Source organism: Aplidium turbinatum, chromosome 3 (assembly GCF_918807975.1).
Source record: "Aplidium turbinatum chromosome 3, kaAplTurb1.1, whole genome shotgun sequence".
Classification (NCBI taxonomy): domain Eukaryota; kingdom Metazoa; phylum Chordata; class Ascidiacea; order Aplousobranchia; family Polyclinidae; genus Aplidium; species Aplidium turbinatum.
The window spans coordinates 21,328,816-21,472,994 of record NC_137474.1 but is presented as its reverse complement, the minus strand read 5'-3'; the positions used below and the strand labels follow the sequence as shown (position 1 = coordinate 21,472,994).

The 144,179-nt window shown below is 39.2% G+C and overlaps 3 protein-coding genes and 1 pseudogene across 3 annotated transcripts; 1 reads left to right on the top strand and 3 right to left on the bottom strand.

Annotated features, from left to right (window-relative positions):
• Window positions 1-27,820: 27,820 nt before the first annotated feature.
• Window positions 27,821-30,111, top strand: LOC145767374 (uncharacterized). Its single transcript, XM_082579183.1, has 2 exons — window positions 27,821-28,091; window positions 28,406-30,111. Exon 2 carries the CDS (start codon window positions 28,418-28,420, stop codon window positions 29,726-29,728), a length of 1,311 nt encoding a protein of 436 aa, XP_082435309.1. The 5' UTR covers window positions 27,821-28,091; window positions 28,406-28,417; the 3' UTR covers window positions 29,729-30,111.
• A 227-nt stretch (window positions 30,112-30,338) lies between these two features.
• On the bottom strand, window positions 30,339-32,162 carry LOC145766632 (uncharacterized). Its single transcript, XM_082578346.1, has 2 exons — window positions 32,070-32,162; window positions 30,339-31,649 (listed from the first exon to the last, which is right to left on the bottom strand). Exons 1-2 carry the CDS (start codon window positions 32,160-32,162, stop codon window positions 30,339-30,341), a joined length of 1,404 nt encoding a protein of 467 aa, XP_082434472.1.
• A 14,852-nt stretch (window positions 32,163-47,014) lies between these two features.
• LOC145766325 (putative malate dehydrogenase 1B) lies at window positions 47,015-141,263 on the bottom strand. Its single transcript, XM_082578012.1, has 12 exons — window positions 141,116-141,263; window positions 137,963-138,039; window positions 100,058-100,228; window positions 98,670-98,812; window positions 84,374-84,498; window positions 83,954-84,189; window positions 61,725-61,829; window positions 60,922-61,130; window positions 50,207-50,382; window positions 49,127-49,263; window positions 48,812-48,856; window positions 47,015-47,525 (listed from the first exon to the last, which is right to left on the bottom strand). Exons 1-12 carry the CDS (start codon window positions 141,135-141,137, stop codon window positions 47,385-47,387), a joined length of 1,587 nt encoding a protein of 528 aa, XP_082434138.1. The 5' UTR covers window positions 141,138-141,263; the 3' UTR covers window positions 47,015-47,384.
• On the bottom strand, window positions 131,128-132,230 carry LOC145766136 (uncharacterized; annotated as a pseudogene).
• Window positions 141,264-144,179: the final 2,916 nt, after the last annotated feature.

Below are 144,179 nucleotides of genomic sequence, written 5' to 3'. Positions count from 1 at the left end.
CAACAAACACTATAAAAATGACTGACATATACATGTGCAATGAATAAATACAATATGAGTCATATTGTATTTATTCATATTATATGACTGATTAGGCTACGGAGCGACTTTCAGTTGATAGACGAAAAACTTTGAAAAATAAACAAAACAGTATTTTGGGTTATGAAATATTTAATTTAGCAAGGATTTTGGAGATTGACTAGGCACAGCAAGTAATAATTTAAAACTAGGAACTAAATTAATTTACCGTAGCCTACTTATATTAGTTGATAAAAGGTAACTCAGTGCAAAATTCCGTCAAGCAGTAGTATAGAAAAAAATGAATTGAGTTACAATGATACCTGATTAAAAGTATGCAGCTTAAAAAGAGAATTAAGACTGGCGTGGATAATAGATAAATTCACGTGGACGTAGCCTAATTTACTGTAGTTGATTTAAGATATTACTGTAGTTGATTTAAGATACCAATCAATGTCTGAAAACGAAATGTCAAACAAGAGAAAAAAATACGAGCTCCGAAGGTGAAAATTTCATAAATACTATTATTACGTCACAAAGTATGAAACTTAGGAAAAAAAATTAGCAGTCTGTCTTGACCTAGCTGATAACTCCAATATTGTGCAGAATTACAAAAAGATATATATAAAATTAAATAAAAAAAGGAGTGGTAACGTACAATGAACTGTCCAGATTTGATCTTTTTTCTAATGAAATTTGATTTGTTTAGTTTTCAATACAGTAAATGAACTTCTTTGGTGTCGTTGGTTGAGCATGGGCTGAAATTGGTCTTGGTTGGGTTGAAGGTTAGCCTACTTATGGTTGGGTAAAAAAAAATGGCTTGGTTGAGAGAATCGTAAAGGATGCCAAAAAGAGTTCTTTTAACTTACTGTCACGATTTCTTTCTATCTCTTACCAGGAAAAAGACTTGGAAAGGTTCAATGACGTAGTTTAATGGGTCAAACCGAAAAGCAGTCAATTAAATTCACGGATAGTTCTACTGGTGAGATGATATATAAAAACGCTTGAAGGACTCCAGCGAATGGTTCACCACTTCCAACAATTAATCAAAGTAACAGTAAACGGCAATAGATTCCAATGCTTGCGACCATTGATCAAGTTTAACGTAATCCACTCGCAGCTTCTCATACGATTCTAATTTCAATCAGAAATTAAATTAGCATCAACTTGCTTTACTCGTATGCAATACTTCAACTTTTGATCAACCATAATCTTTGCTTCTATTACCAACTGCTACTATTACAGCAATGATCTCTCATAACCAACTCATCATAATAATCAACTCATCATAATACAACTCCCATACTAATCATTACGCAAATTACACCACTATTTATAAAAGGTTTGTTCGGTCTAGTAACTTCGAGAAGGTTACGTAATGTTGCATCACACGAACTCATCGTTCGGTCTCGTTGCATTGAGCGACATAAACAAGCAAGTTTAAAGAAGACTCTAGAACTGCACGTAGCAATCGAATGACCTAGAATACACGTTACATAATACAGATTTCGTAATCAGAGATTACTTCAGGATAATGACTGATGATAACCTATAGCATAAGAATTTTACAATCAAAACAGCACGCTCGATCGAGATACAAGCGGCCCGTCGTAAGACCTCGCACATTGATTGTGACACTTACTTTGCTTTGTCTTCAAAAACTTGGCGATTTGACTGGCAGCAGTGATTTAACTTCGTAAATGCAAAAAAGAAAATGACTGTTGACTTGTGAGCTAGCCTAACTCAAGGTTTTTTCGAATTGTATTATCTCTGTATAACTTCTTGCTTGATTTTGAAAATTTTGGTTTTGATATGACTACAATCAAATTTTCTTCTTGGTTCTTTTAAAACTAACTATTTTCCAGGCTTTAATTTTTTTATGATTCCATTTTTTTTGAGTTAAGCCTGAAGAGAAAAATTTTGCTGCTTACTCTGAAAAGCGTGGGAAACTATCTAATTATTAGAACTGACGATGCACTAGCAAGTGCGAAATATATTTTCTGTTACATCTACTGACTACTGATCCCTGTTACCTTAGCAATTGAGGTTTTAGCTATTGAAATATTGTTAGAATTGCTGAGCAAGAAGTCGTCACTGTCACTTTTTCAGTACAAAGATGTTCAAGTGTTTTGTTGGATATTAATTATACTGAAATCATGGAACTTCTCTAGTATACAGTAGGCTACAGTATTTTTGAGTTTTTAGGGCTTGTTGAATGATTTTGCTATATTGGAATGCAAGCAAGTTTCATGGAGGCAGTGCTGGAAAATAATTTTGTCCTTTTGGCAAGGTAAAATGTCATAACAGTCAAATAACTCAAAGTCAAAAAACAAAAAAAATTTTTGAGAATTAAAATAAAGTTCAACCAGCTTCATGTTTAAAAAGAATATATATTTCGCTACATAGTAATGAGCATCCTCAGTTCTTATTCAAATAGAAAATTATTCAAATAGAAAATTGATTCTATTTGAATAAAAACTGAAGATGCTCATTATTATGTAGCGAAATATATATTCTTTTTAAACATGAGGCTGGTTGAACTTTATTTTAATTCTCAAATTTTTTTTTCGATGTGATTAAGTCAACCGCTTCTTGCTGACGGCGTGCCAGGGTTAAGTCTCGGTGTCTCAGATGACATTTACTTTATCAAGTCAAAAAACAAATAACAAACAAAAATCGAAAAAAAAGTTTAAAGATTAGTGAAAGTGTGATTTTTGATTAAAAAATCGTAGACAGAATCACAAGTGTCCTAATTGCAGTGCAATTTAGTTTTTCCAGCACTCCAGGAAGGTGTTGGTTTTCAAAAATATGCTTAGTATATAAACAAATATTTTTTTATATTTCTTAAGCTTTCCATTTTGTTTGTTTTCATTATTTATTTCTTAGCAGTCTTCTCCGGCCAGGCCATTCCAATCTTACTCTTGAATTTGAGGAACTGTGTCAATATTGACTCAAAACAGGCATTCTTCAGTAATGCAGGGTGTTTGTAAAGGTCTCGATACATAGTATAGTGATAGATGTAGATACACTTACATTGATGGCACTTGAAAATAGAAATTTATTCAACTGTGTTTTCTACTGAGTTGACCACTTACTGTGAAAATGAAGAGAAAGTGACCCTCAATCGTGCTTGAATGCAGTTTCACTCAAACAAGCAAAGAAAACCAAAAGAGTGAAAATAAGAAGCAGCCTATTGATCCTGAAATGAAGTTAGTATTTCTTAATGTTATGAACAATAGCAATGCATTCATTCTAAGTTTGCTCCCCTAGTCTCTGCAGATTTCAAGGTCAGAAATGGTATTGTATGTTGATGTAAAGCTGTATGCACATTGCACACATATGCAATGCTATGTCAGCCATGCCGGATAGTATTGCCATTTTTATCTTCGAAATGGATGTTTTTACCCACTTGTTGCCATGGTTACAATCAGGTGTTGCCCAGAGTTAGGATTAAAGTTAGGAAGGGTTAAGGTAAAAGGGTTAGAGTTAGGAATAAGAATAAGGTTTTGATCTTTGCCAAAATCATTCAACAACAAAACAAGCACTAAAAAAATTTCCAAAATACAAGTTTTTGTTTTCAACAGCTTTTAACCTTTCCTCAAATTAGGGCAGAATTCCTCATTTGGCAATGCTATTGAGGGTATATTTACACTACATAGTGTAAATATAGCCACAGCATTTTATCTTTGTGTATATATATTTTTGTATTTGTGTATCATTATAACTAGTGTGTATCTGAATTTAAAGTCATATTTACACCACTACAATACTGCATTCTTTGTGAAATAATGGAGAGTTAATACTTTAACCTAATGTATTTTTTGTATTACTTTTTAAACAGATCTGGTTTTAAAGTAAAAACACTGTCCGGAACACCATGTATGCATTGGGCTTGTGGATTGACGTGCACCACAAATTTTGCTTGTGATTTGTGAGATATTATGCAACATGTCGCGCTGGGGGGGCGGAAGCAAAATCTGCATCGGGGCCCGGCAGGGCTCTTAGAGGCCCTGCCGGCATATCCAAGAATTGATGACAATCTGAGCTTTGAAGCATTTTATTCTGGAGTAAAATGCTCAATAACGTCTCTATCAGCAAGTAAATCAGGGATATCTAGAGAAGGGGATATGATGGCTCGCAGCAATTGCCTTATTCTCGTGACACTACCAGGGCGGTAGTTTGTAGGGCTTCAAACATGTGGTTCTTTTTAAAATCGTAGAAAGTTTTGTAGTGCAGCTGGTACAACGAGCTACAGAAGATCGTTAGCAAATGTAACGTAGAGTATATTTAAAGAATACTTGTTTACAAAGACAGTTGAAAAGTTACCAGTAAGCTGTTTTTTATAACAAAGCCTTTGCAGGAGGCTAGATGTAAAGCAAGTATATGGGTAGTTGAATTAACATTTAACAAGCAACCACGAGCAGTCGAGCATGCTGTGAATATCCAGGCCTGATGTTAATAGCGCAATGCAAGTTATTATAATAAGATTTATTAAACTACTATCGGTGCCAATTGTCATTTTACGATAAACACAGATTATTTACGATAAACAAAAGCCCTTCTATTGTCAGACGTAATAAAAGCCTTCACATGGTCACAAATTTAAGAAGCTGTGAGATTCTTGCATTATATGGAATTATCTCATCAACAAAGTATTCTTTTGCAACAGATGAAAGATATGAATTTTGTGCCGGCTATAGAAAAGAAATACACCGTGGAAACAATCGTTAGGTCCTTCAAATATTTTTCTTTGTCCAGAAGCTCATACAACCGACTGAGACGGGATTTCAAGTTGCCCAGTACTAGAACACTTACAGTCTTACAAGACTCACATCAATTGTCAAAAACACTGATGATTTTTCTTTTCTTCGGAACGTTTTTGCTTCATTGGATCAGAGGCAAAAGATATGTCTGCTTTTAATCGATGAAGTTTATGTAAAAGCAATGCTGCAATACCACGGTGGTACCCTCTTTGGCAAAGCTGTAAATAAGTCAGATTTGCCTGCAAATACAATGCTGAGTTTTATGGTAGTATCTCTTTTTGAAGGCCCCAAGTTTGTTTGCAAAGTGTTGCCTGTCAGAAAACTTGATGCAAAGTTTCTTTTTCAACAAATGCAGCAGCTTATTTCAGTAATTAAAAATTCTGGTGGGAAATTAGTTGTAATACTATGCGATGGTAACCGGGTTAATCAAGCTTTTTTCAAATCATTTTCTACCAAACCTAGTGCTCCATGGCGAACGGTTGACGACATCTTCTTGCTGTATGATTACGTGCATTTTCTCAAGAGCGAATGCAACAATTGGATAACAGAAAAAACTCAAGAAGTAGAACATACTACTGCCGGAAGAAAACGCATCGCAAAGTGGTCTGATCTGAAAACACTTCATTGTCACGAGAAAGAAAAGCTGGTAAAACTGTCTAAACTTAATGATGTATCCATATCGCCGAAGCCTATCAAAAGACAAAAAGTATCGACTTGCCTTCAAGTTTTCTGTGACGAAACGTTGTCTGCGCTAAGAACGCACTCACTTCTTATTGATGATGCAAGCGACACTGCCATTTTCCTGCAAACCTTCATTGACTTTTGTAAAATAGTTAATGTCCACGGTCCTTATAAAGATGCCAAGTTCAATGACCAACGACGCGCAGTTATCCGATCAGTGTCTGATAACAATTTGCAACCTACTTAACAAGCGTTGGTGATCTTGTAGGGTTTTTACCTTTCTTATGTCCCTAGCGTAGGGTTTTGCTAATTATTGACTATCTTTTTGGTGTAGACTTTTGGTTATTAAGAGACTCTGAGTCTCTAGCTACAAAAAGGGTAATTTAGGCTTCTGTCTAGTCTAGGGGTATGATTTCCTACAAAAATTAACACAAGTAAAATGGAATATTAAACATATTTTATTATTAATCAAAGTTACAATTTTGCTATTTGGGGAATTGAGAACTAACCAATTTAATTTATTGCAACGGGTGTCTGAAAAGCGACATTCTCCCGTCGTGAATTTTACCTTTTCGTTCTGGCGTTCAGTCCGTTCGCTTTGCCAGTCTATTTCTGAGTGTGAGTGCTTGCATTTTTCAATTCTCCGCTTATATCATAATATCCTAATAGTGCCTTTTATCAGCAATAGTGGGAGCCATGAAAGCGATACCGGTTACATAGTTGTGTCGCTTTAGAAATACAGATGTGTTGAGCTAAATTCTGTGTGACATTGGTTAAACAGGAAGCGTGACCTAAGTTTCGTTGGAACTTAGGTTTTGAATTTGCAGCGTTGGAATGCATTTTCAATACTGATAAATTTCGGTTAAATGTTAAAATATAAATTTGTTAGTTAAAAACATGGTATATACATGAAAATTGAATGAGGCTGTTCACCAGGCATTAAATTAAATGATATAAGATGTTCTACTGGTGCAAATTAAGCTAAACTATCACAAGATGTATATATACAGTGACAATCTGCTTTTATTCTGACGTTTCGTCAATCAGACACGACTGACTTCTTCAGGGGGCTAGACCAGGTAGTGACTACCTGTCTAGCATGGCAAAACACAGGACATATTGCTGAAAGACAGGCAAGACACAACAATAACACAGGGTTGAGCATTACAACAGTATATTACATATTTACAAATAGTTCAACATTCAAACGTTTTCGACTTAACTTAAGTCCTCATCAGGAATCTGTAAATAATTATAAACTACAATAAATTTCACTTCTTGACAGTGACTACCGTAACTAACTGACTAACTAAAAGCATCGAGAAACACGCACGATTAAAAACACTGGAGTGGAAAACATACAGACGGACGAAAAATTACATTAAGAAAAGGCAACTGCATGACTAAGTTACAAACGAATTTGCACCACGGAGTACGTGATACAACTAGGCTAATAAATATTGAGGAGAATGGAGGCGCCACCGGCAAATAATTGTTTGTTTAGATTTGGATTGTAGCGTTTGATTAACAACGCTTCCTGAATTTTTGTGTCAAATTGGGATTTGCCTTTGCGTAAAATTTTAAATGATTCAGCAGAGAATTTTTGATCAGTGCAAAAAGAACAATCCATGATATGGTCCTTGATGGCACTTTTCTTTAAGTCTCTAAAGTTCAGATGCTCCCGTACTCTCGTGGTCAAATGTCTGGTGGACATACCGATGTACGTCAATGCCGAATCACACGGACATGTAAAACAATATACGACATTTGAGCAGAGAGACGAAGGCGTCTGGGACTTTAGTTGAAAATACGAACTAATTTTAAATGTTTTATAAACAGGAAAAACGTCCACATCAAATTTATTTTTCATAAACTGTCCGATTTTACGAGCAAACGTTTTGGATTCTTTTCCCACAAACGGAATGGACAAGCAATGCTTCACATTTAACTCATTTTCAGCCTTTCCTTTTTGGTTGGAATTCTCAGAGATAAAACGATTCAATATTTTCTCAAAGTACAATTTTGGATAACCATTATTATAAAACATTTGTTTCAATTTCTCTATTTCAATATTAAAAAGAGCATCATTGCAGCAAATCATTTTAGCCCGAGCTAATAGGCACAAGATCAAACCAGACTTCCATTTCAATGGGCATAATGCATCAAAGTTCAAAAACAAACCAGTATGAGTTGGTTTGCGCCAAACCCAAGTATCAAATCCAGTGGCATTAATTTTAATTTCAACGTCCAAAAAAGGAAGGGTTTCACGTGCTTTTTCGATTGTAAATTTAATGTTTTTATGTTGAGAGTTCAGCATATCTAAAAAGGTTTCACATGAGGTTTCTTTATTGAATACCGCAAAAATGTCATCAATGTAACGTAAGAACAACTTCGGGTGAAATGCTAGATGTTTTTCAAATAATTTTGTTTCCAAATGTGCCAGAAAAAAATTAGCAATAGTAGGGCCCAATGGAGATCCCATGGCCACACCGTCAATTTGTTTAAACAATTGGTTTTTATACATAAATATGCCTTCGGTAGCTAAATTCATCAACTTGACAAATACGTCACGCTTGAAAGGTAATTGAGTTGGTTTTGTTTCCGAATAAATGTAGTCAGCAATGATGTTAACAGTCTCTTTCAAAGGTACGTTCGTAAACAGAGATTTAACATCAAAACTGACCATCATCTGTCCAGAAGATGGAGAATAATCTTTTAGTTTTTCTAAAAAATGACTTGTGGAGTTAAGCATATACGAATTAGGAATGTACGGTTTAATCATGCCATCTAAGAATTTTGCCAGTTCATATTCCGGAGAGCCTATCATAGAAACAACAGGCCGAAGAGGGTTACCTTCCTTGTGCACTTTTACCAAGCCGTATAATTTACCGGGGTTACTGCCCGATGGAATCAGTTTTGTTATCAATTGTTTGTCGAAGTCTTTAAAGTACTTACGGATGTAGTACGCAATTGACTTTTCTTTTGAAATGATGGAATGTGATTTGCCGCTGTCTGAAATACGTTCAAACTTCGATTTATCATTGACTATAGAGTCCAGTTTCAGATAGTAATCCGAGGTGTTTAAAATTGCTGTCCCTTTTCCTTTATCAAATTTACAGATCTTGATGTCTTTGTTTTTTGATAGAGTGTTCAGAGTTCGGTGTATTATTTGATTTCGTTTTGACGAGCAAGCACGTTTTGCATCAGACATGAATCGTTTAACCATAAACTTAATTTCATCCTTAGATTCATCGTCAAGCGTGATTTCTTTTTCTTTCCTTGCCGAGTAAATTAATTGTTCCATGTTCGTTTTTATGCTGTCAATTTGAACTTTTTTCGGCAAAATGTGATGGTCTAATCCAAACCGCAAAGCGTCTTCTTCCAATAGACTGAGTTTCTTGCTACTCAAATTTATAATACAATTAGGAGATTTGTTTCGCTGTCGTTGCCAGAGGTTGGTGAGCTTTTTTTGGTGAACATCAAGAGTTTGTTTTGCAAAGACTTTAAATTGTTCTGACAACAAAGATATTAAACATGTTTTCTGAAAGAAACTGAGTGCTGCTAGCGTCTGTCTCTTGTTTTCCTCATATTTGCTTTCCACAATGCGCAATTCCCGGCTAATTTCTTTTAACTTTCTGGTTACAATGATTTGATAGAGTTCATCCGGTTTTTTATAAACACTTAATCGTGGCGGTTTAAATTTCAAAAATTCTGGGCATATTTTTAAATTTAAGTAGTACGGGAGCATCTGAACTTTAGAGACTTAAAGAAAAGTGCCATCAAGGACCATATCATGGATTGTTCTTTTTGCACTGATCAAAAATTCTCTGCTGAATCATTTAAAATTTTACGCAAAGGCAAATCCCAATTTGACACAAAAATTCAGGAAGCGTTGTTAATCAAACGCTACAATCCAAATCTAAACAAACAATTATTTGCCGGTGGCGCCTCCATTCTCCTCAATATTTATTAGCCTAGTTGTATCACGTACTCCGTGGTGCAAATTCGTTTGTAACTTAGTCATGCAGTTGCCTTTTCTTAATGTAATTTTTCGTCCGTCTGTATGTTTTCCACTCCAGTGCTTTTAATCGTGCGTGTTTCTCGATGCTTTTAGTTAGTCAGTTAGTTACGGTAGTCACTGTCAAGAAGTGAAATTTATTGTAGTTTATAATTATTTACAGATTCCTGATGAGGACTTAAGTTAAGTCGAAAACGTTTGAATGTTGAACTATTTGTAAATATGTAATATACTGTTGTAATGCTCAACCCTGTGTTATTGTTGTGTCTTGCCTGTCTTTGGTATAAAAAAGCAAACTCTCTCCCGAAACTATATTATCATATCAGCAACAAGAGAGGTATTCCTGTAAACCAGCTCAGAAACATAGAGCGCTGCGGAAGAAAATTAGTCAAATTGAGATTGGACAAACGATATTTTGAAACATGCTTAAATTTAAAAATATGCCCAGAATTTTTGAAATTTAAACCGCCACGATTAAGTGTTTATAAAAAACCGGATGAACTCTATCAAATCATTGTAACCAGAAAGTTAAAAGAAATTAGCCGGGAATTGCGCATTGTGGAAAGCAAATATGAGGAAAACAAGAGACAGACGCTAGCAGCACTCAGTTTCTTTCAGAAAACATGTTTAATATCTTTGTTGTCAGAACAATTTAAAGTCTTTGCAAAACAAACTCTTGATGTTCACCAAAAAAAGCTCACCAACCTCTGGCGACGACAGCGAAACAAATCTCCTAATTGTATTATAAATTTGAGTAGCAAGAAACTCAGTCTATTGGAAGAAGACGCTTTGCGGTTTGGATTAGACCATCACATTTTGCCGAAAAAAGTTCAAATTGACAGCATAAAAACGAACATGGAACAATTAATTTACTCGGCAAGGAAAGAAAAAGAAATCACGCTTGACGATGAATCTAAGGATGAAATTAAGTTTATGGTTAAACGATTCATGTCTGATGCAAAACGTGCTTGCTCGTCAAAACGAAATCAAATAATACACCGAACTCTGAACACTCTATCAAAAAACAAAGACATCAAGATCTGTAAATTTGATAAAGGAAAAGGGACAGCAATTTTAAACACCTCGGATTACTATCTGAAACTGGACTCTATAGTCAATGATAAATCGAAGTTTGAACGTATTTCAGACAGCGGCAAATCACATCCCATCATTTCAAAAGAAAAGTCAATTGCGTACTACATCCGTAAGTACTTTAAAGACTTCGACAAACAATTGATAACAAAACTGATTCCATCGGGCAGTAACCCCGGTAAATTATACGGCTTGGTAAAAGTGCACAAGGAAGGTAACCCTCTTCGGCCTGTTGTTTCTATGATAGGCTCTCCAGAATATGAACTGGCAAAATTCTTAGATGGCATGATTAAACCGTACATTCCTAATTCGTATATGCTTAACTCCACAAGTCATTTTTTAGAAAAACTAAAAGATTATTCTCCATCTTCTGGACAGATGATGGTCAGTTTTGATGTTAAATCTCTGTTTACGAACGTACCTTTGAAAGAGACTGTTAACATCATTGCTGACTACATTTATTCGGAAACAAAACCAACTCAATTACCTTTCAAGCGTGACGTATTTGTCAAGTTGATGAATTTAGCTACCGAAGGCATATTTATGTATAAAAACCAATTGTTTAAACAAATTGACGGTGTGGCCATGGGATCTCCATTGGGCCCTACTATTGCTAATTTTTTTTCTGGCACATTTGGAAACAAAATTATTTGAAAAACATCTAGCATTTCACCCGAAGTTGTTCTTACGTTACATTGATGACATTTTTGCGGTATTCAATAAAGAAACCTCATGTGAAACCTTTTTAGATATGCTGAACTCTCAACATAAAAACATTAAATTTACAATCGAAAAAGCACGTGAAACCCTTCCTTTTTTGGACGTTGAAATTAAAATTAATGCCACTGGATTTGATACTTGGGTTTGGCGCAAACCAACTCATACTGGTTTGTTTTTGAACTTTGATGCATTATGCCCATTGAAATGGAAGTCTGGTTTGATCTTGTGCCTATTAGCTCGGGCTAAAATGATTTGCTGCAATGATGCTCTTTTTAATATTGAAATAGAGAAATTGAAACAAATGTTTTATAATAATGGTTATCCAAAATTGTACTTTGAGAAAATATTGAATCGTTTTATCTCTGAGAATTCCAACCAAAAAGGAAAGGCTGAAAATGAGTTAAATGTGAAGCATTGCTTGTCCATTCCGTTTGTGGGAAAAGAATCCAAAACGTTTGCTCGTAAAATCGGACAGTTTATGAAAAATAAATTTGATGTGGACGTTTTTCCTGTTTATAAAACATTTAAAATTAGTTCGTATTTTCAACTAAAGTCCCAGACGCCTTCGTCTCTCTGCTCAAATGTCGTATATTGTTTTACATGTCCGTGTGATTCGGCATTGACGTACATCGGTATGTCCACCAGACATTTGACCACGAGAGTACGGGAGCATCTGAACTTTAGAGACTTAAAGAAAAGTGCCATCAAGGACCATATCATGGATTGTTCTTTTTGCACTGATCAAAAATTCTCTGCTGAATCATTTAAAATTTTACGCAAAGGCAAATCCCAATTTGACACAAAAATTCAGGAAGCGTTGTTAATCAAACGCTACAATCCAAATCTAAACAAACAATTATTTGCCGGTGGCGCCTCCATTCTCCTCAATATTTATTAGCCTAGTTGTATCACGTACTCCGTGGTGCAAATTCGTTTGTAACTTAGTCATGCAGTTGCCTTTTCTTAATGTAATTTTTCGTCCGTCTGTATGTTTTCCACTCCAGTGCTTTTAATCGTGCGTGTTTCTCGATGCTTTTAGTTAGTCAGTTAGTTACGGTAGTCACTGTCAAGAAGTGAAATTTATTGTAGTTTATAATTATTTACAGATTCCTGATGAGGACTTAAGTTAAGTCGAAAACGTTTGAATGTTGAACTATTTGTAAATATGTAATATACTGTTGTAATGCTCAACCCTGTGTTATTGTTGTGTCTTGCCTGTCTTTGGTATAAAAAAGCAAACTCTCTCCCGAAACTATATTGCTGAAAACAACTAAACATGCAAAATGAAAATTCAACTTCTGGACAAAAACTTATCGCGCGCAAAGTTTGAAATAAGTTAGAAAAAAGGGGGACTTAATTGCGCTCAACAAGAAACTGAAATAACAACAAGATAGGAGAGTGAACGGCATGAGTCATGAATCGAGTTTTGTACGCACTACTGCACAGTTTTACAATCAGCATGAAACCAATTTAAAAAAACGTCAAATCAGCACTTACAATAGTTTTTTGTAGATAGCGTGAAAAGAGATGCCATCATTGCGATTCATTACATGAGGCTTTTGATTGATGAACCAACTTTCAGAAAACATTCGCTTTTTATAATCACTTTCAACTTTTAGAATTTTAGAATTGCTCCAAGTTATTTTATGATCTGAAGTTATGGCATGCATGCAAGGAACAGAATGTTCAGGGCGTTGATATTTGAAAGCTCTTTTGTGTTCATTAATGCGAGATTTGAGATCTCGTTTTGTTTGGCCAACATAAATTAAATTGCAATCATCACAAGAAACTTGGTACACTAAACCTGAGATTTTGCTTTGATTCAAGGGGTCTTTTAAAGACGGCAAAAATTTACTTATTGTCAAGAAAGGTTTCAAAGCGACTTTTACACCAATTTCATTTAAGATACGCCGAATTTTTTCAGAAACTCCCTTAACATAAGGTAAAGAAACAAAAGACTTATACTGGGTAGATGGGGGTACTAAACTTTTAGGTTGTCGTTGGTAAGCATGCTTTCTTGGAAATCCATTGAGGCGTAAAGTATTGTGTAATGCTTTGTTCTGTCGTGAACGTTCATGCGGATCTGCGACATGTGTGTCAATGCGGTCATACAAAGTTTTAGCTACAGTAAGTTTTTGATGTTTGGGATGGTGTGAATTAAAATTTAAATATCTGTCAGTGTGTGTGGGTTTTTTGCAAATTGTAGTGGTCAAAAACCCACACACACTGACAGATATTTAAATTTTAATTCACACCATCCCAAACATCAAAAACTTACTGTAGCTAAAACTTTGTATGACCGCATTGACACACATGTCGCAGATCCGCATGAACGTTCACGACAGAACAAAGCATTACACAATACTTTACGCCTCAATGGATTTCCAAGAAAGCATGCTTACCAACGACAACCTAAAAGTTTAGTACCCCCATCTACCCAGTATAAGTCTTTTGTTTCTTTACCTTATGTTAAGGGAGTTTCTGAAAAAATTCGGCGTATCTTAAATGAAATTGGTGTAAAAGTCGCTTTGAAACCTTTCTTGACAATAAGTAAATTTTTGCTGTCTTTAAAAGACCCCTTGAATCAAAGCGAAATCTCAGGTTTAGTGTACCAAGTTTCTTGTGATGATTGCAATTTAATTTATGTTGGCCAAACAAAACGAGATCTCAAATCTCGCATTAATGAACACAAAAGAGCTTTCAAATATCAACGCCCTGAACATTCTGTTCCTTGCATGCATGCCATAACTTCAGATCATAAAATAACTTGGAGCAATTCTAAAATTCTAAAAGTTGAAAGTGATTATAAAAAGCGAATGTTTTCTGAAAGTTGGTTCATCAATCAAAAGCCTCATGTAATGAATCGCAATGATGGCATCTCTTTTCCCGCTATCTACAAAAAACTATTGTAAGTGCTGATTTGACGTTTTTTTAAATTGGTTTCATGCTGATTGTAAAACTGTGCAGTAGTGCGTACAAAACTCGATTCATGACTCATGCCGTTCACTCTCCTATCTTGTTGTTATTTAAGTTTCTTGTTGACCGCAATTAAGTCTCCCTTTTTTCTAACTTATTTCAAACTTAGCGCGCGATAAGTTTTTGTCCAAAAGTTGAATTTTCATTTTGCATGTTTAGTTGTTTTCAGCAATATGTCCTGTGTTTTGCCATGCTAGACAGGTAGTCACTACCTGGTCTAGCCCCCTGAAGAAGTCAGTCGTGTCTGATTGACGAAACGTCGGAATAAAAGCAGATTGTCACTGTATACATCTTGTGATAGTTTAGCTTAATTTGCACCAGTAGAACATCTTATATCATTTAATGGTATATACATGTTACAATCTCGCGAAAAATTTGTCTCCAGTAGGCCTACTTGCTAGCTCACGCGTGAAGTCGTTGACCCGAGATACCTCATCGAGATACCTCATCGAAGTCGTTGACCCGAGATACCTCATCGAACTTGGCTCATACTTGCTCCGGACCGGTTGATTTGACGAAGTTTCTTCTTGTCTCTGGTACTCATGATGATGTTACTCTGGGAAGTTTTACAACAGACCCGCTGGAGAAAGAGTTTGGCAAGCTTCGACAGGGTTCCGGAGGCACCTACTTCATATCCGTTCAACAAGCTTTAGAAAAACACCAAATATGCAAAACCAAGCTGTGCTTGAGGTTAAGCACTGATTTATTTGAAGCCACTGCGCAAGTGTCTCACACTCATGGCTGCCCTAAATGCTGCTTCAGTTTATCAGAACGTTTTTGTGATATGATTGACAGTTTGCCACAATTAGAAACATGCTTAGCCTATTTGAAGATACTAAAATGGCTCTAGTGTACATTGCAGGCTATGTTTCACGACTTGATCACGATGATGAGGACACGTACAGTATTTATTCGCAGTATGGCTCATATCTTCATGAGTTGAATCGGGGTAAATTAAAAGTACCTGGTGATTGCTTGTGTCATTGGTCATTTTTTGCTACATCATTTTTCCAGTGATGTACGGCGTACGCGTATACAAAAAATATTGACGCCGTCAGCGTAAACGCAAACGTTCGAAAAACCATACGCCGTATGCGTTAACGTAACTTGTAAAAAAATTGGCGGCGTTAGCGTCAGCGCATACACTAGCGTAAACTCATTTTGTTTGCTAGTTGCCAAACATTCACACGGTATAAACCACTAGAAGCAAACAAGTTTTATTTTGAATTTCCAAGAAGAAACACAAGCATCTGAAAGTGTTCATCTGACATTTTGCTGCATTTTGGTTTCAATATGTCTTTGCCCATTGAAAACATTCTTTCAACTGCAGCGCTGGAAGGTATTGGCGTGTTGTAGCGAAAAAAATACATTAAAAAGTATGCATTGACGCTATGCGCTAAAAAACCGTAAAAACTTTACGGCGTAGCCTAAAGCGACAACTATCCAAAAAATGTGGCCGTAAGCATTAGCGTAAACAAAAAGTCTACGCCGCAAGTTCACGGCGTATACGTACATCTCTGCATTTTTCAGGCTATTGCTGATTTAACCTGCATCTCATCACTTTGTAACGTATTTCTAGTGATTTCAGATTTCTATGGATTTCATGTTTCGAAAGCTCACTGTCGTATTTTAAGCAATATCTTTTTTAACAACTATTCTTCAGTTTGTTGTCCCAGATCTGACAAAGAGCCGAGACAGAAAATTCTCAAGCTTAGTAATTAAAGGTTCATCACCGCAAAAAGGTTCGTCACCCCTGTTGTACAGGGTCATCAATAATCAGTCGGCTGCATAGCCGAGTGGTGAGAACACTGGAACGGCAATCGAAAGGGCGCTGGTTCGACACCGCTTAAAAGCATGCGGCTGTGTCTGTGGCAGGACACTTAAAGGCATGCCTGAAGGTGGACACGAAGATTGGCTTCCTTGCCTTCCCGTCCACTTAATCTAAATCTTCAACCACCGGGTGTAAGCCTGGATTGGACAAAAAATCAATAATCAGAGATGTACGTATACGCCGTAGACTTGCGGCGTAGCCTTTTTGTTTACGCTAACGCTTACGGCCACATTTTTTTGGATAGTTGTCGCTTGAGGCTACGCCGTAAAGTTTTCGCGGTTTTTTAGCGTATAGCGTCAACGTATACTTTTTAATGTCTTAGCTCTTGTTTGCATTTTAATTTCGCAGATCTTCTTTCGTATGAGAGGTTGGTTTTTTGGACTACATTTCATTGGGGTCAAATGTCCGGGCATTCTTTGAGCAGCCACTTGATTGTCGAGTCCTCCAGCTTTGACAGGCCAACTGCCCTTGGAGGAGTAAACATTGGACAGTGGTAGAGGATGTGATCTGCTGTCTGTTCCTCTGCACCACAGTTGCATGCCGCAGATGTTGATATTGATAAGCCCCATTTGTGCATCAAGGAAGCAAAGCGCCCAACACCCGTGCGGAGTCGATTCAACCGTACCCAGGCAGGTCGTCTGAGCTCCTTTCCTGGTTGCATGGGTCCAGCGTCGAGGACAAAGGTGTGGAGTCTGGAGGTGTTGTCTGTCCACTCCTCTTGCCAGGTATTGGTGATTCAGGATGAGGCACTAGTGTTGTGCTTGAGCGACAAAGGGGCTTCTCGATTTAAGGCGTTTCTTTATTACCGATCTGGTGATGTATCTGTGGAGCGCGTGGTGTGGCTCCAGTGACCGGCGAGGCAGGGAGAATGTGGCAGCTTTGCGGCGAAGCTCAGCAGGGGCGATGCCTGAAAGAACTGGTAAGAACTCAGTAGGTGTAGGTTTTGCAGTTTGGTGTAGGTTTTGCATTTTGCAGTTGAAAGAATGTTTTCAATGGGCAAAGACATATTGAAACCAAAATGCAGCAAAATGTCAGATGAACACTTTCAGATGCTTGTGTTTCATCTTGGAAATTCAAAATAAAACTTGTTTGTTTCGAGTGGTTTATACCGTGTGAACGTTTGGCACCTAGCAAACAAAATGAGTTTACGGTAGTGTATGCGCTGACGTTGACAACTTTTTTTTACAAGTTACGTTAACGCATACGGCGTATGGTTTTTCGAACGTTTGCGTTTACGCTAACGGCGTCAATATTTTTTGTATAGGCTACGCGTACATCACTGTCAATAATTAACATTACAACTTCAGATAACTAATAACTATATTTAACAAATGGTAGACAATTTTTGAGTGATAAACATATAATATTATTGTCAAATAAATAAATATTTAGGAAAAACAAGTTTCACTCAATGTTTCTATCATTTGCGTCGATAACAAGTCGGAGACGCTTCGAAGAGGACCGGCAAGAGTCACGAATAACTCTTGGAGGTATTTTAGTCCATTCTTTTTTCAGATTAGCCTTCAGCGCTTCCAAACTTTGGTGGTGCTTAATCGAAACCTTGTTCTCCAGGTAAGACCAGATGCCAAAGTCTAGGGAGTTCAGGTCTAGGAATGAAGGAAGCCATTCTTCCTTGGAAATGAAGAACGGCACATTGGCTGATGATGGCGTATGAGCAATCTTTCCAGGCTAGATTGGAGGGCAGGAAATCTTCAGCCACTCAACAGTCTCGTCGTCCAGAACCCTCAGACCATGCGCACCGTGTGGAGGCCGGTAGGTGAGGCAGTGGTGGATGACATGGTCTGCGGTCTGTTCCGTGGCACCACACTCGCAATCTGATGAAGGAGCCAGGCCCCACTTGTGCATGTTCGAACGAAAGCGGCCGACGCCAGTTCACAGGCGGTTAAGCCTGACCCACGCAAGCCTTGCGAGGGACATCCCTGGTGGACGGGGATTGGCGTCGGGTATGAAGTCACGGAGCGTGGAGGTGTGATTTTTCCACTCCGTGTTCCATATGTGGTTCGTCCAGTGTGCCGCACTTAAACCAAGTTCTTCTGCCTTCTTAAGTAGTTGTTGTGCGGCAGGCACGAAGAGGCGTCTTGATTTCAGCCGCTGCTTTATAGGTGGTGGTCGCTTGAATGTTGCATAGAGGAGATGGTCGGGGTCCAGAGCGCAGTGAGCGAGAGAAATCGTGGCTCCTCTACGGCGTAGCTCAGCAGGTTGGATGCCTGCTAGGATGGGTAAGCAGTCCGTCGGAGTGGGACGCAGGCATCCAGTCACAATACGCAGTGCGTCGTTGATGGCGGTATCAATCTGGTAGGTGTGAGAACTACGACACCAGACCGGCGCGCAGTATTCAGCGGTGGAATGAACAAGGGCTAGGGTAGCTGTACGAAGAGTTTAGCACCAGCTCCCCAGCCGGAACCCGCCAATCGCCTCAAAAGTGCGATGCGTGTAGATATTTTTTTGCACAGTGATTCCAAGTGCCGGCAGTACGTGAGTGACCTGTCCAGGGTTATGCCGAGGTATGTAGGTTCAGCACAGTAGGGCAGGCATTCCCCATCAATGTTGATGTTTATCTCACGCTGTGCCTCCCGGTTGTTAAGGTGGAAGGCCGCCGACACTGTCTTTGACTTGCTGAGTTGTAGCTTCCATTCTGGAGGTATGCTGATAATGTTTGCATGTCTTGGCTGAGGTTCCTCTCCACTGACTGCCAGTTTCCTGCTGAGTGCAGGAGTGCCAGGTCGTCTGCGTAAGCATATTTCCCGGAGATGGTGGGGGGCAAGTCGTAGGTGTATATGTTGAACAGGAGAGGAGCCAAGACTGAACCTTGTGGGATGCCGTTTTTAAGTCGGCGTAGTTTGCTTCGACGACCGCTACCGGTTGTGAGGGTAAAGCTGCGGTTTTTCACAAGTTCCACCATCATGTGGACCATGTGTCTGTCAGGGAGCAGACAGAGTAACTTGTAGGTAAGGCCGCTATGCCATACGGTATCATAGGTAGCCGTGAGATCAACAAACACGGCGCCAGCCTTCTTCTTAGCCGAGAAGCTGTCCTCAATGTCTTGGGTCATAAGTGTGACCTGATCTACGGTTGATCGTCCGTGTCGGAAACCAGCTTGTTTACGGGGGAGCTGTGGATCTATTATTGGTTCGACACGGGCATAGATGAGTCTCTCGAGGATCTTGAAGGGGATGCAGAGCAGTGAGATTGGACGGTAGCTCTTCGGGTCACCTGGGGGCTTCTTCGGCTTAGCAATTGCAACCACAAGGGCTCTTCTCCAGATTCTGGGAATTCTCAGGTGGTGCAAACAGCAGGAAATGAAGTCTTTTAACCAGGACTTTAAAGAGGCAGCAGCATGGAGTATCAACTTCGGGCATAGGTGGTCAGGGCCCAGAGCTTTACCTGGCTTTATGTGCTGGAGGGTGGCGGAAAATTCTTCCGGGGTGAACTCACCCGAGATGTTGTCCCTGTCTAGGGTTGTTACCCTCCAGAGGTCCGTCATTTCTTGTAAGACGGATCTATCTGATTCACGGTCTCTCAATTTGTATTTCCCGTTCTCCACGAGTTGTGAGGCGATGGAATTTGCCAAAACAGAACATTGTTGACAAGAGGCACGTGATTTGCCAGTTAGGTTGTTCAATGTGCTCCATGCTATGCGGCTGGAGTGCGTAAAGTCGATTGATTCAACGGCTTCTGTCCAGCGCTCCTTCCTCTTTGAATCCAGCCTTGCCAGCAGAGCTGTGACTGAGCTGTTGGTGTCATTGCCCTGGGCAGTGTGGAGGAAGTCGGAGTAGAGGCTTTCGCACTTCTTATCCCAGCGCGGTATGTAGGTCTTTCGTCGGCCGCAGGGATGGATTGTTTTGCCGCTGATGTTATTGCGTCACAAAAGTCCTGGTAGGCTTCTTCCTATAAAGAAACAGATACAAAAACATTCAGAAAGTTTACTTAGTGGGACCCATCATTCAATTAAAAGCAACTCGGATGAGTTATCAAGGATGACAAGTGCTGTAACAACAATAACAAGTCTATCAAGAATAACAAGTGCTGTAAGTTACCCATATACTGAAGACACATTGGCTGAAAGCCAATTTTACGTTCTTTTAGCACCATTTGAAGGGGCAGAATCTTGTTGGAATGATCAATTACGTTTTTTTAAGTGTTTCTTTGCCCAAGGCAACAATGAACCCTCAAGAATATCATTTTGGTACTTTTCTTTGTTCAGTTTCACTCCTTGATCCACAAAAATCAATGGACTCCTCCTGATTCGTTGACTGTGGCCCACACCATCACTGATGCCACCCCTTGTCTCCGAGTGACTACCGGGGTTCCACGTCACCAACTCTTGACCAAACACGATTATTTTGACTGTTAAAATGATGCTGGACGTCAAATTTCTTCTCATCGCTGAACACAAGGTTTGGCAGCGTGCCTCCTTCAATGCGTGAGAGCAGAATTCTGGCTCTGGAAAGACGTTTCTCAATGGAATGGACATTTAGCAACTGTTTCTTCATGTGTTTGAATGGGCTCATCTTCAAATCCTTCTTGAGAACTGCGAACATGGTTCCATAGGCCGCATTCGCCTCCTTTGCCAGTTTTTGAATTGGAGCTCTTGTAACGTTAATTAATGACCCTGTAGATTTCTACAGTAGAACAATAATATTTTTGCTGCATCGATGAGAGCCGTATGCGGCCAAAATAATGGGCCGAGGTTGAGAATTACGTGTGGTCGCGCTCATCATTCGCAATAAAGAGTCGTCAATTACAGGAAGCTATACCTCGCAGTAGCGGTAATAGCCATCCTCCCTACTAACACGGCAGTCCATCGTTTATTGGACATCATTCTGCAATATTTACATTTCATGCGTACCTCTGAACATTACAATAATGCATGATATTGCTTTGTCATATCTGACCGACATGACAGAAAGAAGATAGTGCAATGAAAGGAGACGCACGTGCAAAGATATTCAGCTTGGTAAAACAAGCAAGCACGATGCGGCTTTATTTTGCGATTACCTGCAGCGATGAAGTAATGGCCAGAAAATGGGACTTCCACAAAATGGGAATAGATATGTCCAAAGCCTTTGACACCATCAAACGCAAAAAAATCCTTCAAATTTTAGACCAAGCTGGCTGTGATGAAGATGAACTGCGACTAACTCGTACCCTGCTGGCTGACACAAAACTTTGTGTGCGCATAAACAACGAAATGTCCGCAAACTTTGAGACAACCATCAGTTCCCCTCTAGGAGACAGCCTCTCCCCAATACTCTTCATCTGCTACCTATCTGCAGCATTGAGCTCAGTGCGAGAACAGTCCTCCAGACCAAACCCCCCTATATCTGACACATGCATGCCTTTGGAAATGGAGTATGCAGACGATGTTGAGTTTCTGGATGAGGAAAGACAGCCACTTGACATGCTACAATCTATTGCTACAAAGAACCTGAAAAACTACAATCTTTTCATGAATGAGACTAAAACTGAATTCACCCACATATTTCTTGCAGACACAAATGAATCTGATGCTGATAGCCTACCGATTCGAGGAAACGAAAAATGGCGTACACACAAACTTTTGGGATCATCATTGTGCAGCACTGCCGATGTCAAATCTTGCTGCAATTTAGGCAATGTCGCTTTCAGATCACACTGGAAACTATGGAGCAAGAGATCGAGAATCCCATTACAGTTGCGACTAAGATTGTACAACGCGTACTGCATCCCAATTATGATCTACAACTGCAATAGCTGGTCTGTTACCAAAGCAAGTCTTGAAAGATTGGATGCCTGTCATTGAAGACATTTACGTGTCATAACTGGTCATACTTGGCCAAACAGTCTTATCTCGAACAAAAACCTCTACAAAATATGCAACAGTGAACCATTATCTTGCAAGATCTCCACCATGAGATGGAACATGTTTGGACACATTCTGAGACTTCACCAGGACTTACCTCCCCAGAAAGCCCTTGAATTCGCGATAATTGGCAGCAAAAAGTACCAAGGCCAAACCGGACGTCACGGTACCAACTTATTACAATTGCTGAGATCTGACATCAGAAAAGCTGGCCTGGGATCCCTGCTCAGCATACCACATCTCTATCGATTGCAAAAAATCGCAAAGGACAAAACAGAATGGAGATCCTATCAACTTTGTTGAAAGACTGATCGAAGCCAGCGGATGCCAAACGATTTGGCTACACTGGCGGCGGAGACAGTTACAATAGTAATATGAAGTTTTTCAGCCTGCAGAAGCTGTCGCAAAAAAGCTCCAAAACAAGAAGATCTTTGCTTCTTCAGCTTTGGAATCAATCACCATTATCCACGAACGGATCAAAAGTGTCAGAAAATATGATCCGTTTCCAAGCTTATGGAAGCAGCGAACATCTTTGCGTCTGTCAATAACCTAAAGACGCCAAAGGATCCCCGAGTGAGCAAAACGCCAGCAAGATTTCGAAACACAGAGGAATCGGATGCTTTGTCTTCTGCTGGAGAAGGATCGTGTAAACGACAATACATCGAAGCCCTTGATTTGGTTCGACCAATAAGATTACAGCGGATCTGCTTACAACAGCCAACAGAGAGAAGGCCCTTTTGAGCAGTGCAAACGGTGAGAAAAGATCTGATACTCGTCGTCGTCGTATGAGCGTCTGGGACCGAGGGTCTATCCTTTTACCACCCCAGATTCACGATGTTTCCGGACTACACTGGAAGGCTACTAGAGAGCAGCCAGTCTTTGGTTTCATCATCCATGACACGCAGACCTTCCACTCCGTTAGGTGGCTTGAAGATGGAGCAGTCATTGATGATGTGGTCTGCGTTCTGTTCCTCGGCACCACATTCACAGAAGGAGGAAGAGGCCATTCCCCATTGGTGCATGGTTGAGCGGAAAAGCCCGACGCCCGTACTGAGACGGTTGAGGCGCACCCATGCCTGTCTTGGTATTGTCAGACCAATGGGGCGTGTGTCGGCGTCGGGGATGAACGAATAGAGTCTGGTGGCGGTTGACTTCCATTCAGAACTCCATTTATGGTCCGCCCAAGCAGCCGCAGAGATGTCTTGTACATCAGCTTCGTTGATAAGAAGTTGAGCGGCTGGCACGAATGGGTGTCTTGATTTCAGTCGACGGGGTGCTCGTTTGGGAAAGCAGAGATCTTGTGGTGGAGAAGGTGGTCAGGCTCCAGTGCCAGTCGATTGAGGGACAGAGTGGCTTCTTTGCGACGAAGCTTAGCGGGTTGGATGCCAGCGAGAATGGGGAGATTGTCCAATGGTATAGGACGCAGGCATCCGGTCACTGTGCGCAGGGCGCTGTTTATGGCAGTGTCGATGTTATGGCAGTGAGCACTGCGGCACCAAATAGGTGCACAGTACTCTGCTGAAGAGTAGATATTCAAGGGCTAAGGCTGTTATACGCAAAGTGTCAGCCCTCGCCCCACAGCTAGAGCCTGCCAGGCGCTTGAGTTGCGCATTGCGGGATGTGAGTTTCTTGCGCAGTGACACCAAATGGTGGCGGTATGTGAGCGATCTGTCCAGTGTCACCCCAAGATATCTTGGTTTGGGGCAGAAGGACAGAGATTTTCCGTTGTTCTGGACGTGTAGCTCACGATCAGCTTCCCGATTATGGAGGTGGAAAGCTGCTGCCACAGTTTTAGTTTCGCTGAAGGATGGACGACAAGTGGCTCCTGGGTGGGACGACGACAAGTGGCTCCTCGTGCCCCATCCTGTGAGTAACATCTGCACCCAAGCAGATGCCAAACGAAACCTGTCAACATTGAGCCTCCATCTGATACTGAGATCAGCTTACCCGATGCCATCAGAAAGGATCGCCTAAAAACGGAACTTACTTTGCTCAGCGATGTTGTGAGTGGAAAAACCGCAAACTCCGTTCAAAAGGTTGCTGAGATATAATCGCAACTAAACCCTCAAACACTAGATCTTTTCAAAGAAACGCGAAAAATTGTGAAGATCTGCCTTTGCCTCTCGGTTTCAGCTGCATCATCACAACGTTCTTTTGCTGCTCTAAGACGCCTGAAAACGTAGTTGAGAAGCTCAATGACACAAAAAAAACTTACTCGTCTTGTGTTGATGCATGTCCACCAAAACATTTTAGACACTGTCGATGTCAAAGAACTCATGACACAGTTCGTAGAGAAAACACCTGAGCGAAAATCAATCTTCGAAAACGTGTGAGCGCTCATTTCCACAAACTGTTGTATTCATATCACTTTCTAATTAATATGTTGGTTTTCATTTTAATTTCTTGAACAGCTGGTTTGTTATTTGCCGTTCTTCATTTGTTACAATTTACAATGTGTCCGTTTTTTTTTACACAGGAGATGACCTAATGCCCAATACCAATTCTAAATGGGCGAAGCCCCCCAGAACCTGACAACACTAAGGCAGCTTCATCACCCCCTAGAGAAAAAATAGTTTCCGCGCCATAGGCTAAGGTCTAATGGAATGGCTCTCAACCGTTTTGCTTTGGCGGACCTTTATTGGTGCTCTCACAGTGGTCGGAGACCCATAAAAATATCTGAAATTTTATTATTTTACGTCTCCTAACTACGGAAACAAAATATGTTTCATAAGTTCTGAGGAAAACATAGGCTTACTTGGAAGAATTTGCTGGAAGAACTCACGATCAATAATAATTGGTACGGTAATGTAAATCCTAATTTTATGGTTTTTCTAGGTTTCGAAAATTAATTAATATTAAAACTTTTGGCGCCTATTATTTCGTTATATTTACAGTCATAAAAATATGTGAGTGCTGGTAGAAAGGTTGCTGGTTTCGCGGCTTGGCCTGGGGCTAGTTTTGTTTTGGAGTCGTGCGAAAATTATAGCAGTCTGGGTTTTTTCAATCCATTTTTATTAAAAATTTTTCGATTTTGACTACATTTTGCTCAAATTTATCATACCGTAGCCTACTTTGAGCTACGTTTCAGCAGTAATTGGGCTGCAAAAAAAACAAAACATCTGACGACCTTGGCTAGTAGGATTTTGACCAACCTTTGCATTTCTGAAGTTAACAATAAGCATTGATCAATAACTTAACGCTATCTTGATCAGTTCCTCTGTCGAAAAGTACCGGCGACCCAGTCCGTCCGACACCATCCCGCGACTGAACACCGAGGGCATTATGGCCAGCAAGCTCAGCATTATCGATCTTGATACGAGCTGTTTTCGTACGCGAAAATACGTCACGGGCTATCTTAGCCCGGTGCTAATTAATCGCTAATAACGGGTCGGGAGCTATAAAAAAAATATATATAAAAATCACAGAGACAAAATATTTACTATTTTACAAGATAATAGCCATGTGCATTGTGTGTATGAAATTAAATTTTTGCCCAACAAATTTATTGAAATAAAGTGTTTGAAATGAAAAACCGTCAGAAAGTCGATTTTTAAAATAGCTTCAAAATTGAAATTTGTGAATTATAACATGGAGCAATGCTAAACTAAACAAAAAATTACTTTTGCTCATAAATATAAGGCATTTTTGAGCCTTTTTACATTTCAAAGTAATCGCACTAACATTTATAGGCCTATTAGTAAAATAGAAATCCCGTCTTTATTAAAAGTCTAGGTAACAGAATCCAACTTTTGCACAATAACAAAGTATCACACTGTTAACCAAATAAGACAGGGAAACAACACTTTAATAGGCAATGCATATTAAATACTATACTCAATTGAAAAAAATATTGTTTGTGTCCAATTGTACCCCGGTAATGGGGCACAATTGGACATTTGCAAATTTTATCAATGGTTTAGAAACAACAGTTTAAATCAACACAAAAGTAATCAAGAAAATGACAAGGGCTCTAATAAATAGATTTCACTTGTTTATTGCAGTAAAACCAGGGACGTTACCACGGGAAGGGGGGTCTTGGAAAAGCAATTTTACCCCCCCCCCCTTTAAAATTTGTTGTCTTGTCTCCCAAAACATGGATTTTTAATGTTATTACAACGTTTAAATGACATTGTATTACATGAGACTATATACTATTAAAAGAAATATTCTTACAGTATGATATACCATATGTGTTACTGTCCAATTGTACCTCAAAATTTGTGACCAATTGTGTCACACACTCCAACATCAATTTAAAGTTGGGCAGAGACAACTTGTTCTAAAATCCAGGTCAAAGCAAAGGTAATGAAAAGATACTTTACTGTAGGCTGTATGGCTTAAACAGAAAAAGAAACTAAAAGTTTTTAGTTTACATAAAAAAATTACGATTAAAACAAAATCCACAAAAAATACTATACAGTTGCTAAAAGACTTTCCACCGCCAAACTCAATAGACCTTTCCCGCAGGTCTGTGCAACAAAGCGTGACGTTGAAAACAATCACCTTCGCGGCTTCATTTGCAAGCACGGAGTTGCTTGTGAACTCTTGATAACTTGTTTAGCGGCTAGGAAAGGTTTCGTAAAAATGTGGAACCAACTTTGAAAAACAACAAACTAACTGTTGTGCAGTAGAACTTGGATAACTCGTCACTCTAGGGGGAACAGAAAAAGTGACGACTTACGCGAACTGACGACCAATGCAAACAGCCAAATTTTGCCATTTTTTCGTGTCGCATTAATTTCATGGTGCTCCGCGACCTAAGTAAATGCGATAGTGGTAAAGTGAGACGAAGTGGAAAGCGAGAAAAGAATTTAATTACGCTACACAATAAAGTACAGTACAGTAATAACGCACTTAACAGCTTAACTGAAGAACACAGATATTTTTGACTGCATTTTGCTTGCAAGTGTCTTGTCAACCATGTTCTTCAGAAAATTTAGTCTTGTTCCTAATTTCGCCTTCTTTGAATTTCGTTACAATTTCATACTTAGCTTGTAAGTTTAAGCACTTTACCTTTCTCTTCGTCATCCTGCGTTGCTGCAACTTTTGTTTACACGAAACGGTATTGTCGCAAATGAATCACGCACGTGGTGAACAGCGCTTCTCTTATCGGCAACAGAGCACGTGCGCGGTGCTCGCACACCCGCAATCGACCAGACCTACATACTCCACGCATGTGCGTCTGGCCCGATAGAGTGTGTGCGTGCACACGTCTTAGCGCAGTAATTTCTTCTCGAAAGAGTCTGTAAATGCCACGCCAGCATTTGGGTGGATGACAACTTAGACGAATTTTACGTCCCAGGGGAAGAAAAACAGTGACGACTTAATCGAATTGACGAATTATGCGATGACCACTTAACCGAACTTGATTGTGTACAAAAGATAGGCTTTCTGGCGGGACCTGGCAATCATTGACGACTTGGGCAAACTGACGAGTTTTCCGAAGACGAGTTATCCAAGTTCTACTGTATTTCATTTATATTATTTTTATAAGTAAAACAGGCCAAGTGACATAATGATAATGAGCTTTCTAATTGCACAAACCTAGGCAATGAGAAAACTGCTGGTAATGTGTTGGGTTGTAAGCAAAATGCTGTTGGTGTAGAATTCCGATAGATTTAAAATTACATACTGCATTACTATCTTAGTAAAGATAGGTGAGAATTGTTGTCTTATTTACTACTACAAGAAGAAGACTAACGTTTGTACATTCTTCATCTCCTTATATTTCTGAAATCAATGTGTCACTTGTACTTGCACTAAATGTTAATTAACCGGAGTAATATGGTTTGTTAACAGATACAACTTTTACATACTAGGATACTTTTTGACATTATTGTGCAAAATGGATTGTTGGACAAAGTGCTTAGAATCTTTGCCTTCATTTAATGTTGGAGATATATCAAACTGGATTGGAGCCTCTTCAAAAGCCCTTAACCGTGGTTATAAATTTTTTATAGAGGAGTACGTAAAAGAAATCTCAACAAAATTGAATGAAAACGGAGAGTTTTTATGCAAAGCAGCATGTTACAGAAGCCAAAGAAGATCTGAAAAGCCACATGATGTTGAAACTAAAATAAATGTTGGCTCCAAAGAAGTGATGGCTGCTAATTGCTCCTGTGTAGCCGGGTAAGCATCTTTATATAAAAATACCTTGGCTAAATTTAGGGTGGTAGCAGACTAGTGGACTGTATGGTCGTTTCTTTGTCTCCCAATCATTAACCAAACTCAAACATTGTATGTATTTTTATTTATGTCACTCTTGTGTTTTGATAACAAAACTATTAATTTTTTTTTATAGCCTACGGTAAGTTATGCAGATTTTACTTTATAAAACTAGAACATTTGTTTCTAAAATTACAGATATTGACATGCATAACATAAAAAATAGTGAAAAATCATAATAAGCTTAGTACTGATGTGCATCTATTAAATTGTTTCAGACGTGGTGGAAAATGCAGCCATGTTTCTGCTTTGTTATATATAAATTACATCATTTCCATGTGCAAGGCATCAAAGAAAATCCTACTGCTACATCATGCACCAGCCAAGAACAAAAATGGCATAAACCAAGAGGTGAAGTGATTACCGCAGAACCACTGATGCAGTGTATTTTTGCTAAAGCAGATACTGATCATGGAAAGCAGCGACTCAAAAGCCCAATCAAAACCCGACTGTATGATGCTAGAGGTATTGATATTAGAGGACCACTTAGGGAAAGTGAAATCACAAAAATTAAGTCTTCCTCATCATCCAGTGCTCCGTTCAGTTATTTGCTAAACAGGCCTTCTTATCAAGAAAATACTTTTGTTGAAACTATTTTTGGTGCAGTTGGGGCAAATAGCCCTTTAAGCTATCAATTACAAGACTTTGGAAATAGCAGCAAGTCATTTCAGTTTATTTCCAGCAATGTAGTAAAGTCGTTATTTCAAATTAAAATTGACAAAGCTGTAATGCCTCCATTTTTGCCAGTGGCACCATTGAATATAGACTTTGAAAATTTTACGGCTGACTTACCAACATATTTTAGTAACTTTTTGCAAAAGCTAAGCATTAATTTGGAGGAAGCACATATTGTTGAGAAACAGACAACAACCCAAAATGATACACCGCTATGGCATGAGCAACGCAGATTTCGGTTAACCTCTTCCAATTTTGGGAAAGTTCTCAACAGAAAATCTGAGCCATCAACTTCATTTCTACAAAACATTTTTTATGCACCTAATCTTGATCATGTCAAAAGTATACGACATGGACATGTTACAGAAAAAACAGCCTTGAAGGCTTATGCTAAGCACATGAAAGTGGAGCTGTGTAGGGATGTTGATGTCTTTCCTTGTGGTTTAGTGCTGAATCCTGGCATTAGCTTTTTAGGTTCAACTCCGGATGGTAAAGTTGTGGACAAGTTTGAAAGTCGTGGTATATTTGGATTAGTGGAAGTAAAGTGTCCTTACAAATACAGAAATGCAGATTTAAAAGAAGTTGCATTAATTAAAGACTTTTATCTCCACTTTGACAATGACGTTTTAAAACTGAAAAGTAACCATGAGTACTATTATCAAATTCAGGGGCAACTCGCTATAAGTGGACTGCAATGGTGCGATTTTGTTGTTTCAACTTCACAATCCATGTTTGTGCAACGTATTCATTTTGACATTGTGTTGTGGTCTCAATTCATGCTGCCTCATCTTTCCACCTTTTATTTTGAGTATTCACTTCCATTTCTTACAAAACAAATGGACAGCAGTAGCTCGCAAACGGAGTAATTATATTGTAGATTACCGTTACATGCTTGGGCACAGCAGCAAATAACTTCACTTTTTATACTGTTTCTGTTGGCGTTATGAATTGTAATGTACAACCCATGAATGTTGTATATACATTATACAATACATGCTGCATAAATTTGCTTCCAATGTGATTTTGTACACGTGGCTGGGTGGCTTTGCTGTTTTAAGTTGAATATGTAGTGAGGGGTTAAAAACGTAAGATAATGAACACAGTATAAGGTGCGTACCAGTAATCAACTAGTTATTTTCATTTTACAGATTGCTTTTTCTTAGTCATTATTCATTCCTGTATTGTATATTATTTTGTGACCATAGATCAATAAATCCTATGTAAAGTATATGACACTGATCATCTAGTCAGCTTTGTCACTGTTGTAGTTCATGCACCACATCTTTCCGTCTGTCTCAATAGGTCAATTGGTTAAGCGTTTGACTTAATAAATAAAGAAATCAAGCGGTGCTGGTTCGACTCTTGGGGTGTGCGCTTGAGCAAAAATCAATCCATAGCAGTCTAGTAAATGTGCAACTACACTTGTAATGCTTAATACACACAAACGCGAAGAAACAAACAGTAGGGCCTACGGTATTATTCAACAGGCTCTGAAATAATTGGATCGTGAAAGTTCGTTAACATACAACACACCAACCATACTTCATTCAGAATTCCAAGCATGTTTATAGGAATCTTTCTGTCAAAAATATGATATTGTTTGATTTTCCTGATTGCCCTTTCAACATGGATACAATGACGAGCAATTGATCGAGTTGTGAGAACATCGTCTTGAGTCAACTGAGGGTTCTTTTTCAAGAATGGAGGAATGTTTAAACTCAAGCCTATTTCACCTATCTCTTTGTCAATCAGAAAACCTTTGTCAGCCATTATGGCATCGTTGAGTAGGAGCTTCCCAGAATGTAAATTTCTCTTCAATAACTCAAAAAACCCACTTCTCTTACAGATCTCTTTATCACTGATACTACCAGTGTACAGTTGTGACACGAACATTATTCCTCCTTTTAAGTCAACCCCGATTAGTCCTTTCACAGTGTTTGTTGATTTGTAGTTTGAATATGTTTGGGACTGTCGCTTAAAGGAGGATGGCATGGCCAAATGTAGCTCGGTGCAGACAATGATCATAACGGTGTTGGGATAGTCTTGCTTAAACTGAGGTTGCATGATAGAAAAAATGATGTCTCGATGAGGAAAAATGTTCACACTTCCTAGCCTAATGTATAGAAACTTTATCCAGGAATAAAATATGCGTTGAACAGAGGATACAGAGATTCCAAACCTTGTGGCTATATCTACATAAAACAGGCCTAATCGAAGTTTCATCATCGTCAATAGAAATTCATCCTCAGGTGAAAGTTTGTGAGATGTTTGAGCATTTCCTGGAGATTTGGATGTTTCTGTCATTTTACAATGTGCATTTTCATCAAAGATTTCATCTGCATTTGCATAAGTAGATTTATGTCTCACATCATAGTACACAATGTTCTGTCGATTTCTTTCTGGCAACACACTGTCAAGAACATTGTAAAATGGCTGCATGTCCTTAAAACCAGTATAAAATTTAATTAAACTTTTATCTTGGTGGCTGGCAAGAAATAAAATTCCAAAATGTGGCTGAAGTTCGGATATGTCTGTTTGACTTGACGATGAAATGTTTTTTAGAATTTCAGTCAACTCTACATCTGCTGTATTGACAGGCACAGCTCTTAATATGTGTCTTCTTTCATTCGACTTATTGCTCCATGTAAACTGTGATGGGATAGAGCTTTTCTTCAGTACATTTTTTGTCCGATGACGTATAATATCTGTTTCAGTAAAATGTTTGGAGCATATGTAAGAATGAGAAGTAGGGGTGAAATTTTTTCTTCTTGTTCGACGAGTCCAAACCTAAAATTGGAAATAAAATGTATAGTGTAAGAATTGGATAACCGCCATGGTTCAATAATGAAAGTGTGCTTTCTTGAACCAATTTGGTCCATCACATCAGAAATCCTGGTTCATCAATATTTTACATCCTTACTTTTCAAGTGGTTTATAATTATGGCCAACATGTATTTTTCCAAAATTGGTTTATGTAGGCTACAGCTACACGTATTAACAAGACTATCGTCCAATTCAAAAAAGTCGCACTGGTCATTGCCATGCTCTGTCGGTACATTTTCAGTATATAATAAACACTTCATAAATCTACCATCTAAACATTAATGGTTTTGTTGTAATTAACGGTATTTGTTGCATAGTGAAACACTCATATAACAGTAGGTTGACAATAAAAAGGAATAGTGTAAGTAGTGATTATTGACTTACTTTTCTGAGGTGTTTATCTTCAGGAAACTTAAATAATGATACATCATCATAAGATGTCAAAGAACACCCGCAAACAGCACAGTATTTCACCATAGATTCTATTCATTAATACTATTACCCTAACAAGTATAAATTTTTGGGTAAATGTGTCTTGACTAAGGAAGAAAAACTATAGGCCTACATAGCATTGAGTATCCTACTCTTTCAGAAGGCCCTTCACTAAGCACTTCATTTGTGGTAGGCTACCGGTACCAGTAATCCGTTATCACAATTGTTAAGGCACCATAATCTCATTGAGCAGGCCTGCCATTAAATCTGGCATTCTTTTGAAAATAGATAACTTAGCCTAATTGTTATCCTCAGTCTTCAAAGTATTTTTAGTACAAAATGTAGGGCTAAAAGCAGCGACTATGCGATCACAACGACAACCAAAAGTTCTAAAACTGTGCTTTGCCACTATGAACTTAGCCAGCGAAGTTCTTTGTTTTCAACGTCACGCTTCATTGGTTGGCTGCGGGAAAGGCCTATAGGCTACACGACCAACACAAACTCTTAGAATTTTCATAGTACAACGATTGATGTGAAACCAATTTTTTGCCAAGGCATGGAGTTCCAGAGTTTCCAATTTTTTCTATAAAATACGATGTCCAATTGTACCCCATGTCCAATTGTGCCCCACTCTCCCTTACATATAAAAAAGTTATTAACACTTGCATCAAGGGCGATTTAAACTTTACCAAATTCAAGACGTGAAAAGATTCTCAAGCTTTTATATTATGAAGTCTCGAGACAATAAACAAAATGAATGTGCGATGTCATAAAGGAATGACTCAGAGCAGGGCCGTTGACAGGATTTCTCGGGCCTGGTACCAATTTATTTTCGGGCCCCCTTGACCGACAAAGTTATGAATATAGAGGTTATGTACAAACTTTTATTGATGTCGTTTAAGCATGGTCATTTAACAAATCTTGCGCAATCTTAAAATTTCTTGAACCGCAAAACTTACTATTTCTATCTAGCAGTTGCTTTTTTGAACTTTTATTTGTCACATGGCGCTAGAGTATTAGCCTACTTTTCGATTCCATTGATGTTTTACTGGTCATTCTAGGCTCACCAGAAGAGAATTTACAGCACTGCAGACAGTCAGAAAGTTTTCAATTTGATTTGGGAAAGGTGTTTGGGCCAAGGTCAAACATTTGCTAATTGTTGCAATCTGAAAAGCGATTTTGGTCTAATTTGTAGTGCAGATATAGCCTAGAGATAGTAATCTTCTTACCTGTAAGCTACCATTTAAATTTTTGAGTTTGAACAAATATTAGCCTGTTTATTTTGAAATTCGTGTTTCGGGTAATATTCGTGGTTAGGGATATCACTATTCTAGACTAAATTCTTATTTGACTGTTTGGTGGCAGAAGTGGCTATTTTACCACCAGAAAGCTGAAGTGGGCCCGGTACCCAGAAGGGGGGCCGGTACTTTACCATCTGACAGCTGAAATGGCTGTTTTAACCTCTGATGGCAATTGCTTTAGATCTGATTATATTAAGATCTTGATAATGTTTGAAATCGCGGGGAATTTTTTAAATCCGGGCCCCTTAAATATTCCGGGTCCAAAAGTACCACCTAGACCCCCCTGTCAACGCCCCTGACTCAGAGAGGCAAAAAGTTACTTAAAACCGGCTCAGTGTGACTGTTCTTTCTTTTTGATAACCGCTATGTATATGAGCTGCTATCCAACCTGTCTTCTTCCTAACTTTCGACTCAAGTTCCACATGTGTTGAGTGAAGATTGATGGTATATTGTTAACAAGAGACGGGTTCAATTGTGATGTGGAATAGTCACTTCACACTCTTATTACTAGGGGGGTGTGTTATTTGACGAATTTCACGATGGCAACGTGGTACGGTGCTTAAGATATGTGGAGTAGTATCCAAATCCGGAATATGAAAATAATTATCATAGTGGACCACCCTAACCCCCATGTACATGCCCCCTGAAAAGGGGGTATCCATAAATTCACCAAAATATGAGTTTTTAAGCCTTTTCACCAAACGACGTGTATTTTGGCGGTATTTATGGTGCTCCTATAGGGGTTTTCGGGGTCTGTGAGTTCAAATATGGCATTAGAAATTACCTCCAAAAATCCAATATAATGGTAATCCAATATGGCGGCCAAAATGGCGCTTAGAATGGGTACTTTCGTAAAGTTTAACCAAACATAATCATGTAATATGTCGAATTATAGGTTTTCGGGGGCGTAGAATACGAATTCATGATTATTTCAAACAAAAAATAAGCTGATAACAACATATTTTCAAACTTATGACGTATATGTAATTTAGTATAAAACACAGTATTCAGCTCTTTGTTAGATTCATGCCGTCAAGAACAGAATTTAAATCAGTCATCGTAACATCCGCTTTGCCACTCAAATTACTCAGGTAAGTTTTCAGATTGGCTCCATAAACAGAAGATGGCAACTTTTTATGGTCTTTCAATAAACGAAAAATGTCATTTTGTTTTGGAACTGAGAGTGCAGTGTCACGGGCGTATCTGATCTCGAGGTATAACCGCTTCTGTTTCTCAATCTCTGTTATATTACTATTTAGAATCTCATCCACATCAGAGTCCTTCGTAAAAGGATCGCCTTGTTTTTTCAGTTTGTTTAAATCATTATTTCGTCGTTTATCAAATTGTGCTACATTAGCTATTTTTTTGCCGGCGAGGCCCTGTTGTTGCAAATGCTTCTGTTGCTCATCCCAGGCTTTCATTATGACGGGAATCGTAAACTTTGCAATGTTGCCATATTCTCGGAATGAACCAGAAGATTTGGATTCTATCAAGTCCTGTGATTTGGCCTTTACTTGAACAGTCGACGCACACTTTAAGTTCTTGGCGCCTCGTTGTTTGAGTTCATAATTTATGAATCCTACCGCCCGTTCTGAATCCAGATTGTGTATAGGGGCACTTTCTAGTAGGGGGGTGTGTTAATTGTCGATTCATACCATACGCTGCTAAAAATTTGTGGAGCAGTATCAAAATCTAGAATATTTATGAAAACTCGACATACGATTCCCCTAACCCCCATGTACATGCCCCCTGAATATAAGGTACCCCTATTTTCAGAAAAATATGAGATTGTTGGCCTTTTCACCCACTATACTTGCGTTTTGGTGGTATTTATCTTACTCATATGTGGCTTTTCGGGGTCTGTGTGTTCAAATATGACATTAGAAAATTCCTAAGAATTTTCAATATGGCGGTATTTCAATATGGCGGCCAAAATGGGGCTTGGAATGGGTACTTTTGTAAATTTTGACCAAACATAGTTGTGTGATATGTCGAATTATAAGTTTTCGAGGGCGTAGAATACGAATTTGATCCCAAAAGTAGGCTTATTCTTTGCTGGCATGCACAGTGAATATACCTTAGTATTTATACATGTTCATACTGATGAATTATGCTTGTTATTTTGCATTGTGTTTAGCAATATCCTCAGGATATGCAGAGTATCGACAGATCGCGCCAGACGGCTGTCGTAGAAAAATCATACTTGGAAGAAAAAGCAGAGATAAGTGGCTCCTCCGAACAATCAGCTGAAAAAAACGAAGCGAGTATGAAGTAAGTGATTCCGAGGAAGTTTCAAGAGGACACAGAAAGAAACGAAAGCTCAATTTTGGTCTCAGTATATCTGATGAACATGATGACATGCCAGCGCAGTATCGTCACATCCGTTTAGGTGAACGAAAAGTGCGTCCAGAGGTTTACGAGGCAATGGACAATTAAATTAAAAAGCGTCAACCACATGTCAGAAACACAGGCGGCCGTTGTGACCATCTGCAATAAGGTTTTTGGTCAAAAATGGAAACTTCATAATGAGTCTCCCGATGAAATAGATAGAGATACGTTGCCTGATAAGCGCAACGTGAAACAGGTGGGGCGAAGTTTAGAAGCTTTGGCGTTAGATGAAATCGTAAAACAGATGATGGACAGCGATGAAAAATCTGCAGTTACGTACGCAGATGACGGATCAAAAAAGCAAGGAGCTGGGTCCTTCTCAGTTCAGGGTGTAACGGTAAATGGCATGTTTCGACCACTACCAACATTGCCAATTGCATCCGAGACTCGTGAAAACCTAGCAGAACTGAAGATTGCCGTGTTAAATGTGTTATCAGCTGCTAGTGGAGTTAGCACCAAACTTCTGTTTGAAAAACTTGACTTCATTCTTACTGATCAGACTTTGCACAATCTAGAGGTAGAGAAATTTGTAGCTGAAAGACTTGAGACTGGGCGCATCCCTGATCACCTCTTCTGTAATGTGCATCCAACATTGATGTTCAATAGAATAATCACGAGGTTATCGGCAGAGATAGAGAACGCTCTTGGAAAGGACAAAATCTATTCAAAATTCCTCGTTGAAGCAAGTAGGCTAATACACATTCAAGTGTGACCGAGCAAGCACTCGATTGCATAACAAGGCTCGTAAACCACGACTTCAATCATAAGCCTTGGAACAGAGCAGTGGATTTTGATATCTTCATAGCGCCGAAAAAGAATCTTTCCCTATGTTTAAAAGATGAAAGATTTAATCGGTTGACACTCACTTGCGCTGTAGTTGTTCACCATCTTCAAGACGTGAATAGATTTCTACAAAAATTTGAGCAAGTAACAAGCCAGCTCGCTTGTATTGTAAGATGTTTTCTAGAACTAGATTTCATGAGAGTAATGTACGTTGTAGGAGCACTGATTGGATTGCATCTGGTAGAACCTTTTCTATCCCTCACTACGGCAAAAACTAGTAAGTATTCAAAGCTAACAGAAGCTTTCCAAACACTGAATAAAAACCTTCGTGAAACCGATGCTCAGGCTTTGTTCAATCTCCAACAGCCTGCACTCAACTTCATTTTCCTGGAACGCTTCAACCAGACAACATACAGCCAAGATATCCGTACGTCACTTAGTAAAGCAATTAAAGACACACGTCCTGTTATTACCAAAACTAGCGGATGGTTTCCAACGCCAGAAAGGGGACATATTTGAATTTTCAGATGAGGTATCGGAGATTGCTCTGTCAAGAATGGATTCGGAAAAACTAGAAATAGGGGGGTGTGTTATTTGACGAATTTCACGATGGCAACGTGGTACGGTGCTTAAGATATGTGGAGTAGTATCCAAATCCGGAATATGAAAATAATTATCATAGTGGACCACCCTAACCCCCATGTACATGCCCCCTGAAAAGGGGGTATCCATAAATTCACCAAAATATGAGTTTTTAAGCCTTTTCACCAAACGACGTGTATTTTGGCGGTATTTATGGTGCTCCTATAGGGGTTTTCGGGGTCTGTGAGTTCAAATATGGCATTAGAAATTACCTCCAAAAATCCAATATAATGGTAATCCAATATGGCGGCCAAAATGGCGCTTAGAATGGGTACTTTCGTAAAGTTTAACCAAACATAATCATGTAATATGTCGAATTATAGGTTTTCGGGGGCGTAGAATACGAATTCATGATTATTTCAAACAAAAAATAAGCTGATAACAACATATTTTCAAACTTATGACGTATATGTAATTTAGTATAAAACACAGTATTCAGCTCTTTGTTAGATTCATGCCGTCAAGAACAGAATTTAAATCAGTCATCGTAACATCCGCTTTGCCACTCAAATTACTCAGGTAAGTTTTCAGATTGGCTCCATAAACAGAAGATGGCAACTTTTTATGGTCTTTCAATAAACGAAAAATGTCATTTTGTTTTGGAACTGAGAGTGCAGTGTCACGGGCGTATCTGATCTCGAGGTATAACCGCTTCTGTTTCTCAATCTCTGTTATATTACTATTTAGAATCTCATCCACATCAGAGTCCTTCGTAAAAGGATCGCCTTGTTTTTTCAGTTTGTTTAAATCATTATTTCGTCGTTTATCAAATTGTGCTACATTAGCTATTTTTTTGCCGGCGAGGCCCTGTTGTTGCAAATGCTTCTGTTGCTCATCCCAGGCTTTCATTATGACGGGAATCGTAAACTTTGCAATGTTGCCATATTCTCGGAATGAACCAGAAGATTTGGATTCTATCAAGTCCTGTGATTTGGCCTTTACTTGAACAGTCGACGCACACTTTAAGTTCTTGGCGCCTCGTTGTTTGAGTTCATAATTTATGAATCCTACCGCCCGTTCTGAATCCAGATTGTGTATAGGGGCACTTTCTAGTTTTTCCGAATCCATTCTTGACAGAGCAATCTCCGATACCTCATCTGAAAATTCAAATATGTCCCCTTTCTGGCGTTGGAAACCATCCGCTAGTTTTGGTAATAACAGGACGTGTGTCTTTAATTGCTTTACTAAGTGACGTACGGATATCTTGGCTGTATGTTGTCTGGTTGAAGCGTTCCAGGAAAATGAAGTTGAGTGCAGGCTGTTGGAGATTGAACAAAGCCTGAGCATCGGTTTCACGAAGGTTTTTATTCAGTGTTTGGAAAGCTTCTGTTAGCTTTGAATACTTACTAGTTTTTGCCGTAGTGAGGGATAGAAAAGGTTCTACCAGATGCAATCCAATCAGTGCTCCTACAACGTACATTACTCTCATGAAATCTAGTTCTAGAAAACATCTTACAATACAAGCGAGCTGGCTTGTTACTTGCTCAAATTTTTGTAGAAATCTATTCACGTCTTGAAGATGGTGAACAACTACAGCGCAAGTGAGTGTCAACCGATTAAATCTTTCATCTTTTAAACATAGGGAAAGATTCTTTTTCGGCGCTATGAAGATATCAAAATCCACTGCTCTGTTCCAAGGCTTATGATTGAAGTCGTGGTTTACGAGCCTTGTTATGCAATCGAGTGCTTGCTCGGTCACACTTGAATGTGTATTAGCCTACTTGCTTCAACGAGGAATTTTGAATAGATTTTGTCCTTTCCAAGAGCGTTCTCTATCTCTGCCGATAACCTCGTGATTATTCTATTGAACATCAATGTTGGATGCACATTACAGAAGAGGTGATCAGGGATGCGCCCAGTCTCAAGTCTTTCAGCTACAAATTTCTCTACCTCTAGATTGTGCAAAGTCTGATCAGTAAGAATGAAGTCAAGTTTTTCAAACAGAAGTTTGGTGCTAACTCCACTAGCAGCTGATAACACATTTAACACGGCAATCTTCAGTTCTGCTAGGTTTTCACGAGTCTCGGATGCAATTGGCAATGTTGGTAGTGGTCGAAACATGCCATTTACCGTTACACCCTGAACTGAGAAGGACCCAGCTCCTTGCTTTTTTGATCCGTCATCTGCGTACGTAACTGCAGATTTTTCATCGCTGTCCATCATCTGTTTTACGATTTCATCTAACGCCAAAGCTTCTAAACTTCGCCCCACCTGTTTCACGTTGCGCTTATCAGGCAACGTATCTCTATCTATTTCATCGGGAGACTCATTATGAAGTTTCCATTTTTGACCAAAAACCTTATTGCAGATGGTCACAACGGCCGCCTGTGTTTCTGACATGTGGTTGACGCTTTTTAATTTAATTGTCCATTGCCTCGTAAACCTCTGGACGCACTTTTCGTTCACCTAAACGGATGTGACGATACTGCGCTGGCATGTCATCATGTTCATCAGATATACTGAGACCAAAATTGAGCTTTCGTTTCTTTCTGTGTCCTCTTGAAACTTCCTCGGAATCACTTACTTCATACTCGCTTCGTTTTTTTCAGCTGATTGTTCGGAGGAGCCACTTATCTCTGCTTTTTCTTCCAAGTATGATTTTTCTACGACAGCCGTCTGGCGCGATCTGTCGATACTCTGCATATCCTGAGGATATTGCTAAACACAATGCAAAATAACAAGCATAATTCATCAGTATGAACATGTATAAATACTAAGGTATATTCACTGTGCATGCCAGGAAAGAATAAGCCTACTTTTGGGATCAAATTCGTATTCTACGCCCTCGAAAACTTATAATTCGACATATCACACAACTATGTTTGGTCAAAATTTACAAAAGTACCCATTCCAAGCCCCATTTTGGCCGCCATATTGAAATACCGCCATATTGAAAATTCTTAGGAATTTTCTAATGTCATATTTGAACACACAGACCCCGAAAAGCCACATATGAGTAAGATAAATACCACCAAAACGCAAGTATAGTGGGTGAAAAGGCCAACAATCTCATATTTTTCTGAAAATAGGGGTACCTTATATTCAGGGGGCATGTACATGGGGGTTAGGGGAATCGTATGTCGAGTTTTCATAAATATTCTAGATTTTGATACTGCTCCACAAATTTTTAGCAGCGTATGGTATGAATCGACAATTAACACACCCCCCTATTATTACGTCCGTCCGTTAGATTCACACATCGTAAAAGAAAGACGCAACACGTTTGTAAAACACAAGTTAGAAAATTAGAGAAAGAATGACGAGAGATTGTCGCTCAAGCGTGACAGTGCATCGCAATGATGACGTCACGATTGCGCGACAATCCATGTCACAATACGGAGACAGATAACTTGGCCATAATTTCGTGAACATAGCAGCCTCCAAGATGAATATTACAATATCCATCTTCCAGAAGATTATTTTTACCTAAACGAAATTACTCATCATTAGCCATACCTAACACACATTAAACATAATAGCCATACCGCATAATATTGTCGTATAAATAACATACATAGTTATGTAGATGAACCTGTAGTCCCATACTGCTGTCTGAAGGTATTTAAAACGGACTATGCTCACACGACATTACAGTACTAACACACCATACACCTAAAGTTATACAAAACAAAGTTGTCATATGAAGATACTAAATTAAATGTGAAAGAATGAATAAGATGCTCAGCTTAGTCACAGGTATCACAAGCAAATTTGCTGTAAGCGATATTGGCGTAACTCAAAGTGACAATATGTACTTGATAAATACATACGGTTCCAGCCAGACTGTATCTATTTAATTTGTAAACAGCCAACATAAGCATCATACATCACACAAGTCATAAACAATTAAACATTAATAAAAAAGTGAACACATTTTCTATGAGTGACGTCCCTTAACGTCCATCTGGGGGGCCCGAACCAACTGGAGCGAGCACAGCAGTGCGTGCCCGCGCGCCCTCTACCGGAGCAACGCAAGAAATATCACGAAGCACGGTTTCAACGTGCGACTTCTTTGTGTTAGTGTCCCATGTTACCACAGCCACCCTCACCCTTCTCACAAACTCTTTACCCTTTCGATGCTGCGGTAAAATTTCAACCACTCTGCCGACTCGGTAGTCCCCTCGTTTGGGTCGGTCGTTCATATCCCATACGAGGACCAAGTCTCTGGATTCTAAATTGCGACAGATGTCTCTCCATTTTCTTCGACCCCGCAACTTAGGTAGGTAGAAATCTGTCCAGTGACCCCAAAACTTATCAGCGAGTGACATGCTACGCCGCGAATCTGCCAGCATGGCCTCTTTTAACTCCTGCCTTAATTCATCCGCAATGCAGTCGCGCGTCAAATTTTCACGTTTTAACCAGTTCACGTTCTCAAGATCATCGCGAACCTGCACTTTCCTGACTGTGACACGACTGTCCGAACAGAGAGGAGACCGCCCTCCACCGGCTAGCCATCCCAACGGTGTATTGATCGCGTGCGGCTCATACAACGTTCATCTTCAAGCACAGTTAACAAGAATGGACAGTCATCGCCTATCAAAATGTCCACAGTCTGACGATTTTCTAATTCAAACACACTAATGTCATCAAAATGTCTGTAACCACTCAATTCTTGCTTATGGGGCAAGGTTCCAATGTCATCGCTCCATGGCGTCGAACACACAACATTGTCTATGTTAAAACTCTCACCAGTCGACAACGGTTTTACCACAAATTTGACCAAACCAGTATCAACTTTCGCGTCGCCGTTCAAGGTTTTCATGGTAAAGGAAATGTTTTCATAGGGCTGTAACCCCAACTCTGCACACAATGATTTTGATACCAGCGTTATCTGGGATCCATAATCAAGCTGACAGTACACCAACTTTTCTAAGCCAGTTGCCGGGTTTATGACCTTCACAGCAACTGTTCGGTTTAAAACTTTACAAGGTGTCACTTTCACATTTCTCAAAGAGACTGATTTTTCTCTACCTTGAACTCCAGTTTTATTAACCGCAGACTTGTCAACTTTGTCCACAGCGGACTCGCGTACCTTCTTTGGAACTGGTTTGTTTGCTGGCCTATCATTAACGACCCATTCATGCAACATAGCGAAATGCTTCGGCGTTTTATAGTTAGCATCCTGACACTGATCACAGTTCATGGCACAGCGACAATCTCTAGCCCGATGCTTTCCTCCACAATTATAACAGAGCCAATATTTGTAGAAAAACTCTTCACGCTTTGCCACAGTCATACCTTGCAAACGATGACATACCTCCAAACCATGATTCACACCAAACGAAAGGCAACACTCACACAACGAGACACTCGTTTTTGACGTTGCGGAATTTATATTACCATAGCCGTCAACCTTGGCCGCCGTATGTTTCACTTGAAATGCACCCGCGTCCCTTTTACTCTCCGACTTACCAACGGAATGGTTATTGCTCGACTTATGGTCCTCACTCATTAACCAAACGCCGAAGTCGGTTGATTTCGCATTTTCTTCCGCAATGACAAATTGCAACAAACTATCAAAGGAAGGGTCCGCTGTACCACCAAATTTATCACCTAAGAAATCAATGAAGCGTTGACGCGCATAAACGGGCAAACGTTTAGCTAGATCACAGACAAATTTCCCTTCAAGGTAGTCCAACCGCTTGTATGCTGCCGCATATATTTGGCAATCTAGTAATTCTGCCCGAAACTTGCGCCAACCAGTAATGTCAGCCCCCGACACACGCGGCCCAAATCGGATACTTTTAACACAAGCCTCAGAATTAAAACCGCCGCGAACAGAAAATCTTAAAGACAAACGCTCCAATGCCATATTAGCACGCATTGCTTCGTTGTAACTTGGGGTGCTACTGATCACCAAGCTTATGTCTTGCGCAGCAGTTTTAATACATGCTGCTCTAATCAAGCTCAGTTTCATATCCTCATACGGGCATTTTTCTAACAAAGCATTTATCTCGTTTCTAAAAACAATAAAGGGCATAAAAAACCCGTCATATTTTATAAGCGAGGCCATGTCAAGATAGTCCTTCCTTGACGCCTTTTCGCACGCTCCGTCGTAGGCTAGGGGCGGTTTCTGTTCTCTCCTTGCCATCACGTCACTTTCATGCAGGGGTAAGCCATGATACCCATCATGGACTGCACTACCCTTAGGGATATACCTAGTAGTATCAGTAAATCCTGGCGGAGGTCTAATAGGTCTCTCATAGACAGGTACATTTAAGCTAGGGGCCATTAACTCGTCTGCTTCGTTAGCAGCCTCCATATGGGCACAGAATTTAGACAACACTGAGTGAGGGGCTTTTTTTGGTTTCTCGCTTTCCTTGAGATGGGGACCATCTTTCACCTGGGCGCTCGTCTTGGAATCCCTCGTGCGATAACTCCTCAAGCTATGTGTCTTCTCTGTATGGCATTCCGACATGGCCATCTGCTTCTGCAAGCTTGCACGTACTTGCAACTCCCTAAGCTCTCTGGCCAGCTTACGCTCTTCTCGGGCTTCCTGTTCCCGGGCCTCCTTAAGCTCTCTGGCCAGCTTACGCTCTTCTCGGGCTTCCTGTTCTCGGGCCTCCTTCAATTTCCTTGTCTCTCGCGCCTCATCTAAGCGGTTCTCAATTTGAATCTGTTCTAATTGATTTTCTAGATCAATCTGAGCTAGAATATGCGCAGACCTTCTGCTTTTCCCTGCAGATGAGGGAGGGACCCCAATGGTTATGTTTGGTAGGGAAGCTGAATTTACTGGGAGCGAGTTTGTTAGCTCCTCCCATCGTTCCTTACATCTCCTCACCAACATCTCAAACTCGGGGGCGACACGAGGTTCGGAGTCCTCTTTCTGCGTAATGGCACAAAAGTCTCTAACCCTCCAATCTAGAGCCTTGACATGCTGTGATTCAAATTCTATCACTTCGTCTCTGCTTCTTAGTTCCCCAAGCTGTCTCGTGGCCGCACTGATGTCACTAAGTAGCTGACGCCTTCGTTGACGGGCTTCCCTGTCATTTTGTAGCCCTAACACTTCCTGGTGAACCTCCTCTCTACCGACCTCTGAGGGCAGTTGTGATTGTACTACTGGTCCACTCACCGGAAGCCGCGCTACGGTGGCCCCACTTTCCGCGACAGATCCACCCCGCCCCACCAAAGAGCGGCGGACCGGCTCCTCTACACTCCCCAGCCCGCCCGAGACCCACAGACAGTCCTCAAGGGAAGCGGCACTCATAGTTGTTTCAGTAACTTATTAAATGGAATATGTACAGTAATCAACAAATCAACTTTTACTACTAAATTGCAGTAGGCTACACAAATTTGCTATAAAAGCTCGATAACATACACAATCAAATAAGTAACACACTGACCAGAGGCAGGAAATAGTCCTCGCACCACTGCCCTTACGAGAAGCGTCGCACTCTTTGTCCACGTGATCCAGTTTCAAAATGGCGTCGCGCGCTTCGTCTTGTGGTCGGTGGAATAACACAGTTTCTTGCTCTCCTCGGACAGTTCGATCGTCGACGGATTGTTGGTCTGGTGACCGTTCCCCAGCCGCTTCAGGCAGTATAAAGTAACCGTGCTTATACTGCCCCACAGTAGAATTAGTGACTTCTCTAGCTGGAGATCTGGTTTCGCTTTTTCGATTGCTGTTCTTTGGCCGCTTCGGTTGGCCAGCAATATGCGTTTTACAACACCAGCAAAAAACAATTCTTGTAGCTTCACGATTGAAGTGACCAGCGTAGCACAATTGAAGATGGGTACGGTAACTACAGACTCACGATTGAAGTGACATCCCGTTTGACACAATTGAAGATGTTCTTTCTTTTTGATAACCGCTATGTATATGAGCTGCTATCCAACCTGTCTTCTTCCTAACTTTCGACTCAAGTTCCACATGTGTTGAGTGAAGATTGATGGTATATTGTTAACAAGAGACGGGTTCAATTGTGATGTGGAATAGTCACTTCACACTCTTATTACGTCCGTCCGTTAGATTCACACATCGTAAAAGAAAGACGCAACACGTTTGTAAAACACAAGTTAGAAAATTAGAGAAAGAATGACGAGAGATTGTCGCTCAAGCGTGACAGTGCATCGCAATGATGACGTCACAATTGCGCGACAATCCATGTCACAATACGGAGACAGATAACTTGGCCATAATTTCGTGAACAGTGACCACATGAATTCAGAAAATAATAAAAAGTGAGATATAATTAAGCGTAATAAAAAACACATAGGTGCTATATACTTTTTGGATAAAGTTGGCCTAATCAAATTCAATAGCTTTATGAAAATCACAAATGAAACAGGCTTTAGCAATTTAAATCGATTTGCAATGTCACCAAAAGGTAGCCTTAAGCGATAAAAAGTTAAAAACAAGTATCTAAAAGCAAATTAAGCAGAAAGATTATTATTGTAACAATTTGCACAAAAAATTAAGGCTACAAAAAAGCAGTTTTGATGATACGAATTTCAGTACATTATAATTGATCTAAGTACGTCTGGCAACACTATTTTTAAAAAACAGTGAGGCTAGCAGTCAACTTTTGTTTGGTGATAATTTAATGATAAAAATTTAGTATAATTTAAAGTTCTATTTTAATAATAATCAATTGCAAATTAGTCTAGAACAGTTTATTTTTTATAATTAAAGTCAATTTCCATTTGTCAGCTTACTTCTTGTCTCTTTCTAAGCTTACTTCTTGGTTCAGCAAATTTCTAACATTTCTTCGAATCGCATTTTCTTCAACAATTCCTGTCTAATTTTGAAAAAAATTTTCTTTGCAGTAACCACAAACAAATTCTTTTATCAAAATTTTTAAAACTTGACGTGTCGCCAGGCCTTGATTTTTCATTAGTCTATTTTTTTAAATGGACATGGAGAGCACAAATTCAGCTGCCGACTTTGAAACGCGGGAAAAGAATTATTGTGAAGGACAGGAAGGTAGAAAAATGACCAGTGTGGGTTTAGAAAATTCGCAAAGATTAAAACTAAAAGTCAAGAAATTTCACATGTCTAGCATATTTCATTCTGTATTCTGTGAAATACTTCACTACTAGAGTGGGGCGTCCTCATAAAACCACGTGTCGTTAAAGATAGGGTTAATTCTGCTGTCTCCAAAAGATGAACATAAGTTATGTAGCGTGATAATAAGATTTAATTTTTTTAATAAAAATTTTGTTGAGTTTGCTGGCCGAGCCTTTGTGCGACGCCTTTTGAAATTCTAAAAAACGCACAGTTTGAGAATAACTCTAATACACAACCTATCATTTTTTAAATGTCTTAATTTATTTATCATGCAGTAATTTTGGAAACTTTCATGGACCCCTTGGGGTCCGCTGACCCCCGGTTGAAAACCGTTGCTCTAATGGGGTCGTCTCTGTGCGCTTGAGCAATGCATTTCAAGTACAGCTTTTCACTCAGCGGTGCCTATAGTGAATGAAATAATTTACAGACAACAACGCTTCAACAATTGGTAACTTCATTCTGTCAATCTCCGTAACAAGCCCTGCATCAGTGGTTTAACGCCTCTACATCCACAAGTATGCGAAACTGCCAGGATTAAGCTCTCCAAGAAACTCTTAGCAGGTAAGATAATGATTCCCACAATCATTCATTTGAGTCTAACGCAAGCTATAACAACGCGGCACGCAGAGAACACATCCAAACTCACAGCAAAATCAAGGTGTCTAAACTGCCCGAAACAAGCAACAACGACAATTTGAACTTGATGGATATTAACTTGCTCGCGTCTCACCACTTACGTCACTGCACAAGAAGAGGCTTGGGAATGAACAACCGACTTGCAAAGGACTCTTTATTTTAAATATAAAGTTATTGTTACGCTTTTTTAAAACGATGCATGATGTAATAATCTAGCAACGTATAAATTGACATAAAGCAAACCACATCATGAACAGTAGGCTATTTCAATAAACAAAACTCAATAGCCTACACGGAAGTTTCCGCTATTAGTAAGTTACAAAAGCTCAATTGATCATTTTTGATTAGCTCCTGGTTCGTTTGTGTATCTACAAATTTCTGACTTCCTGAACACAAAAACAAACAGAATGACACCGTGACGTAGTTTCAAGGTTACATAATGAAGAGAAAGTTGTTTAAGCTGTCTTAATGAAAATTAATTTATTTGAACAAAAATAGACTCGAGGTGCGTCATTCTTGTTTTTCTTCAGCGAGCTCCGGGGCGGCCTCTGGCGGCGTTTCTTCCTCGGTGATAACGTCAAGACCCGACAATGCCTTGGCAGGCAACTCAGTCTGAGATGACGCAATTAAGGCTGTTTGGTCGCCAAATACCTAAATGTGACAAACGCAATTGTAAATGTTAAGTTGCAATGCCTGGCTACAACGATAACTTTAAGTACACAATTGGAGAAAATCTCACTTCTCGTGGATCAACGCATAGTCGAAACAACACAGAAAACACATAAGTCTGCACAGTGCACAATGCATTGAAGACAAAAATGAAAACTCAATAGTTGTCCAATGTTTTGTCGTGGACTCGCAGTGTAAAAGCTGTTTTGCAGAGGTGTAAAGTTGCAAGATTTTTAGGATCCTGATCCGATCCGGATCCAGCAATTTCTAGATATCTCATATCCGGATCCGAACTAGTTTTATATCTAAAATTTCACAATAAAAGTATTTTACAATACGACAGATTCACACTTTTTGTAACAGTTGTTTGCAAAATGGATTCATTAAGTTCAGCTGCTTACTACTCAGTAGGTGTATGATGCTTTTGCTTAGCCTACTACCGTACCAGTACATCATGCACTACTGGCTGATCAGTATCACTTTTTAGAGCAATTTTGGTCTCTACATAACAAGCATCCTGACTTGTAATGTGTTATCCTTCTTCATTCAAATGTATAATTGCATACCACACGACACAACCACTGTAGTTGCTGAAATAACCACTCAGTGTATAGCAAAGCAATAACTAAAACATGTAGGCTGTAAGCTTAAAAATGAAAACTTAATGTAGGCCAGTAGCCTACTTTGGAACTCCTGCATGATATTTTGTGTACAAAATTTAAAAAAAATTCATAAATATTTATCGAATCTGGATCTTCTTTCTATAAACAAAAAACAAGATCTAGATCCGATAAAAAAGAGTAAGATCCGGATCCGGTTCCTGTATCCCTCTGCAGTTTAGTCGGAAAAATTTTGGCGTGCTCGTAACGAATGTAGTTCTTCGTTGTTTTTGGTAAACTCCACATAGTTTTTTGCATTGATATAGAATCAAAGACGATATGGAGTCCTGAAAGATTGTGGTCAAAGTATGGTGTTTTGATCCAAATTCACAACCCATGATTTCAGAAACATGTTAGGCACCGTTTAATAGTAAAAATAAGGGCCCAACTATTGGACTACAGAGGGGTGGGAAATGGTGCTCACAGGACCCGACTGTATTTAACCTCTTGTCTAACAAACTGGGTTAATTGGAGTGTGAATGCGGTACGGTGACCAGAATGACGCAACAACATACTGAAAAAAAAGGAATTATTCTAAAATACGAGAAACCCTCAGGGAACCCCGGTTGAAGAGCACTGATCTAAATGCAACCCTGCAAATGCCCTCACCTGTTTTTCTGGAGGATATAGATCAGGAAAAGCAACACCAAGGTCCTGTAAATAAAATATCAACTGGTTAGCGACGAAAACTATGAGAAGCAACTGTAGACAAAAATTAAGAAAGCATGTCATTTTAACAATTAGAAACCATTAAAAAATAAATTATAACCAAAAATTAATGACTCGATTTGTTCACGATTTTCACTCCAAACCTTTTCACACCAAGTTAAGTCATTCGGAAATCAAAGCAAGTAGATGGCTATTCGTCGCATGAGCAATCGTGTTAACAACACATTTGTCATTCCCTATGATGAAACGTCATACTTTCTTAAGTTCTCTTTCAATTCTTTTCATCTGGCCGAGAGTTTTTTCATCTATTGCTAGGTCGCCAACTACTCGATAGCGACCCCCGGTGAATCGAACAGGAAGGGAAACGACACAGGCAGACATGGCGTAGTTGTCTGCAATGACAGATTGTGACATCACTATGGTGAAACATAGAATTTAGATTTAGAGTCATTTATTTGGAAATACAACTTCTATACGAAAACATTTAATACGAAGGCATCAGATTACGATATGATCTGGGTGTAGAAAGGCGGCCGTCTCATATTTCTACTTACGGTGTAATAGATTGAGCGGTCGAAGTGATTGAAAACATGGGAGACAAGAGAAAGTAAACTGACCGCCATACTTTTGGTGCGCTGTATTTCTGACGTAATGAGATCCTTGTAGTCTTATTCCGCGACTCTCGGGATAAAATGATAGGTTGTAATAAAGATGTGTTGTCATGGAGATCGAAAAAATTGGTTGTCATTACTATCTAAGTTGCGATATAGACATGCTGTATCACCATCGGGTTTCGTTTTTTAATGTGCAGGTTTTGCGGGGCATTTCTACACTCTTAGGCCCCACTCTAGAAGACTGACTAGCTGCACGCATGGCAGATTGCACATTGGCTCTCCACTTTTAACGGTCACAAGGGTAAGATCCCAATTAATTCCATTTTCTAGGATCTTTTAGTGTATCGCTTCCCAAGTTAATTTTGGCCGACCAACCCCACGTCTTCCTGGAATTTGTAAATTGTGAGCCAACTTCACAGCACCATTAAATCTTTATATGCATAAATAACTTACTACTAAAACGACAAACAAAATTATTGCTGAAATTGCCAAAAATATTGCATTATTTTAAGAATTTCCAGAAAATCTTATCATGCGTGAAAGCGACTGAAGGTCATTTTGGAAACTGGTCATTACATTTGCTTTAGATCTGCCGTATATGCTGGTGAGCCAAATAAAATCTAACATAGTTAGTAAGTTAGTTAGATGTGATTACCACACGAGCAACGGATATGTATTTTTAAGTAGTTAGAAAAAACACCAGACTTCTTCATTAACCCACTTCCGCTATCCACCCCTAAGGAAGTCATTTCATCTGGAGAACTCCCTTGCACCCAGTCTCTAAGGAGGGAGGTAAGAGCTGCAGCCTCGCTCATGTTGGCTTCATGCTTCATTGTCTTCTTGATATCGTGATCATGACTGTGATGAGATGAGAGAAATCCGGAAGACAACCACTTGCTACAAACAACATGGAATAAATCGCTGACACCCACGAGCATATTGGTCAAAAATATGCTATTTTCTCGTTGTTATAACGTCTGGTTATGATTGACAAATGTTTATGCTGAAAGATTTTCATGTCTTTTCAATACAAATTAAGGTGGATTTGCAAGTAAAGAAAGCAAAATTTGAAGCAAAAATTTATCATAAATGGCAAATTCAGCCCAAGAAGTGTAAAGCTGATTGTTGCTTTTACGATAACAGACAAAGAACATTAATTTTTCAGGTGGTAAAACGCAAACGAATCATAATGATCTGAGTGCGATGTGTGTTGTCACCGTTACCGAGAGTGGCCGGATTAATCTCAATGTGCTGAAATCGCTTTCACACATCGTCTTGCTTCCACGTGATGTAGTGGCAATATATATTTGTGCCTAGATCAACAGACAACAAAGTGGTATATTGAAGTAATAACAGTAATGATAATGTACCAACCAAAGTACTGCTCGTACATTTGTTCATCGTGGTTATTTGTATTTTGGTTATGTATTTTGGTTTATTTGCATTGCAACGATGTACTTTGTTTTCGTTTCCCTCAGGTCTTCTCTTTTGCTTAGTATTCATCCGCCTGCTTTTGTTAATCAGCGCTTCTCGTTTTGAATTCAAGTATATTTTGGTGTCACGCCCTTTTCACACAACAGTTTCTTTCTTAACCAGCTCAGTGGCCGAGTGGTCTCGCCTTCGGCTCTGGTGCTGGTAGATCTGAGATCGATTCCAGGTCGGGTCAAACCGAAGACTTTAAAAACGGTACCGATTGTGTTCTATCCTGCATATCGCAGTGAGAATGAGTCGGGTAATAATGTGATAACATCGTAAACCTGATACAAATTAAAAATGAGCCCTGTCGCTAAAAGACCTTAGCTGTTGTAGAGCGACAATAAATAAAACCATAACATTATTATTATTATTAGTTTCTTTCTTGCGAATTAAAATACAAGTAGAAAATCTTTGTATGACTCTGGTTGAATGAGGTAAAAACACAACAGAGTTATTTGGCGACGAGGATGGGATGCTGAACGTCTGAATGAGAAACTTACAGTGGTACGCAGAGCGTTCAGTTTCAGTTCCTATACAAGTTTTAATTTCTACAAGTTTTAGTTTTTACAATTATTTACAATATGGACAAGGTGGACAACAAATGTAGCAACAAGAAGAACAGGCGAAACAACAAATGCAACAGCAAGAAGAACAGATGCGACAACAAAGGCAACAGCAAGAAGAACAGGCACGACAACAAATGCAACAACAAGAACGTCATCATGAAGAACAACTGAAGGAGTTAATTTCAGCCCTCAAAATTCCTAGCGAATCGGAAAACCAAAATCGGGTATCTCAAGCTATTCCTAAATTTTGTGAGTTTGATTCAACTTTAGAACTTTGGACTGATTATTGGTCACGTTTTTGCACATTCGTAAAAGCACAGTTCCTATTCGTTCCGTTCCTGATGATAAGAAGGCTCAAGTTTTCCTCACTAACCAGTCAGCCAGCATCTACAAGATGATCCTCAATCTGGCCGCACAAGAGTCTACAGCAAAGCCAATCAATCAACTTACAATGGAAGAAATTTCTAATTACATGAAGGCACAATTCGACCCTAAGCGCTTCGTTATTCGTAAACGATTTCGCTTCTGGAGCAACTTGAAGCAAAAACCAGGTGAGACTGTTCCAGAATTGGGTGCACGAATAAGGCAAGCCGCTGCCACGTGCGACTTTTCTTCTATTACTAATCCTTTAGATGAAGCTTTGCGTACTTGTTTTATGTGCTCGGTAGGAAACGAAGCAGTTCTTAAAGCTCTCTTTAAAATTAAGCCTGACGATCTTACTTTTTCACGTGCTCTCGAAATAGCCATAGAAACTGAAGACGCTGCCAAAGTGGCTAAGGAGACGGTGTTTGGCACTGAACCGTCGGTGGTACATAAAGTTAAAGGCATCGATAGACGACTTTCTTCCAAGAAAGCTACGGTGGTCAGTGCTAATGCGAACAAGCAAAGTAAGTGCTATCGATGTGGTAATTCTAATCACCTTGCTAACAACTGCAGATTTAAAAATGCGGTCTGTCATTTCTGCAAACTTACAGGGCATGTACATTTAGGGTGGCTCGTTTTTGAATTTTTTTTTAAAATTCTCTCGGGGTAGTAGGGAAATGGTGCCAATGAATGAGAAAACAATCATGACAAAATTTGAGATTCGTAAAAAATTGTCTTCAGCCTCCTCATGGGGCCCAAAATTCGAAAAATGGGGTCAAAAACGCAATTTTTTTCAAAAATATTTTTAGTTTGGGTAGATACAATATTGTTTAGATATATCTAAAATTGAAGTCATTTGAACTATTCCTTCAGCTTCCTCACAGCTTCTGAAAATTTTCATTTTGCTGAAAATTTCGCATTTTTGTTTGTGGTTACATAACTACAAACTTCGTCAGTGACGTAAATTCAAATAATAGACGTCACTTTTTCCTACCAAATTAACCCAATTTCATTAAAAAATGACGCAACAGCTCAGGGCAGGTCTATAAAGAGAAATACAATGACGTTTTATAGCTGGCAAAATGTCTAACGCCATTATGTATCATGTAACCACCCACAAAAATGCGAAATTTTCAGCAAAATGGAAATTTTCAGAAGCTGTGAGGAAGCTGAAGGAATAGTTCAAATGACTCCAATTTTTTTTTCTAGGCTAATTAGATATATCTAAACAATATTGTATCTACCCAAACTAAAAATATTTTTGAAAAAAAATCCGTTTTTGACCCCATTTTTCGATTTTTGGGCCCCATGAGGAGGCTGAAGACAATTTTTTACGAATCTCAAATTTTGTCATGAGCGTTTTCTCACTCATTGGCACCATTTCCCCACTACCCCGAGAGAATTAAAAAAAAAAGTTCAAAAACGAGCCACCCTATTGTACAATCCGCATGTCGTAAAAAAGCCGCACAAGTTCATTCTTCTAAGGTCAACTGCATACAGGAGGTAAATACTGTTCATAATTCGTCGAGTAAAGTTCCTAAACTCGAGGTTCGAATTTTTATTAAGTCTTTTCCCGTCTTAATGGAACTTGATACAGCTACAGGGGGAAATTTCATCTCTTCTGAAGTTTGGTCGCAGCTAGGCAAACCTATCTTGCAGACTCCGCAGCTACGTTTTCAGTCGGCAAGTAAGCACTCGATGCCTATTATTGGATCTTTCACTGCTGAAGCGAGCTGCAACAAATCGGGAAAGACGACCACAGTTCAATTTATGGTATGTGAAGTACCTAACCTTAACTTATTAGGGCGTGATGCTATTCAAGCACTAGATATTTCGGTAGATAAGTTCTTTTCTTCATCTTTACATGCTATTCATCGTCACAACGACATAGATTTTAACTTGCAAAAATCATGTTCCGAGTTATGTGATCAATACGAAGACATATTTAAACCTGAGTTAGGTTGTCTTCAGGATTACGAATTAGAGATTGAGTTTAACTCTGATTGTAAACCAGTGTTTTCAAAGCCCAGACCAGTGCCTTTCGCCATTCAAGAAGACTTAGCTCTTGCCTATGACGCCGGCATAGAAAAAGGTATCTAGACACCTGTACAATTTTGCGACTGGGGAACTCCTGTAGTACCAGTTCGCAAGGCTTCTACCGAAGGTGAGAAATCCAAATTAAGGGTTTGTGGTGACTATTCTTCGACGGTTAATCCACAACTTAAAACCCACAGGCACCCTTTGCCTCTTCCAGAGGATTTAATGCGTAAACTAGGGGGTGGCCACGGATTCACTAAGATTGACCTGGCAGACGCTTATAACCAGATTAGGTTAGGTCCAAAGAGTCGAAAAATATTGGCATTAAGTACCCATAGAGGGGTTTTACTGCAAAATGTTATGCCGTTTGGCATCTCTTCTGCCCCAGGCCATTTCCAAAAGATAATGGATGATCTAATTAGTGACCTTCCAGGTGTAGCAGTCTACCTGGATGACATTTTGATAAGTGGAGCTACAGCGGAAGAGCATTTCCAGAACCTTAAACGACTACTCGATCGTTTATCTTCGAAAGGTCTTAGATGTAGGAAGGAAAAATGTAGATTTGCCCAGGCAAATGTCGAGTACTTAGGCCATGTTCTTTCTAAACAGGGGATTTCAAAGGGTCCTAAAGTCGATGCTGTACTGAACATGCCTGCTCCTTCGAATGTTGGCACATTACGTTCTTTTCTGGGGTCGGTTCAATTTTATTTTAAGTTTATGCCCCCAGATTTTTCTACGGTAGCGCAACCGTTATATCATTTAACCAAGAGTGGTGTTCCTTGGAGCTGGGAACACAAAGAAAAATGCGCTTTTGCAAAATTAAAAACGTTTCTTTCCGCAGAAGATGTTCTCGTACACTTTAACCCGTTGCTTCCTTTAGGAATTGCATGCGACGCATCAAGCGTGGGCATTGGCGCCACACTATTTCACCGCTTCCCGGACGGAAGCGAGAGGCCAATAGCCAATGTGTCGAAAATCTTGACAAAATCTCAAAGAAACTACAGCCAAATCCAAAAGGAGGCTTTGTCCATCATCTTCGCTTTGAAAAAATTCTACCAGTACTTCTACGGTAGGAATTTTATTTTGGTAACGGATCATAAGCCTTTGCTTTCACCTTTTGGTCCAGATAAACCTACCCCTTCGCTGGCGGCTAACCGGTTAGCACGCTGGGCGTTGTTTTTGAGTCAATTTAGTTATACTATAGACCAGTGGCGGCTCGTCAGAAGGTGCTGCGGTACTGCAGCACCCCCTAGCGTAATTTCACTTGTTACAAATATAACTTAATGTATAACCTAACCTTTATTGAAGAACCTAATATATCTGTATTTCTTGAAAATCTTCTCAAACCTATCGTCATATCTAGAAAACAATAGCACAAATCACCGCATTAAAAAAATTCTGGTACGGAAACTCTGGTACTGCAGTCCCAGTTTCGGCTAGTTTGTGCGGTATTGCGCATGCGTGAATTTCTCACAAGCGACGATTTTGGCTGGGAGAGGGACTGCGTTTTTTGCAGTACCAGAGTTGCCATGTTGTAGTCTTGAAATTTCTCTTACGACAGAAACTGCTGGACTGTAAGCCAGTGGTATTACTATTGGCAACCCTGTCAGTCGAAGCTAGTCAGGCAGCTAAATGTGTGTTCTCCCTCACTAACTTGCAGACTGCAGTTGCTTTTTGAGCTGTTTAGAGTTAGACTAATGTAAATTAAGTATTTTTGTAGAGTTAGACCTAGACGTCAGTGTTTTAGACAATTATGATGTTGGACTAAGAACAGATGCTTACAGCATAGGCTACATTTATTTTCTTTAACATTTCTCAGTAGGCTATAGATAGACCTATGCATAGCATTAACTGGTTACCTTTTCCTGTTTATTGGCATGTTCGTATACCGTATTGATGTTAGGTCTATATTGTAGCTTTCACAACCATTTTCATTCCAGACACGTTAATGATGAAAAATAAACTGAACTACCGGTATATGCCAACAGTGAATAGGCTATGAATCTTTAAACTGCATAGGCTACCATATGAAACATCAAATCCATAATGCCAGATCAAACCAAAGTGACTTGTGCAGCCAAAGTGACTTGTGATGTAGCAACACAATATGACACATCGGATTTTAGTGTTTCACTGTCAAAAGGATGCCATGCTACAATTAAGCCCAAAAAAAGCTTCAAAAAGTAAGGAATGTTTAACACTAATTTTCTGTACAAAAAGTTTATAAAGTGCACATTAGTTAGTTTGTGAAATAGAATTATTGTGAAACAGCGTATTTCTGCCAAACGGTAGTACAAAATCTACAACATTAATATGTAAATATGTTGAAACACGTGCTTATTGGAATTTTAAGCTCTGCAGACTACATCTGAAGAGTTAAAACCTTAGAGGGAACACCGAAACCTTCCCTTGCCGAAATTAGGCGAAAACGAAAAATTATATATATGTGCAATTTGCACGTCGTGGATAACCACAACTATATTTATAGTATTTTTATTACAGAAGAGGTGATTATTTACTTGGCATATATGCAGCATTACAACAGAACGGTAGCAGAGCATGGACAGCAACAAAGGTATGTAACTGAGTTTGATTACTTTTGTTAACGCCATGGTCAAAAATCGGCATGCTGAGTTGCTATACCATGTTACGGTTGCTCACTGTAAAATCTTCACGATTGTTGATGTAATTCAAATAGTAACAACGTTCATGTATGCAGGCGTTATAGGCACGCAGCTTATCGGCAGTTTGTGCGTAGGGTGTGGGGTCAGGGTCACCTTGGCCGTTCAATTCGTGTACCTGTGCCAGCGCCCAGCATATGTGATCAACAAACTGAGGAGAAGTTTTCGAGGTAAGTTTATGTTGAATTCAAGTATCCGGACCTTCAATAAGATATTGTTGCATGAAATCGAATTTCATTTACTTTGAAATAGTAGCCTAATACGGATTGGTATACAGCAAATAAGCCTTCAAAATGTTTCTGAGTTCCCAAATGAAAAACTTGGCTCTGAGCTTTCCGGGTGCCCTACCTGCATTTCAATATTATTACCGATAATATTTTGTTTCATTCAACGTACGTCTTTGCACTATGAGATTGTTATAACGGTTATTTTTTCCAAAGGTTACGTCAAAGATTTAATGGAGTTGGCAGTGGCACTTATGCGATCATAAAAGTTTGACATCATACCGAGCTGAGTGGGAGAGTATATCTGTACCCAAACGCTGATGCTCTGAATTTTCACGACCAGACCCCATTGATGCGGCTGCGTTATGCCTTTCTGGATTTTCCGCTCCAAAACTCTCCTATTTTGTTTGATAAGTCCATAGTTATTTGTTTCTCGGCAGCCGATTTGTAGCAAGAATTGACAGCGACAGACACGTGTTTCGCCCATGAGGCTGGGCTCATCAGTATCGCACCGTATTCTGCCACAAATTTATTCGACCACCGCTTTACCAGTCAGTTTAACTCTTATCTTTGTGGAAACAAAGAAAGAGCCAACAAAACCAGCGGGCGCCAGGGCAGAGGACATTGTGAAGAAAGGGGCGTTCTTCCCGGCTATCAGCACAAGGCTGAGCACTCACTAGTACAGCGAGCAGCTGCGATTCGCCAACCATAACGGTGTAGCTTCCACGCTAGCCATTCAGACCATCCAATCAACAATATGTTTCTCGGCAGCCGATTTGTAGCAACAATTCTTGCTACAAATCGGCTGCCGAGAAACATATTGTTGATTGGATGGTCTGAATGGCTAGCGTGGAAGCTACACCGTTATGGTTGGCGAATCGCAGCTGCTCGCTGTACTAGTGAGTGCTCAGCCTTGTGCTGATAGCCGGGAAGAACGCCCCTTTCTTCACAAAATCCATAGTTATTGTTGCTACTTTTACCATTATCTTGAAAACACAAACAGCACTGTATAGCCTATGCACAATTTTTTATACATCTTTTCATGGGGAAAATACCTTTTAATGAAATGCATTAAACGTAGTGGAAACATCAAACTTGAAGTTTGAAAAATGCATTACAGGTAGGCTATTCTACATGTTTAAAATTTGTCGATTAATAGAGACTGAATTACGATTTTTGTTTTTTTATTATTGTTTTTCTTGACCTGATATTGCAGTTACAGAAGACAAATTTTTGCCTGTTGCTGTCAATGCTTTACTAGTATTTTTATGTGACCACTGACCAGTTATTTTTTGGCATGCAGATGCTCGTGTTTTCAATGAATTGGCTTGGAACATCACAGCACAGCTTGTTCAGCATTTTCAGAAACTGCTCGATACATCAATTTTATCACCAACGTTTGGAAAGTAATGTCTTTTAAAACTTGCTTTAAAGGTATGTACAGTCTGTGGAGGTCAAAGACACAAGCAGTCTAGTGCAGATATGCAGTATAGTGCAGATGTATTAAATTTTGGTAATTTTTTCAGGAGAGAAAGAAAGAGATCACAGTGTTCATGCTATTAAGCATCAGCCATGACCTGGACGACGAGACTGTTGAGTGGCTGGTGATTTCCTGCCCTCCAATCTAGCCTGGAAAGATCTGCTCATACACCGATGGTGAGCATCAGCCATGAAAAATCATGTCGGGTTGCCTTTTTATGAAGGAGGAAACAAAAGTTTTGAAGAATGGCGTGTTTGTGGAATAGCTGGGCTTTCGAACGAGACATTCACAGCTTGCATTCAGTCCATGGGAGCAGTAGTTGAACTTTCCACCTACCTTCAAATCAATCATGGTTTTGATTATCTGCTTTCAGGCAAGATTATGTGCAAGTATTACTGTATAATTGCCAAGTCAGGTTTTTCGTTTTAAGAAAAAACAATTTTTTTGTTTCAAAAGTTCTAAAAATCCACATTTTCAACTGCTTAAAATTTTTATTTTTTGTCCTGAAAACACCAGGAATGGCATTTTAGAGCATATAAAAGTGCAAAATTTTCTGGGGGGGCATGCCCCCAGACCCCCCTAGGAGACTCGCGCCTTCGGCGCTCGTCCGTTCCTGTCACTTTATGACGTCATATTCAACATCACCATTTACAGCACCCCCATGGCCAAAAGTCACGAGCCGCCACTGCTATAGACTATAGAGTATCGCAAAACAACGCATCACCAAAATGCTGACGCCTTGAGCCGTCTTCCGTCCAACGATGACACAATTTTTGATGGGGAGGAAAGTGCAGATGATGTTGATATTGTCTGCGCAATTGATACGTTGGATTCGCAGGTTAGTCATTCCGATTCTTCTACTTTGCGCAAGGAAACTTCTAAGGATCCGGTCTTGTCTAAAATCATTCGATTCACACAAGAAGGATGGCCTGCAAAACCAAATGCTAACGATCCAATCGAACAGTTTAGAAGAGTGGCTGATTCTCTAACAACATGTTATGGTTGTTTATTATATGGTTCTAGAGTAGTTATTCCTTTCAAACTCCGCAATGATATTTTTTCTCTTTTACACGAAGGTCATTTCGGCATGCAGTGTATGAAACAGCTGGCCAGGACAGCAGTCTACTGGCCCAATATCATGCGGACATTGTCGACCTCTGCCGAACATGTACTACATGTGGTGAGCATCAAGCTGCACCAAGCAAGGCTCCTATCCACCCATGGATAGCTCCAGAGAAGCCTTGGAGTCGAATTCATGTCGATCACGCTATTAATTTTTTAGGTTCTAATTGGCTTATTGTTACCGATGCTTATAGTAAGTATCCTTCTATTCACCCAACTTCTTCCGTATCGACGTCTGTTACTATTGATCTTTTAGAGCAGGATTTTGCCCATTTTGGATACCCCCACTCCATTGTCTCAGACAATGCGACGACGTTTTCTTCAGAAGACTTCAACAATTATTGTAAAACTAGGGGAATAATACACATCACTGGAGCACCATACCATCCAGCTACAAATGGTGCTGCCGAGCGTTTGGTGCGCACCTTCAAGCAGGCATTGAGAAAATCGTTGTTACCGCCTAAAAGTGCGACCACTCAATTCTTGATGCAGTTTCGCCGTACGCCTAATGCCAGTGGTTACTCTCCCAGTGAATTATTAAACTACCGACAACTACGTACTAAATTAGATATTTTACTTCCTTCCTCAGCTCAGATCACGAAACCATCGACGAGTCCTTCGCCTCGGAAACAAAACCGGAAAACAATTAACTTCGATGTTGGTGATCCGTGTTACGCTTTATACTTTGGTTCCAGGCAAAACCGAAGCCCTCGTTGGGTTCCTGCCGTCGTGGTGAAGCGACACGGGAGTCGTAGTTTGCAGGTTCGAGTGGACCCTCGAGGTCTAATATGGAGACGGCATATCAACCAGCTACGCCCGAGGTACATCTCGCCGGAAGACGGGGACCCAGGAGAGACTACTTTCACGTCGTCATCGACAACTGACGAGGTTCCCAATTCATCGACAGCTGACGAGGTTGCTGATCCATCAACGCCGATTGCGACCAAGGATCCATCGACGCCGATTGCGACCGAGGATCCATCGACGCCGATTGCGACCGAGGATCCATCGACGCCGATTGCGACCGAGGATTCATCGACGCCGATTGCGACCGATGATTCATCGACGCCGATAGCGACCGACGATCCATCATCGTCATCGCATCAAGCACAGACATTAAGGCGATCAAAGAGAAGACGCCAACCGCCCCTTCGTTATGGGTGGTCATAAATTTTATTGGGGAGGTGTTATGTATTTTGGTTTTATTGCATTGCAACGATGTACTTTGTTTTCGTTCCCTCAGGTCTTCTCTTTTGCTTAGTATTCATCCGCCTGCTTTTGTTAATCAGCGCTTCTCGTTTTGAATTCAAGTATATTTTGGTGTCACGCCCTTTTCACACAACAGTTTCTTTCTTGCGAATTAAAATACAAGTAGAAAATCTTTATATGACTCTGGTTGAATGAGGTAAAAACACTTTACAACAGTACACCTCGGGTAACATGATTTAAAAATAGCATCTTATATTTTTCCTCAAAACTCAACTTACTTATCGTGGACCATCTCCACTAAAGGCCTTGAAAACCAATCCGGACCCCAGACTGCTCCTTCATACCCGTGGACTCTGGCCGTCGACGTATCAATCAGGAAGGCGTCTTTCACTGCGTCGTTGGAACAACTCCCCCATATTATGACGTCTTTCACGTCGTTGGAATTGACCTGAAGCCTCCTCGACAGAATAGCTCGAGCTCTGCGCTCCTGCAACAACCGATGTAATTGCCATCACGATATCATCTGTGTTGCGATGGAAATAATGAAATGTTTAAACACTCTTGTCTCGCACACCAATGTAACCTTTCCACTGATGGGTTCAAATGAAAACGAAGAGCACAGTCACGTCGCATAGGAGCACAGTCGCAAAGAAGCACAGCCATATAGGAGCACAACCGCATAGGTGAACAGCCGTATAGGAAAACAGCCACATAAGAGCACAGCCGCATGTGAGCACAGCCGCAGAAACGCACAGTCACACAGAAGCACAGTGACACATAAGCACAGCCGCAGAGAAGCACATCCACAGATGAGCAGGGCAGAGCCGCATAGAAGCACAATCGCATGGGAGCACAGCCACACATAAGCACAGCCGCATAGGAGCAATGTCAGAAGCACAGCTGCAGATGAGCACAGTGCATACCACCAAGAGACAAGAGGGATAGTTAACATTACTAAACATCATATCAAATTTTTTCAGCTTGAAAAAGACGTGGTTACGTCAACTGCTGTGTAATCATAGGTTTCAATTTACTACATAGTTTAAATCAGGGAGAATAAAAATACAAACAACCGCCCAACCTGCAGTCTTGAGGATGCGACAATGTTTTCCGACTTTATCTTCTTTGTGTAATGCATCAACGCTTGAGCATTGAAGTTTACAGGTCCACAACCAGCAACTACAACCTGCAGAGGACAACATGCAACTAATCATTCCAGTGAGTGTATACTTACCTGATACATGTAAACGGCAAAAACTAGCTTTACCAGCACGATTAAACTTGTGGTAAAGAGCCCAAATTCAATTAAACTTTTAAGTACAAAAGATGGTCACTTGGAATTAGCGAATCTTGGTAGTCTGATTAAGATAACACAATTCTTAAAATTTTCTAACGGTGTGTTGGAAGCAGCAAGTTTTAAAGTTGACCAAAACAAAGTTGCCAACTTAAGTTAAAACAACCTACTTTCAATGAACAGGTGTGCAATCTTATCGTGATGGCCAACAAAAATATAATTTTTAGACTAAAATATTTGCAAAATAAAAATACTTTTTTTCAACTATTGAAAAATTTTCCAGTCCACACAAAATTTTTCATAATTCGACTATTTATAAGCTACCAAACAATAATGCATGAATGTCAGAAAAGATTTTTCAAACTTATCAAATCGCTTTTAGTTTTCGAATTTATCATCTGAAAGAATGAACTCAGTAGTGGACCCAGAAAAAAAAAGAGGAGTGGCATCAAAGTTTTAACGAGTTAAAGTTAATAAGATAAATGGACAATGCAAAAGTTATCGTTGAAAAACAAAACAGTGTGGCAGTCTCTAGGGCTTACTCCCCAGAAAATGTTGACACATTGACTTTGTTTTGGTGGGTTTTAGTGCACTTAAAGGCCCAGTTGGGCCTATGTTTTTTTTTTGTCAAGACTATCACAATTCCTTATAGTTCTTCATAATGTCCTGGGTATGACATTAAACTGCATCCTCGATGTTAGGAGGAGAGGTAACACCTTACCCCAGGTCTGGGCCCGTTGGCACCAGAACACGTCTCGCTGGTAGTTCTGGCCCTTGCTTCTGATATTGATCCTCGTGCCAGGCAGGTTGGCGGCGTAGGCGGAGGATAGCTACATGCTACAACGCCTACAATGGCAACATATTTCAAGGAAAACTTAAGTCAAACCCGGGTTAGCCGAACTCGTTAGTTGTCGTGCAGAGGCATCCGGTCATCAAGACCACTCTGGTCTTTAAATGGAGGTTGGGGGTAAGCAAGGGCATGCTCCGGCAAATGCTCCCTGCAGAAAAACATGCACCAAAAAATCCTTATGATAAGTCTTAAAAAAGGAATGGCCCCCAGTCCTCGGCAGCCCTTAAATGGGCAGGGGGTGCGAAGAATCTCCCGGTTGTCTGATATTGCTGTTAAAAATTCAGGGGTACGACTGGGAAGTCTAAATGTAGGAAGCTTGCGTTGTAGAGGTACTGAGGTGAGTGAAGAGCTGAGAATCAGGAAGGTAGATGTTTGTTGTTTACAGGAAGTCCGATGGAGGAACAAAGGAGCCAGGTTTTTGGGTGTCAAAGAAAGAAGATACAAGCTGTGGTGGTCGGGCAATGATATTGGGATCGGAGGAGTTGGGATTTTGGTGAAAGAAGAGCTATGTGAAAATGTTGTTGAGGTTCGTAGACAGAGTGACAGAATAATGGCGATAGTGATGGTGGTCGAGCACGTAGTGATAAGAGTAATAAGAGTAATCTGTGCTTATGCCACAAAGTGGAAGATCCGATGCAGAAAAAAAAAAGATTTTACGACGAAATAGCCCATGAATGGAGCACAAGAAGTGATCAGGAAATCGTATTGGGTCTTGGGGAATTTAATGGTCACATTGGCAAACAAATTGATGGGTTTGAAGGTGTCCATGGAGGGTTTGGTGTGGGAGAAAGGAATCGCGATGGAAGGCGACTACTTGAGTTTTGTGACGAAAAGGACCTGTGTGTTGCGAATACCTGATTTAAGAAAGAGGAAGGAAGAAAAGTAACTTTCAGTGCAGCTGGAAATGAAACTGAAATTGACTTTGGGTTGGTATGCAGGAAAAACAGAAAACTAATCAAAGATGTAAAAGCGATGCCATGCGAACTTCAGCATGGATTGGTGGTTATCGACTTGGACAAGAAAGGTCTGAAGAAAACTGTAAATACAAAAACGGTGACCAAAAGAAAAGTTTGGAAGTTAGAAGATGCTGACACAAGAGAAAGGTTTAAAAAGAGAGTGGAAAGTCTTGTTCACAACAATGTGACTGATCTATGGGGATCCTTCAAAAATGGAGTTCTGCAAGCTTGCGATGAAGTTTGTGGGAAAACCAAAGGCAGGATGGATCAAGGAAATACGTGGTGGTGGAATGAAGAGGTGAGGGAAGTAATTGGGGAGAAAAAAGTCGCATACAAGAATTGGTGTAGAAATAGATCAGAAGAAACTAAGCTCAAGTACAAGCAATAGGAAGAAAGAAGCTGAGCATGAATTGACCAAATTAAAAAACAGTCCCAACGAAGTATATAAGTTTGTAAAGGTTCTGAAGCAGGATGGGAAAGATGTGGATGGTGGACGATGTAATAAAGGAAGGGATGTAAAACTTGGTTTCAGTGAGAAAGATCGTGGAAGAATTTGGAAAGAACATATGGAGGTGATAATGAACGAGGAAAATGATTGGGATGAAAATGTGGAAGCCGACGTGGTAGCAGGTCCATTAACCCTATATTAATACGAGCTGTTTTCGTACGCGGAAAGCACGTCCCGGGCTATCTTAGCCCCGTGCTCATTAATCGCTAATAATAACGGGAGCTATGACAATCACAGAGCCAAAATACTTTACAAGATAATAGCCATGTGTATTGCGCGTATAGAAATTAAATTTTTACATAACAAATTTATTGAAATAAAGTGTTTGAGATGAAAAAACGTCAGGAAGTCGGTTTTTATTCTAATTTTTCAAAAAATAGCTTCAAAATTGAAATTTTTGAATTACAACATAGAGTAATGCTAAACTAAACAAAAAATTACTTTTTATCATAAATATAAGGCTTTTTTGGGCGTTCTTACATTTCAAAGTAGTTGCACTAACATTTATATTGCACTAACATTAAATTATATCAAATATAGTTATTAATATCTGAAACCTTAACAGCCTGTTTCACCTAAATACGGATCATGATCAGCTTTCAGATATTAATAACGATATTTGATTCAATTCGCTCTGCTTTGCTTTTTTGCTTGGCATTGAGCACTTTTTGTAGTATTAATAGTTTTCATTGTTTTAACATTAAATTATATATATCTAGCACTGCACGAAAATATCTAGCCACCTGAAACGAAATGCTTATTGTGAAGGGCAGGAAGGTACAAAATGACCAGTGCAGGTGTAGAAAATTATTGTGGTTGATGGTATAAAGATTGACTTCGAGCAATAACTTTCGAGTTTTATGTCATTAGGTGTAGCAAATTCGTAAAGAATAAAAACTAAAAGTCAAGAAATTTCACATTTCTAGCATATTTCCTTCTGTGAAATATTTCACTAATAGAGTGGGGCGTCCTCATAAAACCCCGTGTCGCTACAGATAGGGTTAAAGAAAGTAACTCGAGAGGAGGTGACCCAAGCAATGAAGAAAATGAAATCGGGGAAGGCTCCTGGACTATCTGAAGTCACTGTGGAAATGATACGCGCAAGTGGAGAGATATGATTGAAAGCAATGCAGGAAATCAGCCAACGTGTGTTAGATGGAAAAGGAATGCCAAATGAATGGAAGACGAGCGTGTTGATACCCATCTTCAAAGGAAAGGGTGATGTAATGAATTGTGGGTCATATAGAAGAATAAAACTGTTGGAGCATGCAGTGAAGGTAGTGGAAAGGGTGTTGGAGAATAGAATAAGATCTGTGGTGAAGCTGGACGAGATGCAGCGTGGATTTATGCCTGGGAAGGGAACGACAGATGATATTTTTATTTTGAGAAGGTTGCAAGAGGAATATAGGGACAAGGGAAAGAACTTGTACATGTGCTGCGTGGACATGGAAAAGGCGTTCGATAAGAGTTCCAAGAAGAGTGATGGAATGGGCAATGAGGAAAAAAGAAATACCAGAGGCACTCGTGCAAGCAATAATGAGTCTTTATGACGGTGCAAGGACAAGAGTTCGAGTTGGATCTGCCCTCTCAGACGAGTTTTCAGTGAAGGTGGGTGTACACCAGGGTTCTGTTCTCTCTCCTCTTATTTTTGCCATTGTGATTGATGTGATTACCGAATGTGTAAGAGAAGATTCATTGATGGAGATACTATACGCGGATGATTTGGTTTTGTTGAGTGACACAATGGAAGATCTGAGAAAGAAATTTGAGAAGTGGAAAGAATGGCTTCAATGTAAAGGTATGCGTGTCAACATCAAAAAGACAAAGGTTGTAATAAGTAGAACGGAAGGGGAAATCACAATGAGCAAAATTGACCCATGTGGTGTTTGTGGAAGAAGAGTGATGGCAAATTCTGTTGAGTGTGCGACAGGCAGGAAGTGGGTGCATGGAAGATGTGCAAAGATGAAGAGAGTGACATGCAGATCCGGAGATGGTTTTGAATGTAAAATATGCAAGATGAATGAAGAAGGAATGGTTGGTCCTGTTGAAAAGCTGAATGACGAAGTTGAATTAGTGAATGCCTTTTGCTATCTAGGAGATAGATTGAATGCCAGTGGTGGCTGTGAAGCGGCAGCGATTGCAAGAGTAAGGTTTGGTTAGGTGAAATTCAGAGAGTGTTGAGAGTTGTTATGTGGTAGAAGATTTCCGCTGAAAATGAGAGGAAAAAATTATACTAGTTGTGTGAGATCTGCAATGCTGTACGGAAGTGAGACATGGTGCTTACGGGAAAACGAATAGGCGATTTTAAAAAGAACTGAGAGAGCGATGGTGAGAGCAATGTGTGGTGTGAAGCTGATGGACAAAAGGAATACCGAAGAACTTATAAACTTGCTTGGATTGAATGAGAATGTTGATAAGTTGGCGAAAGCGAATGAAGTGAGGTGGTATGCCGGTATGGGCATGTTTTGAGAAGAGATGAAGATGATGTTTTGAGAAGAGCGCTGGAGTAACAAGTGGAGGGTCGAAGAAAACAAGGAAGACCCAAGAAAACGTGGAAAAGGCAAGTTGAGGAAGAAAGCAGCAAGATGGGCTTGACAAGAGAGGACGCGTTAGACAGATTGATGTGGAGGCAGGGTGTGAAGGCGATTGCGGCACTTTGAGGTGAATCCGGCCACCCTCGGTAACGGGGACATCACCGGATTAAAACTAGACTACTGCTACTACTCTTACACGTAAAGAGACTGGAAAGATTGATGACGTAGTTTATAGGGATATCAAACGTTAAACAGTCAGATAAATGGTCAAATAGTTCTACTTGTAAGATGATAGATGAAATGCTTAAACTGACGAATGGTTCACCATTTCCAACACATAAAGAAACAACATTCTGAACAGCAAACATTTTCGTCGATTTCAAAATAACCAATACAGCTACACTACTACTTGCAACAGCTACTTCACAATTGGCAATAACTTCCACTTTTACAATTTATTCAATATCGGCTGGAACTCTATAATCGTTTTCAATATACTTTTCATTACAACTTCTAATCCTCATAATACACAACTCTAATAATAATAAATAATCAAATCACGCGCATGTTTATAGCATCGCCTATTTATAACATACATCCTATAACACATATTGAAACAAAAAGTCTTGAAGATTTTGAAAATTTCTATCCGAAACTTTATCTTAGGTATGTAGAATGTAGATGATATTTTTTCTATTTAATGAAGATTCGTGCTCAACTTTTCTAAATCTGCTAAATTCGCAACATAAAATTCACATTGGAAAAAGCTAGAGAAACTATACCATTTTTGGATGTTGAACTAAAGATTAACGAAAGTACTTTTGATGCATGGGTTTGGCGAAAACCAAGTAGCCCTGGATTCTTATTAAGTTTCAACGCAGGGTGTCATATGAAATGGAAATTTTGGTTAGTTTTAGGTTTACTTAATCGTGCTCGTTCCATCTGCTTAGACAAATATCATTACATGAATGAAATCGCCAAAATTAAATTTATGTTATGTGCTAATGGATATTCCGGACAGTTTTTGATAAGGTTTTACAACGTTTTAATTCAGTATCTTCACCGAATACTTTTTTAAAAAAAAACAAAAACAAAAAAAAAACGAATACTGACGTCATAGATTTCCGTAGCTCTATATCCATACCTTTCCTAAGTAAGGAATCACTCGTATACGCTAAAAAACTATCTAAGCTCTTTAAACGCAAATTTAATATCGACATTCTTCCTCTGTATACAAAACTTTTAAAATAAGTAGATATTTTTCGCTGAAATCTCCCTTCCTTAGTCTCTTCGTTCCAACATTGTCTATAAATTCACTTGTTCGTGCGACACGAACATGTCATACCGTATGTCCACAAGACACTTGGCTACAAGAGCAACGGCACACCTGACTTTAACAGACATCAACAAACACAGTGCAATCAAAGACCACATTTACGACTCCAGTATTTGTTGCAACATCAAATTTACATTGGATTCATTCAAAATAATTCGAAACTGTCAATCAGAGTTTGAAACTAAAATTCACGTGGCACTCCAAATAAAGCAGCACAACCCTAAGTTCAACAAACAATTATTCGCTGGAGGGGCATCTTTCTTGTTAAATTTATACTAAATTACGTTTGTTTTATGTTGTTTAGTGGTTTTCCTTGATTTCCTTAATGTTGTTACATATCTTGTGATCACACTCCCGCATAGTTTATAACAGAATGTGTTTGTGTTTATTCTTCAGTTGTGTTTGCACGTAACACAGTGCAGATTGTAATTTATTTCAGTCATTTATCATTAACATTTCACGAATATCTGTTGTTTTGTTTAGAATTTAGATGAATTAAGTTATTTTCCTGACGAGGGCAGAAAGTTTTGCCGAAAACGTTCGAATGTATGTGATTATCTTTTATTTTTAAGTATTCTTTTTGAATTATACAATTCAATCCAATCAGGTTGCTATCAATTATTTGTCTATTCATAACAGGTTTGCTTGGATTACAAGATTTCAGACACTAGGGTAATATTACATCACAAGAATTCACTCTTTTAGTCAACAAGTCTTTTGGTCAACAGCAAGAACTTTCCAGAATGTCAAGTACACAGAAATTTTCTAGAAGAAGATTTCACAACTAATTGCATAAATAAAGGTTACTATCGGTCAGTAATCGTCGAAACATCTCAACAGAATTACGCAATAAAATAGTTCACCCATTCTAGAACAAAATGTAGCTTACAGCGGGATTACGCATATTGATTGTGGTAAAGACTTACACTTTGTATCTGACTAAATTTATCAAAACTGGACTTCCGTATAGAAATTTCAGTTACACGTTTTAGTTTGAAATCAAAGTTATGACTTAAATAATTTTCTTTCACGACCGCACAAGGGTTTCAATAATTTATTTGTTAAAGGTTTGCATAGTGTTGTGTAGTCTTATATGACGCTTTCTGCATAGCCTAATGCATAAGGTACATTTTATCTTCTAACAGCGTGGTCCAACTGCAGGCCCGCGTGCCAAATTTGGCCCGCGAACTGATAGTCAGCTTTGCTTTAACACTTAGAAGGTTGGGCGCCTGAAGTCTTGCTCAGTTTGGGGGGGGGGCTGTCGATTCTTCTTATGCTTTAGAAGTGGTATCTCTGTTATTTTTTAAAGCACGGTTTTAAAATTTGGGATTCACTTTGTAAATTTATTCACGCTGAGCATATCCGAAAATTAAAACTATGTGAATTTTGGAACTGCTCATATACGTTGAAATGTTGAGGTGACTTATGACTTTTGGATTATTTTGCGATTAAAGCAATTGTAGCATGAGTTTACACATTAATTTTGGTAGAGAAATGAAGAACATGTATTGCAATGTTGTGCTAAATTTTTTTACATAATCTCAATTTGAATCCATATTTTTCATGCGAAATAATAACTTTTCCCACGCTCAAACATAAGCTCGCTGCTTGTCTAAAAGAACAATACTTCATCAATTACATGCAGTAATGAGATTTCTGAACACGCGTCACACCAATTTGGATTACGATCTTGTGACCTCGGTTCTTAGAACAGCAACTCCTACGCTTTATTAACAAATGTAGACCAGCTGAAGAAGCAGGGTGGCGTTTATACAATCATTTCGACGTGGATTCAACATCGCAAGACGGTGTAAACATGTGCGGGTTTGCAATTAGATTACTTCTCTTTTGTTCTTGTTTGTATAAAAGTCATAAAATCAGTCGTTTTGTCCGTGCTAAAATTCAGCTATGTTCAAATCGCATTATATTGATATTTCTAAATAGAAAATGGATTTATAAAATATGAATACAATACTGTTTCAGCATATAAAAATGCTGAATTTTACATCGAGTAGGCCTATTACGATTAGTTTTATGACTAACTTTTTATACAAAAAAGGATCTATGATTTTGATAAGCAATCGAATTGCAAAACCGCGCATGTTTACAAGTATTCACCGTCTTGATATGTTGAATCAACGTAAAAATAGCTATCTGTCTAATGAAAGGAAAAAAGAAAAATCTTTCATTGAGCCCCGCGTTTTATTTAGCCTGTGGTTGAAGCCAAAGTTTATAAAACCGCACTCATTCAAATACTTTATTCTGCGCAAAAGCAAGCTTGACATACTCGTTACTCGTATGGAAAGTGCAGGGCATAAAGGCTTTTCACAGCATTGACATTGGCTACGATCTTTTGGTAGTTTAGTTTTTCTGGTTTTGGCACCTTCTCCCATAATAGCGTGTTTGCATACGTCGCATCTACGTCGTGTCGACGATAATTGGGGCAGGGTGGCCCTTCTGCCGCTTGGAGTTGATATAGGGGTTGTTGAAGGTTGTTTCCCTACTACTGCTTCAATCTTATGTATGGTGTGATAGTTTAGGCCCTGGAGAGATCGTAACTTTATGAATGGCTTCACGAGTTCCATGGCCAGTTCCCAACTGAAGTCGAAGGATTTTCGCTTGCGTGGATCAGTCCCTTCATTTAGTGCTAAAACTGTAGATGCGTTGACGCGGCAAGTATCTAAAATATAAGCAAACGCAGTAGTTGTCCACCGTGGGGACTTCGCTTTGCACGTGAATGAACCCATCCTTTGGTCGATGATATCGGTGCCACCCTTTGTGAAGCCGTAAAGCTTATACAAGCCTGGCTTCTTTTTGTCATCATCCTTGGTAATCCCCAATAGAGGTTGCATGGTCGTCAACATCAACAAATTCCGCATGCCAGAACTCTTCGTCTTTACTACATAAGAATGTAGACTGAGATCAGCCTCACTCGTCTGCCAGTAAATTTCGTAGGAAAATTCTTCCCTACCACTCATTTGCTTCACTTCCAGGGGTATTCCTTTACGTATAGCGTTGAGGGTTCCCACTGACGTTATACCCCTGTCAAGCAACCACTGCGCGAGTGGTATGGAGGTGTACAAGCGGTCATACGAAATATTCCGACCTTGAAGGTCAACGTGTTGTTCCAGGCTCATCACCATACCTTTTACCACTTCTTCTGTTCCACGAACGTAAAAATGAAATAGCTCTTCCTTCAGTTTACCTGAATACACCGATGCCGTAAATGCGTATGGGAATCTGCTGGCGTTCACCGACTTGAACAGAAGGCCATATTTCGCAGGCTTGTTTGGATGATATTGCTTGAAGGCAATTTGTGTCCTCATGGGGTATAGCGTTTTGTCCAACGACAAGTAGTCACCTGGAATGACATGTTTGATGCAGTTTTCGTTAAACATTTCGAAAACGACTCGAAATGCGGCAAACCGGTCATTCTTCCAACGTTGCGGCCTAGTATTTTGGTCGTCGAACAAAATATTCGAAAATAAAAATTTAAAGCGGTTCTTGCTCATTGTTGCACTAAACACGGGATGCCCTTGCAGTTGATTGAACAATACATCCGTGGAATGATCAGCTTGTCCTAAAAGCCCCCGAAGATACCCCAATCCAACAAAGGCCAGCATCTCCTCGTGGTTGGTTGGGCCAAAATAGCAGTACCTGCTGTCATCTAAAATTCTCTCTGGCAATTGAGAAATGAGTGTGGCAATTTTTCTATTTGTTTCTTGAACAATAATGTTCAAAATGTAGAAAAAAAATAGTTTCCATGCTTGCCGAGGAGTCTTGGCTTCTTTGGCTTCTCCTCTAACACTAGTCGGGCCAGATATAATGTTAGCTCGGCCCCTTCTCCCATTGTGCACCGGCCTCGCATTAGACCAAGTACTGGCAGCATAGCCATTCTCATTTACCCGCCTTTTTGTCGATTCAACGTTGCAAGATGTCGCATAAGTTCATATTTTCAGTTTGGTAAACGGAGATAAGATTTCATTGTGGCATTGCTATGTAAACATGTATTTCACATGAGACAACTTGACAAGTAAATACACAAGTTTTCACAATTTATGACGAGTTATAGCACATGGCAATGTTACGCTACAATTGCTTTGCAAGGTACTGCATTGCGTTTCAGTTTATCAGTGACGGTGAACCTGGTACAAGAAGCCTCGAATATATTGATTCAACTAAGCCGCGTCACGTATAAACGTGGTGGAACGATCGTCCTTTTAACAAAAGCGTGATGTTCTGGTTTATCCTACACAAATGAGAAGCGTATTGCATTTCAAATCTTTACATGTCGACTTGGGAATAAATCTTTACAAGTATATTTGAGAAGCTTTGGGAACATCGACGTCTTTTCTGCTTTTGATAGTGTGTCGGACAGAAAGAAAGATTTGAAATCAAAATCATAATATGTTACAGCGCAGCTTCTACAGTAGCTAAATTTCAAATTATTCATAAAAGCGTTGTGGCCCAAACAGAGCAATCTAGAAACAGTCCACAACGTTGAATATGTCACGAGAAAGCAAAATACAATCAAAAGAAACAAGTCGACCACTTTCAATACTTATCTCATATTTTACATCAAATCTACTCCAAATGATGCTGAGTCATTGCAATAACGTTGTATGCTTTGTTTGATTGAAAGGACATCATTGTCTGCAAAAAAACAATTGTCGCGCTAGATGCATTGGCACCAAGTCTTGTGTTTAATTTTACGCAATTTCAACCGCAAGCGACGGTAACTCATCGTATCAAAGTTGAAGCTTTTACTGTATCGGTCGCTTATAAGCTGTGGTGAGAACAAAAGGTCTACGCATACAGCCAATTCCCTTCACGCTGTGAAACAGTTAGGATTAACGAGACATGGGCCAAATTAATTATTTTCATCCAGCTGGTGGGAAAATTTTGAACAATAGAATTTGAAATATTTCAGAGGATGTGCTGAGAAATGCCTTATATCTCTCAAGTTATAACCTTTATTCGCTCAAAATTTCAGCTCAATAGAGGTGAATAAAAGTTAATAAAAGTCAAGAAATCTCGTAGTCGCAGCCTCAGTGGTTTTAGAGATACAACTGTTGATATAAAAAAGTTGAATTGACAGCCCCCCCCAACCTTCAAAGGGTTAATCTAGCAATATCACTTCAATTTTTGTTTCTTTGTTATTGTAATTGACAAAAAAACTTTGTGAATGATCCTTTGTGATGCATAATAATACCACTTTGTTCAAAATGTTTCCCATGGGCGTGAGAGTTAGTACACAGCCCCCAGAGCTTCAACTCCAATTATGTGAACTTCAGAACGATCCGTTTTTGCTGTCAAAGAAAAAGGAAAATCCTGCAAGCTTTTGGAAGTCAGTGTCAAAGGAGAAGTTTCCCCTTTTAAAAGATGCTGTTCTGAACCTGTAGGCCACTCGATGTTTGGAAGTACATACATTTGCGAATGTACGTTTTCGGCAATGAACAATATTAAAACCAAAAATCGAAATCAACTAAGAAACGAGGCTCATTACGCTTGCGTTCAAATGGCCACAACTACGACTCTCGTGAATACCAACGCTATTGTCTAAAATTAAAATCTAAAGTTGACAAAGTTAAAAGATGACCCCCCTTTTAGTGTGAAACAAGCTGTAGAGGTTTTAGAGAGTAGTAACTATATTACAATTTGGGTAGAGAGGTAACTCTTTTAAACCATAAACAGACAGTTTGTCTGCTTATAGTAACTATATGCCATAGACTAGGTATAATTTGCCAGCAATAAGCCTATGAATCACTATTTAAAAACATTGGCCAGCAAGATAAAAAATTTTTATTTAGCCCGCAATAAAAAGAAGTTGGACCACGCTAACTCATACACTGAAATAGGTTAACAACCATCAACCAACACACGTAGCAATTAAAACAACACGCTATTCACATGATGCGATATCCTGAGTGTGTTGACTGGAGAGACCTCATTTTGTTGTCACATTGTGATTGCCATCTTTACATCAACTTACATCTTTACATCAACTTACATCAATCTTACATTTTAGCACAAAAATATCTTTGAAATTAAATCAACTTTTACACAGACACAGGCTATCGCAGTCACAGCACATACGATTGGGATTCGCCATGCTTGCATTGCACCTTGAACCAAGTCCACTTCATCAGGAAGAACAAGGATGGACATTAGTCATGAATTAAATCAAGTTTCTCTAGCAGCCAACTTATCTAGTGGGGTTCCCAGGCACTCAGTCATTTCAACTTGATGCAAAAGTTTCGTTTTCAGTACCAATTTGAAAGTAAGCACCTATAAAACAATTTTGGTTCGAGTGTCAAGCTGTCAAGTTAAAAAAAAAATGGCCGCCAAAATTCAAGATGGCGGTCAATTTCCAGATTTTTTCACATTACGCCTTGTAACTTTTGTACTATTGAACCTAGAATGGTGATTGTGATCTCTAAACTTAGGTTTGTATGCATGAGTAAATCAATAAAAATAAAATAAACACGATTGGAGCACAGAGTGGTGATTTTGGTGTCTATGTCAATGTGTTTATGTATGGTTCATAAGCTACTGACTGATTGTTTCTGTTAGGATGGCTAAGGTAAGTATGCCGATGGGGCAGTTGTGTATTTTGTGTCAAAAGCAAACTGAAGAAGAGCTAGTTTGTCTTCTTGGGAATCCAGTCGCCAGTCGTAAAGAGAGAGCCTACACACAAATCACCAGCTTCGCAAATAAGTTCAGAGAAATTGGTGCTTCTCTCCACTCATACATGGAACGACCAAATGAAGGATCAAAAGAATCGAAGGATCAAAAGAATGCAAAAGAATCGTGCATCCTGGCATAAATTTTGTTGTCAGCTTTACAGAGCATCAGCACTTGACCATGCTAGTCAAGGTCACAACAAAGGATTGTATTCTGCAAGAAAAAGATCACGGCGGAGTCACGCAAGCGTGAATCGTAATGTGTGTACTGTGTAGGCTATCTCCTGTGGTGATGAAACAAATGTAGCGGACCATTCTTTCCAGAAGGTAACACTCACCCAACAGATACATGACAAGGCGGTCGCGCTGGGGGAAGAGCATATTGTGGCACTCCTTGCCAAAGGCAATCTGGTCGCCATTGAAGCTAAGTACCACCAGAACTGCTACACAGGGTTCAATCGCCGTTACGATGCGATTTGTAAAAAAGACACAACTAGCGAAAATCTCGAGACCACAACAGAAAATGAACTGCTCCAATTTGTAAAGGAAGAAGTCACTGGAGGTCGTAAAATTTTTGCAGTGCAAAATCTGACAGATATGATGACCGAGCGATTAGAACAACATGGAATCCAGAAAACCGTGAACCAAACGGTGTCCGACGTTTTCTTCGTAAACAGTTCTTCGTAAAGCAATTCTTCGTAAGCAATTTTTCGTAAAACAATTCTTCGTAAAGTTAATTCTTTGTAAAACAATTCTTCCGAAAGCATTTATTCGTGCATGCAATGGAGATTTGATGTATACGAAGAAATGCTTTACAAAAAATTCTTTTACGGATTTCATTTCACCAACAACTGTTTACGAACAATTGTTTTACGAAGAATTGCTTACGAAGAATTGCTTTACGAAGAATTCGCCTATAACCAATCAAACACACCTAAAGGAAAGAGTCCTGGAACACTTCCCGAATTTGGCAGAGAAAAAAGGTATCCGAGGCCGAGTTTTCATAATTTGTTCAAAGATGGCTAGAAAGGTCATATCAGGTGCAACTCAAACACCAGATGAGGAAGTACGTAGGCTACATTAGTAATGGCAGCATCGATTCTCCGTAAAGCTGTTTTGGATCACGACACTGCATTCAGGTTTGATGGCTCATTTCCCAATGGTTGAAAAGAATCATCTGTTTTATAAAGTATGAAGTATTTTTTTCCGTCAACTCCTCAAATGACCCAAATCATTACCAGTACAAGAGACTTCCAAAAATATTCTCTCTGTGAGTCAGTTGGCCATGTTAAATATGACTTCTCTTTCTGCGAACTTGAATTGTGAGCTTCCACTTGTAGTGTTTCTGGCCCTCAAATTGCATTCCCAAATAAAAAGCAGGAAGCTGGTACAACAGCTACACAGCTATGCTCTGAGCGTGTCATATAAGAAAGTCCTCAGCATTAAATCTAGGTTTGCACAGGCGATTGCAGATCACGCAAGAAACAACGCTGATATAGTTTGTCCTATAAACTTGCGTCAGGGCAATTTCACGGTGGCAGCTCTGGATAACTTGGATCACTAACTCAAAGCAATCACCGTTTCTCATTCTTACCTATCGATCAAGCACACGAGCAAAGCCAACAAAAGGGTGAAAGGTGTTGGTGGCATTATTGGTCTCACTCAGAATCGTGACATGTTAGAACGCTGGATAAGACTGGCCCAGAAATCAGCCGTGTAATTGAGGAGTTCAGTGGTGCAAATGCTCACAACGATGATGAAGAAGAACTCCCTCATCATGAGGAAGGATGTGCACCACAGCACCGATTTCTATGCCATGTTAAAGACCTGATGGAGGTGTTGCTGAGTAGTGGGAATCCTTTTGAGAATATCAGTGGAGACATGGTGCATTAGATAACAAGATGTGTGAGTCGGTGTTTGCTGCTAAATCTGTCCATAATGTCGAGTCTCTGGGACAAAAGCAGTACAATAATTTCAGAAAAAGTGTGCTTGACTCCAATCACACACCTTTTATAGCGCCGATCAAGCGCAACAACTTAGTGCTCTTCCACAAGAAGAAAACACAAAAAGTCAGCAATTAAGCTGAAAATGCAGCACTTCAAACGTCACGCAGAGCTTTTCGGGCAAGCTTTTCTTGTATTAGACAGCCGTGGGGGGAACTTGGAGAAGTTTTTTCGGCACGAATCTTCCCCATACCCACCTGCGTTGTCTTCTGAAGGGCCCCTCAACTCTTGTACCAAGTCAGATTTGCTAGGTTATAGGTGAATTGTTCGTAAACAGTTGTTCGTAAAGCAATTTTTCGTAAACAATTGTTCGTAAAATCAATTCTTCGTAAAGCAATTCTTCGTAAAGCAATTGTTCGTATACATCAATTCTTCGTATAGGTGAATTGTTCGTAAACAGGTGATAGGTGAATTGTTCGTGAACAATTTTTCGCAACAGCAAGGTTTGTCTTGCAATTTCCGATGAAGGTGCGTAATGCAAATTTTCCTGAATAACCAAGTTACGACGACACAAACAAACAAGCACAATGAAAAAGCGCATTTTTTGTTATTTATTGGAATTAGAGATGTAAAAAAACGGTTTTTTTTGTTTTTAAAAAAAACGAGCTCGTTTTTTTTGTTTTTTATTGTTTTTTTTGTTTTTTATTCGTTTTTTTTGTTTTTTTACCTATTTTGACATCAAATGTCACAATATGCAGCAATTAGGGTAAACTCATTACAATAGCGTCTCTTTCAACAAAAAAACAGTCTCATAACTCGTATAACTTATTTCAAATCAGACAATATGTCTCTCAAGTCTCAACACACGAGCCATAAAGATTTCTCATCGTCTCAAATAGTAATAGTAACACAGTGTCTTATGGTTGGCACATCTTAAGTATTGTCTTTGGTCCAGGCAGTTGTTAAATGCAGTACCACACTCGTGTACAGTTTCGAAGCCAACTGGGATTTTGGTTCATGGGCATGTCACGTTATGAGCAGGTGGTCAGTGTCCTGTTTGTCTACTTCACAAAGGCACTTTTCACCAGCACACCATTTCCAGTACAACGTCAAGAGATTGTTCCAGTTGATGTGCATTTGGTGCAAACTTGATGAAAATCACACAAGCGGTTCTCGAGTTATAAGTGAAATGACCTTAGCCACTAGGTGGCTTTATAGATAAGGAGCAATAAAAAAACGGCAATATCTCAAGAACCGCTCAACATATTTAGATAATTTTTAGCTCTACCCCCATGTTTTCTGGGGTAGACTATCTGTTTATGAACATTAAAACAAGTTTTGGCTACTACTTTTTGAGATAAAAAGAAATTAACCTCTTGTCGTTACGCACCAATAATCATGCGTAAATTAAAAAAAGAAAATAATTGGGTAAAGGAAAGATTGATGACAAGTTTTGCAAAAGCAGTGTAGTGCTAAAGTCCCAACTTTTAGCCCAAATCACATTTAAATGTAGTGAGGGATGGAAACATTTTGATGTTTTTTATTTTCCCTGAAGAGGTTCAACACTCCTTTATCATCTTTTTTCCCTTAATCACACCATTGTGCTGTCATAGACATGTTTAAAAGAAGTATGGTTGCACTTAATCCATCCAATTTAAACTAGTTTGCAGGACTTTGAGACTTTAGCACGATTATGTTTTTGCCAAACTTTTCGTCAATCTTTCCTCTACCTAATAAAAAAAATTAAAGTTTTGCATTATGGTTTTATTGGTGGGTAACGGTAACGACAAGAGGTCAATTTCTTTTTATCTAAAAAAGCAGTAGGCCTAGTTCTCAAATAAAATAACTTTTCATCTTTGATGTTTGTTTTGTATCTTTATCCTGCATTGCCGGAATATGGGTAAAACTTTATACTTGTTAGGAAAAGTATTATAAAGCATTTATTCACTATGTGAACACTGAGCAGTGCTGGAAAAACTCCATTTTAAGGGGAAAATTTCTTCATTCAGGGTTGGTAGTTACTAGCAATAGTCAACATGGGTGGTGGGCATTTGAAAGGAACATTAAGCTAAACCTTTTCTGACAAATGCACTAACTTATGACAGCTAAAAATATCAGTGATAAGATCTCTTGCACTATATGTCACAAATAATCTGCAAAAAGCATTAATGACGAAGTGTCCAAGATCTTTCAACACACGAAAAGAATACTTCTGTTTCAACATTTATAAAGCATATACATCGTTGGTAAGCTATCAGTTACAAAACATGTTTAAACAAGCTATTGGCAATAGCTTGCATTAGTAAATTACCACAAACAAGGCAATGTGTGTTCTGAATACTGCCATCTTGTTTTTGCCAAAATTTCGTCAACCCATTGAGTGTGTACAAGAATAACCTGTACCACAGTATACTAACATCATAGGCTAACTTCCATAAAAGGAAAAATAAATTAACTCATCTACATTATGTCATGTATCGAATTGCATTAATTCAATGTTTGTCAGGTCTGCTGCAACAAACATGCCTGAGAATGCGAAACAACATAGAACTATGCAAAAACATATGCTGTGTGCCAAACACAGACACTTAGGCATTTCAGCACACCAATAAAACCATTTTTAGTAATTTAATGTTTTTCAAGAGCACTATAATGAAACTAAGCTGCAAATTGCAAAAAATTTGCAACTTTTCCAGAAAAATATGAAAAAAAACAAAAAAAACCAAAAAACGAGTGTTTTTTTTGGCTCAAGTTTTTTTTGAAAAAAAACACGTTTTTTTTAAAAAAAAACGGTTCGTTTTTTTTGCATTTACATCTCTAATTGGAATACAACAATTGTCTGTGTTTAGCAATTCTTTGCTTACACTACCAATACTACTTTGAGTAACTTCGTACAAATTGTCCACGAGCCAAGTTTAGTATGAAGTATTGTGTGCAATTCCACGCAAGTAATCACAAATTTCATCATCTTGAAAGTCTTGACGCCAAATTCGGACGACTCTAGTTAGTCTTTCTGCACTGTCCTTGTACTTCTTCTTTGGAGGGGGTCCTGCCTGGCCACTGACATACTGTTCAATGCGAACCTCATTTAGGTTTTGCTCTCGCTTGATTGCAGATATGAACTTCGAAATATCTGGATGATTTGCAGATACCTGGAACATGAACCCTCTGTGCCATCCTTCAATGCTATTATTAGTTTTGGGAAGGCCACTGAGGACGCCATCATAGCAGTTCCACATTTGAATTGGAAACATTGGAGGACGGCGCCCTTGACGACGATCTGGGCGCCCAACCCAAGTGTCTTCAAAGTAGTCAATTACTGGCCGAGCAACATATGGTAATACATTCCCATCAATGAGAATGTCAAAGGCCCGGCTGACTTCATCAATAGGCACAAAGGCCAGAGACGACAACATGCGCAGCCTCAGAGCAAGCTCTGCACTTGTCTCGTACTGCTCCTTCAGGCCACTTGATTGCGTCTTTCTCCAAATGCACTGGCACAAATGGAAGAAACAGCCACGGTGAGTTGAAAGTGGGTACTCTCTGCTTATTGCATTGACCATGGCCATCTCAAAGTCAGTCATGATTGTCTCTGGAACAGCAACAGCAGGTAACAACTCCTTGATCTTTTGCAGCAGATGAATGTATGTCCCTCTCCTTTTGTCCCCCAGCAGGGCATACACCAGAGGCACTGAAGTGTTTTCCTTCAGTCCGTGTATTGTGTAAAGCTGTTCAAACATTGAAGGCACTGTCTTGAAGGTGCCGTCAGCATACCAGTGCTTTGAACGGGCAAGGAGCTGCAGATTTCTTTCAGTGGCAAAGAGGACCATACGGTTATCTCCAGGCCCAGAATCATAGGCCAAGAATGTTACACCAGCAAACGTGTGCTTGTACTCTACTGGAAGCACAATGTCACGGGAGAGAATGTGGGATTGCCGGGCCTGCATTTTCCTTCAATCGCACTTGGGTGACTGCCCTTTTCATGCTCTGCACACTTGGCAGTTTTGCTGCCGTGGCTTGACTGAGTCCAATAGTTTTTGCTGAGACGAGGTAACTTGGGGCATCACGACTGTCTTTTGCTGCACAATGAATATTTTCCATAACCTTTGCTGCTTCGACATGACCAGCATCTCCAGCATGATTGTGCTCACCTCTGGATTGTACAATGGCTGCCATAGCAGTTGTTATTCGTGCAGGACATTTCTTATTAAAATGCTCACATTTCCAATAAGTAGTTTCTTGCCCTTGTGCGTTAAGTGCACTATAATCTTTGTAATAAAGGTGGCCACTATACAAAAGTTTTGGCTTTCCTTTTTCGCTGCTTGCAAACTGTAATGTCATTCTGAATCAGGGACTCTACACTCTGTCTGCTCGTCTACACTCTACAGGTACAGCACGACTTTAAGCACAATTAGCACATCTCTAGCATATAGGCTACCCTAATTGATTGTTCATAAACAATTGTAACTGTTGTTTTTAAAAAAAGCTGTAGCCTAACTTTTTTGAACATTTGTTTACGGACAATTAGTATTACGGTCAATTGCATGCCCGAAGAATTGCTTTACGAAGAATTGCTTTACGAAGAATTGATTTTACAAACAATTGCTTACGAACAATTGTTTTACGAAAAACTGTTTACGAAAAAAACGTCGGACACCGATTTGCTAGTATATATCACGGAAGCCAGTGCAAGTAGCCCAATTTCTATCGACGATGAGTTACTTGCGCCAGATGTTTACGACTTCATTATTATTGACGGTGGAGTACTGATACACTCACTTTCTGGTACAACTGTCCAAGGCAAGACTTTTGATTCTTAGTTTGACAAGGTATTTTGCCGAGTTTGCCATAACTTGAACCGATCGACAAGAGTAGACATTGTCTGGGACCAGTATTGTGCACTGACGATCTAAAGAGACACAAGGGAAAAACGAGAAACAGGCATCCGACAGTGTTTATCTGGTACCGCTAAAATTCCAGGAAATTGGCAGAAGTTTCTGGCGAATGTTGATAACAAGAAGGAACTATTCACATTTCTGTCGAAGATAACAGAAGAAGAGTTCCCAAATGACAAGAATGTCTACAGCACTGCAGGTGATCAAGTTTACCATGTTGGGAACGGTCCACCAATGAATCAATGCAACCATGAGGAAGCTGACACGCGTGTTTAAGTACATCTCCTCCACGCCCTCTAATCTTCGTCAATTGGGATGATGTATACTGGAGACACAGATGTTGTCGTAATCCTTCTGAGTAACTTTCATCACATAAAGGCTCTGAAACCGGCAGCAGAAATTTGGATTTCATTCAAAGCGAGAAAGATAACCAAAATGATCTCCCGGAATACTATTGCCATAAACGTAGGCATGACAATATGCAAAGCCATGGCCCGTTTCCATGCATTCACTGAATCAGACAGTACTGTACTTCTTCCTTCAAGTTCAAGGGTAAGCGATCCTGCTGCACGTTGATGCACGAAGTTCCCTCCCTTATGAAGCAATTTGCAACTATTGCCGACACTCCATTCCAAACATCCCCAAGGTTGGAGGAAGTGGCAAAAATCTTTGTCTGTAGACTGTGGTAGCCACTTTAACAAGTCGAAATTCTGCCACTGAAAATGACTAAAATGAAACCGCCAACCAATCATAAGCTACGGTTTAAATGACGTAAAAAATCGCGAAAAGAAGATGATAGAAAGCAAATTAAGTGATGGATTTTTTGTCAGCTGGTTGGCTTAGGGGTTAAGGCTAGAAAGTAGTCATTTCATTGACCCGGGTTCGATTCCCACTACTGTTATTGCTCTTTTTTCTTCTGTAATTACCAAATAAAGTTCAAAACAAGCATTAACTCTCTGGATGAGTGCTAGAAGGGTCACAATTGGACGGTAGCCTCTTATAACATGTTCTGATTGGTTGGCGGTTGCATTGTAGTCATTCGCAGTTGCATTGTAGTCATTTCGACTTGTTAAAGTGGCTACCGTAGACTGTACTCAAATGAGGACAATGATGTTGACCTCGTCCGAATGAAGTTGTTCTCACAGACAACTAGGGACGTTGAGAGAATTCCCCCAACTAGTGATGCTTTGGATCAACATCTTAAAAGAAGTGTTTTCCAAGCAAGCATCTGGGCAACAGCACACATGTCCATGATGCCTGCATCAACCCAATTGACCAGGGGTGGAAGGAAGAGGACGGCAAGCTGATGCTTCCCATTTGGACCACGTTGCCCTTCCCAAGGATGTGCTCCATCTAGATGTAAAGTGCACTTGCACAGTTACCTGCTCTCGGTTCAAATGCGTAAAGACAAAGTTAAAATGCACACGTTAGTGTAAGTGCACATGCAAGAAATAGCTAGACTACAGAACAATTTTCAATATTAACATGTACTGTATATCATATACTATATACTGTACAATTATTACAATGTATGGGCCTTCGTTAATTTGTTAGCCATTTTCTTATTGAATGTATTGCTTCGAAGAGTTTTTTCAAGCAATTTTGCAAGCCTTTTGTTATGATTGAGTTTGCTTTATGACCCTAAACCAGGGGTCGGCAACCTTTTGAACGCAGCCTGCCAGTTTTCGAATTATGTGACTACGTGCTAATGTTAATGACTTATTTGCGTGCCAAACATCTTTTTGGTGCGGACAGTTTTGCCTTAACTGTCCTAAACTATAGGAGCTGAATCTGTATTGATGTACAAATTTTGCATTCTTGCGTGCCTTCGACTAACTGTGTGGTCTGCTCTCCATTGCTTCGCTATTTCGCAGTCATTCATACTTCTAACGCAGAACTAACAACAAAATTGTTACACATTTATTTGGAAGTTAACTCAATATAATAAAACATATTGCTCCAATCGTGTTTATTTTATTTTAACTGAATTAATCATAAATACAAACCTAGGTTTCGAGACCAAAATCACCATTCTAGGTTCAATAGTATAAAAGTTACGAGGCATAATGTGAAAAAATCTGGAAATTGGCAGCCATCTTGAATTTTGGCGGCCAATTTTTTTTTTTATCTGACAGCTTGACACTTAAACCAGAAATGTTCCATAGGCCCTTACTTTTAAGTTAGTACTAAAAACGAAGCTTTTGCATTAAGTTGAAATGAAATTGAAAAAATACAAAGGCATGGAACCCCACTAATCAGGGAAACCGTGTGCAAGCAACGTAGCTGTCACAACATAGCAGAAGAGATTTACCTTGGTGTTGGGTAGAGCAACGTCATCCAGCACTTCAGCATAACCGCGCATTATCGCTGCGTGACTAAGTATGTCATCACCGTGAGGTTCCCGCTCCTGAAGTTTTCGCATATCCTGGGATGGACCCTCCAAGATGATGAGGAAGGAGGCATCAGAGAAGGCTCTCCTGGGATCCGAACACACGTCGATGTGACGGAGAAGAGGAAATGCTAGATCTTCCATCTCCATAACAACACCTACACAACGCTGGTGAATAAATCTAGACCGCAGATAAACAACGACAGACGCGTGGAACAGCAAAAAATTTTGATGTTAAAAGAATTCTGATGTTATTGCGACAGTGACGTAACAAATTCTCTTTTTCGTAAATTTTTTTTTTCCTGGTGAGAGAGAAGATAAACCATAGATGGATGAACCAACCTTCAAGATCAGAAAGGTTCACTTCCTCGGTGTCGTAAAGATGAATAAAAAGTTCAACATCAGCTCCGAACACATCCCCGCTGACTAGCCGGGGGAGGACATGGTAAGCCGTAGGGTGAGAAGCACTGTGAATCGGAATATTTAAGTTACCATGGTGATACGTAGATAAATTAGTCCTTCAGTAAACTTCATTATAGAAAGAATATGTTAAATTCCAAAGTAAATAGATTTTTCGTAGCTTACGTGCTGCACAGAGCAAAGTAGCCTAATGTGATACCAACATTTGTGTAGCGGACTGTATCTTGCTTCAAAATTTAGATTATTATTAATATATATAGATTATTCACAAGGACTGGCGTGCAGTGGTTTGGTTGGTATTGAATCTTTTCCCCAGACTGACAAAGCCTTAATAGGTTATTCTTGGTAGTTTCACATACTTGTAGACTGTAGAGGCTTTTGATGCATGGCCGGTTACCGAGATTGACAGAGTGAAGTTTCCAATTGTTGAAGTGTTATTGCCGGGGAATAATTCCATCCATTAGGTGCCGCTGAATGGAGAGCAGTCCTTAGAATGCGTTTATCAAGCGCACACCCCGACACTCGAACCAGCGCCGTTTGATCTTGAAGCTTCTTCGTTCACGAAGTCACGCGCTAACCAACTGAGCTATCAGTGCCTGAAAACGATGTGTCAAAGTGGCAATAGGGTGGAGTGAAAGAAACTTCTCTTTTCAAATCAAATAATAATATGCATCAAAGTGGCGCATGTACCTAAAACCAACTTCTGAGATGGTTTGGGGTTCCTGCCACCTACATCCAGGTGGTTCATTAACCCAAAGGGTCAAGGAAGTCTGATTTCATGAAAACCTCAAAACTTGGAAATCGGCCAAGTTAGAATGTTGACGACTTTTGGCTTAAAATGCACAGAAGGGTACACGGCATCCTGTCGCGGCTGACCTGTCGCTCTATAACGCACCCAGTATGGGGCTAAGGGGGCTCAATCCCCCCCAAACCCGCCACCAAAAAGGAAGTTTTTGTATGTTTCCCATTTATACCTTTTGCTTACAGGTTAGATATGAATAAGTAATGGAGGAATAAGTAAAATTGTGACATCTTAGATACAGTACAGGGTCATCAATAAATTAACGTCACAACTTCAAACAACTGTATTTAACAAATGCAAGACAATTTTTGAGTAATAAACATATAATATCATTGTCAAATAAATAAATATTTAGGAAAAACAAGTTTTACGCAACGTGTCCACAATTTGCATCAATAGCAAGTCGGAGACGCTTCGAAAAGGACCTGCAAGAGTCACGAATAACTCTGAAGTATTTTAGTCCATTCTTTTTTCAGATTAGCCTTCAGCGCTTCCAAACTTTGGTGGTGTTGTCGAAACTTTGTTCTCCAGGTAAGACCAGATGCCAAAGTCTAGGGGGTTTGGGTCTAGGGATGAAGGAAGCCATTCTTCCTTGGAAACGAAGAACGGTACATTGGCTGGGTACATTGGCTGAAAGCCAATTTTACGTTCTCTAGCTCCATGTGAAGGGCAGAATCTTGTTGGAATGATCAATTAAGTTTTTCGAAGTCCCTCAAGAATATCATTTTGGTAGTCTTGGTTCAATTTCACTCCTTGATCCACAAAATTCAATGGACTCCTTCCTGATTCGATGACTGTGGCCCACACCATCACTGATGCCGCCCCTTGTCTCCGAGTGACTATCCGGGGTTCTACGTCATCATCTCTTGATCAAAGACGACCATTCTGACTGTTAAAATGATCATCATCAGTCGTTATCTCCGCCTGCGGCAGATTGCGCATCAACATGGCTTATTTGCTTCCAAGAGTGGCGATTTTGAGCCAACTCGCCCAGTGTCGTCAAGTGGAGTCCGGTTCATGATTGAATGTTGTCTTGCCATCGTTTTGGTTGTCTGCCACGTTTTCTTTTTCCTTCTACTTTGCCTTCTGTGCAAAGCTGATTCCGAATTGTGATCTTTTAGTGTGGCCGAACAGTTTTAAAACTTTTGATTTTATTATTGCTGCAATTGGATGTAGTTTTGTCATAGTTAGAAGATCTTCTATTTTTGTGTGATCAAGTAACCTTTTGTTGGTCATGATTCTCATGATGTGATTTTGGAAGGTAGTGAGTTTTTTCATTGTTGATGATGTCCAATTTACGCATTCTAGACCGTACAGCACGACTGGTAAAACGTAGGTGTTGAAAATTTTTGCTTTCAGTTTGATTGGGAGTCTATTGGATGTTAGAATCTTTTTGTTCTTTTCAAATGCTGCCCAGCCTAAGCCAATTCGGTGTTGCACTGCAGTCTTTCCATCGTTGGTTGCGTATAGTCGGTGGCCAAGATATATGAATTCTGGTACTTGTTCTATTTGTTTTCCATAGAGAGTGAGATTGAGTGTGTTGTTGGTTTTGTCGGTTGTCATACATTTGGTTTTGAACACATTTATTTGGAGGCCGAATTTAGCAGCATTTTTTGACAGAGCATCTAGGTATTCCTGCATTTTCAGTTAAGAATTATTCAAAATGGCCATATCGTATGCGTAGCTTAAGTTGGATATTACATGACCGCCGACAGTTGTACACTTATTTTCTGTTTCTGAGATTATTGCAGCCGCTACGATGCAAAACAGGATAGCAGACAAGACATCTCCTTGCTTAACACCTTTTATAATATCAATTCGTCTGGTTGTTCCGATGTCTGTTTTGATTAGTGCTTTAGAGTCGTCGTACGTTGCTTTCAAGAGGTTGATGTATTTTTTGTTGATGGAAGTTTTATCCAGAAGTTGCCAAAGGTAGGGTAATTTAACACTGTCAAACGCTTTTTTGAAGTCAATGAATGTGATATGAACGGGATTGTTGAATTCAATAGACTTTTCTATGATTTGTTCCAGCGCTAAGATTTGCTCGATTGTTCCTCTTCCTGGTTGGTAGGCTGCTTGTGTAGGGGGGAGGGATGCATATAGGTCGTGATTTACGCGTGCCGCAATGATAGTGATAAAGAGTTTGTATACATGACTGAGTAGACTTATTGGACGGTAGTTGCTGCAGTCGAGTCTATTGCCTTTCTTGTAGATTACAATTATTAGAGCTTCTTTAAAATTGCTGGGTATCTTTTTCGTTGTTAAATAGAATTGAAGAGATGAAGCAGTGCTGTGATTAGAGGTTCGCCTCCTGCTTTGAGGTATTCCGAGTAAATGCCGTCTATACCGGGAGATTTGTCATACTTTAAGTTGCTTATAGCATTAGATATTTCGCTTCTTAAAATAGATGGGATTTCGTCAGAGGCAGAGTCATCGATGAGTATCTGTTGCGGATTGTCGTGATAGAGTTCTTCATAGAATTTTGCCCATCGTTCGAGGATACAGCTTTTGCTCGTGAGGATGTTTCCTTTTGCATCTTTAATTCCCCAACTGATGTTTTTAGGTTTTGTTTTAAGTTTCTTTATGGCAGCATAATAGATTTTATGTGGAGGTAGGGTGTTGAGTACATCGATTTTATCTTCTAATTGCTTCATTTGGTCTTTTTTCACGAGCTTCTTCGACTCAGATTTAGCGATTTTGTATTGAGTAGATGAGGATCCATGTTGTTTTCTAATTTTATGTTTAGCTTGGATGGCTTTTTTAGTTTGTTGCGACATCCAGTTCGGTTGGTCTTGGTGCATTTTTCTGGGAAGAACAACTTCTGATTCTTCCCGTAGTCCTGCGGTTATAGCTTCTTGTATGGACTCTGGGTCTGTCATTTGCTGTAAAGTGGCATATCTGTTTTGTAAATTTACTTGGAAGTGTTCAGCGACTTCTTGTTGTTTCATAAGGTGGGGTCTCTGGATTGGTTTCCGCTTCTGCTTCTGAGGCCATGAGAAGCTTATTCTGAATTTTGTACGTATCATTCTGTGGTCTGATATGTCGGGAGTGTTCAAGGTAGAGCTGTTCAGGACGTTTAGTCTAGAAGACGAGGTGCGTGATAGGATAAAGTCTATTTGGTTTTTTGTCTTCCCATCAGGAGAGGTCCAAGTAAACAACATTTTCTTTTTCTTTTGGAACCATGTGTTAGTGACTTGAAGGTTGTTTTTTACGCAGAACTGGCCCAGTAGTTCGCCTCTTGTATTTCCGGTCGCTAGAGTGTGTTTTCCAATTGATGACGGGAATGTTTTATGTAGTTGACCTAGTTTGCAGTTGAAATCTCCCATAATGAAGAGGTGATCTCTTTTTGGTACGTTGTCAGTGATAGCTTGGATTTTGTCATATAGTTCATGGACTTCCTCATCGCGGTGGGATGAGGTAGGGAAATAGCACTGTATGAGAACTAGTTTTGAGAATTTTCCTTGAAGACGTAACACAGCAAGTCTGTCATATATAGGTTGGTATCCTTCTACAAAGGGAGCATAGGATTTGTGTACCAGGAAGCCGACTCCGTTAGATCGAGAGGTTTCATTACTTGATAGGAACAGTTTGTGATTAGAGGTGTTATGAGTTGTAATTTGGCTTTTCATGACTTTGGTTTCAGCTAGGCCGACCATATCCCAATTCACATTTTCGAGCTCATGGAACATTGTTTCAAGTGCGTGACTGTTTAAGTCATTGATTGTCCTTGGGTTGTATGTGCATAGGTTGAAAATTTGTTTATTTTTCTTCTTGTTTCCTCTGTTCACTTGTCTTACATCAGTCCGAGGCTGCTGATGCAAACCCCTGGTCGTAACTGTCACATCAGTCCGGGGCTGCTGATGTGCCCTCCTGGTCGACATGCGAGGATCCGGAGGTAGCCTCCTCTTAGTTGCGATACTATTGGTTGACATATTATTCCATGTGATTTCACGAGCCAATTAAAATGATGTTGGACATCAAATTTCTTCTCATCGCTGAACACAAGGTTTAGCAGCGTGCCGCCTCCTTCAATGCGTGAGAGCAGAATTCTGGCTCTGGAAAGACGTTTCTCAATGGTACTGCCATTTAGCAACTGTTTCTTCATGCGTTTTAATGGGCTCACCTACAAATCCTTCTTGAGAACTGTGAACATGGTTCCATAGGCCACGTTCGCTTCCTTTTCCAGTTTTTGAATGGATCTCTTGGGATTTCTTTGCACCTTTTCTCTGGTTGCTTTTATCAATTTTAAGTTTTGGCGCTTCGAGGGCGACTTTGGCCAGGTCGATTTTTGACATTTCCAGTTTCTTTGTGCTATTTAAGAGTTCTCCAGACCAACATTCTGTTAATTTTAAAGTCCTTGCAAATGTCACTCTGTAACTTGCCCGATTTGAAAAGCTCTACAATAGCCATTCTTTTATTCAAAGTTTCATTCATGGCCGATAAAATTTAGGCCGAAAAATATAAAATTAACAAATAATCAATTTTTTAACATTGCAACGCTAAATATTGATGTTAAATACAGTTGTCTGAAGTTATAACGTTAATTATTGATGACCCTGTATAGACTCTGTGACATATTTCATTTACTTAATAAGATTACCATAACAAAGGCTTTATAAAACATAGCTAAACATACACATAAAGTTAGCACCTCAACTTTACACAACCCTCACAACACAACTGAAAAGTGGACAAAGAGAAATGTGAACAAGAGCTTCGCGGATCACGCCAGAAGCCAACACGTCCAATGTGCACAGAGCACGCAAGATCAATTAAACACAACCAATCAAAAGAGAGAATCAATAGTTTTACAACATTCTCCTAAACTTTAAAATGAAAGCCATGCATACTAACAAAAACTTGACAATAACTAATACGTTAAACGATCAACGAGGCGTCAATCACGAGTAGATCGACGTAATGTTTCTGGTGTGACAACACTTCGCCCTTTTGTTAAATCGTCCGTAACAGTCTCAAGCCGTGTATCAGTAATTGGAGCGACAGCTTCTTCAGACGAAATCGGTGTATCATTCAATTCCGATGCTCCTGGAGGAGTTTCGGTGAAGTCAGTTTGTTCGGCGACTTTACTACTACTGGAAGTATTTTCTTCACGTGGTCATCTTCATCATCTGGAGCCAGGGCCAGAATTAGCTGATGGGGGGTCCGGGGGACTTTTAGATCGGGGGGCCGCCGAGTAAAAAAAAAACACCTCTACGTTTACTGTAGCATTAATCCAGCACTGCACTGCACAGCATTTTGCAGAAACTTCAAAGGCTGAAAGAAAAAAAAAACAAAAACACAAAATCACTTTTTATTTTTACGTAGAGGGCCCCTCAAAAGTCGGGAGACCCGGGGCACCTGCACCCTCTGCCTCCCCCAAATCCGGGCCTGTCTGGAGCACACACTTTGTCACAATCGGGTATGATCTCCAGTTTTTCGGAAGATCCCCCATGCTTTGTAGCTACTGTTGAGGTTCGTCCATGTGGATATTCTTCACGAGCGTAATGTGTATTAGGTTCAATAAGTTGTACTTCATCAACTAACGGGTCGTTTTTAGACTTTCATACATAGCGTTTAAGAAGCACCGGGCCTGGAGAGACTGGAGTCGACAACCACGAAGGCATTGAATATCCACTTGTAGATCTGCAAACAAAGTTAAAAAGTCTCTCATGTGGAGTGACGTTAGTAGCTGTGCATAAGAGTGATCTCATCGAATGTAGGACATCTGAAAGTACGTCCTGCCTGCACTCAGTAGGTAAGCGTTTCGACTTTAGGGCTAGTTGAATACCATTCCAAATTACGCCATTGCATCTCTCGACTTGTCCGTTTCCAGCAGGATTGTACGGCGAGGTTCTGCTTGTGGCTACTCCTCTTTCCAACAAAAACTGTTTTAGTTCCTTACTCATAAAAGAAGACCCTCGATCAGAATGTATGTAACCAGGCATTCCAATAACGATAAATAATGAAGTTAACGCTTCGATCACACTGTCAGTGGTCATACTGGGAGTGGGTATGGCAAATGGGAACCTAGAAAATTCGTCGATGACACACAAGAAGTATTTGTTACGATTACGAGTTGGCAGAGGTCTTTTAAAATCTATGTTCAAACATTCGAATAGTTGCGTTGCTTTCACCAGGTGTCGTTCGTCTAGGCGGTGAAAACGAGGTTTCAGTTCACTACACATTCTGCAATCAGCTACAGTTTGTTTTACATTGTCAATTGAATAAGGCAGATTACGCACTTTCACGCAGTGAGCCAGTCTTGTAACTCCAGGATGATTCAAGCTATCATGTATTTTGTACAAGGTTTCACTTGAAGGAAGAGCCCACGACATCCTTGAGAGAGCATCTGGAGCTACATTGTCCTTTGCTGGTTTATGCATGATGTCGAAATGGTATCCAGCCAGTTCAAGTCTCCATCGCATAATTTTGTCATTTTTGATTTTACTTTTGTGTCGTTGATCAAACATGAAAGTAACACTTTTTTGATCAGTTTTCAAAACAAAATGACGACGAGACAAGTAATGGCGCCAATGGCGAACAGCTTCTACAATTGCCTGTACTTCCTTTTCCACAGCTGGATGCTTTAGTTTTGAGCCTCTAAGTGTCCGTGAAAAGAAAGCAACAGGTCTTCCTTCTTGATTCAAGGTGGCAGCCAGGGCGTTCTCTGAAGCATCTGTTTCAATTTCAAAAGTTGCTTTTTCGTTTACACCTATTACCACAGCTTCGACAATAGTTCGTTTAAGATCTTCAAATGTTTGGCTGTTTCATCTAAAGAAAACGATTTACATTTGGTGAATGTTTGCATACCATGAGAAAAACGGGATATCCACCTGGAACAATAAGAAAAAAATCCCAAACAACGTCTTAACTCTTTCGCATTAGTTGGCACAGGCATTTGACGTAAGGGTTCCAGTCTGTCCGGGTCCGGTTTGATCTCACCTTCAGAAATTTCGTAACCAAGTATTGGTAACTTCCTTGTAGTCCAAATACTTTTCGCTGCATTGAGAAGGATTCCTTTTCTCTTGAAAACCTCCATGAACTTTCTGAGGTTCTTGCCGTAATCGTTTTGATTGTGTCCAGAGATAGTTATGTTGTCTAAATATGGGTAGACCCCTTCTAAGTGTTCTTCTTTGATGATTTCAGTGATTACTCGTTGAAAACAAGCTACTCCGTTAGTGACTCCGAACGGCAGCGTTGTAAATTGGTATAACCCGCCATCTCCTTTAAACGCCGTAAATTTTCGATCTTCTATTCGAAGAGGGACTTGATGGTACGCACTAGTTAGATCGACCGTACTGTAAACTCGGTATTGAGCAATTTCATTCACTAATTCTCCTATGATAGGCAACGGAAAAGCATCTAATAGTATGAATTTATTTATAGTTTGTGAGTAGTCGATCGATCGCTAACCTTTTCATGCTGTTTTGTCCTTTGACAACCACGACTTGCGTTCTCCAATGTGACTGACTTTCTTCAATGATTGATTCTTGCAACAAACGATTGGTTTCTCTGCGAATGAATGCCCAATCATTTAGAGAGTATTTTCTTGATTTCGTAGCGATGGGGTGACAGTCTGGGGTTAGACGTTTAAATGATTCTGGGAGATTAATCTTCAAAAAGGTAAAACTGCACACAGGCACAGAAACACTCTGCTTCTTCCCTCCATAATGAAATATCACACTTTCATGTTGAGATTGAAAATCTAATCCGAGTATGACATCCGCTCATAAGGCGTCAAGAACACCGAGCTTCATACCTAGGTATAGCCTACGTGGTTTTGGAAGGAAACGTCTACTGTCACATAACCCAAAAGTTTAGCGGAACATTTCGAAGAACCCAAAGCTATAGTGTTACTTTGTGGGACCAAATTGAGATTAAGGGACTTTACGATGCGAGGGTGAATGAAACTCTCAGAACTTCCGCTGTCAAACAACGCAGAAACAGTTTTGTTGCCCAGTACAACAAGGGCCGCAGCCTTCGAAAGAGAACTAGGAACAAAACCTTTGACAGATCCCAGTGCACATCTTGGTGCAGGATACTGTTTGAAACTTGCTCCAATTGTAGAATAAGATATGCAAGCAGATATTTTAGTTGGTTTAGTTTTCATAACATTGGCACTTTTCTTTGCACGACAAACATTAGCAAAATGTCCTAATTTCTGGCAATTAAAACAATGTGCTTCTTTAGCTGGACAAACAGATCTGCAATGTCTTGCTCTCCCACAAAACATACACTGTTCCTTATTGATAGAGGCCGACAAAGTGTTTTCCGAAACATCTTCCGCGACTGATTCTTCGGGATAGGTGACACTAATGGCGTTCTGAGTTGCATAACATTGCGAATCCTTTATAGCTGCTTCTAAGGATTTTGCTTGATCCTTCATCTCACTTAAAGTAAGCGTTTTTATTTTCTAGGAGCCTCTGACGGATCCACGAAGAATGTATTCCTCTGATGAATGCATCTCTAATATATTCGTTTTCGTATTCTTTTCCTGAGACTTGACGAAAATTCCAGTCTTTACAAAACTGTTGTAATGTACGCAAGTATGCGGCAATGGTTTCGGAATTATGTTGATTTCGAGTTGCGAGTACATGGCGAGCATACATTTCGTTTTTTGGCTGAACGAAAATTTGTTGAAGTTAAAGCTTAGCTTCCTCGTACGAAGTGGTATTGTTAATAAAGCGATACACTCGTGGAGACACATAATTGAATAGAACACTCAACTTGTTTAAATTTTCTTGGGGCAAAACCGCCGAGAAAGTCTCAATAGTCCTTATCCAATGCTGCCATGCACCATTCTGTTTCCTTCTCGCTTGGATAAATATCCAATTTGTCTAGTCTCAACACTTTATCCATTTCTTCTATTTATAATTCATTAAACTACCATTCAACGTTTTATAGGCAGAGAAAACTATTTCTCTGCCTATAAAATTGGCCGTTCTACCCCCCCATTTTATGGGGGAATACCCCCAAAATTCTTAAATCGGATGTAACTTTGGAACTGCTGGTGCTAGGAACATGAGTTTGGTATCAAATGATGCAGAATCATAATGTTTCTATCTGCTCTATGAGGATTTTTTGCCTTAATTTCACTAGAAAAAAAGTTATGACAAAAAACGTATATTCGACAATGTTTTGGACAAAACGGTAGCGCAGGCACAAGGTAATGGGTAAATGCACATGCTGTACTGCATATGTTGATGCAGGTCACAGACGACTTGAATACTTTTGCTTATTGCACTTGCAATAAATATACAGCATGGTATGCATAATGTACGGTACACACTACACATGATGTAAAGAATACAAGGGTTAATCGAGAGCATAGGCAGTGGTCTAATGGTACAGTAGTGTGACTGGAAATACAATATAGTGCTCATGTCATGTACACACACAGTAGCAAGTAACAACTTTACTGCACGACCTGGGGGTTACTAACTGGACTGTTCAAAGTGTAGGTGCATAAAACAAATACTGTAATTAGTAGACATAATTGGTGATGGGTAGACTGTGATCTGCCATGAAATCATTGTCAAGGAAATACCAGCACACAGATTGATATACTCCATACTGCTGCATGTGCTAGACTACCTGTACTACATTGAGACTTTAGCAACCAGCACGAAAAGGTGAACAACTGAACATGTCAATCTAGTGGGAATTCCTTCTTGCTGTTGAATTCTTTCATAAGTTGACGAGATCGCACCTTCTGACGAATCAGTCCATCCCTTCTTTCAAAACCAACAGCATATAAGCTTGCTTTAACAGTCACTAGGTTAACGTGACACTCCACTGCTTGGTTGTGGCAAGGATAATCCAGCCGCAGAGGTTTGTCAATGACATTGTCAAGCTGTTGATCTGCTAGCGATCTCATGATAGGTGGCTCAGACTTATGAACTGTGCCAAGCTTCACAAGTTGGTGGTATGATTTTGCTTTAGTATTAAGCTGTGGCACAAGAAATCTGCATATTGCAGGTGGCACGGCTGGTGAAATTTCCTTTCTCAGCTTTCGATTTTCATCTTCTGCTTTTTGTGAGGAGCCAACATGATTCTTGCTTTGCTTTTCCTGTGCTTGTGAACCTAAAGAATATATTTGTTGGCCTGCTGCTCTTCTAACTTGGCAGTCTTCATCACCTAGCATTCCAACAATGACATGTTCGGAGTGAGCAAATAATGCATTGCATTCCAAAACCTTCTTGGAAATCTTTTACTTCTTGCTTTGGGAAGATTTCTTTGCAATATGTTGAAGAAGTTTTTTGACACATCAGATAATTAATTGTGGTGTTTTATTTCAAACCAAGATGGGAAGCAAACCTTGATGCACTATGCAGTACTCAGACAAGATCATAAAAATTTTGGAAGGATTGATTGCATGAGTGTATTTACGAAGTAGCCTACAAGCAAGTGTTAGCCACCTTGAATGACACAATTCCCCGACTGACAAAAACTGCAAGTCTTCATTAACATTCAACATGCCCAATTGCCCAAGCACAATGCAGGCATAATCCATATATTACACTGGTCTACAAAAAAAGAATTATTTTTTGCTCCATGAACTTTGAAGACTGATTTAGAGTGATTTTGCGGTGCTGAATCCGAATCTGACCTCAGATCACGTCAGGTTTGTGAGATATGATAACAACAAATGGTTACTTTTGACAAAAGTGGAAGATTTGGCATTGCGTTCACCACCAACATATGCAGTGCTATAACGAATGGTTAGTGTTAGACAGACCAAAACAGCCTAAGTAAGGTTACTGTACAAGCATTGCCACAGGCCTACTTAATCCTTTGTGGTTTCATGCAAACCTTTGACGGGGGGGGGGGGGGGGTCAGTTATACTTTTAGCCTCCCTTTTAGATTGTTATTACTGCCTTGTTAATAATGTTGCTTTGAAAACAAATTGGTATCAAAATTTATATTTGGTGCATTTCAGCTACTTATGCACGACATGACCTGGATTTTTGCATATAGCAAAATATGTATGTGCAATAAACGCAATGTCAAATCTTCCACTTTTGACAAAAGTAACAATTTGCTGTCATCATATCTCAGATACCTGACGTGATAGGATAAATCTGAGGTCAGATTCGGATTCAGCACCCCAAAATTACTCTAAATCAGTTTTCAAAGTTCATAGAGCAAAAATCGTGTAGACCAGTGTTATGTTAAAACAAGGTATTTATGGAGTATGGGGGTCGACATTCCTGTATTTTTAACTGCAATGTGGAGCACCTAAACATTAATATTTTTTGCTGAAACTTCATATTATTGTTGTTTCAGTGAAACCTCACCATTGAAAAAAAATAATACAAAAAATATGAACATTGGGGCACACGACGCACCCTACTCTCTACCCTATAAATTATACTATAAAGACTTTTTGTACAAAAATGACAACACATTAAGTGTTCAAAAATATATCGACGGTCGAAAACAAAAAAGTCGTAAGTGACATTTTGAGAAATTCCCTTTTTTGCATTTTCAAAACCTATGCACTTAGGGTTATCTATTATTGTTTTACTACTATAATCACAGATATTAATGCTCAAAGTAAAAGCATTAAAAAAGTTAAAAAAAAAGAAAATTGTTTTTTTGGCCTTTTACCCCAAAGTGTAAAAATGCACTTACAACTTTTTTGTTTTCGACCGTCGATATATGGTCATACATATCGCCCAATCACATTTTGCTTGTTTTATGAAATAAGTTACTTTTCTTCAAATTGCTTCTTGCTTTAAGTACACGTTGAATAACTTTTGCGTCTCAGTAAGTGCTTAGTGAAAAAAACTATGATAGGAAATAAACAGTGGTAAATAAAAGTATCTGCAAAAGGTAAGATATACTTAACGGATGAAGTAGAAGTCACGCAAAGTCATCTAGCAGTGAGATGTAGCATACATGTAAAATATACGCAGAGATGGATATCCACTATTTTAAAATTAGTGCGCTACCCGTTACCGATACTCTGTAAATACTAAGTAAATCAAAGACTACAACACGGAATATCACGGAATTTCAATATGCCGATGATAACTGTGTAGCAGCACTGAGTGAAAACCACCTACAGCATTATTCTGAATGCTTTCCATCAAGCATATAAGAGGCTTGGACTTAGCGTCAATATTAACAAGACTCAGGTCCTCTTTCAACCACTTCTTAAAGATCGTACCAGTGCTCTGCCAGAAATCCTTCTCGATGGTACACCTCTAAAGAATGTGAAACACTTCTGCTACCTCGGAAGTGAAATTTCAGACAGCGTTGAGCCGTTGACCTTCAGGATGAAATACAACATCGGTTAAATTGTGCTAGCGCCGCTTTTGGAAAACTTCGCTCACGAATATTTGACAATCGTAAAATACGAAAAAGTACAAAGCTCGCCGTCTACAATGCAGTAGTTATCACAACACTACTATATGCTTCCGAAACCTGGACCACCTACCGAAACCACATTACAACTCTTGAAAGATTTCAACAACGCTGCCTGCACAAATTCTGAATATCAGCTGGGAAGAAAAAAGAACAAATTTGAGCGTGCTTGAAGAGGCTGAAACAACAAGCATGGAGTCCCGCATTGTTCAAAGTCAACTCAGATGGTGCGGACATGTAGTGCGAATGCCAGATCAGCGTCTCCCTAAGCAAATGTTTTACTCGGAATTGGCTAAAGGTAAGCGTTCAGTAGGTGGACAAAAGAAGCGGTATAAAGACTCACTGAAGAGTAATCTTAAAATGTGTAACATCAATTACACAAACTGGGAGGAAACAGCAGAGGATAGGCTGCTTTGGAGATCTGCCACCCATGAAGGACTTGAAGGTGTTGCCACGTTTGAGAAGAGCAGATCTTAAAGGTTAAAAGAAAAAAGAATGCAAGAAAAGAACGACAATCACACCCACAACCAACTCTTCCAAAAGATCTTAAATGTACCAAATGTGACCGAACTTTTAAAGCAAGGATTGGACTCATTAGCCCTTTAAGAACTCACCATTAGCTTTTATTTTATTGCGAAAGCCAGCATCATCGAAGACGAGGGATAGCCATCACCGCTACTCTGGCTAAAGTAGCAAACGCTACCGCTACTTTTGTCTTAACTTAAACTGACACAAGAAACACTTTATGACGTCAAAATTACGAAAACGAATGATATCATTTACACTGCCATTTCAACGTCGTTATAGAAAACACGATCTAGGTCAGTGGTTTTCATCCTTTTGTCTAGGGCTAGGCGGACCCTTTCGGGTGCTCTCGACCTTTGGGGGTCATGAGCCACCTAGGTGTAGGTGACGCAAACCCCAAACCATCTCAGAGATTAGTTTAGGTCCATACGCCACTTTTAGCACATCTGATTTTCTGATTTGAATAAAAAGTTGTTTTCAATCTATCCTATCATGGCAAGTTAGGTACAAACATGAACTTGCTTGGCTATGCAAACATGGATTGGGTTGCTCAGGCTCTGGTAGTACTTTTCACTTTCTATCTTCTTGGAATTCGTTGTGACGTTTTCATCACGTATGCTTAACATTAGTGGTGTCATCATGTCTGATGTCACTCCGTAGTAGCACTGTGTTACAATCAGATCATAAACATACATAACTAAGCAACAACACAACATTCGACATTATAAAAATAAAATAACAAACGTTTTCGGCTGTGCAAGTAGCCCTTATCAAGTATTTAAATTAAAAATAATTTTACATTATTGCATAAGAATTGAATCTAAATAGAATGAGATGATAAATGACACTATAAAGGTCTCACAAATCAAATTAAACTCGTGTAAATAAAATATTGACATGAGAATTCGCATACAGTTATTTCTTGCTTCATCTGGCGCATTTCTGCTTTGTCATTAGTCGTAAAGTTAGTCAGACTTAACACTTAACAGTTTTACCCGCTTCCAGTGTTAAACCACGTGATTGTCAGGGTCACAACTTTTTCGCAGTTCAGGAGTGAAATATGGTTAAATTTTGATTAGGGTATTTTTTTATAAAAATATGATCGTTTTGAAAATATAAAAATATGCTCGGGTAATTTTCCAGACCTTAATCCCATAGAAAAACAATGGAACTTCATGAAAGATAGGTTCCAAGAAGCTCAACTATCAAACGTCGATGAACTTAAAGTACTGAAAAAGTTGTGGATTACCATGGACATTAAACATTTTTAAAAGTTTTTCTATTTGATGGGTCAAAAAATGAAAAATGTCACTCAAGCCAAAAGTGATATAACTAAATCTTAGCTATCAAAACTCGCAGTGCTTTGAAAACCAACTTTTGTCTTAATTGCATTGTGCAAGTATTTTTCTTTTCAAATAAAAACACAGTTTTGGTCAAAATTTCATTTTGTAAACACTTCATTTTCGAACATTGCATTAATTCAAAGTGGGTTGCTGAAATCACTGCATTTACCTAACTACTAATAAACAGAAAAAAGCAATTCTTGGGCAGTGATATGCAATGTTTACAAAGTTGAAAGAATGTACAGTAAAAGATTGTTATCGCCATATTACATGAATTTGTCTGGATAAACAGTACAATTCTTAAAATCTGACTTCCACCTAAACAAATAGGGAAAATAGTTTCTTTTAACTTAGTGCATGAACGGAACAAATGAAACAATACACGATGCGACTTTTCAAGGTATGGGTGGAAATAGAGACTAGTCTAAGCACCTGGCACACCACGCTTCATGGAATTATCATCATTTCTACTCAACTATTGTAAATTCTTGCAATAGCTTTTAAGAGGCCGCCAAAAAATATTGCGAACCCTTTTCGGTTCTTCAAAACAAACAGCTATCACTTTACTTGAGCGTATTCCATGAACTCGTTGAAGCCTCCGAGAAGTTTCCCTTTTCCTCCCCGCTCTACCAGCTCACGCCATACAATCGGGCTCTTGGAGTGGCTCCAGTTATTCTTGGTGCACGTCTCCTGGAGCCAGTCCTCCCATTCGGCGGTGGGAAGAACGATCTTGTGCACCTAAGCACAGTAGGCGCACGTTTATCAGACAAAGTGACACAATAAACTTCAGATAGCAATTCAATGGCTCATCGAATAACTTTTAAAAGGATGCAGCATCTACAAGCAAAGTGTGTACACTGTACAGTATGTCCTGCGCCTTATTAAAGCATAGGGGTTCCTCTGTTGAAAATTGTTTAGGCCACGTTGCATTGTCTTAAAGCAGACAGATCCTTTCCAAGTCGCTTTTATTTTTGCTAAAAAGGCTAACCGATTCACTGATGTGTGTGACAGAGTGAAGGTTGAACAACAAAGGAACCGATCCCAAATACACACATAACAGACAAGCAAACTTATCGTTAGGATGATCTTTACACTGAGGAATGCATTTGTGAAAGCGGGACCAGGTAGTTTTGCATTATTATAAACAGTAAAAGCTTTAATCCTCTGAAACAAACCGGGAGGTCCGATGAGACAAATAGCTTGCATACTACTTTTTGATTTATCAGCATCTGTAGAAAAACCCAAAATGCAACAAACCCACAACTACCAAATAAATGCAATAGATTGAGTTTCGCTTTCAACAGCATGATCGTTGCTTACTTCACAATGTAGACATTAACGACTTGTTTTAGCCTGATGTTGCCAGTTTGCTGTGGTAGTAGCGGCTTGCACTAGCTTTCGGAGCACAGTGGTTTAGTCATATGTTATGACTAGGGCAACCAAAAGTCATAAAAGTCCAAATTTTTCTGCCTTGTTCAAAGCTTATAAAACGTCCATAAACTAAATTTCACGCAGACACGAAAAGAGGTTTCAAAGTTATTAAGTAAAAAAATGTCAAATTTCATGGTTAGGTCAAAATTTTCTTTTAACTTAGTTTTTCTTCTCTCTATTGATATTTCATTAAAGCTACATAGATACTGATTTTTTGTTGCAATTTCTGTTGCTATTCTAACGTAATAATCCGTAATGCGAAAATGTGAAACATTACTTGATCTTGAAGTATAATACTGCAGAACCCTTTCAGTTTGTTTGTCGTATCCCGGCTTACACACCCGGTGGTTGAAGATTTAGATTAAGTGGACGGGAGACAAGGAAGCCAATCTTCGTGTCCACCTTCAGGCATGCCTTCAAGTGTCCTGCCACAGACACAGCCGCATGCTCTTGAGTGGTGCCAAACCGGCGCCCTTTCGATTGCCGTTCCAGTGTTCTCACCACTCGGCTATGCAGCCAGCACCCTCTCAGTAATTTCGAGATATTAAAACACACTTCATATTTATCTTATGCAGTTTTTCGAGTTACTTTCATTACCTGTTCGTTAGCTGTGGTGCCGTTGAGTCTTCTACATTTTTTTTTTATTTCATTAGAAAAAGAAGATATCCTTACCTAACGGTTTGATTTCTAATATGCTTTGTAAATCGCATTTGGGTTGCAACGCATAAAGTTATTGGTCAAAGTTAGGTCAATATTTGTAAATTATAAAGTCAAAATTTCAAGTTTTTATGTCAAAGAATTGGTTGCTCTAGTTATGACGAATGGCGTTGAAGTCAGTGTGTCATTGTTTTAAGCGTTTATGGCTGTAAATTCAAAGTCGGCGAGGCACTGCCGTTGATGATCAAGGACGGAACTTTTATCAGAGTCAAGACGCTACCTCAGGCTTCGACCGGGTGCCGGCGACGTCCACCCTAGTTGAAAAAGTTACCAATTTCTAATCATACAGCGATGTCCGGTGGTATGTGGGTACTCATAATCTGGAAGTCTGTCAGGCCGCCGGTGGTGGGCGTGGGAATGGGGGGCAAAAATTACCGCTTGAAACTTAGTTGGTTGTAAAGTGAATTGTTTCCAGATGATTGTCTTGTATGTGACAAACATTTTCGGTGGTGGGGGGGCTCTGACAGACAAGTTTTATACCCCCAAAATTTGCGCTAGGTCAGCTGAAAAAGTTACCGGATAAAACCAAATGATTATTAATCTGTGGGTGTTAAGCTTCACAAAAATATATGTGACAGACAAATTCGATGGTGGGTGTCCCCTGACAGACGACCTACAGTAGGTGACCCTCCTAACTTGAGCTAGGTCAGCTGAAGTAGTTACCGGATAAAACCATTTGAAAATTAATGTGTGAGTGTTAAGCTTCACAAAAATATATGTGACAGACAAATTTGATGGTGGGTGTCTCCTGACAGACGACCTAAAGTAGGTGTCTCCCTTAATTTGAGCTAGGTTTGCTGAAATAGTTACCGGATAAAACCAATTGAAAATTAATGTGTGAGTATTAAGCTTCACAAAAATGTATGTGACAGACAAATTCGATGGTGGGTGTCCCCTGACAGACGACCTGAAGTAGGCCGAGGTATACAAAACTAAGTAACACAACGTGATTTATTTACTTCATTTGTCCACACAAATAAAAATAGTTTCAATGCAAGCGTTCTGAAGAATGACTCTGGAAATCGACGAATAAGTAGCGCCAGGATTAATTTGAGACAATATGGAATGAATGAGATGTCCATCATCAAATATTTCCGTATCGATTTGTGACAGCGGTGTAGGCCTATGTGATGTAGTATCTCCCTGGTATGTTTCCAATTTGTGTAGTAGCAGTGCTTTGTTTATTATCATCAAGGTACTATCACAGTGAGCAAGTGAAAGTGGAAACTGAGTTATCGGATAGCTTAAAATGTATTTTAAACATGGTGATGATTTTAAATCAAATGATACTTTCTTTCAGCACTTTTGTTACCCATTTGTGATGATAATAGTCTGCTTTTTTTGATATTTTCAGCTGCAAAATTCTCTATACGTGTTCGCTTCACCCTTTTTTGAAAACGTACTGGGCTTTCTTTCCACTCAACTCAAACTTTTCTTAACCGTGTTTTCGTCTGCTCAGTGTTGTTAATATGTATTTTGAAATCTCAGCTGATGCCGCTGTACCAGTGGCAATATTTAACAGGCCACAAGCGCTCATGGATTCATCAGAGAATGAATTGCAAGCTTCATCAACTCTTGTACTGATTAGTGACATTTACTGGTTATCCTTAACAATTATGTGATTGCGTAACTGTTTCGCGGCATCTTCGGCTTGTTCTAAGCCTGCAAGATATCTTAACTCTGTTACAGAAGCAGCTCTCTGTGTAACCGTGACACACCATCCTTTTTTGGCACTTTTTGAGTTCCGAAAAGCAATTATTCCTTTTACCTGCGACGCAGCGTCCCTATTCACAGTTTGCTCTAAAGCAGGGGTGATGAACCTTTTTGCGGTCCCGGCAACTTCGTCAAATACACAAGAGTTTTCGGGCCAAACAACTTTTTAATCGTAACCTACTATGAAATCTTTCAGAAGCAACTCAAGATAATATTCATGAAAAGTAACAAACGACAGATGAAAGTAATAAAACCTACACATGAAGATTTGACCTCAAATCAAAGTGTTGAAAAAGGGTCTCAATTTTGCAATTTCGCCCAAGTCAATTCCAAAATTGGACATTGTAGCGACAACAGAAAAAAGGATACAAAAGAGTGAATGACGCAGCTGGTGTTGCAATGGCCAGATCAAAGATTACTCAAACCTACACAGTTGAAATTATCTTACGCAGAATCGAAACATACAACGGTAAAAAATAAAAACAAATCAACTTGAGCAAAAAGGATACAGCAAAAGTTAATGAAAACAGTTTAATTTTCGAAGCGTTTGCTTTCATATGAGTATGATTTCTTTTTTTTGGCTCTATCCTTTTTGCTCAAGTTGACTAAATGTTTCGACCATTATGCTGCGAAACAACAAATCAGTTAATAAAATTTATTTTTCAAACAACAAACATGAAGGTTCCTATTGCTCCGAAAAATGCAACATCCATGTAGAAATTTCCAAGCATAATGAGGTAAAAAAAAGGACGGGCTTCAATGGCTTGAATGGAGTAGGCTTTTTGTGCAACAGCTAAGTCATACGTCACCACAGCATATTGTTGATGAGTTTCAGCTGCAACCTTCATCGTTCTAACCAGTGTTTCTTTAACAACGTCATTGTTGGTTGGTGATCTTGTTATTCGGTCCATGTAACATATTCGCTGTAGCGATAGACAACCCACTCTATATTTGCTCATGAAACCAGCATAGAGTGGAGTTGTAAACTTTCTACTTTTGCTGAACAAAATACATATCTAGCGGCTACATTTTGCATGGCAAGATGGACTCATTATCCATTATATCCTGAACAAGATCAGATGCTTCTACGGAACACGACTCATCTGAGTGAAGATAAACTTGAGACTTTGCCTTACTGAGAGGGGTCCGGAATGGTGAAATTTCTCTTTCTGTTTCAGTGTAGCTTCTTCTGTTCCTCCCAGTTTTGGTGGTGATCATTTCCTTCTCAGGGCCTCCATGAGTTTGATCAGTATTCTGGTATGTATGACCAACCGTAACATGAAGTGTGCCTTTGCCATCAAGGGTTTTGATATTGGCATCATGGTTATCCCATACACAGGCTTTTGCAAGGCTAGGACTGTTTATAATAGCGTTGGGAGTAGGCTACTTTCTTCCAGTGATAAAGCGGAGTATGCAAATTCCGTCTCTAATCTTTTCACATCACTGCAGCTAATGGTGTAACTTGGCACCTGTCATTGATTCTAAACCTAAACCAAGTATTGTGTGCTTCCACGGCTTCACATGACCTCGACTGACGTTATGCACAGCATCTGACGACATTGATTCTACTTTTCTTTCCATTGTGTCTGTGTGACAATCACTGAATTTGGATTTCAACTCGCATGATAGTGTGGGATAAAAGAGTTGCAATGATTCAGGAACTTGTGGGGCCATATCCTTCAAGCTCTCTATGTTTGTTGGATTCAGGGTTTTGCTTTTGGGTAGCTTCAACATTTCACCTCGTAAGAGAAATGCCACTCCTCCAATCTGATCATCTTGCTTGGCCCTATAATCATTAATCACCAATCAGAGAAAAGTGAGCTGTAAATAAAATTGCCTCTTCTATGATCAAGAATACTTATTGTTAGCGCTTTACCAAACTTCTAATAAATTTTCCCCCCAAAGTTCTGTGTGGTGTACGACGATAGCTCATCATCACTTCCTCCTTTTGTCAAATACTCATCTTTGTAAAGATCAAATAATGTTGAAAATAGCACTGGTCTTTGCTTTTGCATGACCTCTTCCTCCATAAATTCGCATATTGTTAGGAAAGCAAGGTTATGCGTTTGGCGAGATGAAATATTCATGTTTGTGGTGATTTAGGAATTGATTTTAGTCTCTCTATCAAAATGAACCCGACAAGACATGTGATACTCTGCTTCTTTGGCAATTAAGTCCACACCACTACAAATTAGTGATTTAATCCTTTAGTTTTTAGAAAACATTGCTCTTGACTTAAAGCGATTCGCATCCATCCATTGTTGACACCTTAACGGTATTTTCTTCTTTGTTATTGTATTTCTTTCTTTTACGACCGCAAAATATACAGTATCCTTTCAATAAACTTATTTTGTCCGACTTAGGGAACGAGCTGCTGCATCTTGTTTCAACTTTAGCGACTTTAGCAGAAGATGAAGCAATTAGCTTAGGTTGAAATGTTCTTTTAACTGCTGTAAACTTTTTGTGACATGACGGATATAGACATCTATGGGTAACGCAGAAGAACTTGTCTGAATGATTTTACGTGTGATGACAGAAAAGCAATCGGATGATAATTGTAATCGTATGCTTGCAATGTTTTTCCATGAAGTCCAGATTGTTTCATTTACATGACAACTTTAGATTTTGCATCGTCGGAAGTCATGCTACAGCAAATAAAGCATAGTTGATGTTCTCCAGGTCTTTCATAGTTGACCTGAAAAAAAAATGTGTGAGCCTAAAAAGTTTGACGTATGTCAACGTAAAGTTAAATTAGCAACATGTTGGTCCATAATAACATAATAATCTTTGGTTTTGCGTTGCCCATCGTGATATAATTGTATACGAGTTAATCTAAAAATTCAGCGCTTCCACGTCGCGTAAGAAATATCATCCTTTATCGCGATAGTTACTGTACCTTAGCCACATCTCCATCGGTTGGCGGAGTTACGATGATTGTAGGCAACTGATCAATGACACCCTCCACCATTTGGTAGTTGTTTGTCTATAAAATATCATTCCGAAATTCGGACACCTTTTTGAAATCTGTCCAGTTAAGTTACTGCTGCTTTTCACACATGCTTGTTACAAAAAACCTTGCCTATCTTTTGAGTAGGCTAACTCCAAGAAATCACTAGGATAAATAAAATCTTGGTGTGATAGACGAAATATAACTGGCTTGAAAATAATAAAGTAGCCACCTGATAACTCTTGTAAAGTTATGAGTACGCATTGCATTACCAGTTTGTAAACCAAAACTATAAAAGTAGTTGCAATACTTGTATAGGCTAATAACGTTAACGTACACTAACACAGAGAGTAAATCAATCGTTTTTTACACTGATTAAACATCTGTAGACGTTGAATTGATGTAAAAAACGGTTGATTTGGTGTCAATGTTTTTTCGAAATGATGCTTAGACGTTAAATCAACATAGAAAACGGTTGATTCACTGGCTAAAATTGTAGTGAGCCAAGCAGATGCAAAAACTCTTGATATAGTTCCTTGCTTTAAAACTATTTTTATTTGTGCGGACAAATGAAATAAATAAATCACGTTGTGTTACTTAGTTTTGTATACCGTACTTCAAAAGCACAGCTAACAAATAGCTCATATCAATTGATTTAGTGCAAACCTGGGGGTTACCTCGGTCTACTTCAGGTCGTCTGTCAGGAGACATCCACCATCGAATTTGTCTGTCACATACATTTTTGTGAAGCTTAACACTCACACATTAATTTTCAAATGGTTTTATCCGGTAACAATTTTCAGCAAACCTAGCTCAATTTAAGGGGGTCACCTACTTTAGGTCGTCTGTCAGGGGACATCCACCATCGAATTTGTCTGTCTGTTACGGCCAATCTCTATACAAATCAAACGTCATATAAAACCGTTCAGGTCTACTGAATCTTACGTCATGGAATTTTTCCTAAAAATGAGCCAAAATTGCACCATCGTTCGTAAGACTTGTGTCAAACCTGTTTAAACATGAAATATTGCATCATCACCTTTGAACACCTGTTTGAATTGCGTGACAATGTCTTTCACTATTACGTCACAGTACTGCGTACGTGAGTTTGAGATATTGATATCTATTCTGGTCATTCATTTTAAAATTGTTGCTTGAAGAGGTTGGTCGCATGTTTAACTGTTTTGCTTAGTGCTTGTCAGCTGGACGAAAATTTCCGTCTTTTATTCAAGTAATCTGTTCTGTAGTGACAATTTTTAGTGGTGTACGGCGTTGCAACCCATTTTCGACAGCCAGGTGGCTAATTTACAGAAATACAATTTTGAATAGACGTTTCAAAGGAGTGTTTCTTTTTCGGTCATTACATACAGACGAACGGATTTTGGAATCTTATGTTACAATTTTCCCACGAAGAGATTATGGTTCACCGCTGTGACCACTGTCACATACATTTTTGTGAAGCTTAACACTCATACATTAATTTGCAATTGGTTTTATCCGGTAACTACTTCAGCTGACCTAGGTCAAGTTAGGAGGGTCACCTACTTTAGGTCGTCTGTCAGGGGACACCCACCATCCAATTTGTCTGTCACATATATTTTTGTGAAGCTTAACACCCACAGATTAATAATAAATCAGTAGGTTTTATCCGGTAACTTTTTCAGCTGACCTAGCGCACATTTTGGGGGTATAAAACTTGTCTGTCAGAGCCCCCCACCACCGAAAATGTTTGTCACATACAAGACAATCATCTAGAAACAATTTACTATACAACCAACTAAGTTTCAAGCGGTAACTTTTTCAGCTGACCTAGCGCATTTTTTGGGGCATAAAAAATGCCCCCCATTCCCACACCCACCACCGGCGGCTCGGCAGACTTCCAGATTATGAGTACCCACATACCACCGGACAACGCTGTATGAATAGAAATCGGTAACTTTTTCACCTAGGGTGGACGTTGCGGGCTCCCGGTCTAGCTGCAGCGGAGTGGGCGAACCGCATTACAGTTATTGCCGGAACAGCTCAGCAGACAGCAGCCTCAAGCCAAACAAAAGAACGGCATAAAACAACACTGACTTCAACACCATTTGTAATAGCACATAACCATTTTTCTGAAATTGTCGTTCTGCTGAACGGACGTGTTTTTTTCTCTCTCTTCTCTCTGCTCTCTGGCTTCGGGCGTAATGCCAAGTGAAAAATCAAGAAAGTCTGGTACTTCTGTAAGAGAGGGCAATTCGGACAGCTCTAATCAAGACAGTTTGGATAAAATGGTTGAAAAATGCATGCCTAGAATTGAAGAATTGATAAACAAAGCAATGGAAAGACTGGTAAAAAAGCACGAAGAAGAGATTTTACCACTTAAAACTGAAATTGAGCAGCTAAAAGACAGCCAAAACTTTATATGCAACAAATATGAAGAGATGAAGAAACAATACGAGACCGTGGTTAAATCAAACAAGGTACAGGAAACAGAAATTGAAAAACTAAATACTAGTGCAAAGAAATTAAAAACCAAAACAAACGAAGAATGTATCAAATTAGATAATCTAGAACAATATGAAAGACGACAAAATCTTGAGTTTGTCGGAATACCAGTGAAGAAAAATGAAGACATTTGCAATATCGTTGTTCAACTGGCCAGCAAGCTCGATGTTGAAGTAAAAGAAGATGAAATTATAGCAGCACATCGACTACAACAGAAGAATGATGCGAAACCACCTGCGGTCATTGTGCGCTTCAGCAATCGCAACGTGCGCAACCGCATCTATAAAAATCGCAAAGCTGCTCGAGACCAAGTATTCCCAATAGAAGGAATGAGAGAACTGTACATCAACGAAAATTTAACACAGCAACGAAAGAGGCTTTTCTGGCTCTGCAAACAAAAAGCAAAGAATACCGATATGTTTGGACTACAAATGGACGGATATATGTGAGAAAGAGTGATGGTTTCGATTCAATTATAATTAACAAAGAAGACGATCTGAAAAAGCTGTGATGGTGGGTGTATTTGTTATTCCTCTTGTCTTTGCTTTACTTATTACTTTTACCTGTTTTTAACTGTTTTGAAAATACCACAACGGTATGCTTATGGAATTAATAGATAAAGACTTTAGTAGTAACTATCGAAATGTATGTGAAAAACACACAACCACCAGTGTCATAAAAAAATTACTTACTAACACGACATCAGATCTAACTGTTTGTCATGTTAACATAGTGAGTCTAAATAAAAACATAGAAAAACTGGATCAACTCCTTTCTGACATTTTAAAACCAATAGATATACTCTGTTTGACTGAAACACGACTAACCACTAGCACTGAAAGTCTCGTTCGGCTTCCTGGGTACGAATTAATTAACGTGAATTCCAGCACAAAAGCAGGAGGAGCTGGTATCTACTTATCAAATAAATTAACTTTCAATAACTTAGACACTCTCCGCCTTAATTTAAAAAACTGCGAAGACGTCTGGGCTGAAATCTCGTTGCCTAACAATGAGTTCCTTATCGTCGGATCGATTTACCGCCATCCTTCTAGCGACATAGGCTCCTTTCAGGAAAGCTTTATTAATTTGATTAAATCATTCAAACCTAAACAGAAGTATCTGATCCTAGGTGATTTCAACATCGACTTTGGAAAGTATAAAGAAAACAATAAATTAAAATTTTACTTTGATGAAGTTACCGCTGCGGGTGCGTTGCAACTAATAAACATACCAACTAGAATAACTACAACTACTAGCACAATTATTGATCACATTTACACCAACTGTTTACACGCCCATAAAATGAAACCCTTTGTAATTTCAAGTGACGTATCGGATCACTTGCCCATTATGGTCAAAACAAACTTTACGGCATCACATAAAGAGCAGTCGAGACCATTGATTAGAAAAATCACCGCACAAAGGCTTGAAAAATATCTAGCTGATCTTGACTCTAACCTTCAAACTTCAACCGCAATAAGCAGTAATAGTATTGAATGGCTTATTGCTAAAATGATCTTCTTAACAAACTTACATTTTCTTAAAGTTAAACAAACACTGTTGTGTTCTTAGCTCATTCAATCAGAGTCATACTGGAATTCTGTTTTGTTATAAAATTGCACAACCAAGATATAGTGTGAAACCTGCAAAGTAAGCCCAAAACGAGAAGTGCCAATTAACAAAAGCAGGCGGATGAATATTAAGCAAAAGAGAAGACCTGAGGGAAACGAAAACAAAGTACATCGTTTCAATGCAAATAAACTAAAATACATAACAAACACGTAAACAACATTCCTCATCAGGTAAACCTTGGATTTCTAATCGTATCTTGAAGCTTATCAAAAAACAAAATAAACTTTTTCGAAAATTTCCCAAAAATAAGGATCCCACAATACACAATGAATATAAGCAATTTCGTAACAAACTAACTCGCATAAAAACCAAAGCGAAAAAGGCTTATTACAAAGAAATATTCAAACTAGGTAGAAGTTCCTCAGATACTTGGAAGACTATCAATAAGATAATACGTAAACAAAACAAAACTAATGAATTACCATCCAAAATCTCACTTAACAATCACACAACTACAGAAAAACCAGAAGAAATCTGCGAGGAAATGAATAATTATTTTGTGAATATTGGTCATAAACTAGCCAAAGGTAAACAAATAAGCACAAATTACAGAAATACTCTAAAAAATGGACGGTCTAGCCCTGTTACTTCCGTCAGCCTGCAACCAACAGATAATAACGAAGTAATAAATATAATTGATGACCTCAAGCATAACAAGTCCCCAGGATACGACGACATTCCCTTGACGACTATAAAGAGCTCCAAGTTCTTAATCGCTCCTTATCTTACCCGAGTCTTTCATAACTGTATGATTAGTGGACACTATCCTGAAGCTTTGAAAATAGCCAAAGTCATACCTATCTATAAATCAGGCTCCAAGCAGGAACCTCAGAATTACAGACCGATATCGATTTTATCGCCTTTCAACAAAATATTTGAGACAATCATTCACAAACGCTTGGCTAATTTCTGGGACAAATATAAACTCTTCTCCCCTTTGCAATTTGGATTTCGCAAAAACTACTCAACCAATTTAGCAATTACTCACTTCCATGAAGATATCATAAATGAACTAAACAACAATCACATTGTGTGCTCAGTATTTATAGATCTCAAAAAAGCATTTGATACAGTTAATCACGAAATCTTAATCGACAAGTTGAATCATTATGGCGTAAGGGGAAACGTTAAAAACCTTATTCATTCCTATCTAACCAATAGGCAGCAATATGTACATGGCGGGGAAATCAACTCTTCTCGCTCAAATATTACTATTGGAGTTCCTCAGGGCAGTGTACTTGGCCCCTTTTTGTTTTCAGTTTACATAAACGATCTTCCCGATGCAACTAATTTGAAACCTCTACTCTATGCTGATGACACAGTTCTCTATTTGGCTCAAAAAACTACCAGCAACCTCCAGCCGATAATGAATAAAGAATTATGTAAACTCTACACTTGGCTTGATAACAATCAGTTGACACTCAACTTGAGTAAAACTAACTACATACTCTTTAACAATAAAAAGACTACACTCTCCAATATGCAAATAAAATTAAGTGATACAATAATTAAAGAAGTTGACCACACGCGCTACTTAGGAATCACAATAGATAACAAACTCAACTGGAATAAACACATTGATAGCCTCTCGAAAAAACTATCCTCTTCTTCAGGCGTACTGAGCAAACTTAGAAAATTCACTACTAGAAAAGTTCTAATCAATATTTATTATAGCATTGTACACTCGCACCTACAATATGGAATTATCAACTGGGGATGCGCAGTTGCGCACCCACAAAATACTTGAATAGAATTCAGGTTAGACAAAATAAGATAATTAAAATCGTTACAGGAGCATTTGAAATGAAAACTAAATTACTGCCACTCTATCAAGAAAATAAAATACTAACTGTTAATTCTACTTATAAACTAGAAATAAGCAAATTTATGTACAAATTTTATAATAATAAACTACCGGAAAACTTCAAAACTTTCTTTACACATGTATCATCTATTCATTCGTATAACACCCGACGTTCAAGTTCCAATTCACTTTATACTAAACTGGCAAATACCCAATTATTTCAAAAAAGTTTAAAATGCATGGGAATCAAGGTATGGGACTGTTTACCTCAAAATATGAAAAAAAAACATGAACAAAGGCTTCAAATATTTCTGTAAAATTTGCAAAAAACACTTCTTCAATAATCAAAAGCTATAAAAACGACATCCACTACCCGACTATGTTAATTGTTATTATTGTTTGTAGTATCTGTATTTGTTTTTTTCTGTTCTTCCTTCCTTCTTCTTTTTTGTGTCAATTTGCAACAATATTAACAACGCAATACTTTCTTTTGTATAACTATTTGAATGAGAGAGTGCAGACTCGACGACCTCCTACGCATTCAGGGCTACAGTCTTTCGCACTCTCTCATTGGATGCACAGTCACACTGTCAGTTTTTGTTTTATGTATGTTTCTGCGTTTCGCATCCAAACAAAAATAAAATGACCATCCATCCATCCAGGAAACTGTGCTCCGAAAGCTAGTGCAAACTGTTACTACCACAGCGAACTCACAGCATTAGGCTAAAACAGGTCGTTAATATTTGCATTGTGACGTACCGTACTAAATAAATGTATGATGTAAAGCATTTGTGATTAGTGTTGCGTTTAACCTCATTCAACGAGTCATACTATGATTCTGTTTTATTAAAAAAAGCGTACTTAACCAAGATATACTGTGAAACACCTAACAGTAGAGAAGCGCTTTGTGAACAAAGAATGTAGGTGAACAAAGAATGTAGATGAACACAACGCAAAAGAGAAGACCTGAGGGGAACAAAAGCAAGGTACATAAATTCAACGGAAACAAATCAAAATGCACAACACCTCGCCAATAAACTTATGGCCACTAGGGTGTTGCAGGCGCCCCATGAAATTTAAATCTTGGTTTCACCATGCTTACTTTTTTTGTGGTACTGTGTTTAGCTCAGTAGATCACAAATATGAAGTTTCATAAATTTTCATCGACGTTTACCTCCACCGCCGAGGCCATTTTGAGGCCCACTTTTTGAAATTTTTCATGTATTTTGCCACTAGAGGGCAGTGTATAAGTTTTGCAATATTGGGGTATATTTAAAAGATGCCCTATGATGTTCTGAATTGTTTAAAAAAAAAAATTGGAGAAATGGGATAAGTATATCCTAAAATATTCAAGTTTTGTCACTCATTTTTTGCACAATACTGCCCCTAGTGGTGAATAGAAAAATTAAAATATCTTGAAAACTACTCATCATATTGTTATGGAACTTGCATGCACCCCCCCATTTTCATGGGTAAGGAATTTGATTTCAGCAATATTTTTGCAAAATATTACCACTAGAGGGCGGTAGTTCTAATTTTGAACTATTTTCCTGTGAAAAGGCGATATTGTTGCATTTCTTGAGCTGTGCTTCGGAAGAATACAATTTCATGGCTTATGCACAACAAAATTTATTCAATTGTAAAGAAACTGCATGCATGCATGATTGCATGTACTATATCAATAAATCCAAACAGGCAGTGTGAGTCTTAGTTAACACAATTTCCGCAAAGGCAGTTTTGTGTTGATAAACAACGTTTTCTAAGATTTGGTATCTTTCTTCAATCCTCCTCCACCGCTTGAATATAGTTTTGCGGATTTTTTTCTTGTTTTGCTACATGAAGAAAGTCGGATACCAGTTTTACCCTTCTCTCTGCTGAATCATTACAGACTCTGAGTGCACTTATGATACCATTAGCAGAAGCATTGCCATCATCTATTTCCCACTCTTTCGGGTGTTTGACATGAAAAGTTGTTGAAATGTGCAAAAGTTCAAAAAACATTTTGCTGCTGGCATTTGCATAGAAGCACAATGACAATGAGTTATCATTAACAATGTCTGGCAGCTCTGGCTTACCGTATCCATTACCAAACCTGTTTGTAACCTGGCCATGGAAACTTGCATTTAAATGCAGCAGAGTTCTAGCCAAAGCTTCCTTTCATCAATAGTGACTTGTTCGAATGTTCATCCCATAGAGCTAATGGGATCAGCTCCCCAGTTACATACCATGTGTGCCTACCTAAAGCTTTTAAAGCAGCAATACTGATAATTTTGTCTACTGCATCATAGCTTTTGATATTACTTACCAGTTGCAAATCTTCTCGGGGTGCTGATGCAGCAATTGGACAGTTGAACCACCATCCATTAAATTAATACAAAAGTACAAAGGTCAACAAATCACTCTAATTTTTGTATTTGTGACTTGAAAATGATTCCTTGCGGTAGAAAGTCTTACAGCATAACTATCTTATAGCAATAGAGCTGCTTTCCCATCCACCTTGCTCGATGGACTGTACCACATTTCATGAAGTTGTACTGTCCACTGTTGATTCCAATCTACATCGTCATCAGGTCTAAAAGTTCTTTGTAATCACCCCTCTGATAATTTTGCATATCTCTCTCAAACTTTATGTGCTTACACTTTTCTGCTTTGAGTTGTTACAAATTCTCCCAACTCTTTTGAGGATTTTTGGTGTGCAGTACAGCTGCAGCATGTAGGGTTGCATTGAATCCTTTGTTCCGGAATCTTTCGAATAGTTCAATGCCTGGAGATCTTGACGTTTCGACTTACAGGGCTTCCCACACATGAGAAAGTATAACTTCTCCAATATGTTTTTTGCATGCTAGGCAGAGAAGTGGTTTGTCTAGCTTTATTTGAAAAAAAATGCATGCAGCAGAGAGATGGCTTGAAAAAAGTTTTTGGGTGTTGTTGTTTTAAATTTTTCTTTTTTTAAGGCCATTTCTCTGCTGCATGCATTTCTCTCTGCTGTCCATCGAGCAAGGTGGATGGGAAAGCAGCTCTATTGCTATGAGATAGTAATGCTGCAAGACTTTCTACCGCAAGGAATGATTTCCAAGTCACAAATACAAAACATAGAGTGATTTGTTGACCTTTGCAGTTTTGTATTTAATGGATGGTGGTTCAACTGTCCAATTGCTGCATCAGCACCCCGAGAAGATTTGCAACTGGTAAGTGACATCAAAAGCTATGATGCAATAGACAAAATTATCAGTCTTGCTGCTTTAAAAGCTTTAGGTAGGCACACATGGTATGTAACTGGGGAGCTGATCCCATTAGTTCTATGGGACAAACAAGTCATTATTGATGAAAAGGAAGCTTTAGCTGGAACTCTGCTGCGTTTAAATGCAAGTTTCCATGGCCAGGTTACAAACAGGTTTGGTAATGGATACGGTAAGCCCAGAGCTGCCAGACATTGTTAATGATAACTCACTGTCATTGTGCTCCTATGCAAATGCCAACAGCAAAAGGGAGCAAGTCTTTTAGGCGCTGACAGTTAGGCGCTGGTCTAATAGGCGCGCACACTGTGGCGTCTGGATATTTAGGTGCGGAGCAATGTGGCGCCCGGTCATTTAAGTGCTATTCCTAGTAAAGTCTGTAGATTGCATCAGCTTGCCAGAAAATTATATCATGGCTGCCGTGAGTGAAGCTGCTTAAACCGGCAATGCTTTTCACACAAAATGTTATATTGAACAGAAAAATATATTGTTGTTTTATTGATTTAATATTGTTTTATTTGTTGGTAGTCCAAGTTTGCGTTGGTGAAAGCTTTATCAATAAATTATTCAAGTTTCTGAACATTATTGAGTTCATTTTTAGTAAACTCTTTCGCGACCACGGACGTATACACACGCCTTGGGATTTTTGCCATGATGACCAAGGAAGTATCCCTACGTCCAAGGTTAAAAGGCTTATTTTAAGCAAAAAAATGTAAATGATGGCAGATCCATAGTCTTTGCCTGTCCTTTTTTGGCTATTTAAAAAAAAATATTTTGGCGGTGCAGTTATCAGATGAGGACTTCTTAAAGATGGGGACGCAGTGGATTTTTTTTCTTTCACTCTTTGGAATTGGCAGTCAAAACTGACAAGGCAAACCCTTACTATGGAATTTCTCGATGAAAAAGACTGTAGGCTAAATTACGTAAACTTTTTGCTTAAAATTATAATATACATAACGTTTTGTGTGAAAAAGCATTGCCGATTTAAGCAGCTTCACTCACTGAAGCCATGACCAACAACGCACACGTATTAACAAAAGAACGTATTTTTCTGTTCAATATAACATTTTCTGTGAAAAAGCATTGCCGGTTTCGGAAAAAGCATTCAAAAAAATAACATTTTGTGTGAAAAAGCATTGCCATTTTAAGCAACTTCACTCACTGAAGCCATGACCAACAACGCACACGCATTAACAAAACAATATATTTTCCTGTTCAATATAATATTTTGTTTGAAAAGCATTGCCCTACGCCCCTCCCTGCCAAGCTGATACAATCTACAGACTTCACTAGGAATAGCACTTAAATGACCGGGCGCCACAGTGCTCCGCACCTAGATATCCAGACGCCACAGTGTGCGCGCCTATTAGACCAGCGCCTAACTGTCAGCGCCTAAAAGACGTGGACCCCAGCAAAATGTTATTTGAACTTTTGCACATTTCAACAACTTTTCTTGTCAAACACCCAAATAAGTGGGAAATAGATGATGGCAATGCTTCTGCTAATGGTATCATAAGTGCACTCAAAGTCTGTAATGATTCAGCAGAGAGAAGGGTAAAAGTGGTATCCGACTTTCTTCATCTAGCAAAACAAGAAAAAAATCTGCAAAACTATATTCAAGCGGTGGAGGAGAATCGAAGAAAGATACCAAATCTTAGAAAACGTCATTTATCAACACAATGAAGATGCACAACTGCCTTTGCGGAAATTGTGTTAACGAAGACTCACATTGCCTGTTTGGATTTATTGATATAGTACATGCATGCATGCAGTTTCTTTACAATTGAAAAAATTTTGTTGTGCATAAGCCATGAAATTGTATTCTTCAGAAGCACAGCTCAAGAAATGCAACAATATCGCCTTTTCACAGGAAAATAGTTCAAAATTAGAACTACCGCCCTCTAGTGGTAATATTTTGCAAAAATATTGCTGAAATCAAATTCCTTACCCATGAAAATGGGGGGGTGCATGCAAGTTCCATAACAATATGATGAGTAGTTTTCAAGATATTTTAATTTTTCTATTTACCACTAGGGGCAGTATTGTGCAAAAAATGAGTGACAAAACTTGAATATTTTAGGATATACTTATCCCATTTCTCCAATTTTTTTTTTAAAGAATTCAGAACATTATCGAGCATCTTTTAAATGTACCCCCAATATTGCAAAACTTATACACTGCCCTCTAGTGGCAAAATACATGAAAAATTTCAAAAAGTGGGCCTCAAAATGGCCTCGGCGGTGGAGGTAAACGTCGATGAAAATTTATGAAACTTCATATTTGTGATCTACTGAGCTAAACACAGTACCACAAAAAAGGTAAGCAAAATCCGAGAGGGTCGGGGCGCCTGCAACACCCTAATGGCCACCCATAACGAAGGAGTGATTGGCGTCTTCTCTGTGAACGCCTCAATAGACGTCCTTGATGAGAGGCCAATGACGGTGATAGATCCTCGGCTGCGATCGGCGTCGATATATCCTCAGCTGAAATCGGCATCGATGAAAGAGGAACCTTATCCTAGATCTGTCTTCTGGCAAGACGCGGCGCGAACGTAGGTTGTTGGTATAGTGCCTCCATCGGAATGGCCCGTTTCGGCGAGTCCGATTCGACTAGTCCGATTCGGCGAGTTCCCTATTCGGCGAGAGCCTTTTTCGGCGGGTGCCCTATTTGGCGAGTTTTTGAAATTTTTAAAAGGAAATTATCGGGTACCGTAGCCTAATTATAATTGGCGTTTTTACATCGTTTTAACATCGCTAAACGTTGAAATCGTGCTACATCGTTTTAACATCGCTAAACGTTGAAATCGTGCAGAAAGGAATAAAAATAAAATGTTTGAACTATTAAATTAAAATTCGTCATGTCAGTTCAGTTATTTTTATTTTTGACCATCATATCAAAAACAATACACGTCAACATAGCAAAGGTAGAAGCGACAAAACGCGAACGTTAAAACGTGCTTGAATTCGTCATGTCAGTTCAGTTATTTTTATTTTTGACCATCATATCAAAAACAATACATGTCAACATAGCAAAGGTAGAAGCGACAAAACGCGAACGTTTAAACGTGCTTGAATTCGTCATGTCAGTTCAGTTGTTTTTATTTCTGATCATGATATTAAAAACAATACACGTCAACATAGCAAAGGTGTAGAAAAAGGTAGAAGCGACAAAACGCGAACGTAAAACGTGCTTGTGACCGAAGTAAGTTATTGAGTTGAAAGAAATTTGGCAAGGTTGCATCACCTTCAGAAAAATTTAAGATATGAAGGAAAAATAAAACAAAAAAAATGTTACAAAAAAAATAATGTTTATGTCTATAAGTTAGTACTTTTGAATAGTTAAAATCATAGGCGCCTAACTATTTTATTGGCCGTGGGGGCGAAAGCGTGTTTCATCAGCAGCAACGTAAATTCAGCGAAATGTCACGCAGATGGATGACGTAATTATGTCGTCACACTAGGATTGCTTTTATTGCCACACTCGGAGTTATCGCTACGTTCGACCTGCCGTTAATTATTATAAACAAAGCTCGACCAAAACACATGCTATGCGTCTGCGTTGGCTAGCGGTTGATGGACTGCGACTCTTTAAGCCAGGGGTGGGGAACCTATTTAGTATTGCGGGCCACATAAAATGAGAAATAACACAGGTGGGCCACTAGAAATTTCGAAATTTTATTTACAGATAAAAAAATGCAGCGAAGTAGACAATGATTTATATCACTTTCACAGCTAGTGGGATGGCTGAAAGTTTTTATTTTTGGTGAGTCGTGTGATGTCTGCTAACACGGAAGATGTTGCAACTCTTAACTGCATCTCCACGTTTTTATCAGTCAGTCTGGAGTGAAGCCGACTTTTTGTTAGATTCAATTTAGAAAAAAACTGCTCGCAACGGTAGGTGCTTCCAAACAGAGACACATATTTCAAAGCATGTTTCCGCATGTCTGATGACTATGATGGATTAACTAGTCATAGAAGGCCATTCCCAACATACTGAGAATGCAGAGACTACTCTTTTTTGAGCTGTTGTTTCAATATATTTTGGGTAAAGAAATTTTGACGCGGGCCACACGGAACAGTCACGCGGGCCGCATTCGGCCCGCGGGCCGCAGGTTCCCCTCCCCTGCTTTAAGCTAAGCACAACATAAAGTTTAGCAACGAACTAGATTTATTAGCATGAAACAAGAGACGAAAAGGTTTACTAAAAGGTATACTGTAAATGGAATGAAAATACTAACTTGATCATATGCTTGAAAATATACCTGTTGAAAGCAAAATCATTCATGTTTGCATCAATTCAACAGCACGTCACCTTTAATAAATTTAAAAGTTGCTGACATCCGTAAACAGCCCTTGAAAAATAGTTACAGAGAGACGTTTGATTAAGTTTTCGACTTGACATTGCTCCCTTTTCACTACAATATCGCGACTTATGGCTGACCAGCTTTCAAGTTCCAATTCGCTGTAAAGATGAAAACAAAAGATGCGCATATTCCCCTCCTTTAATCAGGTTTCCATGGCAACGGACGTGTGTGCGCCATGCAGTTTGCGCGAGGCCGTTGTTGTGTTGATTATGCCGCTTGTGCGACTGTGCGCAATGCGGTTTGTACCAGCCCTTGTTACGTTGGTTAGTGGTAACCTCGGGCCGAGACTTCAAGTTCATTTTCACAGCAAGCGATTCACTGCCGCGACAATTCTCTGCAGAGGTTTTCGAAAGCGACAGCGAGGCTGTTTGCAAGCGCATTAAGTTAAACGCACGCTGCGTCAACGTAGCAAATTATGTTGTTTTTGAGTGCATTCAACATCTGATGACATGGAATCGACGCAAAATGGTAGATTTTTGCTATGTCACAGGCAGCAAAATCAGTCATTTTTACATTGATTCAACGTCTGCAGACGTTAAATCAACGTAAAAATGACAGATTTTTTTGTCTGGGGTGGGATTGTAGCATCGCTACTCGTTCTAGTGATTATTTACTGCGAAGCTGTTGCGGTTTGCATTTAAAAATGTTTTCTTGCTGCCAATCGCTAGTTCATCTATTGTTTTATGTATCAATGCCGCATAAAAAGTTGCTCCCACGCGGAAATATGCGTGGGGGCCTGGTCCCCACGGCTTAGGCGCCTATGGTTAAAATGATTAGTTTGGATCAACAAATGTGTGACCTACACTCCTACAGCTTAGATTGAAAGGAAATTATCGGTTAGGCTACCTAGTTATCCCGACCAGCAAAAATTTGTTCCAAGAACCCAGTTAGCCTAACAGTTCATTTTTACATTGTAGTAACAGAATGAAAAGGCTAACCAAGTGTGTGGCCTATCGTTTTAACGTCGCTAAACGTTGAAATCGTGTAGAAAAGGGTGCTTAGGATACGTTGAAACTGAGAAACATTCACAGAAGCCCTACGATACGTTGCATTTTTAAGATAATGTATTCAGACGTTGAATCAATGTACAAATGAAATGTTATGCTAAATGGGTTCTTGGAACAAATCGTAGGGCTTCTGTGAATGTTTCTCAGTTTCAAAGTATCCTAGTCAGCAAAAGCTCCCTTTTCTACACGATTTCAACGTTTAGCGACGTTAACACGATAGGCCACACATTTGTTTAGCCTTTTCATTCTGTTACTACAATGTAAAAATGAACTGTGTTCTTGGAACAAATTTTTGCTGGTTGGGATAACTAGGCTACGGTACCCGATAACTTCCTTTCAATCCAAGCTGTAGGCCACACATTTGTTGGTCCAAACTAATCATTTTAACTATTCAAAAGCACTAACTTATAGAAATAAATGTTTAAGTTATTTTGGCAGCCGATTGTAGCATCGAATAGACAGCGATAGACACGTGTTTCGCCCATGAGGCTGGGCTCATCAGTATCGCACCGTATTCTTGCCACTTGAGTAATCGACCGCCGCTTTACCAGTCAGTTTAACTCTTATCTTTGTGGAAAGAAAGAGCCAACAAAACCAGCAGGTGCCAGGGGTAGGTCAATGTGAAGAAAGGCGTTCTTCCCGGCTATCAGCACAAGGCTGATTACTCACTAGCACAGCGAGCTGCAGTGACGCTTCGCTAACCAGAACGGTGTAGCTTCCACGCCAGCCGTTCGTGGAAGCTACACCGTTCTGGTTAGCGAAGCGTCACTGCAGCTCGCTGTGCTAGTGAGTAATCAGCCTTGTGCTGATAGCCGGGAAGAACGCCTTTCTTCACATTGACCTACCCCTGGCACCTGCTGGTTTTGTTGGCTCTTTCTTTCCACAAAGATAAGAGTTAAACTGACTGGTAAAGCGGCGGTCGATTACTCAAGTGGCAAGAATACGGTGCGATACTGATGAGCCCAGCCTCATGGGCGAAACACGTGTCTATCGCTGTCTATTCGATGCTACAATCGGCTGCCAAAATAACTTAAACGTTTAATTGGAGGTCTCAATGGCTGGCGTGGAAGCTACACCGTTCTGGTTAGCGAAGCGTCACTGCAGCTCGCTGTGCTAGTGAGTAATCAGCCTTGTGCTGATAGCCGGGAAGAACGCCTTTCTTCACATTGACCTACCCCTGGCACCTGCTGGTTTTGTTGGCTCTTTCTTTCCACAAAGATAAGAGTTAAACTGACTGGTAAAGCGGCGGTCGATTACTCAAGTGGCAAGAATACGGTGCGATACTGATGAGCCCAGCCTCATGGGCGAAACACGTGTCTATCGCTGTCTATTCGATGCTACAATCGGCTGCCAAAATAACTTAAACGTTTAATTGGAGGTCTCAATGGCTGGCGTGGAAGCTACACCGTTCTGGTTAGCGAAGCGTCACTGCAGCTCGCTGTGCTAGTGAGTAATCAGCCTTGTGCTGATAGCCGGGAAGAACGCTTTTCTTCACATTGACCTACCCCTGGCACCTGCTGGTTTTGTTGGCTCTTTCTTTCCACAAAGATAAGAGTTAAACTGACTGGTAAAGCGGCGGTCGATTACTCAAGTGGCAAGAATACGGTGCGATACTGATGAGCCCAGCCTCATGGGCGAAACACGTGTCTATCGCTGTCTATTCGATGCTACAATCGGCTGCCAAAATAACTTAAACGTTTAATTGGAGGTCTCAATGGCTGGCGTGGAAGCTACACCGTTCTGGTTAGCGAAGCGTCACTGCAGCTCGCTGTGCTAGTGAGTAATCAGCCTTGTGCTGATAGCCGGGAAGAACGCCTTTCTTCACATTGACCTACCCCTGGCACCTGCTGGTTTTGTTGGCTCTTTCTTTCCACAAAGATAAGAGTTAAACTGACTGGTAAAGCGGCGGTCGATTACTCAAGTGGCAAGAATACGGTGCGATACTGATGAGCCCAGCCTCATGGGCGAAACACGTGTCTATCGCTGTCTATTCGATGCTACAATCGGCTGCCAAAATAACTTAAACGTTTAATTGGAGGTCTCAATGGCTGGCGTGGAAGCTACACCGTTCTGGTTAGCGAAGCGTCACTGCAGCTCGCTGTGCTAGTGAGTAATCAGCCTTGTGCTGATAGCCGGGAAGAACGCCTTTCTTCACATTGACCTACCCCTGGCACCTGCTGGTTTTGTTGGCTCTTTCTTTCCACAAAGATAAGAGTTAAACTGACTGGTAAAGCGGCGGTCGATTACTCAAGTGGCAAGAATACGGTGCGATACTGATGAGCCCAGCCTCATGGGCGAAACACGTGTCTATCGCTGTCTATTCGATGCTACAATCGGCTGCCAAAATAACTTAAACGTTTAATTGGAGGTCTCAATGGCTGGCGTGGAAGCTACACCGTTCTGGTTAGCGAAGCGTCACTGCAGCTCGCTGTGCTAGTGAGTAATCAGCCTTGTGCTGATAGCCGGGAAGAACGCCTTTCTTCACATTGACCTACCCCTGGCACCTGCTGGTTTTGTTGGCTCTTTCTTTCCACAAAGATAAGAGTTAAACTGACTGGTAAAGCGGCGGTCGATTACTCAAGTGGCAAGAATACGGTGCGATACTGATGAGCCCAGCCTCATGGGCGAAACACGTGTCTATCGCTGTCTATTCGATGCTACAATCGGCTGCCAAAATAACTTAAACGTTTAATTGGAGGTCTCAATGGCTGGCGTGGAAGCTACACCGTTCTGGTTAGCGAAGCGTCACTGCAGCTCGCTGTGCTAGTGAGTAATCAGCCTTGTGCTGATAGCCGGGAAGAACGCCTTTCTTCACATTGACCTACCCCTGGCACCTGCTGGTTTTGTTGGCTCTTTCTTTCCACAAAGATAAGAGTTAAACTGACTGGTAAAGCGGCGGTCGATTACTCAAGTGGCAAGAATACGGTGCGATACTGATGAGCACAGCCTCATGGGCGAAACACGTGTCTATCGCTGTCTATTCGATGCTACAATCGGCTGCCAAAATAACTTAAACGTTTAATTGGAGGTCTCAATGGCTGGCGTGGAAGCTACACCGTTCTGGTTAGCGAAGCGTCACTGCAGCTCGCTGTGCTAGTGAGTAATCAGCCTTGTGCTGATAGCCGGGAAGAACGCCTTTCTTCACTTATAGAAATAAACATGATCTTTTTTTTTTTTTTGTAACATTTTCTTTGTTTTATTTTCCCTTTATATCTTAAATTTTTCTGAAAGTGTTGCGACCGTGCCAAATTTCTTTCAACTCAATAACTTACTTCGGTCACAAGCACATTTTAACGTTCGCGTTTTGTCGCTTCTACCTTTTTCTACACCTTTGCTATGTTGACGTGTATTGTTTTTGATATCATGATCAGAAATAAAAACAACTGAACTGACATGACGAATTCAAGCACGTTTAAACGTTCGCGTTTTGTCGCTTCTATCTTTGCTATGTTGATTGTTGACGTGTATTGTTTTTGATATGATGGTCAAAAATAAAAACAACTAAACTGACATGAAGAATTTTAATTTAATAGTTCAAACATTTTCTTTTTATTCCTTTCTGCACGATTTCAACGTTTAGTGACGTTAAAACGATGTAAAAACGTCAATTATAATTAGGCTACGGTACCCGATAATTTCCTTTCAAAAACTCGCCGAATAGGGCACTCGCCGAAAAGGGCTCTCGCCGAATAGGGAACTCGCCGAATCGGACTAGTCGAATCGGACTCGCCGAATCGGACTCGCCGAATAGTAGCAGACCCTGCCTCCATATTGGACCTTGAGGGTCCACTCAAACCTGCAAACTATGACTTCCATGTCGCTTCACCATGACCACAGGAACCCAACGAGAGCTTCGGTTTTGCCTGGGACCAAAGTACAAAGCATAACAAGCATCACCAACATCAAACTTAATTGTTTTCCGGTTTTGTTTCCGAGGCAGAGAACTGATCTACGTTTTCGTGATCTGAGCTGAGAAAGGAAGTAAGATATCTATTTTAGTATGTAATTGGCAGTAGTTTAAAACCTCACTGGGAGAGCAACCACTATAAGGTGTACGGCAAAACTGCATCAAAAATTACGTGGCGGTACGTCAAAAATTAGGTAGGCGGTAATGACAATTTTCTCATCCTCGTCGCCAAATAACTCTTTCAGTTTTGTTCATGATGACGTTCTTGCTGTTGCATTTGCTGTCACATTTGTTCTAGCAAATTGTAAATTAAATGTAAAGCAAATTGTAAAAACTGAAACATGTAGGAACTAAAACTGATCACTCTGCATAGCACTGTAAGCTTCACGTACAGTCGATCAGCGATCCCATTGTCGTCGCCAAACAACTCTGTTGTGTTTTTAACCTCATTTAACAAGTCATATTATGGTTCTGGGCAATTCCACGTTAAATGTACTCCAGTGGTAAAAAAATAAAAATAGAACACTGAAAGGTTTTAACTTGTAGTGGACACCTTGAACTTTCATGAAAAAAAGTTTTTACAAGTTTTAACCTTGGAAAATATGTGTTTTTGGTGCATCTACTGAGGTACCTTGAAGAAACAAAAAAAGTTTATATATATTTTAAGTAAATTTTCAAATAACCCCTAATTGGCATAGAACAACATATATTTGTGATCTGATGAGTTTTCTGAACAAACTGACTGTTCTTCTAAAGATTAACATTATATGAAGTATGTAAAAATAGTTTTATGGTTTGTTTTTGACAATTTAAAGCAGACCGGAGGACAATGTCCCGTTAGTCACATATTTTCGCAAAACATTTTTTCTCACCAAATTGTCTAATCCCTCAAATGCCATACTCCAGGTTAATTAAAGACTCCAACAGTACTGTACAGACATCTTTCTCAATTTAAAGAAAATTAACTGTGTATCTATATTTTAGTAAAAAACGTTTTGTCCCGTTAATCACGCTGTCCCGTTAGTCACAATATGTCCCGTTAGTCACAAAATCTCATGCCATAAGAAAGTATCTATTTTAATACAATTTGGGTATATATTTATATGATGTTGAAGGACACTTTTATTTCATGACAATGTTGATGTTTTATCTCATTTTCTGTATGGTTATGAAGCATAGGGCTGCTTACCTACTGTATACGGAATTTAGCGGGTGCTGGTCCAATGGTACCAAATTAGTAATTGGTACTACCGTCTACTGTACTACCAATTTTTTTTTGATTTAAGGAAGATATGTAATATAAAATGCAAGTTATGGTTCATGCTAGTCCTTTAACAAAACAAAAACGAATGTATACATAGCTTGTTTATACAGATAATACTAAATTACTTGTATAATGTATGTACATATTGAATTATAATTGCTCTGGCTGTCCAAGTGGCAAACAGACACACTATTTCATCCTCTAATGCTTCCTCAAGTCTACCACATGCTCATAAAGAGAGGCATTGTGGGTAGCATTTTAAATAGATACTACCAACAATACACCTTTTAAGGGCTTGGGGAGTGTGCTAGATAATTAATCATGCACTGGTAGAGCTTGAAAGTAGACAACCACAACAATCTTTTGTATGATTATTATCAATAAACTAAAAGTTTGGTTGTGGTGAAAAATTGTTTTTTAGATATTGTCTTTTTAGTGACACTAATAACTATTCAAAAAGCCTGATCTGTTGTGAATAATAAATAATTTGTGATAATTATTTATTTGTATCAGACAAGGTTGTCCATATTAAAACCAAAACACAAAAAGACAAGACGTGAAGAGTCACTTGGATGACATGTGCAACAAATCATTGTAGTGCTTAAAAAATGTCGTTTTATAGAAAGCGTCTGAGGACATTAATGCAATGATGAGAGAATTGAGAGATTTGTAACAACGTTTCACAAAGGCATAAACTGTTTTCCGCAATAGAGCATCAAAAGTTATAACATTTGCATTAACTTGACATTCACGTGCACTAGTAAAGCGACGCATATTGTGTAGAATACGAAATGAGTCATTATAGGCAATTCTAATCCGATTGATTGTAGAACAGCGATAATTGTGCCAAAGTTGACAAGCATAAAGAAATGTACAGTAAGAGCGAAACAACACATTTTTTACTCTTTGTAAACATTTGCTATATTTATTTTTTAATTTGTTTACAGTACAATAAAGAGATTTAACTTGTCGCAGTATGTCCTTGTCATCTGATAATGAGGACATGATATATATACACACCTAAATACTTAATATTTTCTACAAACTCGATCGGTTCTTGGTCAACAATATAATCTTTGGGGAAGCAGACAGATCAAATGTTTGGGCTTAAATAACACCCCAAAGGATTTTCTACAGTTAAATGTAATGTCATGTTGCTTAGCAAAGTCTTGGCAGATTTCAATCAATTTACGTAAACCAACAAGGCTAGGACAAAAGCAGCAAAGGTCATCAGCAAACATAATGTGATTTACCAATGCATTCCCTACATAGCAGCCCAATTTAGACATGTTAAGCTTTTTGAATAGATCATCAACATAAAGGGCAAAGAGGTATGGACTCAAAACCCCACCCTGCCTCACCCCATTTGAAACATGAAAAGGCTGAGAGAGGTGGCCACCTCATTTTACACACATAGTTTGATGACTGTACCAATGCTGTAACAAACGGACAAATTGCATAGGCATTAGGCACTTTTCTTTCAATCATTTTTTTAAACAAAGTGTGATGATTAATTTTATCAAAAGCTTTAGAGCCATCTAAAAACATGGAAAAGACAGGAGCAGTAATAAAGATGGCCAAATCTGCTGCTGAAAGAAAAAGGAAACAGATTTAAAAAATGAAAGATAAGGGAACCTATGAAAATTACTTGAAGCAACAGAAAAAAAAAATGAAAAAGTTTAGGGCAAAACAACATAAAGTTATACAAAAAAGGTCAAACATTGAAAAAAATAAGGTTGTTGAGACAAAAAGAATGTATGAGCGACGGAGAAAATCTCCATACCGAGAAGCACAGAAGAAGATTTCTGACTCAGTTGCTCCTTCTTCCTCCCAAACTGTTACAGTGTCTCTCTCAGACTCTGCCTTCAGGAGCAGATCAAGCTACGGTAAAGCTGTAACACATGCGAAAAGAAATCTACCATATAGCCCAAGCAAAAGGCGTGCAGTTGTTCGAAAACTTGCCTGGGAAGAAATGACCAAAAAAACCTTTGCAGTCAAAATAACCAACCCAAAGAAAACTAACAGAAATAGACAAAACGGATATAAGTAATTTCTATCAGCGTGATGACATCTCAAGACAATCACCAGAAGTGAAAGACTGCATCAATGTTGTAATTAATGGAGAAAAAGTATTTAAGAGAAAAAAAGAGAAATCATTTATATTGTATAATACATTATTTCATTGAAGTAGCTTAGCAGTGGTGCCCCAAAGTACTGGCACCCATTGAAATGTTTCTGTGATTCACCTGGGGTGCAAGACTCCTTTTAGTTTTACAAAATTGTTACTCAGTTCACTGATTAATACAAGAAAACAACAAAAAATAATGAAAATAACATAGATGTCCCGTTAGTCACAAAGGCTATGTCCCGTTAGTCACAATGACACACTTCATTTATGTTGCAACTACTAACATACACTTTAAGATATTTCCAAACTAAACCATGCTGACATTGCCTTGATATTTACACTACACAACACTGGCATTTCAATAGAATTCGTGCTGTCAATGAGCAGACTTTTGAATTTGCATTCACAGCCCCAATTTTTAAGATTTGTCCCTTGTCCCGTTACTCACAACAAACTTTTAAATTTTTGAAAAAAGTAAAAAGTTTATGAATTTCTCAAATAGTGCAAAGTTTAGGTCCAAGTCACTGATAACTAATATCATAGGTTTCATGTTTTTACATCATCTCATATTTCTTAATTACATCCAAAAGCAGTCAAAATGTCCCGTTAGTCACATTTGGAATTGCCCTTCTGTTTTATTAAAAAAAAGCGACGACCAAAATATAGCCTACTGTGAAACACCTAACAGTAGACAAAAATGAGAAGTACAGACTAACAAAGCATGTAATAAACACAACGCAAGAAGAAGACGTGAGGGGAACAAAAGCAAGATACATAAAATCAATGTAAACAAACCAAAGTATACAAGGTTGAGTTGGGCATGCTTGAACGCACTGCACCAGTTGCTAGCGACGTTAAACATTGACTGGAGAAAAACTACATCTTATCACTATCAGATTGACTCATAAAACTTTTCTGTTTTTGTGAACCAACCCAGCAAATTGTCCAGTTGAAGCGATTGATGGTCTTGCGTCATCACTACAAGCCTTGTTACTCAATGCAACAAACAGTGTACCAGCCTCACTTTCTTTATCATAAATCGATTTCTCTATCACAGCATCGTCAGTATAATCATGTCAAGAGCCTCTTCAATTTGGCTGGTACAGTGTTTGTCGCATTGAGTAACAAGGCTTATAATCATCACTATCAGTAGCATTTATACTTTGAAATCAAGATACCCCTTCTACATAACTGCCCAATCCCAGGTGAACAGCGCAACGAAGTAGCAGATCTTTTGGAATAACAAAATCCCAATAGGTCGAAAATTAATCAAGGACTCAGCAGTTTTGACGCAGATTCCAGAATCCCGTGATCTACAAACCGCATACGAGTAACACAGGCTACAATTAAAAACAAAAGACCCAAACTCTCAACAACGCTACAAAGCAAGTCATGAATTTAGCGCAGCTATGTGCAACGTGTAGCCGGCAAGATGCATGCGGCACAGTTGTAAGTTGTTAACATTGATGTACAAACTAAAATCAGATTCTACTGCTCGTTTAGGCATTTTATTGATTAATTTATAAGTGGATATTGATTACATTGTTCGCTCTGCTTTGCTTTTCGCTTCCAGCATTTCTTGTTTAAACGGTTTTTGAGTAATTTAGACAAAGTTTATTTCTTAGCCAGGAATCAATTTTACCTAACTCATAATTAGATTCTTTTTGAAATAAATCCAAGTCTTCTCCACATAAATCTAGATATGTGTCGTCAGTAAATAATCTAGTGGAAAAATTTAGATACCGTACTAAAGGAAGATAATTTATGTACATCAAAAAGAGAAGATGTCCTAGTGTGGAGCCCTGAAAAGCTCCACAAAAACATTTTGCAAACTTGAAGTTAATTGATTTATTTTGGTATATTGGTTTCGATTTGTTAGGCAACTTTGCATCAGTTGCAGAGCAGTGCCTCGAATGCCGTAATAATGTTGAAGTATCCATATTAGTATTTTGTGGTCAATAGTGTCAAACGCCCTTTGACAGGTCTAAAAATACACAGCAAGTATAAAAATCTTGTAACACTTCTGCCTCCAAGCGAGATTCTGAAAACAACAGAATCAGACAGTTGAATGAAGAATTTTTGAAGAAGCTGTTTTAATTGATTTTTCTTCTTTTGTGTCACAACTGAAAGATGTAGTTTTACCTACAGGGATTGTAACAGTTGTTGAATAGAGGTTAGTCACATTTCACTACATAGAGCATTGTGATGATGCTTTAGTAGCGCCACAATTACTTGTGTCTCTTGTGTCAATTACTTGTGACTTTATTAGGTTTGCCGAACTTGACTATACCCAACCACTGGAGAAACTGCATTTATTGTTTGTATTTAGTGAATCTATAGTACGTGGACTCCAGTTTTACAAAGACAACAATCCTGGATCCAACAAACATGTGTAATTCATCGTTAATGTGTGGAAAGTCATGTCACTGAAACCACCACTGAATAGCTAAATAGCTGAAAGGTAAATAGTATGTGAGATGTATAATGTATATCCATAAACTGTACATTAACTGTGTCAAATGCTTAGTACCTTTCTGACTGCTTAAAACCTTTGTTCAAACTTTTACGGTATGTGTTTGATCTTATCATAAAAGAGAGTGTGCCAACCTCTTCGACTCGAAGAAGGGACTCACAACGGCCTAAAGTTGTTGGCTGATGCAGCTGAACTGTTCAAACAATGGAAGTCATCAAACAGCACGTGACGCGACAATTTATCGAAAGACAATTTATCGAACGACAGTTAATCGAACGACAGTTTATCGAAAGACAGTTTATCTAACGACAATTCATCGAAACAATAGTTAATCGAACCGACTGTTTGTCGAAACGACAGTTCATCGACCAACTGTTTATCGAAACGACAGTTTATCGAATGACGAATCTCCCGAAACAAATTTTATCTAAAATTTTAACGCACATATGCAATGGAATACTCAAGGCGTTTTAAATGTACATTTTAACCACATTCATTATTTTGAATACATGGATACAAAATATTTACAGTTTACAAGTTGTATGCAATTGCTCGAAGATATCTGTTTATGTCAATATTCGTTGAGTGATAATCTTGGACAATGCCGTTCAGCCGTTGGTTGACAGCGTCGTAGTGCTTCTTCCGAGGAGGGTCAGCAATTCCAGCATTTAATTGCTCAATGAATATTTTGTTGGAACCTTGTTCCTGCAGAGTTTTCTTGACGAGTCTACGAAGCATCAGATGAGATATTGAGACACGCTTGCTGAACGCATTGTGCCATCCTTCAATACTATTATTCGTTCGTGGGAGGTCATGTTGAACCCGGTGGAAGACATTCCAACACCGGATAGGAAATAGAGGTTGACGACGATTCTGCGACGCAGTTGTCCAATCCAAGTTGTTTCGAAATAGTCAATGTAGTCAGACAGGTGCTGCTCATCGTCGTCACTCAATGTGGCCATGAAGTCCTCAAACTGTTGTACAACGTCTTCAGGCGGAACGAATGCTAGTGCCTGGAAGCCTTTTATGCGAAGGGCGTGTTCGTGTTCGGCATCCTCACTGAACCACTGCTGCAGAGAGAGGGCCTGAATTTTCCGGAAGCTACATTGACCAAAATGAAAAAGGCAGCCAGGTACTTCTGCCCGAGGGAAGCTAGAAGATAGAGCGTTAGCCTATATGCTGCCATTTCAAAGTGCATTGTTACCGTTTCTGGGGCTATTCCTGGTCGCTGATTTTCCAATAAGCAAAAGATGCGATTGTACACAGCTTCAGATTTGTTGTCTGTCACAGCGTATACGAGTGGCATCGTGCGATTTTCATTGACCAGCGCGTATATCGTGTACAGCTGGTATCCAAGTGGGGCAACGTCAAATGTACCATCGCAAAACCAATTAGCGCAACTGCAACACTGCTCTCGCAACTGCAACACGTGCCAGGTCTGGTGGATGGCTGTGCTCAGATGGTGCCCTCATGATGCTGTCGTCCTCTGCTGTGGATGCACGGCTTTTACATTTGAGGTAGTCCTCACATCTCCAATAAGTGACGCCATTTTTGTTTTTGTCACAAACGTACATGAAACCGTCCAAGGTCAACTTTCGTTTACCTTTCTCACTTGAAACGAATTCCATTTCCAAGAAATGTACGCCAATGCCAAAAATACAAGAATGAATTTCTATCGGAATTGCTCTCCCATTTATACCCTGAATGAGCGCGAAAAACATAGCCAATCGTATCGGGCCTCGTGGCACTAAAGAATATACAGGGCATTTAGAATGCGCCTCACAGGCTCACACTTCTTTGAGTCTCACCTTGAATTAACCACTTAGCATCGGCGTTTTCGCTTACGTCATGGTGGCATCCCAACGGTAGTTAATCCCATAATTACTTTGAAGTTCTCTAGTAGTAAACTGATGGAGGAGATCTGCCTGACTATCTGAGCGGCTACTATGCTGTGACGATCCTTTGTCCATTACTAACTCAGTTGGTCTGTTTGCACTGTCTAAGTACCAAAGGATCGGTTAACAGTCTCAATATTTTAATAGAAATCGATTTCATGAGATCTATTCATGAATCTATTCATATCATACGAGACTGAAGATGCGAGGGCTACGGCCTCTCATTAAATCGATTTCTATTAAAATATTGAGACTGTTGACCGATCCTTTGGGTACTTAGACAGTGCAGACAGACCATCCCATAATTACTCTTCAATTGTCTGGGATCTCGCGTGCATCGACCTATTTCTTATGACTCAGTAACTATAACATCCATGCTACAGTAACTAACAAAAGCTGCAATTTGTGCTTAAACATGTGATTCTATTCTGCAAATGTGGAATTACACAAACAAAAGGTCTCTCGAGGATGAATTTTGGATGCATAGACTCCAGTTAAATCAGCTGTTCTATTATTCTATTAACTGTCGTTTCGATTAACTGTCGTTCGATTAATTTTCGTGCGATAAACAGTCGATTCGATAAACAGTCGTTTCGATTAACCATCGTTCGATTAATTGTCGTTCGATAAACTGTCGTTCGATAAACTGCCGTTTCAACTAACTATCGTTCGATCAATAGGCGTTCGATGATTGATTGATTGAATCTTTATCCTCGGACTGGGAAAGCTTCTTGCAAAGCTTAATCCTGGTAGTTTCGCATACTTGTAGAGGCTTTGAATCACTGACGCAGGCACGGTCACTGAGATTGACAGAATGAAGTTTCCGATTGTTGACGTGTTGTTGCCAGGAAATTATTCCACCCATTAGATGCCGTTGAATGGAGAGCAGTCCTTAACTTGCGTTGCTCAAGCGCACACCCCGAGAGTCGAATCAGTGCAGCTTGATCTTGAAGCTTCTTTTTCCAGAAGTGACGCGCTAACCAATTGAGCTGTCGAAGCAGGCTAGCTGTCGCGTTACCCCCGCTCCGCTAAACTGTCGTTCGATAAACTGTCGTAGTACCAAACAACATTGGCTTGACAAAAGAAACTTTTTTAGCTTGCAGTTAAACCATGGAAGCTATGCCTTCCTTTTTTACGAAATACTTGCTGCTAAATCATGAGTTTGATTATGTTCTTTCGGGAAAGTTTTCATCAGACCCCATAGAAGGCAGGTTTGGATGGTATCGTTAGTCCAGTGGTAGCAACTTTTATATGTCTTTAAAGTAGTTGCTTCAAGCTGAAAAAAAGATACGCTTCCTCAGTTTGTTTGAGCAGAAGGAAATCGTTGGAGCTGGTTGCCTTTATTTGCATTGTGGTTTGCTAGGTAGAAGTGAAGATGGAAATGATGACATCGCTTGGCTTAGTGAGTTTTTAACCTCTACAAGTCTTTATGACTTATCCGATTCAGATTGCTTTGTTATATACTACGTCAGTGGCTACATCGGAAGATCTATTTCCCATCGCAGGAAATGTCAAGGATGTACAATTGTACATTGTACAGATCTGTTGATAAAAGACAATGAGGAAGAACATCCTTACACCTTACAGTATTTTTCACCAAAAATGGTACGTTAGCTGGAAATGGCAAATCGAGGTGGTTTGTTGATTGTTGAAGCCATCGGAATTCTGCTTTGCAGTATGTGCTTTGGGAGTGAAAGCTTTTGAGTGCATTTCAGAAGATGAGCATGTTAAAAAAAGTTCTTAACGTATCACAATCAACGTTCTGCATTCTATTCCAAGACAAAAAGGTTGACAATCACTGTTCTAGTGAGTAACCGTTTTTCAAATATTTTGCTAAATGGAGATAAAAATGATAGTGGTCGGTAGTTGGTAGATTTGTGAGGGTCATCTTTTTCAGAGTAGGTGGTGGAAAGCCAGGTTAGTGTAGCTTCATATCGTGCTGCTACCATTCACCACTTAGGGTGTTTTATAACTTCATGACATTAGTAGCGCCTGCGGCTTTCTCGTGTCTGCTTTAGTCTAATTGCCGTTGTGAAATTTGTGCTTGGTAGGAATTTGAAACGCTGGCTGAAAATTAGGGCGTTTTCTCGGAATTTGCACCAGTTATTAGGGCTTGATTTACATACGTAGTTTTACGTTGTTGTAGCGTTGCGCATTTGACACATGCTGCATTGCTTGAAGCAAAAAGCCTCCTTTAAATCAATGGTTCAGCGTAAAACACAGTCAGTTTGTCAGTTTTTCGGTTTTCAGTATGGTTTCTGTCAGCCAGTTGTGTGGTGCCTTATTTTCTCAGTCAGTTTGCCACGGATTCTTTTCTTGGAAGTCACGGTGTTAGTTTAAGTATGGTTGTAGTGTAGTTTTTTATGTTCTGAATTAGTTTAACTCGTTCTATTTGAATTCAAGGCATTATTTGGCTACAACGTTCTGACGTGGAAGTTTATTCATTTCTTTGCAAAAAACTTATACTCGCAAAAGGAGCAAGGTATTGTTCTCAAGATCATCCCCACTACACGCTAGTACCCGGGATGTTGCTGTAGCAGCTACAGCTAGGTATGGACGGATGTTCAGACCACTCGACGTCCGCTACAACATTCAACAATGACATCACAAAACATCATATTGAAATTGTTTAACGAAAAGAAATCAATACCAGTTAATTCCATTGCACAATGTTTCATCGATATTTTTTCAATCTGAAATTTTTAAACTTTCTACAGTTACAAAATACAAAAATAAATTTTGTCAAAGGAACGCATTTGGGTTGGACATAGCTGATATAGAATCATACTTACAAATATATATATTTTTAATGCATTACAGTCAATCACTACTTTTCGCATCAGCTGCTACTTGCTACAGCCAAACGACATGATGTATTGTGTGTGCTGCATGGTTCTGTGTTATTCATTATGTTATAATGATTACCCTAACCACAAATACTTAATAAAATAACCCTAAACACGAATTTCAAAATAAACACTAAACAGGCTAATGTTTGTTTAACCTCAAAAACTGAAATGGCACAGGTAAAAAGATTGCTATCCCTATTTCTGCACTAAAAATTAGACCAAAACCGCTTTTCAAATTGCAGCAATCAGCAAATATTTGACCTCGACCTAAAACCCTTTCCCAAATCAAAATCTTTCTGACGGTCTGCACTAACTTTGCTGTAAATTCTCTTCTGGTGAGCTTAGAATGACCAGTGTAACATCAATGGAATCGGGAAGTAATACTCTAGCGCCATGTGACAAATAAAAGTTCAAAAAAGCAACCGCTAGATGGAGATAGTAAGTTTTATGGTTAGGGAAATTTTAAGAATGCACAAGACAACCATGCTTTTGGCATATCAGGTTTAATCTGTTCATGGAAAAGGTAAGGAAGTGTAATGAAGACTAGCCTTCGCCTAGGATGCAGAATGCAGATATAATTCAGATATATGCATTGGAGAATGTAGAAGCTTATTTAAACATGTATAATGTGTCCAAAACCAATGTATGACAACCGACAAAACTAACAACACACTCAATCTCACTCTCTATGGAAAACAAATAGAACAAGTACCAGAATTCATATATCTTGGCCAACGACTATCTGCAACCAACGATGGAAAGACTGCAGTGCAACACCGAATTGGCTTAGGCTGGGCAGCATTTGAAAAGAACAAAAAGATTCTAACATCCAATAGACTCCCAATCAAACTGAAAGCAAAAATTTTCAACACCTACAGTTTACCAGTCGTGCTGTACGGTCTAGAATGCGTAAATTGGACATCATCAACAATGAAAAACTCACTACCTTCCAAAATCACATCATGAGAAGCATGACCAACAAAAGGTTACTTGATCACACAAAAATAGAAGAGAAGAGAAGAAGAAGTTCTTTTATTTTGCATCATCAGCACATGCAAAAAAACAAAACAATACAAAATTACAATGTGAGCTAGGTTGTTTGCTGATGACGATGGGAGTGACAGAAGGACCGAACTGGTCATCGAGTCTGCCACACCCGTGTGGTGTCATGGCTTATTTAAAATGGAACGGTGTCGAAGTTGAACGCAAATATTGATTGATTGATATATTGATTGATTTGATTGATAGATATATATTATATACAACATAAAAAAAAACATTACACATACGAAATTTAACAGTGCAGTATACAAAACAAAAAAAAAACAGAACTACTAGAAATGATGCAAAAATACAAAATGGCATATACAATATACATACAACACAGCATACTGGTAAGACAAAAGCAAATATACAGTAATTAGCGAGATACGGTGAGAATAAGTAGAAGATCTTCTAACTATGATAAAACTACATCCAATTGCAGCAATAATAAAATCAAAAGTTTTAAAACTGTTCGGCCACACTAAAAGATCACAATTCGGAATCAGCAAAGTTTGCACAGAAGGCAAAGTAGAAGGAAAAAGAAAACGTGGCAGACAACCAAAACGATGGCAAGACAACATTCAATCATGGACCGGACTCCACTTGAAGACACTGGGCGAGTTGGCTCAAAATCGCCACTCTTGGAAGCAAATAAGCCATGCTGATGCGCAATCTGCCGCAGGCGGAGATAACGACTGATGAATGTGAATTATACAGTCCAGAGCCGGAGGGAAATTTACAAATGTCTGACTACTGCAAGCTGGTGTAAATTCGTAAGCAAGAGAGGTAGGCGAGTGGTTAGCTTTTTTTAAATTTAGCGTAGAAGACCTGGTTTCACATCTATTTGCTGTTTGAGCCTGATAGAGTTAGTTAGTTTGACAGAGTTTTAGTCACGCAGAGCAAATCTTTGAAGACTTTGTGAAATCTTTATAATTCCTACGTGTTTTTTCGCATTTCTTCTGCTGTGTTGTTGATTTTAATTTGTTTAATAAATTTTGTATGTCGACTGATGCGTTGTGTAATGGCATTGATGAGTAATGTCATCACTGCTATTGTGTTCCCAAGTCTTTAAAATGTTTGGATTGATATTTCTTCACTAAACAAAGAAGAATTAGGAAAATTACGGATCCCGTGGCAATTTATATTGTCCTATGGGCCAACATCGTTTTCGGGATTCATTACGCCAAGGTTTGTTTTTTTTTTTCTTTATTATTTTCAGATGAAACAATCTGAAAATAATCAGTACGTATGCAGGAGCTAACCATGTCAAATGTAAGTGAATTTATTCCAAAATTAACGTGTAATTGAAAGATTTGTAGTATCCACGAATTTCCCCAACAGCACAATTACGCATTAGGAATTTTTCCGCAAACCGTGAAATCCTTGCTCTCAAGTTCCATTGTATTTTACTTTTTATCCTTAATAACATTGAGGAACGAGAACAGAGGTTGAAAGACATCAGTGACCAGCGTCTATTTCATTACTTAGCATACTAATATGAAAGCTTTCTTTCAAGCTTGTGTTATTCTTCATATTCAAATATTGGTCACAGTTTCACGCAGAATTATTTGCAATTACCTGAAAATGAGGTAAGTTTGTAGACAATTGACATGCAAGAAGTTCCAGTTTAGCAAAGTAAGGACAGTCACAAGAGCCTGTAAAGAAAAAAAGCAACCATGGTCAAGCGTATGTAGGCTATTACCAGCACCAAATCCAGTCGGATAAGTTTCATTCTGTTACGGCTTGTTAATAAAAAGTGTAGCCTTACTTTGTATACATCCCACACATACATTCTTTATGTACCGTACAGACTTGCTATCAGCTTTAAAATTTTCACTTTGCAAAGACAGAATTTAGGGTGCGGCTGATGCCCGGTAAAATTTAAAACTTGATTGTAGCAACCCTAACTTTTTTTTGGAAGTGAGGCTTGGTCTACAAAGCTTAAATATGAAGTTTCAGCAAAATTGAATAAGGTCTAGGGGGTCCAGATTGCAATCAAACTTTTATAGGATTATCGATTTTCCCAAATTTCAATTTTGACATTAAATTGAGTGATTTATGTTTAAAAAAAAATTTGAGTGATTTTTGTATATTCATTGCTCATGTGATACCAGCTAATTTTTTGTAAATTATTGCAAATTATAGTTTTTATGCTGTGAACAGAAGCTTAGGTTTCAATTAGAACAAGTGTGTCAATTTAGGGGTAATTTTGCATATATACTTCGTGCAATGGAATTTCTGAAATTTTTACAGAATTATGGCAAACGTTCTAAGTTTAGGCAAAATCTGTGAAACATACTTTGCAAAAAGTTTCAAAAATGGTGTCTTTGGATTGCAAATTCTTTGAATGAATACCCTGTTCAGAACATACCATAACTGACACTAGAAAATCAGTGTTTTATACTTTTAATGCCGTTTACCACAGCGCTGTGTAGGCTTTAACCATAATAAATTTAATATAAACACTCCTTTATTGCTTTTGAGTTAAATTTTAGATATTACGAAGTGACATTCTAACATTTGTGTTTCAGTACTCTATAATACATAATTGCATATCATTTCACCACAGGTTTTCACCTTAAAAAGAATTACTTCACCCACATGGTGCCTACACGCAGCCTAAAGTAAGGGGCGACCTATATCTTCTTGAAGTTGTATACAAGCACCAGTTTTAATGCCCTGTATTACAACTTATTGTGTCAAAATCAAGAGATGTAACAAAATCTTTGCAATTCCAATCTTCAAGCAACTGCATAGTAACTTTGGACACAAGTGCTCCAGCTGTTTCTGTTGAATGGGTTGGAATTATTGGAACACCCAACAATTTAATGCCACCGATGCCAGATATCAAAACTCGGAGATTTTCATCTTGCTTCTACTTGCTGGTTAAAGTCTCCAGAAGCTTTCCATCCCAATGTACAGCACCAACAGCAGGTGGTGACCATGCGGAGAGAATTTTTTATGAGATATGTTGCGCTGTTTCAACTCTGTGTCTGTGTGACTGAGATGGATGGAGATTTAGCTTCAAAGCATCTCCAGAACAGGCTTGAACCATAGAATGGAGAGTAAGAGATAAGGCAGTTGGTGTAATGCTGTTTCTGATTGCTGCAGAGACTAATCCTGGAGATTTCATTATGTCATGAGAAATGAACATGGCTGTTCCTGTTTTTGATCTTCTTTCATGAGAGTGTTTTCCTCTACCTCACAAATCATTGAATATGTGCATGGTTCGTTGTCCACGTCATCCTCATCCTCAGCTTCTAAATGAATAGCATTATTTATGCCATTAACTCGAGTCTCCTCCTTTGGCGGCTTTGCTACTCGTCTATCTTGTTGTTGTGGCCTGGTACTGATCTTTTTAACTTTTGCTTCTAACACTTTATCTTTTCCAGCCATACTTGCTTCCCGGTTGTCTTGTATACTGATAAGGAATAGCATGTCTTCTTCATTGCTATTTTTTTCATTACATTGCGTGGCCAGAAAGGAAAGGTTTTGCTAAGCTTTTTCTGAAATTCTTGTATATTTTTAGTGGTTTGCCTTTGTCTCTCTTAATCTTCATTTGAAATTCTTGCTTGTAAAAAGAAATTATTTTTTTCTGACATTTTTTGCTTTGCAACTGTAGAAATGTTAGCTCACAAGTAAAACGTAAAAACTTGCTCAACTGTACTGTAATTATCTGCCTTCCTGATAAAATTGTTTGAATTAATTTGAAAATCACTTGCTTGTAGGTTGGTAACTTGCTACGTTTGATACCTTGATCTGCTTTTGTGGTAACCGTAGCGAGTAGAGCACACCGAGGGTCATGTTGTGCATAAGAAGACATAGCCTAGCAAACTTTTTTTCGATTAAATAGCCTACCAACTGAATACAAACTACACGTATTGATTCTGGACTGCATTCTGCAATTGATAAATATGATTCTATGCATGTTTCACCACAAAGCATACTAAATGTCTAAGGTAATTCACCATTCCTAAGTTGTCACAATTAAAATGGTTAGAAGCCTTGTCTTGATATAGGAGAAGTGCTCTGTAACGACTCCTTACATTTAACCTTATTCTGAACCTGGGAACAATGCCTTAGAAATGATCTGCACTTACTAGACTGAAACTGGAGGTATTTGACTGAGCTAAACAGTGGTAAGTCATTTTGAAGGTATTGTGACATCACATAGGCATGTTTTCACTTTTAGCGATTTTCAAGGGAAAGCTGACAATAGTGAGCAGGAAGATTTCAGTCACTCACATTTAATAAAAGTTGTGTATTGTACTGGCTAATAGTAATACACAGACTATGTTGTTCTACTGCTTAATACTTGCATTCTCCAGCAATTACATATCAAGCATATTTTGCAATAGGTTGTCACGTAACTTCTCAAATTAGTGTTTGGCTGTCTGCTTGCAAAACCTTACTTGTTAAAAAATAGTATGGAACATAATAATAGCCTACTGTGTGAAACATTGCAACTGTGGAGCATCAATGACCTTAAATACAGCATTTACCATGATAAATGAAGGACTATGTAGCACTGTAAAACTACACGATTATGGCAATTAAGTACCAAATTTCTCAATTTTCAATTCAAATCTGGATCCCCTAAACATTTATAGATTGGTCTTAAACTACATAAATATTGTTTTTGTACCAAGTGTCACCTATAAAAAAAAGTTAGGATGTTTTGCTTCAGGTCGGGGCATCAGCCGCACCCTAGAGAATATTCTGGAAACTAACCTGCAACGACAAACTTCGCCATCTTTATAAGTTCAACATAAAATCTGAACAGTTAAAAGTTGGTGCTTCTTCATAGACAAATATGTGGAATTGTGGATAGACAAAGTGGATCAGCAAAAATAAATGAATTAGCACAAATCTTGCAGAATATTCTATAAGAAAACACAAACAAACATTTGTGCAGTCTTAATTCATCAACAATCAAGAAACTACTTCGTTTTACAATACAATAACTAACTAATAAATTACATTAAATTTCTTAACCTTGTGTAGCGTGTGTGAGGAAACGCAGATATGACTCATGGAGAGCCTGCAGGGGATAAACATGCTCCAGAACAACAATAAGCATGAGAGGTGACGTCAGAGAACGTAAAAACGATATACGGAAAGCTCGCAGGAGCTACACAGGCTAGAACATCTACTAGACCAGCGGTTCATAAACTGGGGGGCGCAAAAGGTTCACAAGGGGGGGCGCGAGCGAAGTCGAACTATGTGACTAAACGCATGCGACTAAGTGGATTTATTGCCAGGATAAAGCAAAAAAGTCCCAATGCCATTGGATCTCACTGCGTAATTCACCGTGAGGCTCTGGCCTCCAGGACTCTACCAACTGCAATGAAAGATAAGCTTACAGTAATCATACGAGCCGTCAACTTCGTCAAAACCAGTGCCGCCAATACGAGACTGTTTACCAAGCTGTGCAAGGATATGGATTCGAACCATAAGACTCTCCTCTTCCATACATCTGTTCGTTGGTTATCGAAAGGTAATCAGTTAGCCCGTGTGTATGAGATGAGAGATGAACTGATGCTATTTTTGGAAGCTCATGGGAAGCAAGATCTCCTTCTGCCATTTTCATCAGAGAAGTTTCAGCTGGAGTTGGCATACCTCGTGGACATTTTCGAGGCCCTCAATAACTTAAATTTGCTCTTGCAGGGCAGAAATACTAACCGGATTAATAGCTATGATTCCATTCGAGCATTTGTGGCAAAGCTGGGGTTGTGGCACCGCCGAATACAAATAGGAAATGCAGCTTTATTTACCAACCTAAATACTGCACTTGATCGTACAATATGCTCTCCCAGTCAGCAAAGCTGGTCTTTTTTACATTGAGTCGATGTCTGCAGACGATAAATCAATGTAAAAAAGACCAGTTTTGCTGGCTGGAACATACCGTACTGCATAGTGTTATGTAACACAGAACTAGTATACTCTTCAAAGTTTAACCAGAATTGTAAACAGTTGTAGGAAGCATCAGTTGAAATGTGCGTTACAGCCTAGACAGCACAGACATCTTCTCAACAATTACACCCATTCACAATAAACCTTTTTTTTAGTAAATTGGTTAAACGAATCAATCGCATAATCGTATCAAAATGTCTGGCAAATAGATGATTCGATTAACCGATTTCGTCTGTATATACATTAAATTTAAAATTTCAAAAAAGGTTGCAATCAAAGTTTGTAGAGCCCAATTTTCCACCCACTTTATAATCCCTTTATCACGTTTTTAAACATCTAACGACAGGTGTGGAATACTCATCTGAAGAAATACTTGGATTCAGCTTTAGAAAGAACCAAGATTGGTTTGACAAAAACTATCGTTTCATCCAACTGTTATTAACTAAGAAAAGATCTGCATACCAAGCACATTTATCCAAACCGACTCTCCCCATAAAAAAGCGACTCCGCTCATGTTGTGGCACGCTTCAAAGCGAACTTAAAAAGATCAAAAACATTTGGTGGACAAACTTGGAAAAGAAAAGGCAACTGTCACCCAACACTGGAAACATTAAAGTGTTCTAAACCATGTTAAAATTTGTATACGCCCATCTTATCAAACTCTCAGGCCTTTGTGTAGTTCTGATGGCCACACCCTTATAACAGATAAAACATTCATTCTGGACCGATGGTCAGAACACATCCAATTCCTGTTTAATACCGACCGAATGATATAGTTGAGAACACAGTGATCTGTCGTATTCCTCAGCTGCCAATTAGAATTGAGCTGGACAATGTCATCACGTTAGAAGAAACTGTAATCAAAGTGATAAACCAGCTAAATGTGAAAAAACTGTAGGTATAGATGGCATACCATCAAAGATCTGAAAACACGGTGGACCTCTCTTCCACACAAAACTCCATGAACTTTTTCTTGTCTCTTGGGATAAAAACAAACTACCTCAAGCAGTGGCGGCTGGTGAGTTCTAGAAATGGGGGTGCTGCGTGTTCGCCAAAGGCGAATTCAACAGCGATGGTCTGGGGGGCCTCTTCCAGAAATTTTTGAAAAATCACATTTGATTAGGTGCATTCTGAGCGTAATATTTTCAGATCTAAATTGTGATAAAAGTTTCAGATAAAACTGGCTTATTTAAGAGTTTCGCAAATGTGTAATATTTTGAAGGGGACGATCAACAAACAAATGTAAATAGCACGTTCTAGCTATTGTGCTGTCACAGAATCTGAGCATGACAGGGTAATGTAACTCACTTGGTAAAACAATGTTAGTATTAGCGATAGTAAAATATTAATATTCATTACAGTAACAAGCAGCAGGCCTGACTGGTCAGTCATAAACAACAGCTGCAAAGCTTGAAACCAAACAAGTGGTTAGTCATGTGAACAACGTTTAAAAAACCAAATTAAAAAATGCCAAACAAAATTTTTTTGGCAAAAAAACAACAAAAAAGGCCAAAAAACTGTCAAATTTTGAAAAAATGCCAAACAGAATTTTTTCGTGCAAAACAACATAAAAAAATGCCAACCTGGCAACCCTGAATGGTGCTGTTTGTAACACAGCACAAGCTTTTGCTGTTAGTTTGCATTGGCAACTCATTAAAACACCCGGCTCGTTGACGTCACGATTGAGTGCTTGTTTTATTGTAACCTTGCGCAAAATATTTCACAGCACGCAGAGTTGCCAAATATAATTTACACAGTCAGCAATTCTGTAAACAGAAAACATAAACTACATTTTGGGCAGAAGAAACACTAAGATATTTGAGAAACTTTTCGTGAAAACTTTTGTGGGAGTGCTGCAGCACCGCAGCACACACTAGCGAGC

Coding starts and splice junctions, on each gene's coding strand:
- LOC145766325 (XM_082578012.1), bottom strand. CDS start 141,137: ATGGCGAAGTTTGTCGTTGCAG. Junction 61,131..61,724: donor TCGCATCCTCAAGACTGCAG/GTTGGGCGGTTG, acceptor CGGTTGTTGCAG/GAGCGCAGAGCTCGAGCTAT. Junction 47,526..48,811: donor TATATCCTCCAGAAAAACAG/GTGAGGGCATTT, acceptor TGTCACATTTAG/GTATTTGGCGACCAAACAGC.
- LOC145767374 (XM_082579183.1), top strand. CDS start 28,418: ATGCAGCCATGTTTCTGCTTTGTTATATATAAATTACATCATTTCCAT.
- LOC145766632 (XM_082578346.1), bottom strand. CDS start 32,162: ATGGTGAAATACTGTGCTGTTTGCGGGTGTTCTTTGACATCTTATGAT. Junction 31,650..32,069: donor AAGATAAACACCTCAGAAAA/GTAAGTCAATAA, acceptor TTCCAATTTTAG/GTTTGGACTCGTCGAACAAG.